This window comes from Mus caroli, unplaced genomic scaffold, assembly GCF_978045245.1.
Source record: "Mus caroli unplaced genomic scaffold, Mus_caroli_1 scaffold_1, whole genome shotgun sequence".
NCBI lineage: Eukaryota > Metazoa > Chordata > Mammalia > Rodentia > Muridae > Mus > Mus caroli.
The window spans coordinates 76,037,893-76,182,071 of record NW_028227256.1 but is presented as its reverse complement, the minus strand read 5'-3'; the positions used below and the strand labels follow the sequence as shown (position 1 = coordinate 76,182,071).

The following is a 144,179-nucleotide window of genomic DNA, read 5'->3' as shown; positions in this document are numbered from 1 at the left end:
TAGATGGGGAAGATGATAGTGCAGTGGTAAATCTGCCCAATCTAGGTGAACAGCTTGTGTTCATATTAATTGAGTTGTGTTTTCATTGCTGGGGCATATTTGAATTAGAGAATTACTGCAACAAACAGGATCAGAAGTTGAGGACCAAATATTCAAACACCTGAGCTAGTGGGAGACATTTCACACAAATCTTAACAACACACATCTGAAATTACTTGTCCAGCGCTTGCCACTCATTCTTTTACTAAGTTCTCCCACCTCTCTTTCTCCCTCTCTCTCTCTCTCTGAAATTCTATTTTTTTTTTTTATTCTTGATTTCAAAGATTCGGGAAGTTTCTCTCTTTACTTCAAGGGTAGGCATATGACTCAGGTTATATCCTTCATAGACATGTGTTTGTTACAAGGATGAACACATGAGAAAAGAGAGCAGTGAGGCAGTGTGTGCATCCCTGAACCTTTTGTTAGAACTCATTCTGTGGGATCCTGAGTTAATAGGATGCCATCTCATCATTGGCAAGTGTCTTAGTTAATTTTCTATTGCTGTGATAAAACACCATAACCAAAAGTAACCTGGGGGATGAGAGGGTTTACTTCGTTTATATCTTGTAGCACTTTACCCACAGAAGTCACTTTCCATGCTGTTGTGTCACAGAGAAGAAAAATCTACATGTTCACATGGAAGGATTGAGCCTTTCCGTGCCTCAAATGATTATCAAGGCTGCCCTGATTTTCTCCCCATTTTCATCTTTGAAAGGCAACTATTCTGCAGACTGCCCATTGTTGCAGTCTGTCAATCCACTTAAGACACAGATCCCATCCTTTTGGTTGGCAAATTATTTTTAGATAGTAAAAAGTAACATCATGGCTGTCTTAAAGGTAATTGTTACTTTAGAAAATCTGTAAAAATCTGAAATGAGATTTGAGATTTAACAGAAAGGACAGACTTGTTAAGTGGGGTAGGGGATCTGAATGAAAGCATAAGATTCCCTTGTAAGCATAATCATTTTAAGAATAATTCCCAACCTAGTTGTGATATAAGAAACTAAAAAGAAATCCATGTTGATAGATTACAAAGCCACTCATTACCTACACCTTCTCCTAAGATCTACCTTCTTCTCACAGGAAAACAGATAGGTTACACACACAGCAGTGGCAGACCACACATTCATGAAAACATGGGCAGTGCAAACTGAATATGATGGATGAGGGAGAGGAGGACACAGGGTTGGGTATGAAGAAGGGTGATGAATCTGGGAGGAGCAGAGAGAGAGAGAGAGAGAGAGAGAGAGAGAGAGAGAATGATCAAATTCGTTGTATTGAATTCTCAAAAGAACTAACAAAAATTAAAGAGCATCTGAAACTAGTAGCGTAAAAGGGGGCAGTAAGAAAGCAGTTGTGTGTTAATTCTGTACACACTAGTAACCCTGACCAAGCCAGTTAAAAGTGCTGTGGTCTTAGGTGAATGTCAGTATTTTTCTATGCCTTGGTTTCTACATAAGAGGAAACAGCACACTTGTAAGATAATTACAAGTAAACAGAGCACATGAAGCCTAGGATGTAAAAAAGCCTCAGTAAGTGCCTACCTCTTCTATGCTAATTGTCAGTTAGACCCTCAGTTCTTTTTAAAATCTCATAATACATTAAGTAAGGGCAGATGAGGTCCCTGGAGCACACATTTGCTACATGTTAAGGCAAGGGTCCCATAGGTGAATCAAGGATATAAGTCTAGAACTTGAGTTCCAAGATCAAAGATCTATATACATTTCTCAGCTTCAAAATATTAATCTGTAGCTTTACTTGAATCATAATTTTGTATAACATTGATAGGAGTTTATGCTATATCTTATAAAGAAAGATAATTGTCAAAATTTTGTAGGCGATAAAAATATGGATGATAAATATAATAAATTGTAAAATATAATTATTTTTATTGACTTCAACTCATAAAATGAAGTGTCTTAGGCTGAGTAATTTATAAGCAAAATATACATTGTGGTTTGAGAGCCATGAAGCTCAAGAGCAAGGTGTCAATTGCTTCACTGTCAGTTGGAGGCCCATGTACTTCATCTGTGGTCTTTTATTATTATGCCTTCATATTACAGAAAAGGCAAGAACACCATTTTTAAACTTTGTCATGTGACACTAACCTGGGGTTCGAGAGGTGGCTCAGTGGTTAAGAACAATGGCTGGTTTTCCAGAGGACCTGGGTTCAATTTTCAACACCCATGTTAGGGGGCATACAATTGCCTGTATCTCCAGCTCCAGAAGGTCCCACAGATTTTTCTGGCCACTGTGGGTATCTCTCCATATATGCATGCACACACACATACACACACACTCACACACTAAAAATAATTCCACATTGCACCTACAAACTTCATAAAAGGCAGTAAGGCCTTCCTTGAGGGCAGAGTCATTTCTCTTAAACTAAGGCTCTTTCTTTGAAGATCATCACACTATTGGGTTCTGCTACATGTTGGGGGAGTGAAGAAAAGACATCAACATTAAACCGTAATCACCATCAAAGGATAAAACTGTTGACAGGATGATTAGTATCACTAACAATGCTGTGAATAATCAGTTATGAGTCCCTGGATATTTAGGGCAAGTTCTTTTTCAGAAAACATGAAGACAGATGCTCATTGATCAAACAGCATCTACGAGAGTAGTGGAGCCCAGAAGCAAGAAAAAGATACTACTTAGGCTCATATTTTTCCACAATGCTTTTGATTTACATCTGTCATTTTTGCTCAGGTGTCCGCCACCTTGACCCATATTTCTTTCATTCTCCAATTTCACACTTTTTCTCTTCCTTACTCTTCTCTCCAGCTTCTCACAGCAAACCCTGCAGATGAGGCATCGGCCTATTTTCTCTGGGCCCAGCTGACAGAGAAGCATTCAAGCTGATGGCTGCCTTGGGTTAATTGTGTGGTGAGGAGCAAACAGCTCAGCATGGGTTCCCTTGGAGACTCAGCTCCATAAGATTCAGGAAGGTTCACATTCTTAACCCAAAGAGGGAGAATAATGAGGGAATTTCTAGATGGATGCGGAAGAGAGGGGGTGAGAGGGTAGCTGGAGAGGAAGATCTCTTTTTGTTGTTGTTGTTGTTGTTTTTTAAATTTTTTATTAGATATTTTCTTCATTTACATTTCAAATGCTATCCCAAAAGTCCCCTATACCCTCCCCCACCCTGTGCCCCTACCCACTCACTCCCACTTCTTGGCCCTGGCATTTCCCTGTACTGGGGCATATAAAGTTTGCTAGACCAAGGGGCCTCTCTTCCCAATGATGGCCGACTAGGCCATCTTCTGCTGCATATGCAGCTAGAGACACAAACACTGGGGGTACTGGTTAGTTCATATTGTTGTTCTACCTATAGGGCTACAGACCCCTTCAGTTTTTAGGTACTTTCTTTAGCTCCTACATTGGGGGCCCTGTGTTCCATCCTATAGATGACTGTGAGCATCCACTTCTGTATTTGCCAGGCACTGGCAAAGCCTCACAGGAGACAGCTATATCAGGGTCCCTTCAGCAAAATCTTGCTGGTGTATGCAATAGTGTATGCGTTTGGTGGCTGATTATGGGATGGACCCCCAGGTGGGACAGTCTTTGGATGGTCCATCCTTTCCTCTAAGCACCAAACTTTGTCTCTACAACTCTGTCCATGGATATTTTATTCCCTATTCTAGGGAAGAATGAAGTATCCATGCAGTGATCTTCCTTCTTGATTTTCTTGTGTTTTGGAAACTGTATCTTGGGTATTCTAGGTTTCTGGGCTAATATCCACTTATCAGTGAGTGCTTATCAAGTGACTTCTTTTGTGATTGGGTTACCTCACTCAGGATAATATCCTCCAGATACATCCATTTGCCCAAGAATTTCATAAATTCATTGTTTGTAATAGCTGAGTAGTACTCCATTGTGTAAATGTGCCACACTTTCTGTATCCATTCCTCTGTTGAGGGACATCTGGGTTCTTTCCAGCTTCTGGCTATTGTAAATAGGGCTGTTATGAACATAGTGGAGCATGTGTCCTTATTACCAATTGGAACATCTTCTGGATATATGCCCAGGAGAGGTATTGCTGGATCTAGCGGTAGTACTATGTCCAGTTTTCTGAGGAAACACCACACTGATTTTCAGAGTGGTTGTACCAGTTTGCAATTCCACCAACAATGGAGAAGTGTTCCTCTTTCCCCACATCCTCGCCAGCATCTGCTGTCACCTGAATTTTTGATCCTAGCCATTCTGACTGGTGTGAGCTGGAATCTCAGGGTTGTTTTGAGTTGCATTTCCCTGATGATTAAGGATGTTGAACATTTTTTCAAGTGCTTCTCAGCCCTGAGATGAAGATCTCTTAACAGTAAAATTCTTCACCCAGATCAAATGAACAGCTGCCTACTGTAGTATTCATTAGGCTTGTTTAGAAGTTGTCCAAGAGAGTTTTGCCTTATTGTATACATAATTAATTTTCCTATCCCTACAATGGATTTTGTCTGGACCTTAGGCCCTCTACATTAAAATTATCTTACGTGGATTCTAATTACATAGAAAATTGTGTTAAGCTCAACTGGCTGGCACTAAATATTGATAAATGTCTTTTGCTCTTTTCTACAATGGATGAATATTTTATTTGAAATATCTCAGATGTGTAAAATTGTTCATACACCAACATTCAATGTTCTTCAGATACTGTCTTCAGATGTGTACATGCCTGTTAGGAACTATCCAGCTAGAGAACAGATAGGGACTGACCCCTAGTCTATAACACTTAAGTAGAATTGAGGAAGGTTTGCATAAGGTTTGCTTTCCTTCATTTAGCACAAGTATACATGAAGGAAATGAAACTCATATTTGGCAAGTGCATCCAGTTCTTAGATTGAGCAATACAGAATAGACTTGCAATTTAGAATAGGTTGTTTATATCTATATCTATGTCTACATCTATATCTATACCTATACTTATATCTACATTCATATTATTTACATCTATAAATAGATGAGAGAGAGAGAGAGAGAGAGAGAGAGAGAGAGAGAGAGAGAGAGAGAGAGATTACTTAATGAGCAGATCAAGAAAATAAGACCTGGGAGGACAGTGACCTGGCTGCAGAGAGCGCCATCTTGGCTCCGGGACTCCGCCGAACTTAGTCTGTACAGGTTAGAGTGAGGACCACAGAGGCAGACAGCTTCTGGGACAGGCGGGAGCCACAGAGCCGCTGAGGCAGCACCCTTTTGGGGCCACAGACATCCGGCACCCTCCCAGCCGGAGGACAGTGACCTGCCCTGCAGGGAGCGCCATCTTGGCTCCGGGACTCCGCCGAGCTTAGTCTGTACAGGTCAGAGTGGGGACCACGGGGGCAGACGGCTTCTGGGACAGGCGAGAGCCACAGAGCTGCTGAGGCAGCACCCTTTTGGGGCCACAGACATCCGGCACCCTCCCAGCTGGAGGACAGTGACCTGCCCTGCAGGGAGCGCCATCTTGGCTCCGGGACTCCGCCGAACTTAGTCTGTACAGGTTAGAGTGAGGACCACAGAGGCAGACAGCTTCTGGGACAGGCGGGAGCCACAGAGCCGCTGAGGCAGCACCCTTTTGGGGCCGCAGACTTCCGGCACCCTCCCAGCCAGAGGACAGTGACCTGCCCTGCAGGGAGCGCCATCTTGGCTCCGGGACTCCGCCGAACTTAGTCTGTACAGGTTAGAGTGAGGACCACAGAGGCAGACAGCTTCTGGGACAGGCGGGAGCCACAGAGCCGCTGAGGCAGCACCCTTTTGGGGCCGCAGACATCCGGCACCCTCCCAGCTGGAGGACAGTGACCTGCCCTGCAGGGAGCGCCATCCGCCGAACTTAGTCTGTACAGGTCAGAGTGAGGACCACAGAGGCAGACAGCTTCTGGGACAGGCGGGAGCCACAGAGCCGCTGAGGCAGCACCCTTTTGGGGCCACAGACATCCGGCACCCTCCTAGCTGGAAGACAGTGGTCTGCCCTGCACAGGAGCCCTCTGCCTCAGGAGCAGGGAGCACATCTTGGATCCAGGACTCCACTGAACTTAGGAACTTAGTCTGCACAGCTGAGAGTGTGCACCACAGAAGCCTACAGCTTCTGTGACCTGCCAAAGCAACACAGCATCTGGGAAAGGTCCTGTTTTCCGCCTTCTTCTTCGGCCAGGAGGAGGTCCAAACGCCAGATATCTGTACACCTTCCCTTTAAGAGGAAAGCTTGTCAGCAGGGAGTGCTCTAACCACTGAAACTCAGAGGAGAGAGCCTGTATCCCAGGTCTGCTGACAGAGGATACTCAGAATCACCAGAAGAACAACCTCTGAACAGAGACAACTATAACAACTCCAGAGATTACCAGATGGCGAGAGGTAAAGGTAAGAATCTTACTAACAGAAACCAAGACCACTCACCATCATCAGGACCCAGCACTCCCACTTCACCCAGTCCAGGGCACCCCAACACACCTGAAAAACTAGACCTGGATTTAAAAGCATATCTCATGATGATGGTAGAGGACATCAAGAAGGACTTTAAAGAACTACAGGAGAACATGGCTAAAGAGTTACAAGTCCTTAAAGAAAAACAGGATAACATAATCAAACAGGTAGAAGTCCTTAATGAAAAACAGGAAAACACATCCAAACAGATAAAGGAAATGAACAAAACCATACTAGACCTAAAAAGGGAAGTAGACACAATAAAGAAAACCCAAAATGAGGCAACACTGGAGATAGAAACCCTAGGAAAGAAATCTGGAACCATAGATGCAAGCATCAGCAACAGAATACAAGAGATGGAAGAGAGAATCTCAGGTGCAGAAGATTCCATACAGAACATCGGCACAACAATCAAGGAAAATGGAAAATGCAAAAAGATCCTAACTCAAAACATCCAGGAAATACAGGACACAATGAGAAGACCAAACCTACGGATAATAGGAATGGATGAGAATGAAGATTTTCAACTCAAAGGACCAGCAAACATCTTCAACAAAATTATAGAAGAAAACTTCCCAAATCTAAAGAAAGAGATGCCCATGAACATACAAGAAGCCTACAGAACTCCAAATAGGCTGGACCAGAAAAGAAATACCTCCCGACACATAATAATCAGAACAACAAATGCACTAAATAAAGATAGAATACTAAAAGCAGTAAGAGAAAAAGGCCAAGTAACATATAAAGGCAAGCCTATCAGAATTACACCAGATTTTTCACCAGAGACTATGAAAGCCAGAAGATCCTGGACAGATGTTATACAGACATTAAAAGAACACAAATTCCAGCCCAGGCTACTATACCCAGCCAAACTCTCAATTAACATAGATGGAGAAACCAAAGTATTCCACGACAAAACCAAATTCACACATTATCTCTCCACGAATCCAGCCCTTCAAAGGATAATAACAAAAAAAAAAAAAAAAAAAAACCAATACAAGGACAGGAACCACGCCCTAGAAACTACAAGAAGGTAATCCCTCAACAAACCTAAAACCATGTAATTGAGCACAAAACAGGACTCAACAGATACAAAAACATTGAAATTGTCCCATGCATCCTATCAGATCACCATGGACTAAGGCTGATCATCAATAACAAAATAAATAATAGAAAGCCAACATTCACGTGGAAACTGAACAACACTCTTCTCAATGATACCTTGGTCAAGGAAGGAATAAAGAAAGAAATCAAGGACTTTTTAGAGTTCAATGAAAATGAAGCCACAACATACCCAAACTTATGGGATGCAATGAAAGCATTTCTAAGAGTAAAACACATAGCTCTGAGTGTCTCCAAAAAGAAACTAGAAAGAGCACACATTAGAAGCTTGACGACACACCTAAAAGCACTAGAACAAAAGGAAGCAAATTCACCCAAGAGGAGTAGACGGCAGGAAATAATCAAACTCAGGGGCGAAATCAATCAAGTGGAAACAAGAAGAACTATTCAAAGAATCAACCAATCAAGGAGCTGGTTCTTTGAGAAAATCAACAAGATAGATAAACCCTTAGCCAGACTAACTAGAGGGCACAGGGAAAGTATTCTAATTAACAAAATCAGAAATGAAAAAGGAGACATAACAACAGATCCTGAAGACATCCAAAACACCATCAGATCCTTCTACCAAAGGCTATACTCAACAAAACTGGAGAACCTGGATGAAATGGAGAAGTTCCTAGACAGATACCAGGTACCAAAGTTGAACCAAGATCAGGTTAATGATCTAAACAACCCTATATCCCCCAAAGAAATAGAAGCAGTCATTAATAGTCTCCCAACCAAAAAAAGCCCAGGACCAGATGGGTTTAGTGCAGAGTTCTATCAGACCTTCAAAGAAGATCTAATCCCAGTTCTTCACAAACTATTCCACAAAATAGAAACAGAAGGTACTCTACCCAACTCATTCTATGAAGCCACAATTACTCTGATACCTAAACCACAAAAAGACCCAACAAAGATAGAAAACTTCAGACCAATATCCCTTATGAATATTGATGCAAAAATCCTCAATAAAGTTCTTGCTAACCGAATCCAAGAACACATCAAAACAATCATCCATCCTGACCAAGTAGGTTTCATCCCAGGGATGCAGGGATGGTTCAATATACGGAAATCCATCAACGTAATCCAGTATATAAACAAACTCAAAGACAAAAACCACATGGTCATCTCGTTAGATGCGGAAAAAGCATTTGACAAGATCCAACACCCATTCATGATAAATGACTTGGAAAGATCAGGAATTCAAGGCCCATACCTAAACATGATAAAAGCAATCTACAGCAAACCAGTAGCCAACATCAAAGTAAATGGTGAGAAGCTTGAAGCAATCCCTCTAAAATCAGGGACTAGACAAGGCTGTCCACTTTCTCCATACCTATTCAACATTGTACTTGAAGTCCTAGCCAGAGCAATTTGACAACAAAAGGAGATCAAAGGAATACAAATTGGAAAAGATGAAGTCAAAATATCACTCTTTGCAGATGATATGATAGTATATATAAGTGACCCTAAAAATTCCACCAGAGAACTCCTAAGCCTGATAAACAGCTTCGGTGAAGTAGCTGGATATAAAATTAACTCAAACAAATCAATGGCCTTTCTCTACACAAAGAATAAACAGGCTGAGAAAGAAATTAGGGAAACAACACCCTTCTCAATAGTCACAAATAATATAAAATATCTTGGCGTGACTCTAACTAAGGAAGTGAAAGATCTGTATAATAAAAACTTCAAGTCTCTGAAGAAAGAAATTATAGAAGATCTCAGAAGATGGAAAGATCTCCCATGCTCATGGATTGGCAGGATCAACATTGTAAAAATGGCTATCTTGCCAAAAGCAATCTACAGATTCAATGCAATCCCCATCAAATTCCAACTCAATTCTTCAACGAATTAGAAAGTGCAATCTGCAAATTCATCTGGAATAACAAAAAACCTAGGATAGCAAAACCTCTTCTCAAGGATAAAAGAACCTCTGGTGGAATCACCATGCCGGACCTAAAACTTTACTACAGAGCAATTGTGATAAAAACTGCATGGTACTGGTATAGTGACAGACAAATAGACCAATGGAATAGAATTGAAGACCCAGAAATGAACCCACACACCTACGGTCACTTGATCTTCGACAAGGGAGCTAAAAACATCCAGTGGAAGAAAGACAGCATTTTCAACAAATGGTGCTGGCACAACTGGTTGTTAACATGTAGAAGAATGCGAATCGATCCATTCCTATCTCCTTGTACTAAGGTCAAGTCTAAGTGGATCAAGGAACTTCACATAAAACCAGAGACACTGAAACTTATAGAGGAGAAAGTGGGGAAAAGCCTTGAAGATATGGGCACAGGGGAAATATTCCTGAATAGAACAGTAATGGCTTGTGCTGTAAGATCGAGAATTGACAAGTGGGACCTCATGAAACTACAAAGCTTCTGCAAGGCTAAAGACACCATCAATAAGACAAAAAAAAACACCAACAGATTGGGAAAGGATCTTCACCTACCCTAAATCAGACAAGGGACTAATATCCAATATATATAAAGAACTCAAGAAGGTGGACTCCAGAAAGTCAAATAACCCCATTAAAAAATGGGGCTCAGAACTGAACAAAGAATTCTCACCTGAGGAATACCGAATGGCAGAGAAGCACCTGAAAAAATGTTCAACATCCTTAATCATCAGGGAAATGCAAATCAAAACAACCCTGAGATTCCACCTCACACCAGTCAGAATGGCTAAGATCAAAAATTCAGGTGACAGCAGATGCTGTCGAGGATGTGGAGAAAGAGGAACACTTCTCCATTATTGGTGGGATTGCAAGCTTGTACAACCACTCTGGAAATCAGTCTGGCGGTTCCTCAGAAAATTGGACATAGTACTACTGGAGGATCCAGCAATACCTCTTCTGGGCATATATCCAGAAGATGTCCCAACCGGTAAGAAGGACACATGCTCCACTATGTTCATAGCAGCCCTATTTATAATAGCCAGAAGCTGGAAAGAACCCAGATGTCCCTCAACAGAGGAATGGATACAGAAATTATGGTACATTTACACAATGGAGTACTACTCAGCTATTAGAAAGAATGAATTTATGAAATTCCTAGCCAAATGGATGGACCTGGAGGGCATCATCTTGAGTGAAGTAACACAATCACAAAAGAACTCACACAATATGTATTCACTGATAAGTGGATATTAGCCCAAAACTTAGGATACCCAAGATATGAGATACAATTTGCTAAACGCATGAAACTCAAGAAGAATGAAGACCAAAATGTGGACATTGTGCCCCTTCTTAGAATTGGGAACAAAACACCCGGGGAAGGAGTTACAGAGACAAAGTTCGGAGCTGTGATGAAAGGATGGACCATCTAGAGACTGCCGTATCCAGGGATCCATCCCATAATCAGCTTCTAAACGCTGACACCATTGCATACACTAGCAAGATTTTGCTGAAAGGACCCAAAGATAGCTGTCTCTAGTGAGACTATGCAGGGGCCTAGCAAACACAGGAGTGGATGCTCACAGTCAGCTATTGGATGTATCACAGGGCTCCCAATGGAGAAGCTAGAGAAAGTACCCAAGGAGCTAAAGGGATCTGCAACCCTATAGTTGGAACAACATGATGAACTAACCAGTACCCTGGAGCTCTTGTCTCTAGCTGCATATGTATCGAAAGATGGCCTAGTCGGCCATCACTGGAAAGAGAGGCCCATTGGACTTGCAAACTTTATATGCCCCAATATAGGGGAATGCCAGGGCCAAAAGAATGGGAATGGAAGGGTAGGGAAGTGGGGGGCGGTATGGGGGACTTTTGGGATAGCATTGGAAATGTAATTGAGGAAAATATGTAATAAAAAAAAAAGTGGAAAAAAAAAAAAAGAAAATAAGACCTTACTGAGTAAAACTGAGATACAACTTTTTACTTTCATACCATTGGTATCTTTCATACACTTAAAAAATATCTTGACAAGGTGAGATTATCTGACTTATATTAAAAGTTAGCAGTAAATTCAGAAAATGATTTCTGTATTCATGGGGGGAACACATACAGAAAGACTAATTGATAATGCATAACTCAGATGCTAACTCACCATGGAACATTTGTTAGTACCATTGCCAAGGCAAAGCCTTAAGGATGTTGGATCAGAGAAACTATTATCTCTCCAATTAAACTAGTTGAAATAATAGCCCTGGGACCACCCAGGCCTTCCAAAGTAAAATCCTAATAAAGAAATAATTGGATTTTGTGAAATTAGTAAGAAATATCCATTTAAGTTAGCATGCTTTGTCTAAAATTCTTAGCATAACCAGGGAATTATGTTTGTTGGAGATAGCTGAAAATAGCTTATACAAGAGAAATGCTAGTATCTAGAAAAAAATATCAACTCTCTTGACTTTTATGCTAATGGAAAACCTTTCATTTCTAATAAAATATTTCCTATGCCTACAAGGATCTCATAAATATTTATGTTCAGTTCCTTCAGTTGTTTAAACAGAATTACAATGTATGTTTCGGGGTTCTAGAACCTTTTATGAAGTTGGCCCAAAAGTGTTTTGTCAGATATATCTGAGGACATACTTTCAGTGATTGAGGCATCAAATTTAAGCCAAGTATGATAAAACAGGGCTGTAATTCTAGTAAACTGGAGGATAAGATATGAGGATTATGAATTCAAAGGAACCCTAGATAGTATGGTGAGACTTAGTCTAAAAAACATTAATTCTTAGCTCTCAATGGTAATAACATAGGATTGAAGGAAAGCTCTAGAATAAATTACAATTAGTATTTTCTCACCCAACTCTGCATGTATTGAGTTTTAGAAATCAAGCTTTCAAACAAATGAGAGGCTTCTCCCAGTAGTCTTAGCCCTACCCCAGGTGAATCTTCAGACTTGGGTTTTATTGTGGTTCCCAGTGGCTTGGATTTGCTTTAAATATAATCAAATATCCTGGCACTACTTGTTCAGTATAAATCCATAAACCCCAGTTCAGTGCATTCAGCCAGAGTAAAACAGGACTCCCTTCCCTGGCTGAGCTCTAGTTTGAAACCACAGAGAATGTCTCAACAACAGCAGAATTCTCAGACTTAATTCTCAGTGTCAACTTACCCTTTATGGCTGTGGGGCTTATGCCTCTTGGTATTCATTTTCCTCAAGTTTCAGCATTTCAAAATTATATATAAACTCATCTCCAAAGGAAAAAATTACCTCAGTATCATTCTCAGACAGGTATAGACATCCATGAGCTGTGATCTAAGCTGTTTCAGTCACACTTTTTTCAGTCACTGCTTTCCCAGGGTCCCAAGTATTTGAATTCTATGACTTCCATCAATATTCCCTGGCTAAACTAGCTCTTAGCTAGTTTGACTGTATGCTTAGATTTTTCAAAACCTATTTTAATAAGGGTTTTCAAATGCTTTGACTCCACCTCTAGCTCACCATCCAAAAGTAGGGGAGAAAAGATGGGAAATAGACAAGGGGATTGGGACCTGTTTAGAAGTAGTTCTTTGTGGCAATTCCAATCTCTGTCAGGATACCAGCAGTCCAGTTGAAAGTGTCACTAAACAGGAATCAGGAACAGCAGCATGATCCAGCAGAAACCGCCAGGCCTCTGATGAATTGTACAAATTAGCCAGAGCATTGAGGACCAGCAAAAATGCCAGGAGTTCTCTGTCATACCTTTCTCAAAGAAATGAAAATCAGCAAAGACAGGAGACAAGCAAAGAGTTGAACAGCTAGTTATGCAAGTTCCCCATCACTCTCTGTCCAGTCCCACTTACATTCTCTCCAAACATCATGTGCCTTTCCACTGGCTTTGAAACTTTCACTTCATTTGACTTCAACAGAAGAAGATCTTGGTGCAGTAAAAGGAGAGATTAAGGTTCCCACTCCATTTCAGCCCTGTGAATCCTTCTTTCACAATGCCCACTCCTGATAGAAACTAATGATCCTGTGAGTTTCCCATGATCCTCATGTTTAGCAACGAGTGACCTCCATATCATATAGTGACCTCTATATCAGTCTCTCAGCATTTCTTGTTAAGGCCCTCTCTTGCTCATCCTCTTAATTAAAACTTAAACATAAGTCTCTTCAACTGAACAATTTGAAGTGGATCTATATTCCTGCTCGGGAATCTGTTAAACTAAATGGAAGTTGAGTCTTTCATTCTCACCCAAGAACCATCAAACCAAATCACACTTGTGCAAAACAAGAAGGAGCTAAGAAATAATATACTAGAAGATGGTAGAATCTGGGACAATGGGAGGTATATTTGTGCTCAACTGTCTTTCAGAAAGCATATAAAACTGAGTGTGGCCACTTCAACCCCCCTGAAGCAGAAGATATAAAAGCAACATTGAGAGAGTTGCTCTGAAACCAATAAAAGTTTTGAAGCTCCAGATTGTTTAAATCATGAATTGGGTCAGACTTGGTTTTACCCTTCAAACTGAATCTAGCTTAATGAACATTATGTTTTCAATATTACAATTCTTGATGTACAGAAAAAGCACCAACTTTGTGTTCAGTAAGGACCACTAGAAGGAAACTTTTGTTCAAGGATTGAGCTATCAGTCCTTTTAATGTGGCCAGTCTTTTTAATATGGTCTTTAATTACATATTTATCTAGCTCATAAACATAAAGTTTATTCAGGCTGCCATGAAAGGAAGACCGTTTCTAATCAAGTATAGTTTTACTTATACAACTAGAAGTAATAGATTAATTATTAGCAGGTATTATCATGTCTTATGCAGACCCACAGTAATATAGAATGTTACATTAGCTATGAAAAGGCAACATTTCAAGACTCGGCAGATGGCTGTACTGAATTGGTTTGATGGCAGCATCAGGCTGTCGTGTCTCTGAATCTATTGACATGGTTTGCTGTCCATCATTTATATTTAGACTGAGAACATAAGCTGTCATTGGAATAGCTCCTAAAACTGGCTATGTGTGGCAAAACCTCCCCACAGATCCACAGAGCAGCTCTCTACTGAGCACCCCACAAACATTATTATTCTTATCTGGGATACAGGGACCACCCTGCCACCACACTTAATAGTTCAGTGAAGATACTGAAAACATCAACAAATGAAATAATAAAAACAACTCAAGATATGAAAGCATTTAACAAAGTACATATTGAAATAGCACCCTGCATCATATCTGACTACCGCGGATTAAAGCTGTTATCAACAAAGGTGGGAATTGCAGAAAGTACATAAACTTGTGGAATCTGAACAAACCACTACTAAATGAAAAATGGATTAAGACAAAAATCAAGAAGGAAATGAAAATCTTATGTGTGTTTCAGTCTAAATATCCACAGAGGTTAAGTAGCTAATAAATGGCCAGGGACAAGAGATACTATTCCAAGGAAGAGGAAATAGAATAGAATTTATTTTACAAAGAGATAAAGGGGGAACTAGAATAGAATGTGGAAAAGAATGGGAGGACAGAGTAAAAGAGAGACAGACTATGGAGAGTGACAACTAACACTAAAAGCCTCTTGAAAGCCATATAGGTCTACTACCCTAGAGGCTGTTGTGGATGGACCTGGTGCTGTTTGTATGTTGATGCTAATTCTGCTCTCCTGGGAGAGGTTGAGGACAAGGAGTGAGTCATACTCAGGTGACTTCTTGTGAACCAATCCCCTAAAGAATAAAAGAGCCAATCACTAGGTGAGTCAGTGGGACGTCTGGGTTGGAGAGGAGAAGAGAGGAAGCAGGAGATTCCCGACCTTTGGTCGGGTTTAGTATAAGGACAAGATGTAATTAGGAGTGTCTCCCAGTCTCAATGGTGGGTTCATCAGGATTTGCCACCGGAGGATTTAGATTTAATAACGCTTACAAGTTAGGATTTTAGTTGTTGTGTCCAGTGATTGAGTTACCATTGTTTCTGAACTAAGTTTGTGTGGCATTTTCCTTCATGTGGCGGCTCATCTTGGTTCCATACAGAAAGGTATGGTGGCAAAGCATGGTTTTGCCTGATGTGCACCACAAAGGTTGTAGAGGTTTTAAAGCATGGGACTGGTGTGGTAGTGACCTGCCAGTAGGAATTTAGTAAGCTGGGTGGAGACATTTTGGAGCTCTGAGTCAAGAGTCTCCACGAGATAAAATGAGGTTGGCCATTGCCAGTCAGGCCACTGGAGCAGAGAGTTGCTCGCGCAAGTGCAGAAATGTGCTGGTTTCATTTTTTTAATATTTCCTGCAACAAGAGGCTTCCTAAAATACACACATATATGAAAGAACTGAAATGGAGTCACCATAAAATAGGGAAGACAACAGACATCTTTTTTTTATTTTATTTTTCATTGGGTTTATTTATTTATTTTTTTTGAGACAGGTTTCTCTAATTAATAGATCTAGACTAGATTTGTAGACCGGAGTGGCCTCAAAATCACAGAGATCTGCCTGCCTTTGTCTCCCAGTACTGGGATTAAAGGCATGTGCAACCAAACCTGAAAACAGAATTCTTATTCTACCAAGTGAAAACTCCAGTGCCTGGAATGAGTTACTTCTTATTGTTAGCCTACAGGGTTCGATAAACCACTCACTAGACATCAAAGGGTATTTGCAAGGCTATTGTTTGTGGTCCACAACCTGATGACAGAACCGTATTGCAGAAGACACAACTTATTTATGTCATGGAACATTACTTTACTCCACCACTTCCATCCCATTTTTTCCCCAAAATATCACTCTTTCCCACACACCTGTTAGAAGAAAACTGCTACAATTGTGTGGTTTTCTGATCACTTTAAATTAGTGGTGAGTTCAACTTAATATAACATCAAACCGGAGCCTCACTTCTAATTCATAATTTCTCTTTTCTCTCTTCCAATCATTCCTTACTTTCTTGTCCTTTAACTGTTGATTCTTGCCCCTCTATATCCAACTTCAGAGGCAAACAATAACTAGAGGTAAGATGCCTTCTTTTAAAATAAAAAGGGACAAATAAGAAGAATTACATTATTTCATGGCCCCAGATCTGTTTTTAAGATTGAAACTGTTTGATGAACTAGAGAAATACCCAGATGGTTTTCGGGGCAAAAGGTGTCCTTCTCTGGGGTCTAAGATGATAGATTTTAGTGTATTTCTTTCTAGAATCTAGGTCCAGGGACAGCAGTCAGCAAGCTGGAGAAAGATGGTGTCAGTCTGAGGTCAGATACCTAAAAACCAGGAGAATCAAAGGTATACGAATCAGTCTGATGACTTGGAGGTCTAAGACTCCAACAATTCCATTATTCCATGTGAGTCTAAATGCAGGAAAAGATGAGGAATTCAAGCAATGAACAAAAGAAATCCTTTCATTCTGCCTTTTAATTCTCTTCAAGTCTTCAGCCGATAGGCAAGAAGACTACAAACTGAAATATTAATCTCACCTAAAGTAATTTCTCAGACATACTCAGAAAAAAAAAATGTTCTAGGGATGCAGAGTATCTAGGCAACCTGTGGCTCTGTCAAAATAAAACTCACCATCAGGAATGCTTGTGTCGCAACTCTTACAGGATGCTTCTAGCTTTGATTTGAACATTGATCCATGTGTTTGAAAGATATCTCTGAGATCTGTGGCATACTTCTAATAGATGGATAGCCTTTACTCACTGAACACAGTCCTGTGGGTCCTGTCATCTGGGAAATACTAGGCAGCATCTCATGTTCGAGCATCTCCAAGTGAGGTAAGCACCTGACCCTGCATCTATCACGGGAGATGTCCTAGGTTTTCCATGTCAATGCAAGGTGGTTCCAGTCATGGACCTTTCTTTTGTGGAAGGAACCACGGTTCTACCAGATATCGTTTATGAGGCATTTCCAACATCCAGCCCATTTTGAAAAAACAAATCTCTGCTGGGTTTTGTTTGCTTGTTTTGCTAATGACTGTGGCTGCAATATGAGAACTGGAAGTTTTAGTCTACACTATTGATGGTGCTGCGTCTCATTTTAATATGTGGGGATTAACTTGCTGCCATCATTCTCGACTTTGAGTCCCAGGATGAAAATCTAAAAGCTTATTACAGGCATGCCTTTCCCTTTGGACTCCAGGTGCCATTAATTATTAGTGGAAGAGAATAAGAAGTTGGAAAATCTCCCTACATTTTCTCCTTTCACACCTTGATTTCGTTATGTGGCTGTGAGGATCCAGGGGATCAATCCTACAGTGGCTGAAACAGGACACACATGTTTTCCTGTGATTCAAGGCCAGTTTCTGGATCCAAAGGTGGAAACAAAAGAACTCTTTATAGATTACAGAAAATAGAAAAGATGCCAGGCATAATGGCAAACACCTTAATCCTGGCACTTGGGAGACTAGGGCAGAGAAATCATGAGTTGGAGACCAATCTGGGTTATATAAGTGTGTGTGTGTGTGTGTGTGTGTGTGTGTGTGTGTGTGTGTGTTTGTGTGTGTGTGTATTTCTGAGAGGGGAAAGGAAGAGAGAGAGAGAGTAGAGAAGGAGGGAGAGAGGAAGGATTTTTAAAGAAAACCATCCTTACAGCCATTCTGCATCCCTAGACTATAGAGACAAAATTACAGGTCGCCAATTCAGGCAGAGAATATGCAGGATAATGAGAGAATGAGGGCACTTATTGGTGACTTCTCAGGAGTCTGAGTATTCAGCAGAAGCAATTCCAATGTCAGTGACAACAAAGGTCTCATGATCCTGGGATGTTTTATCAAGGAAAAGCCAATTGCTCTTTTCTTTTTGCAATAGCTCACTGTGACTTTGACTCTTCCAACAGCAACTCCACAAACATGAACCAAGGTTCCTATCAACCACTTCCTTTAGAGTACTGATGCCAGCTGTAGCTCTGCAATTCATTCCTGTATCTCTGTCTGGACTCTAGTTGTGAAAGTTACGTGATAAGCTAGTAACTAAAACAATGAAGTCTCATTCCAAAGTAGCACTTCCTTAAGAAGTTAGTCTTCAAAGGGGGAATAATCCAAAGAACCCTACCAAATCAACCTGACATTACCATGATATACATTCTTAAGGTATGGTATCTTATCCCCCTCATTCAGAAGCCACAGATCAGTATTTTTTCAGTATTATTTTCTTGCCTAGTCATAGTATTGTTTCTTTAACATGAACACTGCTTTACTGTGGATATTCTTTTACAGTCTTTACAGTGTTCCTATTTTATTCAAGCAAAGGGCATTACTTAAGTTCCCAAAATAGCAAACACCTTTGTAGGTGACAAGGACACAGAACTGACAAGGATATGAGATCAAAGTCCTTGTGATTTCCTTGGAGAAATAAATATTTAATGTTTTATAATTTATATTTATAGCTATTCATAAAGGCACTAAGTTTAATGTCCACTTGAGAGTAGGAGTTTGGGGACCCTACTATCTGAAACTTGGGGAAAAATCTAAATTTTTCAAGTTAGAGATGCTGGAAGAACTACACCTTTGTTCAGTGGCCAAAGCTCTTATAGCTTCAACATTGAAAGCATTCATGTCACAAGACAGGGTCTCAATTGCACCTGTGCCATGTACATTCTTAGTGTGATTTTGATTTTTCCCACCATTCAAGGTTCTTTATCAACTTTGGCTCCTGTGGTGGGGACATCAAGGTAAATGCATTGGCTCTTTTCCTCCTAGGAGTAATTCTTAGATGTCACATTTCATTTCTACTTGAGTCTTTCTTTTCTAGTCCATGGCTTTAAAAGTTTGAAAAAGATACTCTTTATACTTATCTGCCTGCATATTATAAGCTACAATTTCTTCTTATAATATTCTTACTTCTATGCATTTCAAGAATACCTCTGCTTTCTGCATATTTGCTTCTGTTTATCCCATGAATTCCTATGTTGTCAACTATAAGAAGCTTTCAGCGGCCATGCCCACCCATATGGAACAGGCACCCCTTTTGGATATCCCTAGATCACCTCAGCCATAGCAGTACTCATAGCACTTCTGAATGCGACTGTTCTATGACTCTTACTAGTATTTTACTATTACTAGGGAGGGTTTGTTTTGTTTTGTTTTGTTTTGTTTTGTTTTTATGTCCCAGTGCCCCTGCTGTTTGTACAGAACGGACACATCTCTGAATTCATGGCGCTGGACACAGAATGCCAGCATGCATTCTTTCATCTTTATTGACTAGGGAGCAGGTGATGCCAATGAACTGAAATTAGAGCCCAGCATTTGACATTGATCTTAAAGCCCCATTAAGGTTTGTTTTTTGATTTTTTTTTCCTGATAAGCTACCTCAAAAAAGTACATATTGTGTTCAGCACCAGTATAGCCAAACTGTGTCTTCATTTATTCAAAATAAAATCTGAGGAAAATGTTTCAAATTCAAGCTCCTTAGAATATATGCCCACAGTCTTAAAACATTCTCTATGTAGATTAAAAAATAAGAGTTATAATCTTAAATAGCTCCAAAGGCCAAGTCTAAGAAGATAAAACCCAACAGAGATAAGTTGAAGCTTCCCTTTTCACAAGGGTGCAATAAGAGAAGGCTATAATTTATTGAAAGCCTAGGTGGGAAAGGCTTACAAGGTAACATATCATGAGAGTTATACATTTTTGAAATATGGTCTGTCCCCTGAGATATTTAACATAGTCTTAAGATGAAATATGAGAGGGTTATTTATCTCTGAAATACAGGAGATAGAACTGTTTCCCATACTATGGTTAAACTACATCTTGGCTGCAGCTCTTCAGTATTGGGGCAGGGTACCAAGGAGAAGATACAACCTGCAGAGGGAACCCACATATAGAGTCTATTAAATGACCCCATGTCCAGGGAATCTCCATCCACATCCACATCTGTGGGGCCGGCGAGTGTATGGGAAGAGGGGGCAGGGAGAGATCCCATGTCCGGCCAGAGTTCCTGTGCTCTGGGTGGGCGGACATGGGAGGACTGCCTGAGGCTTTCCATGTGGCCCCGGGTGGACATCTGGCTGTGTGAAGCCACTGACCCCACATAGCAGGGGGTGGACAAGGAGCAGCCCCCGGTACCAGGTTCTCAGTCTCTAGCATCTCACGTTGCATATGGCAGAGGAGCTGAGAACAGAATAGGGGCCCCGGGGATACGGGAAGTAGGTAGAGGGAGAGAGGTTCCCATGCAGATGAGAGTTCTAAGTCCGGTAGAGCACAGGAAGGCCTTCTGATGGGAGATCAGGCACAGCTCGTTAGGAGAAAGCCTATCCCATCATCCAAGCACAGCGGGCCTTGATGAACAGAGACAGTCTATGGTTTTAGAGCTTTATTGTAGAAAGGCAGGGGGAAAGAGAAAAGGTAGAGAGACTGGCCATGGCCAAGAGGGGAGAAGGGGGAAAAGGAGAGAGAGAAGAAAGGCTAGAGTAAGAGGGAGAGAGTAAGAGGGAGAGAGCGAGGTGGAACCAACCAAGCAGCCCCTCTTATAGTGGGATTGTTATCTTGCTGTTCCTAGATAACTGGAAGAAGTCTAGCCTGAAGGTCAGAAGCTTGAAACATTGTGTACAGGACTGATAGCCATGAGCCTGTCCTGGGAGGGCTGTGGGGATGGTAACTTTGACAGGAGCCAGGGGTCCAGGAAACATGAGGGAACTCCTTCTGTCCCATGTAGGTGAAAATTACCACCACTGGGTCCTACCAGGGTTCATGACCTCAACTCCACTAGAGACCAGCCTGTCTGTGCATAGCCCATTGCCCTACACACATCCACCTCTTTCTCAGCCAACTTGTTCTCATCGGATAACCATGAGTAAGGATTTCCTACACTACCAACCAGCCATTGTTGCTCTTCCATTCTGTACAAAGGAAGACAGTTCATTGTATGATGGTATGTTGCTAAAAGGTTTGAAACACAGTGAAAAAGAACAATCAGATACTCATTAAATTGGTAATAATTCATTTGGTTAATTTATTTAGCCCATTAAAGATACTTAAAATAAAAATGTTACCTTTTGTGAATAATAAGCATTTATTAGGATTTATAATATGCTTCCATTTTGATTAATTCTATACGATTGTTATTCCTTCTAGTGTATGTTCATAAATTTTAACACATAAATCTTCATCATCACAAGAAATAAAAGTTAAATCATTGCAGAGAAAAATTAGTGATGTTAATATATAAGATTTTAAATATGAAATATATTAAATTAGCATAAAATTCTGTGGAGGAAATGGAATAAAATTACTTCAAGGAGGAATAGAAGTGAATTTCACTCATAAATTAAAGAATGTGTTTGTTTTCAAAATTCATAATTGTGAGCATAGATCACCTTGATGTTTATTTCCTTGAATACTTTAAAAGGACGATATAACACTTGTATTTTTAAAGTCAATATCACCAATATATTCTGCAACTATTTATGTTCAGGATGAAAAAGTCCTAGGCATCTACCTAAAAAGGTTCAAAGGCATACGCAAGCTTTAAAGTGCTTTTAAGGAAAAGTGAACTAAATGATACTCTATCTTACTGAATCCTGTTTTGTTCTGAGCAGAATTCTTTGAAAGGACAGGAAGAAACTAAAACATACTAAAGGAAAACTCATAAGGTTAAAAAAATGACTTAGAAACACAGCATTTTAAAATGATCATCTATGAGCAGAAAAGGATTTAGGGGTGAATTTAACAGGAACTTCAGAATTTGAGGGGTTACAATTTCAGCCCACAGAGTAGCTCAAAGATGAATAGATAAAAGTACAGACAGAGCAGACTGGGTCATTTTGATGGCCTGTCTATTCAAAGCAAAGCTTGGCAGATAGTCATTACACAATTAAGATAGGTAATATCAGTGTATATACATTGTGTAAGAAGCAAGTTCCTGTTATCAAAACTGACCTAAGACTTCAGAGGTTGGCATGAGTCCTCACCCATTGATTGAATTTAAAGTTTGAAGAGGGTTAATGCAATACAACACTGTGCCCAGAATACATTGCAAGAGTCACATCTGGCACTTAGCCTCACAGAAACTTGAAATGGCAAGTTGAGGGAGATTTCTTGGGGGGGGGGGCGCACCTTCACAGAGGAAAAGGGGGGGTAGGGGAAGGATTGTGGGAGGAGATGACAATAAGTGGGATGTAAAGTGAATAAGTAAAAAAAAAAATTAAATTTAAAAGAAGAGTCACTTCTGATTTCTACTACACAAAAAGAAATGAAAGGAATTAGTATCATTGCAAGAAAGAATATATAACATGGATACACTTAAGAGATAGAGATCATTTCTCCCTCCAATATTAAAATGAATAGCTTTATTTAAATCAAAGTCACTTTCACATTATAAGGGAGTATGTTGTTTGAGATGGACATCACTAATTTAATTGGAACAACTTCAATAACCGGAATCAATTAGAACCTTAACAAGAGTCAGGTGGCTGTGGTAATTTCTTTCTAACCATGTCCCTGACTCACTAATTCAATAATTATGTCCAATCTACTGAATTTTCCATCAGAATGATCTTAACTGGATCCAATTAAATAAGGCATTTGGGTACATCTTGACATAAGCAGCAGTGACTAAAGTGAAAGTGGATTGTCAATGCCGTTGCTTCCCAAAGGACTCAGACATGCTTTCATTGTTGTAGTCAAAATTTCTCCAAACTCCTTTAGTGATGGATTATGTTTTCTGCAGTAAAGAACAAGGGGAAGCAAGCATCCAGTTGACATTACTCAAAGTGGCAGACATGCATAAAACCCTTGTGCTCTGCATATCGACCCAATTTCTCTTCGTGTACTTAGAGCCCAAGCTTACCAGGTTCCTGAGAGCCTGTAACCCAAGGTGGACAACTCTGTATGCTAGCAAAAATGATGTTTGTTTTTGTACAGTACTGCGAACAGTTCTTTCTCATTTCCCCAATAAAAGACTTAATAATAATAATAATAATTTTGTTTCTTTCTCCTCTAAAGAGAAGTTAAATTAGATCCTCTTGCAAGCTGGAGCTGAATTTCAAACATCAGGAATCCTGTATCATTAGTGAGCTATTCAATAGGAGGACATAAAACCTTGGGTAGTTGAAGACCTGTTGGTCCTGATAATCTCTACACTTATCCTTCTGCAGGTTCCATTTTGAAGCCCACTCTTTCTTCACTAGCCACCAAAGAGATGTAACAACTATACGCACATTAATATTTATTTAGCTAATGAAAAGATGTCACTGAGACTCTCTCCCATTCTTCTGTTAAAGACATATAATAGGAATCTAGAAATATGAGCCTATGTCCTGGGTTTAGTGATAACCAATCATTTCTTTGGCTTTTTGAGATATTAGCTCTAGAGCAGATAACAGATATCATTATAATATTCACCTTGACATATTATCTTACTGAGACCTATAATAATGTAAATATGTAGTCATAGGTAAGGAATTTAATTTCTTATCCTGGCTTCTTTTGATTTCACTCTCCTTAGACAGTGTTTCCATGCAACTTTATGATTAATATTATTGATTTTTTTCCACAATGAATATTAGTGGTCTATGCATAGGTCAATAGAGCCAAACAACAGACACTTTTGAACATATAGTCTCAAATAAGTGATAGCTCTCTGCCCAAATCATCTTCTCTTCTGATGTCTGCTTTGCTAAGTATCTTGTGGCTCTTCTCGGCCCATAATATTCCTTGAACCTTTGTACCACAATGACACAAAATAGGATAGGAAATAAAAACCTTGAGGCCTGGGTATCAGGGCCTCATGACCCCCTTTGTGATGAGCTACTATTCTCCTTGTTCAAGATTGCCTAGTTGATTGGTCTGTGTCTAATAATAGCCTAAATTTTCTGGACCAAATGGATGGTTGTGTTTTTATCTCCACCCCAACTTTCCCTCTCCCTCTCCCCCTCCACCTCCATTTTTTGCTTAATTTGAAAGTGGAAGAACACAGAAGGCAGAACCAGGGCATTAGTTATTGAATTCTGTGTCCACTGCTCTGACGATGTGAAATTGGATAAGTACTGACCTGCATGAGTCTGTTCTTACAGATGCATCATAATAATCTACCGCATTAAAAACACACCTAACTTAAAATAACATAACTTGAAATTAGAGAGTGAAGAAGAAATGGCAACTGTTACTGTTCTATGTGTGATTCTGATTGTTCTTATGGTAAATTGAGTATTGGAATAATGTAATATGTAATAAAAACAATTGTTTTTGTTTCATGAGTCATATGATTATAATATCTACAACTCTCTTTGTAAGGAATATCTCATAGATAAAATAAAAATCACAATATATGACAAATAGAATATAATAAGAGAACAAAAGTGAAGAAACATCTGTTGCTTTATTACATGATTTTCATCAATTATTTTCTTAAAAAGGCAATAACATTAAAAATTATTTTTAAACCCACAGTCTTCATATTCAAAAGACATTATTCCTCAAGGCAGTTTTATTAGTACTTCTAAAAATAGAATGTAGTATAAAATATTTTAAAGGCATTGTTGCTCAACTATTAAAACTTATATCATCTGTTGAGAAATAAACTGAATGTGCATCACTAAACCACATTGCTTATTTCATTGAATCTACCCCTTTTATCTATGCACCACGCACTGTGCATCAATAGCACTCGATATTAATATCACTTGATAATAACATCAGCACAAGTACCATGAGAAAACTAATTGTGGCTACTTAATTGTGATGCACTCCCACAATTCACACAATTAACTGGTGTATTAGCATCTGTGTGTGCAACTCTGGGTGAGAGGAAATGCAGTTAAACATTTCTACATGTAAGAGGGTGTGTGTGTGAGGGGGGAGAGGGGAGGGGGAGGGAGAGGGAGGGAAGGAGGGAGGGAGAGAGAGAGACAGAGACAGAGACAGAGAGGTCAAGGCAGGATAATGCAAAAAGCAAATAGAAAATATATTAAATGTTGGAGTCAAAGTGCCTCCCATTACCACAGTGTGGTACCACATTGGCACCAAAGCACTGCAAACTCCACCTACATTAACATTCATTGCCTGAGAAGATGTGCTCATTCTGGAAGGATATACACTTAACAACAGTATGACAGGGAAGTTTCCCACCAGGTCATGACTCCTGAGTTTTCTCCAAAATAAATATTTTAAAAGTATGCAACTTGACATTTTTTAAGCTTAAGGGAAATATGAGGAAATATTCTGTTCTTCTATTTTTTCTTTAGTTATGCACACTAGGGAGAAATTTTAATAATCATTGCCTGGAAGTGTGCAGAGAAAGTTAAAAAAACAGTCAAATCAAGAAAGAAGTGGAATATCTCTATTCATACATATCGCAGTATAGAGAAAGGGGAAAAATTCAGTTATCTAATATGGAGGTTTGAATGGAATGAAGCTTGTCAGGCTTGGGAAGCAAGCACTTTTGCCTGCTGAGCTATCTCACCAGCCCAGAGTGTGGGAGTTTGCTTTCGTTTTTGGTCCTTTGCCTCTACTCTATCATGCACAGTCACATGATATTTGAGCTACAATGGACCTTACATGTGCAACAACGCCATATGATGATAATGGTCCTGCTTCTGTGACTTTTTCTGAGGACATAAAACAAACCTGTGTCTGTTCCATTCCCAGGTGAGGGAACTGGAGAAACAGATGCCACATTCCATGCCCTTAGTACACTGATACTGATGTTTTAGAATACAGAGGCTCTGGAACCCACAAAAATGGATTGATTTTTCTGTAGTTCTGGAGGAAGAATCCAAAGTTCTAGGAATCTCTGTTGAGGTTTTTCCTGTTGTGTTTCTGACAGATTTGAAAAGGCAAGTAAGTGAAGATGAGACAGGAACAGACCGACAGAAAGACAGAGGAGGTAGCTTAATTCTTCTTTTTATCAGGAATTCACTCCCACAGTAACTAATTCACTCCTTTGATAACAACATCTCTAATTCATTCCTAAGGGGTCAGTTCTCATGACCCAATCACCTACATTTCTATGATTCCCACATCTAAACACCATCACGTTGTAAACCACTCTAGAGACTTAAACTTTGGGGAACACATTCAAACCATAAAAGCTTCTCGTGAACAAAACAAATCCATCAACTCATAGAAAGAAGCTAAGCAAGTGCGTGCTGCTGTGGGAGGGAGGCAGTAGGTATGTCTGTCACTGTGTACTGCGCGGTCTCCATCAACACCTAATGACGTGCTTTCAGCTCTGTATTACAGAGTTTTACTGAGGAAAAATCCAGTCAATTCTCTTCTCTAGCATTTCTATACAATTGTAAGGCAAAATAACAATCTCAATCAGTATTCCTGGTGCTATCTGTGAATACAGAATAAAGATTCAGAAGTCATCTTCAAAGACGGGGGATTTTTAACTCTAGGGACCAGATAGAAACAGTATTAGAATTCCAACTTCATTGGAAGTATGTTGCTTCTATAGAAAGTGACATATGCAGAAGATGCAGTAAACATTCAATAAAGAAAAATATATACAAAGAAAACAGCAAAAAATATGTTGGATGTGATTTGGGCATGTGGGTGCCTGAGAAATAGCTCTTTTGGGGGTGCCTTACTTTTTAAGTAAAGAGAAAATTGCTGGTTTGCTGCAAAAGTAGAAACAAATACAAAATGATGCAGACCTATATAAAATGAGAAAACAATGACAATTTGTACTCAACGCTGACTTTGTTCCTCTCAAGGGATGGCAGACACACAGTTTCTAGATGAGCCACAAGCAAACCTATGGAGCATGAGGCATATTTCTCCCCAACAATGGAACGAAAAGGTTTCTGAGGTATCCGTCACTCAACCAACAGAACCTTTGCTTCCATTTTGTCCAGTACATCAATTTTTAAACTTAAATTTAATTCTTTTAAAGATGCTTTCTTTATATTACTTTGCTTATCCATACTAAATATTTAATTTGGAAAATTCCTTTTTAAAAAACATTATTTTATTTATTTTTATAATTTCATGCAAGAATACGTGTAAGGATGGGTGTGTCTATGCCATAGGATGTTAGAGAATAACTTTCAGAAATTTCTTCTTCTGTCTAGTATGGAATTAGAAATTGAAGTCAGGTAACCAGGTTCACTCTGAACATGTTTTCATCCACTGAGCCATTTCACCATTCCATATTGAAAAGAATTTTTGACATTCAATATGTATTGTCAGCTACCATGGTCTCTATTTAAACAGTGGTTCCTTGACATTGTTAGACAAGGCATCCTGGTCTCTACTACAGCATCCCTGCCATGGCAACCCTTAGTCACCGATTGTTTGCAGCAGTCTCCCTGCAGGCTCCTACTTCTATCAGCGAAGTGAGGTTTTCTTTGCACAATTCACCATAATTCCTGTAGAGATGAATAAGTAAATGGATGCCAAGTCCTCAGAGCAGTGCCTAGAACACAAAACATACGGAATAAATGTCCCTTGCTTGTTGCTTATATAGTAATTATCCTGCTGGGAACTACAGCAGCTCACCATCCTCAGGTCAAGGTGCCCCTTTTAATTCTTCCCTCTGGTGCGTTAATGATTTTTGACACTTTTCTTAACAAAATTGGTTTTTTTCCCCAATTCTTTCTATTTCTATTTTTAAAATCTATGTTTCCAATTTTTCTCGTGTAATGTTTCTGACAATTATGCTAAACATTCTGAGTCCACCAAGGTCTTCAAAGCCCTTTCTTCCCTACCTATGAAACCTACTTGATTCTAGCTTTCAAACTACTGCCCACTGACATTTGTAACACATGCAAAAGGGAAAGGCAAGCTGATAGATAGGTAAGCTGATAGGGAGGTAAGCTCACCTCCCGAGCTGAAGTTGTATATACCAGTACTCCCAAGCCCAAGGGTGGTATCTATGTCTCCTGGTGTCAGACTGTGAAACACTTATGAGAAAAACCTATCTCTTTCTACATCCTCTGCCTCTATCTTTCTGGCAGAAGTAATATCTTTAAAAGGACCTTGGAAAGTAAGGACGAAGGACCCTAATGAACACTCCAAGACTGAGCATCATTTCGTTCCACACAGGTATAACTCACACCTGGGCTCATTTCTTAACTCATGATTCACCATCTTGCTTGCTTTTTCAAAGTCAAGGTTTGAATTGTCTGCCATTATTGGCTTAGGTGAAGTCATGTTGCTAATAGACTCTCAGGAGACTGGGTGAGTAGAAGTGAGAAAGATGACTCAGCAGTAAGGATTCTATGATTTCTTGGTCTGATAGAGCTGAAAATTTTGTAATGTCACACAGAGACCACATGTAGAGAATAGTATCCACAACTCTCAAATTCCTTTCCTAAACTTTACTGGTATTCCCATTGCCATCAGTTGAATACTTCTTAATGCCCAACTGTCAGGTCTGCCTTTTCTTTTATCCTTCAGGATGACTAGAAATGTGTAATCATTGTACATATGAGGAAACCGATATTTGATCCATAAAATAATTTGGCAGAACATTCATTGAGAGTTCACTTACGATGAACCAGAGTACAAATTAAGAGTGTTTCACTCCAGATCCCAATACCAATACTGCTTGAAAGGCAGTCTGCATAAGGAGACCTGGAGAAGTCTGGTTGGAGATGTGGAATCACACGTCAACATGGTCAACATCAGCAATCTCCTCTGAAAGACTACGACATCAAAATGACAACCAATTAATTCCCTCCATGTATCCAGTCCAAACAATGACCTCTGCTGAATAGTCTCAAGAGTCTGTGCTTTGCTCTGAGTGGAAAGTATTCATTTTTCCAAAGCCATTTGCCAAAATTGGTGGGTTTGCATCTTCTTTCTATATATACAATGGAAACCCTAAGTCCTAAGGACCAGCAGGAAAGAACATGAAATCACTATTTCCCACTCCTCTGTCAAACTTAAGACAATGATGTCAATGAGATGAACTGAAGAAATCAGGCTTACAAGGTCACTGGAGACTGCTAATGTCCCATTGTCTCCAAGAAGACATACAATTATGTAGCCATGATTTGCTTTGCCCTGCAGAAGTGTCTGCAATTGGGCCAAATTTTATTATGCTCCCATCAGGTGGCTTCGTGATATTGAAAATAACATAGTTTTTCTTCTTCTTTTATACATCTCTACATTAAAAACAAATGTTGAGAGCAAACACATGGGCTGAAATGTTAACTGTCATAGGGTCTATGTGAGAAGGCAGCAGCATCGATCAGGATCATGGTTTTTCAAAGCTGCAATAAAAGGAATAAAAACATAAGTGTTTAATTGACTTACTTGGAAACTTTGTAAAAATCAATCAATCAATCAATCAATCAATCAATCAATCAGTGTTTGGACCACACCATGCTATCTCTAATCTCAGTAGTACAAAAAGTAAAACCTGTGTTCATAGTGACTTCATTGCCGGTATTACCACTGAAAAATAACAGGCTCCTACTTTCATTCAAACAGTGTAGCTGCACACAGAATTCCATAACCAAGAAACATAATGGCTGCAGACTGTGCCATTCCCATTGCCTCTGGCAAGCTTGTGCAACACAAGCACTTCCCAGGGGCTCATCTATACTTTACATTTTATGAAGGTTCATCTATTAATTATCTGAAGCCTAAAATAAAATGTGCACCATAAAGGACAAATGCATGGCTTCTCTGTGGGCTTAGGGAGTCTTCCTGCAGTGGGAGGGCTAGAAAGAAGAAAAGATTACAGCTATGTTCTTAGGATGTTTCCACTCTGAAGCAAGAGGCTTTCTGCCAGCTACCAAGACCATATGCAGTGTGATAGAATATGTCTGAAATCTCAAATGATCTTCAAAACATCAATACGGGGCTGTGTATTCTTAATGTCCCCTGTCTAGTTCAAAAACAATTGTGAGTCGGAGAGCTGAGTTGTCTCTTCAGACATGGTTAGAAACTGATAAAGAGCATAGTCAGTTTTTTGTCCTTTCAATAGCACTGTGTTTTCTTCCCAAGCAAGTAAAAAAATTGTCCTCACGTTACTTTGAAGCCCAGGCTTATATTTAAGATTGACTTTACTCTGCACTTTCCATGTGCCAGACATTCCTTACCTGGGCCAGACAGCAGCTAAATGCCTTGGAGTCATGGAGATGTGAAACCTGTATATTGTTCAAGATGCCCTAGAATGATCTACCTATATGGATGTTGTAATAAATATTATTTGTAGGATTCTACCCTACCTTAGATCATTGAGTTCCCAAAATAAAAGACACAAAACCTTTATGTTTATAGTAAGCCTTAAAGCATTAGAGTAGGGAGATAGCAACCCTCAATGCTATTGTGTCTACTTTTGAGCCAGTGATCCTGAGATATTACTTGCCATGTTCCTCCTGGTCCACTCCTACTCCAACAGGTTGGCCCTGATGGCCATGGAGTCAGGATCCATCTATCCCATAGAACCTTCTTCCTCCTCCTCATCTCATTGTTTCTGCCTTAGACCCCAAACCCAGGAACCCAAATCTTGCCTACCCATCCTCTGCCCAGCTACACGCTGGCATCTTTCTTCAACCAATTGTTTTAAGAAGCAAGGTTTGCACAACAAACCTGGCATCTGTGAGAATTCATTCGTCTTGAGGCAATTAGACCTTGGGATACAGAATTTAGCATTACAATACCTAGCAACAGACTAAATGTCAACATATGGATACCCCACTGGATCCACCGGTGGCTTTGCACCAAGGCTGGGTTTCCCCTGCTCTGGTCCCAGTCAATGAGCTAGTAGACATTTATTACTACCAGTTCCTTCCTACTGGAAGCAAGGCATTGCCAAGGGAGCATCAGTTATTATGCAGGGACCACATTTCACAGTGATTGACACCTCCTCATAACTGTGCTACATGTAGCCTAGAGCTCTCCATAGCAACCGCTCCTTCCTCTCTGCTTCTCAGGTCTTTACCATGATCCTGCTGCTACCTCTCTGTCACTTTTCTTTCCATGCAGCGCTTCATCCATCAAATCCTCTGTCATTTGATTCCATCATTGGGAGATCTGACCCATGCCCTTTCAATTCTTGACCCTATCTTCCTTCTTCTCTTGACCACTGAACTCAGTTTCTTGGTTCAAACCTGTGGCCTGGGTTCTCTTCCTGTAGTTTCTGTTCTGTTATTCCAGTGCAGAACCAACCTCAATTTGCCCAGTTTTTTTGTTTCTGTTTTTGTTTTTGACAAATAAAGGCCAAGAGTAATACACAGATACTGATGCTCCTTTCATGGCACCTTGTCTGTTTCAGGATACAGTGCAGCCTGCATGGAAATTGACAGTCACCAGTTCCCTTGGTCCTGATTCCTTTACCATCTGTCCTTGATACTTGACTTTCAGCAAGTCTGAACTCACACCCTATTACTTCCTGACTCTGAGATTCCCTTCTGTCTGAAAGTTCTCTTTCTGCAACCTCAGAAGCACAGAACTTCCCATGCGTTTAGTTAATCACATTGTTATGCAGTCCTAGTTTCTTCCTCTTCTTCTTCTTTTCATTTTTCTTTCTTTTTTTTTTTCTTTTTTTTTAGTTTAGACTGTGGATGACGCCATAATATTCTTATTTACATATCTTATGTGACAATATTTTACTTGCTAAAAATTCAATGAGATCAATGATTTATGAGTAAATTTTATCCTAACATGTCTAAAACACATGTACTGATAAATACAATAAAACCTCTTAAAGGTAATCTCTAAATAACAAGCATCTCTTTTTTCTTAAAAAAAAAAAAAAGTAGTTGTTGCAGTCAGCAGTTAAAGGCAATTTCCAATATTTCCCAGTTTCACCCTGATGTATTTTTTATTGTTTGCCAATAATATCAGGCATTTTATGTAAATATAAATTATTTATGTTTATATATTTTTATAAATATAAAATGTCAGGTTTTTTATTGTTTCATTTATTTATATTCCAAATGTTGCTTCTCCCTTTCCCATCCCCCCTCTAAGAGTTCTTCACAATCCCCCTTACCCCTTTACCCCTGGAGGGTGCTTCCCATCCCCCTGTCCACCCCCTCATCCACCCACACACCCACCCACAACTCATCCCCTATCCTGCATCCCCCTTCCATGGGGCATGCAGTCTCTACAGGATTAGGTGCATCCTTTCCTACTGAAGCCAGACAAGGCAGCCTTCTGATAACATATATGCTGGGGGCCACGAACCAGCCCATGCATGCTCTTTGGTTGGTGGCTCCATCTCTGGGAGCTCCCAGGGGTTTAGGTTAGTTGATATTGTTGGTCTTCCATGGAGTTGCCATCCTTTCAGCTCTCTCAGTTCTTCCTATAACTCTTCCATAGGGATCCCTGACCTCAGTACAATGATTGGCTGTGAGTATCTGCATCTATCTCAGTCAGCTGCAGGTAGAGTTTCTCAGAGGACAGCCATGCTAGGCTCCTGTCTGCAAGCACAACATGCCATCAGTAATAGTGTCAGGGTTTGGTGCCAGCCCATGAGCTAATCCCAAGTTAGGGTGGTCACTAGGGTGGCCTTTCCTTCAATCTCTGCTCCATTTATGGCCCTATATTTCTTTTAGACAGGAACAATTCTCAGTCAAAAACTTTGAAGGTAGGTTGGTGACCCCATCCCTCCACTGGGGTTCCTGTCTATCTACTGGAAGTGCTCTTTTCAAGTTCCTGCTCCCCACTGTTGGGTACTTTGGCTAAGGTCATCCCCACTGAGAATGGGGAGCCTCTCACATGTCACATTCCTGTTTTGGTTTTGTTTTGTTTTTTTCTTTTGATATATTTTTTAAAGTTTTTATGGTAAGGCTCAAAGATTAATTTTCTGATTTATTCTGATAAACCTGGCTATCCTTGGATAGATGTATCCCTTGGAAACAAGCAAAAATATGGAAACAGATTCAAATACACAATGCCCAATGATTATAGTGTTTGTTACAATGATAATAATGCAAATCAACCTAAAAGGTTCCTCAAAATGCATTAGCTTAAACAAGTAATCATGCCATTCGTAGATGGGAATACATGCAGTGATTAAATACAGAATTCAAAAAAAATCTTAATAAACTGTTTACAGCAGCGGTTCTCAACCTGTGGGTCACCATACCAGATATCCTGCATGTCAGATATTTATAATACAAGTCATAACAGTAGCAAGATTACAGTTATGAAGGAGCAATGAAATAATTTTATGCTTTGGGATCACCACACCATAAGAAACTGTATTAAAGGGTCTCAGCATTAGGAAAGTTGAGAGTCGCTGCTATACAGTGTAATCAGTGAAAATCTCCAGTCTGTGTCTGCTTTTAGGCCTCATAAAAAGATGCATTTAGTTTAAAAAGTAAACATAGAGGTGTGGTGTTGAAATATGTAGGTAACGGGTTGTCTCTAAATCTCTTTCTTACATTTTTCTGCATTTCCAGTGTTTTATCCCTTTAGTCACATATAATGAGAACGAAACATACTGCCAGCTGTTGTTTTCAGACCTTGTGGACCAGCGCAGAGCTGGTGACCACAGTAGCACATCATTGTGCAGTCTTGAACCGGTTAGCAAAATTTATTTTCACTCAGGTGATAATTTCTCTTCAACCATGATATATATTTATATAATATATGTATATATGTATATGCACATATGTAAATACACACATACACATATATCTATATATCATCTATATATCTATTCATATATCTATGCCTGTGCTTGTGCCTGTGCCTGTGCCTGTACCTGTACCTGTACCTATCCTAAAGCATTCTCAAGCCAAACAATACATCATGACTACCCAAAGGATTGGGGTGAGGTGAAAAGGCTTTAGATTTTACAATATTACTAAAATTCAGAAAGTATATACAGACTAACAGGTGTTCGATAATACCCAAAAAGCAACACAAATGTGCTTTTTAAGTTTAAAACAAGTTTTTTTTAATATTAGGCTTATATAACATTAGTCCACGTTAATAAACACATTTGTAAGTAGCTATACGCAAGACATTGCATTTCATTGTAAGTGCATATTTGTTGAGAATAAAATTACTATTCTTTCATAGCTAGGGAAAATTGTTTTTTTTTTAAACAGACTTCTGACAGCTCACAAAAACAAAAGTCACTTTAAAATTATTTCATTTTTGCTGTAGATGACTTTCTCTTGTACTTGAAGCAATCTCGAGCTCCGGTTTGGACTTCACTTTGCCATTTTATATGATTGACAAAAGCCCAGCTCTTCCATTTTCAATGTAATAAATCTGGATCAATAAAGTAAATCCCTTGCAGTACAATAATTGCCTAAGACTCGGCAGCTTTTTACATGGTTTGATCCAATTTAATCACATCAGCTAAGCAAGGTGTACTTCACAGATTCTCAAAAATAAATGTTAGGTTAGAAGGATGTGGAGATTTTCCAGACCAAGGCTTCCTGATCTTTGTGGCTCCACCCTGGTGCGGCTTCAGTGCTTTGCACCGTCCTGGGAAATGGTATAGAAATACAATGTCTTGAATATACTTTATTTTCCAGTTCCTCTTATATTAAAGCAGATTAACCTTACAAAATAGATGGATTTCTTATTCTTGAGAAACCTAACATTCTATCAGATAAGAAAGAAAGAAAGAAAGGAAGAAAGAAAGAAAGAAAGAAAGAAAGAAAGAAAGAAAGAAAGAAAGAAAGAAAGAAAGAAAGAGAGAAAGGAAGGAAGGAAGGAAGAAGAAAAGAAAGATAGACAATAGATGATAAATAGGTAAAGAGATAGATGATAGATTGATAAAATAGATGATAGATAGATAGATAGATAGATAGATAGATAGATAGATAGATAGATGGTAGATAGAAAGTGATAGATACATAGATGTGTATATATGAGTGTATATATTGTTAAGTAGTGATAAGTACAAGAAAAAGGACATAAAGTATAAGACTATAAAGACAAAAATGGGAATCTGCTGCAGATATTCAAAGAAGCATGGCATGGCATAGCTCACATTTTAAGAGTCTTTTGGGCTTCCATGTGAATGACATGAGGAAAATGGAAACTGGAGACCTTCTGAAAGGGGACACTGGATAAGACAGTGATACATGGTGGGTTCAGTATCTTCTTTGAGGGAATATCCAATAGTATTGGTTGACTGAGTAGCTATGGAATATCAGAAAAAGAAGTCAAAGATGCCGCTAATGAGTTTGGTATGAGAAACAGAGTATGTGAGAGAGTAGTGAAATGTTATTGAGATGAACACCATACTTAACTTCACCTTTATTGGCATCACACCTGTGATAAATACACTACTCTGCTCCCACCTTCTATTGCAGATGGAGGAATAAGGGGTGAATGTCCATCTATGCTCTTTATTTGAAGGTCTTATGAGTACCCCATAGCCATATTTCAATTATAAATATCTAAAGTTTATGGAATGTGTTGATTTGATAAGAAGTAAGGTTTTTTGCCTACAGTACAACAGATACGAAAATTACATCATAACTAGAATTATCACTATGTTTTTAAAAAACTTTTTCTTTATTCTTTGTGAATTTCACATCACGCACCCCAATCCCACTCATCTCCTAGTCTCTCCATATCTATCATCTTACCTTTCAACCTCCCTACCAAAAAAACACAAAAAATAAAATTAAAAAATTTAAAATTCATGCTGTGGAAGCAGCAGTGTGTCATGGTGTGTCCCACAGTATACCCTTTTATGCAAACTCTTTACTTACAAATGTTTATTGCAAAGAGTCTGGTTTGAGGCCTCTGGCTTCTGCTACTCTATCAATCCTGGATACTCACCTGGACTCCTTTAAGATATCCTGTTGTTTTTCTGAGTCGTAGAGATCCTAGATGTTTGTGTCTGCAGGACAGGCCCCTTCACACACTCCATCAGTTCATAGATGAAGTAGATGTTGGGGATGGGACAGCTCAAAGACCTGGAGCTGGGCCTGGGTGGTAGTTGACTTGATCAGCCCACCAGCTTTCTCACACTCATACCATTGGGGCCAGTTTGTTAGCACTGCCCCAGCAAAAGGCAAGGACACCTCTCCTACCTTGCTAAGGTGGTAGGCAGAGCCAGCTCTCCCATGCTTATGCCCTTGGGTCCAGCTCTCCAGCCTCTATACCAGAAAGCACAGTCAGGTACAGGACCAGCTCCAAACAGCCCTGGAACATCAAAATGGTCCCAGGTGGCAGCCCAGACCACGAGCTTCCTCTTGGTCTTTAGTAGTAACATGGGTCATGAACATTGACACAGAACCCCACTGCTGCAGGGTCATGGACCCACACATGGTCCTTAGCAGCAGTGTGGGCCAGGACCTAAACATGGTCTCAGATGGCAACACAGTACCCTCATGATTCCTGTTCTGCCTCTCTTCATTGTGCACACACTATTCTGCTTCTCCTTCTCTCCCATTTCCCCACCACTTACTTGCTCATCTTAGTGGTTCCTGGACCTCTAGGTATTTTTGGCCTTGCCCATGCTTCTTGGTATCAAGGTGGGTGTATTCTGGGCATGCTCTGCCCCTATCATTATGGGTTTATGAATTAAGTCCTCACTATGCATGACAGACTGGCCATGAACTCATAAATGCTCTTGCTTTCACTTTCAAAGTGTTAGGACTAGAGGCATTTGCTACCTTGGTTGGCAAAGGTGGCTGTACCAGATTCTTAGCTATTGCGGTGATAAACTACTCTGACAAAGGTCAGTTAAGGAAGAAGGGTTTATTCTATCTCACAGTTCCAGGTTATAGCCTATCACTGTGGGTCTTGAAGCTGCCAGTCACATCACACTCACAGGCAAGAGCAGAGAGACAATGCACCCAGGTCCCTTTCTCCATCCTTACCCAAGCCAAGACCCAGATTCAGGAAATGGTATTGCCCACTTTAAGCTGCATCTTCACATATTACAGCAATCTTCCATAGACATATCAACCTAACCTGATTTCGACAATCTTTCATTGCAACTTTCTTCACAGGTGATTACAGATTGTGACATGCTGACATTTCAACTAATCATCACTTTGGCTTTACAACAATAAGTACATGCCTCTAACTCCAGCATTCAGGAGGCAGAGGCAGGTAGATCTCTGTGAGTTCTACAGGACAGCCAGAGCTACACAGTGAGATTGTCTTGACAAAAAAAAAAAAAATTAAACTAAACTAAACTTAAAAAACAAACAACCAAAATAACACACTCATAAGAAGTATGTTTTATAGCCTGTTTACCTTAGGGATGAAACCCAGAGAAGCAACTTATATGTACGTCTATTGAGGTACACTTTCTAATTTTTTTTAGTGACACTATCATGGTTTCTATTCTGAATGACTGTGTCTTCCGGGTTCAAGTGTTAAGAGGTGGCAAAAACTTTAAGAGATGGAGCATAGCAAGAGGTCCTTAGATCACTGCCCACTGAAGTGTTAGCATAATTTTCTTGGGATGCCAAACTTAAATCTCACTTTTATTTCTGCCTCGCCCTCACATCTCTGTCCCCAGGGCACTCTAGTCATGGTGCTATCTATATGAGATAATGTGTCAAGGGACCTTACCAGAGCCTTCATGTTCAGAATCTCATCTTCCAATTATTAGCTAAACATACTTTCCTTATGAAAGACTCAAGTCTTGTATTTCAGTATAGCAATAACAAATATACTAATACACTAAACATAACATGGACTAATGTGTGAGTGCATAAAATAAATATTGCCATATGGCCATTAAAAACAGCAGGAAAACACTCCTCTGATAATCCATGCTATTGCTTTTATTTAAGTCAGTAATTTCAGATATCTCTTCTGTCCATACCCACTGTGGATATATACTCCCTTACTAATAGCCAAATGACAAATTATATTAAGTTAGAAAAAATGAGCCAGTGAGATGGATCAATAGGTAAGAGCTCTTTCTATTAAAATCTTAATGACCTGAATTCAGTTCCAAGGGCCTGCATGGTAGAAGTAAACAAACAAATCTACAACCTGCCCCCATACATGGTTTGACTTGTGCATTCGTGTACACACACACACACACACACATACACACACACACACACACACACACACCATCACCACCGCTACCATGCACATACACATACAACACACACATGAATAAATGTAATATTAAAAAAATAAGAAATGAGAAAAACATTAAGGAAGGGAGAGGACCACCAAGAGCTCCTGATTGCCTTGGTCTAATTTTATGAAACTGTGGCCTATTACCTGTCATTTTTGAAGGAGAAAAAATTGAAAGGAAAATTGGCAAGAACCCCTAAGAGGCTCTCATTGAGGTAATAACACATTATCCTTTTCTTCCAATGTTCTGTGGCCACTGAGAAATAACCGGTGAATCTTGGCTTGGTTCTCTATACTGCAATTTTCTCAGCAGGAACAACCCTGCTTGCTTTTATCGGCAGTGGACTCTTCCCCTACGGACATGCTGGCTGTATTGCAGGTCTGCTCATCAGAGCTGGACTCACTCCTTGTAGAAAGAGTCCCCGTTATAATTTTTACTTCTTTTCTTTAATAGTCCGGCTGAGAATGACTCACCAGGGAGTGCAACACAGTATTTAAACAGCTCAGCCAAACTGTCCCATGTCTTGCTGACCCCCATCGTCCCCCAGTGAAAGGATTACCCAGACCACGAAATGACAATACAATTTACCTGGCAACAGGAATATGTCTTATGTAAGTGTAGACATGTTTTCATTCATCCAAACAAAATTCAGATGCAACTAAGTCAAGAAATAAACCAGGGGAAAACATAGATTTCATTTTCTATACTTGTCTGGCTTGTGCTCAGATCAAACAATGTCACAAATCTCAAATTGGAAGTATTTCTGTTTTGTTGAAACAGACATGTGATCCATACTTCTCAAAATTCATGAAATAATTTATGCACAACACACTGTGGTTTATAGGGTTATGCTAGACACCACTTAGACACTGCTTCTCATTAAAGGTTTCATTCATTTTCTGTTGCTGCTGTAACTCCTAACTATAAACTTAGTAGCTTCAAAGTAGTCAGTGTATTGCCTTTCTGTTCTGAAAATCAGAAGTACAACCATAGCCTCACCAGGCCAGGATCAAGATGTCTACAGACTCTTGCCTGTTATGCTTTATGTATTCTCCAGAGGTCTCTTCCAGCTTAGAAGATACCATGGCCAATATTGTCTTCTTAGGACCTAAATTCACTAGATATACTTGTTAGAGACTGTCTAGGTTAGATTAGGCTCTGAGAATGTTGGTAAGGGGTTATCTTGTTTGCATTAATTGAGTTAGACAGACACACACACACGCACGCACTGTGCTTGCACACTATATGGGTGATTCCATCCTCTGACTAGCATACAAGATAGTGTTAATGGCAGTAATGCACTGAGCAGCATTCATTACCCTCTGCTTCCTGGTTGTGGAAGCAGTAGACCCAACTGCTTCAGACCCTGCTGCCTTGACTTCCCTATCCTGATGATGCCACCTTTGAACTGTGAGCGAGAGTAAACCTTTTCTACCTCAAGTTGCTTTTGTCTAAGTATTTTATCACCACAACAGGAAAGAGAATTAAGGGCTGTTCATTGGCTCTTCACTCACTTCTGTCTTCAAGAAATCTCTGATTTCAACCAGAAAAGCTTTCTGAGTTTAAAGACTTACAAGTAACTATGTAGAACTGGGCAATTCGAAGGAATCTCTCCATTGAAAGGAGTTAAAACTCAGTTGTACCTAGAAACTCCCTTTGACACATACACTAATACCTTTCAGTTTCCATGGTTAGGATTTGAATATCTCTAGGGGTCATTATTCTACCTTCCAGAGAGATAAGATAGAATGTGACTAGAGATGTACCTTCATACTAAATAGTACTGGAAGCCCCAATTTCTTTGAAATGATTGATACTTCAGTAAAGTTGGGATGGGAAGTGTATGTAACTGTTGTCTTCTCAGTGTGCCATTCCAAATACAACATTTATAGTTTGTCACTTACTATCTCATCTTGGAAGATAAAAATATTCTAGTGACTTTGTTTCATCCAAACTTATTACAATTCACCTAAAAACAAGTTACTTTGCTCACCATCCTTTTCCTATAAGTCCAACTGTTAAGAATAGAATTGATTACATAGTAAATGCTTCTCTCAGAAGCCATTGGTTATTAAAGGAAAACTTCAGGGACAGATGAAAGATGCCAGCCTATGAACTGACAGTTGAAGATCCTTAAGAGCTTATGTATTCAGTTTTAGAAGCTCTTGGTCACTGACCCTACAACCTCAACAATCAAATAAAACAAAACCAATGGCTGTGGACCAGCCTCTGCATTGCTTTCAGTCCAACAGATTTAGAGTTTTATATTTTACATCGGATGGACCCAATGTTTTTATTATTCCAATTTTTTGTGTCTATGCTAAATCAATAATAAAAATTCAAGGTTTAAAAAAGACATGAACTTGTCTAATGAGTATACTAAACATTAGAGGGAGATAAAGGAGACTGGAAAAATTAGAGAATGTATTATACACATATATGAAACCATTAAAAATAATTAAAATAAAATTTAAAAGAAATGTCAATTAATAATTCTTTCTGAGAAAATGCATTTCAAAATATATTTATCCTTACCAATGGACAGAAAAAGAGAATTAATCCCATTTTCTTGTCAAATATAACAATTTTTTAATTAATTTTTTATTAGGTATTTTCCTCATTTACATTTCCAATGCTATCCAAAAAGTCCCCAATACACCCCCCCCCACTCCCTTACCCACCAACTCCCACATTTTGGCCCTGGCATTGCCCTGTACTGGGGCATATAAAGTTTGCAAGTCCAATGGGTCTCTCTTTCCAGTGATGGCCTACTAGGCCATCTTTTGATACATATGAAGCTAGAGTCAAGAGCTCTGGGGTACTGGTTAGTTCATAATGTTGTTCCACCTATAGGGTTGCAGATTCCTTTAGCTCCTTGGGTACTTTCTCTAGCTCCTCCATTGGGGGCCCTGTGATCCATCCAATAGCTGACTGTGAGCATCCACTTCTGTGTTTGCTAGGCCCCGGCATTGACAAGAGACAGAGACAAGAGACAGCAAGAGACAGCTATATCTGGGTCCTTTCAGCAAAATCTTGCTAGTGTATGCAATGGTGTCAGCGTTTGGAAGCTGATTATGGGATGGATCCCTGAATATGGCAGTTTTTTTAATTCAACACAGTTAGAGCTGCTGTGTAATTCATGGGTATGCAATTCCTTCACAAGGTCTTAGATAGGAAAACTGAGAAACAAAACTCTGAAATACTAATTTTTGTTAAAATGCTGTGTGTAAAATGCCATTTATCACTCAGACAAAGATAATTAATATAGTCCATAAGACTTTGATTGGCATGACTATGCATCTGGTTTTTTTTTTCTCATGTCTTATCTGCAATGGGTAGCACCATAACCAGGACACAGTGGAGAAAGATGGAGAAAGCAGAGGTCTGTAATACAGTTGGATTTGGACATGTAGGAATGCAGCCTGAGAAGAGTGGCTGACATATGTGATGTCATATGGATGTGACATCATTCTGGCTTATGACATCAGATGTTTGAAGATGGGACCTGAGCCATGGGATGTGCTTTTCTGGGGCCAGGGGATTCTAGCATAAAGGATTTGGGGGAGTGAAAGAGCTATGGGGGCTCTGTTGGAGCTGGGGTTGAGGGGACAATAGAAAGGCAAATAAAGTCTATACACAAACAAGGTGAGCCCATCAGTTATATTCTAGCTGCTGTGACCAAATACTTGACAAGATGCATCTTTCAGGAGCAAGGGTTTTTTCTAGGTTTATGGTTCAGGAAAGGACATAGTCAGTGATGGAAGGAAATTCACATCAGCATAGCCAAGTGGCAACTTATATTCCACGTGCAGTCAGGAAGCGGGTAAAGGGCAGACAGTGGGGTGAACTATGAACTCTCAAGATCCACTCTCAAAGACTCACTTCCTCCAACAAGGCTATTCTTCCAACAGGAGCCATAACCTTCCAAAACAGCACTGGCACCCAGGGACCAGGTATAAAGTAGATGAGCTTCCTTGGGACCATTTTACCTTCAAAGCCCAGCAGTGAAGGTGGTGTAGAGTGTACTGAGAAGCAACCACCTTTAGCATTTCAAATGTTGCCAGGGCCTGAGGATGTCTGCCATCAAGAGAATAAAACTTTAACAGTGACAGAGGACAGACTCATCTGCCTGCAGCCTCACTCTCTGAGACAGCACATCAGGCTTCAGACTCAGAAACAAACTACACATCACAAGGGGCATTCAGTATTGATGGGTACTTCCTGCTGTGAGCCATCCTTTAAGAACATGAGTCAGTGTCTAGTCCCCCTTCCTGACTAGTTCTGTCCTAACAAAACCCAAATCACCTGCAAGATCTTCTGTCTCCTCTCTCCTCTCTCCAACTTTGTCACTTATCATCTCTCTGTGTTCCTAGCATGAGGTCTTTTTTTCTGTTTCTCAAACACACTGAACACACTGTGTTTGGTGACCTCAAAAATGTCACATCCAGAAAAGCACATCCATAACATTCTCCCCTTTATTAACTGTTTGTTCTTTGCCTTCTTTGCAGAGAGGTGTATCTGAATACTACATAGGACCCCAAACCCTGCATTTTCTATAGCTCTTGCTTTTCTATTTGTTAAAGTCATTGATTGTGTTGACTGTCAAGATATTTAATTAAAAAGTAAGTTTTGTAAAGTCAGGGTTCATTTTTTATAATGTTTGGCCTTATCTTGATTTGTTCTCAGATGCCTAGCTGCCTAGAACAGAGCCTGGTATGTAGTACAGAGATGCTCAGTAAATATGCATAGGATAGAGTAAAATAGGACAAAAGGAAGAGAAGAGAATAATTACTAAAGAGAAGGTATAAGAGAAAAGGGGGTGCCGCATATTTCATGTCTAAGGGATTGATTGTGTTGACTGTCAAGATATTTAATTAAAAAGTAAGTTTTGTAAAGTCAGGGTTCATTTTTTATAATGTTTGGCCTTATCTTGATTTGTTCTCAGATGCCTAGCTGCCTAGAACAGAGCCTGGTATGTAGTACAGAGATGCTCAGTAAATATGCATAGGATAGAGTAAAATAGGACAAAAGGAAGAGAAGAGAATAATTACTAAAGAGAAGGTATAAGAGAAAAGGGGGTGCCGCATATTTCATGTCTAAGGGAGCCATGGCCAAAGAAAGGTCTTGTCCCTTCAAAGGCAGATCAACTACTTCTAGCTGATCCCTTAAAAGCCCTAGTCACAGAAAGAAGGACCAGGCTGCACCATAAAGTGTGAAAACTGCTGAGCTGTCCAATGAGCAGGCAGAGCCCACTGTGTAATGAGTAGTTCTTGGCTGAGGCTTCCCCACACTTCTCAGAGCACTGACTGAGAAGAAAGGAAGCTCAGACAGTCAATGGATGACCTCTCTTTGTAATTGCTTTCCTAAAGTCCCCCCAGAACCCACCAGAAGGGACGCTCACAAAGCATGACATCAAGCTCAATCAATTATTCTACCTCCTGATTGCCTGGCCGATTTAAGAGATCTTCCCAGGAGGTTGAAGTGGCACATTAAAGGATGGGCATGAATGAGCCTCTGCATAGTTCTGTGAGCTTCTGGGCCTGCTGTTGCATCTGTTTTTCAACTCTGGCTTCAGCTGACTAGGTACATGTTGACATCAAATGATGGTTACTTTGTTCTGTATTTTTCATTTGTTTTTCTCTCTCTCTCCTACATGGCCTCTGTCCTTGTTCCTTGTCTATTGTTACGATTAAATATCCTGACAAAAAGCAACAAAGAGGATTTGTTTGGGTTATAATTCTATGTCACAGTCTGTTCTGGTTTGCTTTCTGTTGCTGTGACAGCACCATGAAAAACAACAACTGGGGAAGAGAGGGTAGGGTTGATTGCATCTTGCAGGATGATCACAGACCATCATTTGGGGAATGCAAGGCAAGAAGAGCTCAGTGCAGAAACTTGAAGCAGAGACCACTGAGAGGCTGCTGGCTGCCTTGCTTTTCCTGGCTAGTTCAGCTCTATGTGATATAGCCCAGGCCCAACTACCGAAGAGTCATCAGTATACTAGGCCATACATATCAACTAGGAATTAAGAAAATGTCCCATAGGTAGATGATCACAGGCCAATCTGATTTAGGCAATTCTCAAGTTGTTTCTAGATTTGTCAAGTTGACAGCTGAAGCCAACTATGGCACACTTCATCATTTCAGGGAAGTGAAGGAAGGAACTCATGCAACTAGTAATGCCACAGTGATAGTCTATAACAGAGAGAGAGAGAGAGAGAGAGAGAGAGAGAGAGAGAGAGAGAGATGAAATCACCCAGGCTTCATTGTTATCCACTCTTAGCTAGCTTTGTTTTCTCATACAGTTGGGACCCAGGCCATGAAATGGTGCTGCCCACACTTGGTTTGGGTTTTCTATACTGTCTCAGTTAATAAGCAAGAAAACTCCCCTCAATCATGCTGTGCCCCAACCCAAACTAAGCAATCCCTCATGCATGCATGTTCTCTTTCCAAGTGATTCTATGCTGTGGCAAGTAGGCATTTAAAGATAAACACTAGGGGCTTCGATATAGCTCAATAATAAACCATTTGCCTAGAGAGACCTGGAGATCAATTCCTAACACCATATACAGTCACCAAAACTATAAGTAAAATTGCATCTATAAAACTAACCAGAAAAATCCCCCTTGTCTCATTGGACTTCATAGAAAGGACAAGACAGGCTTAGGTCTCATCTGAAGACCAAGGGAGATCCACTTCCATGGTCACTGAGGAGGTGGTGGTTGGACTTAGTTCTCTGCAAGCAGTTGTATTCAGAGCGTCAGATTCTTTCAGGATAAGATTAGCTACGGGATAAGTCACCATGAAGCAGCTGGTCCATCAAAAACAGGAAAGGAGAGAATTTCTGAACAAAACAAAAACCTCCATCACATGCAACATGTCACAACCGTGAAAATGACAACCACAACCTCTATCATGTTTGATTGTCTAAAGGAAGGTCAAAAGATCATGCTTCACTCAAAAGGGAGAGATTAGAGATGACATATCAGGAATCAGGGGTCCCTGTGACTCTTGCAAAGTCTGTCACCAGCACTGCTTTAAGGGAGGCTCGGATACATGAAGGGAAACCATAAATAAGACAAAACAAATGAAAAAAGTCAATAGCATCATATTTTCCCTAGGGGAAAATAAACTACATTAATTAGTGATGGCAACTCTCTCTCTCTCTCTCTCTCTCTCTCTTTCTCTCTCTCTCTCTCTCTCTCTCTCTCTCTCTCTCTCTCTCTCTCTCTCTCTCTCTCTCTCTCTCTCTCTCTCTCTCTCTTTCTGTTTTAAAATGAGACCATTGAAGAGTGGAGCCTGGAGGTGGATCTACATGGCTATTCTTTAAATTACATATTATCTCCTTTCCTGTCTACCTCTGAGTCACTCATTTACATCACCAAGTTATTTGAGGAACAGGATATTGAGAACATTCTATTTCTCCTCTGACCAGCTCCCTGCAAAAATGTGCACAGTGTGTCTTATCTCTCAGCAGAAAGGAACAATGCCTTCAAGAGAACAAGACAGTCATCATCTACAACATTCACATCCAGGAGAACATCACCTTGATGCTAAAAAAGCAGAAAGGGCTTTAAATGGAACACAGATTCAGAAATCCTTGAAAGACAAACAGTGCACATCCACGTATGGCCTTTTCTATAGTTGTAGAAAATAATTAACTACATGTGGAGGTAAAAGCCCTACACAAATTAGCCCAGGATACAGATATTTGATTATTTTTTTCCTTTTCTCTTCTGGTTTTATCTTTATATTGAAGTCCTAGGTCCATTTGGAGTTGAGTTTTGTGTGGGCTGGAAGATAAAAATCTTGTTTCATTCATCTACATGTTGACATCCAATTTCCCCAGCAAACCTCTGTTTAATAGAGTATCTTTTCTCTGTTGTTTGTTTGTTTGTTTGTTTGTTTGTTTGTTTGTTTATGGAATCTATGACAAAATGAGGTGGCTGTAATTGCATAGACTTGTACACAGATCCTTTATTCTATTCCATTAGCTTACAACTTTGCTCAGTGCTAGTGCCATCTTGGTTTTACTGCTATGAATCTGTACTGACTGTAAATTGAGTAATGGTGATATCTTCAGCAGGATTCTTTTTGTTCAGAACGATGCTGGCTGTTCTTGGCCTTCATGCAGTCACTGCAATGAAATAAATAAGTAGCATCTCAGTTAATTCATGTCTCCAAGAAGAAAAATTTAGAATATATGAGTTTATATGCATCCATATAAAACATTAAAAGTACAGTGCCTCAGCTAGGAGCTCACAGGGTGCAGGAGCAATGGGGCAGCTGAGTCAGGATCCTTCCAGACACCAACTGCATCCAGTAGCCGGGGCTGTTCTGCAGTCCTCTGTGTAAGGGTCTTGCCAGGGGAGAGCTGGGCACTCAGGAATGCTGACACAGGCCTTACAGGGCCACAGGAGAGACAATCTCAAGCCAGAGACAGCAAGAACAACAAGACTACGTATGACCACATGGTGAAAGTCAAGTACAAGAACCTTACCAATAGAAACCAAGGCTACATGGCATCATCAGAAACCAGTTCTCCCACAACAAGGTCTAGATACCCCAACACACTGGAAAAACAGATTTGGATTTAAAATCACATCTCATGATGCTGATAGAGGATTTTAAGAATGACATGAATAACTCCCTTAAAGAAATACAGGAGACCACAGGTAAACAGGTAGAAGCCCTTAAAAAGAAAACACAAAAATCTCTTAAAGAATTACAGAAAAACACAACAAAACAGGTGCAGGAATTGAACAAAACCATCCAGGATCTAAAATGAAAGTAGAAATGATAAAGAAATCACAAGATGAAACAACTCTAGAGCTAGAAAACCGAGGAAAGACATCTGGAGTCATAGATACAAGCATCACCAACAGAATACAAGAGACAAAAGAGAGAACCTCAGGTCCAGAAGATACCATAGAAAACATTGACACAACAGTCAAAGAAAATGCAAAATGCAAAATGCAAAAAGCTCCTAAACATCCAGGAAATCCAGGACAAAATGACAAGACCAAATCTAAGGATAATATGTATAGAAGAGAGTGAAAATTCCCAACTTAAAGGGCCAGTAAATATCTTCAACAAAATTATATGAAAAAACTTCCCTAACCTAAAGAAGAAAGAGATGCTCATGAACATACAAGAAGCCTACAGAACTCCAAATATATTAGACCAGAAAAGAAATTCCTCCTGTCACATAATAATCAAAACACAAAATACAAAAAACAAAGAAAGAATATTAAAAACAGAAAGAGATGCCCATGAACATACAAGAAGTCTACAGAACTCCAAATATATTAGACCAGAAAAGAAATTCCTCCTGTCACATAATACTCAAAACACAAAATACACAAAACAAAGAAAGAATATTAAAAACAGTAAGGTAAACGGTCAAGTAGCATATAAAGGCAGAGCTATCAGAATTACATCAGACTTCTCACCAGAGATTATGAAAACCAGAATATCCTGGGCAGATGTCATACAGACCCTAAGAGAACACAAATGCCAGCCCAGGCTACTATACCCAACAAAACTCTCAATTACCATAGATGGAGAAACCACTGTATTCCTTGACAAAAACAAATTTATACAATATCTTTACACAAATCCTGCACTTCAAAGGATAAAAAAAGGGAAAACTCCAACATAAGGAGGGAAACTACACCCTAGTAATAGCAAGAAAATGATCTTCTTTTAACAAACCAAAAAGATAGTCACATAAATATAATTCCACTATAACAGTAAAAATAACAGGAAGCAACAATCACTTTTCCTTAATTTCTCTTAATATTAATGGACTTAGTTCCCAATAAAATAGACATAGAGTAATGGACTGGGTACTTAAACAAGACCCAAAATTTTGCGGCATACAGGAAACCCACCACAGTGACAAAGACAGACGCTACCTCAGAGTAAAGAGCTGGAAAATAATTTCCCAAGCAAATGGTCCCAAAAAACAAGCTGGAATAACAATTCTAATATCAAATAAAATCGGTTTTCAACCTAAAGTTATCAAAAAAGATGTGGAGGGACACACATCAAAGGTAAAATCTACCAAGATGAACTCTCAATTTTGAACATCTATGCTCCAAATGAAAGTGAACCCAAATTCATAAAAGAAACTTTACTAAAGCTAAAAGAACACATTACACCTCATATAATAATACTGGGAGATTTCAACATGCCACTCTTATCAATGGACAGAACATGGAAACAGAAACTAAACAGAGACACAGTGAAACTAACAGCAGTGATTAACCAAATGGATTTAACAGATATCTATAGAACATTTCATCCTAAAACAAAAGAATATACCTTCTCAGTATCTCATGGTACCTTCTCCAAAATTGACAGTATAATTGGTCACAAAACAGGCCTCAACAAATAAAAGAAGATTGAAATAATCCCATGCATCCTATCAGATCATCACAGAATAAAGCTGCTATTCAATAACAACAAAAAATAATAGAAGGACCACATAAATGTGGAAACAACACTCTACTCAATAATAACTTGCTCAAGGAAGAAATAAAGAAAGATATTAAAGACATTTTAGAATTTAATGGAAATGAAGCCACAACATACCCATTATGGGACACAATTAAAGCAGTGCTAAGAGGAAAACTCATAGCTCTGAGTGTCTCCAAAAAGAAACTGGAGAGAGCATGCACTAGCAGCTTGACAGCACAACTGAAAGCTCTAGAAGAAAAAGGAGCATATAGACCCAAGTGGAGAGGAGGCTGGAAATAATCAAACTCAGTGCTGAAATCAACCAAGTAGAAACAAAAAGAACTATACAAAGAATCAACCAAACCAAGACGTGGTACATTTAGAAAATCAACAAGATAGATAAACCCTTAGCCAAGCTAACCAGAGGGTACAGAGACAGTATCCAAAGCAACAAAATCAGAAATGAAAAGGGAAACCTAAGAAAGGAAACTGAAGAAATTCAAAAAATCATCAAATCCTATTACAAAAGCCAATAGTCAACAAAACTGGAAAATCTGAGTGAATGGACAATTTTCTAGACAGATACCAGGTACCAAAGTTAAACTAGGATCAGATAAATGATCTAAACCGTTCCATAACCCCTAAAGAAATGGAAGCAATTATTATAGTCTCCCAACCAAAAAAAACCCATATGGTCACAACCATATGGGTTTAATTCAGAGTTCTATCAGACCTTCAAAGAAGTCCTAATACCAATACTCTTCAAATAATTCCACAAAATAGAAACAGAAAGAACACTAACCAATTCATTCTTAGTAGCCACAATTACTCTGATAACTAAACCACACAAAGACCCAACAAAGAAAGAGAACTTCAGACCAATTTACCTTATAAATATCGATGCAAAATTACTCAATAAAATTCTTGCAAACTGAATCCAAGAACATCTCAAAATGATCACTTATCATGATAAAGTAGGCTTCATCCCAGGTATGCAGGGATGGTCATTATACGGAAATCCATCAACTTAATCCACTATATAAACAAACTCAAAGGAAAAAAAACACACGATCATCTCATTAGATGCTGAGGAAGCATTTGACAAAATCCAACACCCCTTCATGATAAAAGTCTTTGAAAGATCAGGAATTCAAGGTTCATACCTAAACATAGTAAAAGCAATCTACAGCAAACCAGCAGCCAACATCAAACTAACTGTAGAGAAACTTGAAGAATTCCCACTAAAATCAGGAACTATACAATGTCCACTCTCTCCCTACCTATTCAAATTGGTACTCAAAGTCAAAGCCAGAGCAATTAGACAACAAATGAAGGTCAAAGGGATATAAATTGTAAAGGAATAAGTCAAATTATCACTATTTTCAGATGATATGATAGTATAATTAAGTGGCCCAAAAAGTTTCACCAGAGAACTCGTAAACCTGATAAACAATTTCAGTAAAGTGATTGGATATAAAATTAACACAAACAAATAAATGGCCTTCCTCTACTCAAAGGATAAGCAGGATAAGAAAGAAATTAGGAAAGCAACACCTTTCACAATAGGCACAAATAATATAAAATACCTTGGTGTGACTCTAGCTATGCAAGTGAAAGATCTCTATGGCAAGATCTTCAAGCCTCTGAAGAAAGAAATTGAAGATCTCAGAAGATGGAAAGATTTTCCATGCTCATGGATTGGTAGCATTAATATAGTAAAAATGGCTATCTCTCTGAAAGCAATCTACAGATTCAATGTAAGCCCAGTCAAAATTCCAAATCAATTCTTCATAGGGTAAGAAAGAGCAATTTTAAAATTCATCTGGAATAACAAAAAACCTAGGATATTGAAAACTATTCTCAACAATAAAAGAACTTCTAGGGGAATCATCATCCCTGAACTCAAGCTGTACTACAGAACAATTGTAATAAAAACTGCGTAGTATTGGTAGAGTGACAGGCAAGTAAATCAGTGGAATAGAATTGAAGTCCCAGAAATGAACTCACACACCTATGGTCACTTGATCTTTAACAAAGGAATCAAAACCATCTAGTGGGAAAAGGACAGCATTTTCATCAAATGACTCAGGTTCAACTGGCATTTAGCATGTAGAAGAATGAAAATCTATCCATTCTTATCTTCTTGCACAAAGCTCAAGTCCAAGTAGATTAAGGACCTCCACATAAAACCAGATACACTGAAACTAATAGAAAAGAAAGTGGGGAAGAGCCTCAAGCACATGGGCACATGAGAAATTTTCCTGAACAGAACAACAATAACTCTAAGAACAGATCTTAGAGTTATGCTCTAAGATCAAGAATTGACAAATAGAACCTCATAAAATTGCAAAGATTCTGTAAGTCAACGGACACTGTCAATAGGACAAAACAGCAACCAACAGATTGGAAAAAATCTTTACCAATCCTACATCTGATAGAGAGCTAGTATCCAATATATACAAAGAACTCAATAAGGTATACTCCAGAGGGGGGTGGTCCTATTAAAATGGGGTACAGAACTAAACAAAGAATTCTAAACTGAGGAATACCAAATGGCTGAGAAGCACCTAAAAAAATGTTCAACATCCTTAGTTATCAGGAAAATGCAAATCAAAACAACCTGAGATTCCTCCTCACACCAGTCAGAATGGCTAAGATCAAAAACTCAGGTGACAGCAGATGCTGGCAAGGATGTGGAAAAAGGAACACTCCAGCACTGCAGGTGGGATTGCAAGCTGGTACAACCACTCTGGAAATCAGTTTGGCAGTTCCTCAGAAAATTGCATATAGTACTTCCTGAGGACCCAACTATACCACTTCTGGGCATATACCCAGAAGATGCTCCAACATGTAATTATGACACTTGCTCCACTATGTTCATATCAGACTTATAGAAGCTGGAAAGAACCCAGATGTCCCTCAACAGAGGACTGGATACAGAAAATGTGATACATTTATACAATGGAGTGCTACACAGCTACTAAACACAATGAATTCATAAAATTCTTAGGCAAATGAATGGAACTAGAAAATATCATCCTGAGTGAGGTATCCCAATCACAAAAGAACACACATACTCACTAATAAGTGGATATTAGCCCAGAAGTTCAGAATACCCAAGATACAATTCACAGACCACATGCTCAAGAAGGAATACCAAAGTATACTTCAGTACTTCTTAGACGAGGGATCAAATATGCATGGCAGGAGATACAGAGACAAAGTGTGGAACAGATACTGAAGGAACAGCCATCCAAGACTGTCTCACCTGAGGATCCATCCCATATAGAGTTACCAAACCCAGACACTATTATGGATGCCAACAAGTGAATGCTGACAGGACTCTGATATAGCTGTTTCCTGAGAGGTTCGGCCTGTGCCTGACAAATACAGAAGTGTAGGTTCACAGACATCCATTGGACTGAGCACAAGGTCCCCAATGGAAGAGCTAAAGAAAATACCCAAGGAACTGAAGGGGCTTGCAGCTCCATAGAAGGAACAACAATATGAACCAACCAGTACCCCCAGAGCTCCCAGGTACTAAACCACCAACCAAAGAGTACACATGGAGGGACCCATGGCTCTAGCTGCATATGCAGCAGAGGATGGCCTTGTGGGTCATCAATGAGAGCAGTGGCCCTTGGTCCTGTGAAGGCTCTATGCCCCAGTGTAGGCGGATGCCAGAACCGGGAAGTGGCAGTGGGTGGGTTAGTGAGCATGGGGAGGGGGGGATAGGTGAGTTTTCTGAGGGGAAATGAGGAAAGGGGATAAGATTTGAAATGTAAATAAGGAAAATATCTTATTAAAAATACAGTGCTTGAAAAATAAAAATAAATTTCTTGAGAACATGCTACTTCATTAAGGAAAGCCCAATATTATATAAATTTTTATATATTTATATATTATTTCATGTAAACTTTCTCATATAAGAGGTTTTACAATTCTGCCTTTAAGTGTCATAGTGACATTTATTTAGCCCTTTGAAAAATCAAATATGTTTGTTTTAAGTCTGAGGTATTCCTGAAGTAGCTTCTGTATATATTGCTTACTAATCATAAATTCCTTTAGCTTCCTTTTTGTGATGGGTTGTGTATGCTTGGGCTAGGGAGTGGTACTATTAGAAGGTGTGGAGTAGGTGTGTCACTGTGGGTGTACGCTTTTTTAATACCCTTGTCCCAGATCCCTAGAAGTCAGTATTTTGCTAGCAGTCTTCAGATGAAGGTGTAGACCTCTCAGCTCTGCCTGCACCATGCCTGTCTGGATGCTGCCATGCTCCCACCTTGATGGTAATGGACTGAACCTCTGAACCTGTAAGCCAGCTCCAATGAAATGTTCTTATAGGAGCTGCCTTGGTCACGGTGCATGTTTGCAGTAGTAAAACCCTAACTAAAATGCTTTTATATAATTTGTTGTTGTTGTTGTTGTTGTTGTTGTTGTTGTTTTGCTCCTTCAGATGTGAAAGGTAGTTTTGTTGGGTATAATAGTCTGGGCTGGTAAGGGTGGGCTTTCAAAATTTTAATACACTTTTCCAAACCATTCTGGACTTTAAATTTCCTCATGAATAATCAGCCCTTATTCTGATTGGCATGGAATTATATGTAAATTACCCCTCTCTCTTACAGCTCACAGCACCCTTTTTTTCTGTAATTTTAGTGTTTAACTATAATATGAAGAAAAGAGTTTCTTTTTTTGGTCTTGCTTATTTTGTGTTCTTTATGCCTCTTATGCTACCTGTATTATCATGTCTTTCCCTAGATGTGGGGAATTTTGCTCTAGCATTTTATTGAAAATATTCCCTATTTCTTTGTAGTGAAATTACTTTCCTGCTAGGTTCATAATTTCTATTCTTGGTCTTTTAGTGGTGTCCTAAAACTCTTTTCTGAGCTATTGGGTTAAGCTTAAGAGCTGGAACCTAATATCACGCACAATCAAAATCAGTGCTATGAGTCTAATGAGGATTCTAGAGAAAATGTGATGACTCTGGTCACTGCTTGTAATAGATTGTATTTACTTACCCATTTGGTGCTATTTTTCAGATAGCTGGAGCCGATAATAATCAACTCACAAAAGACTAATTCATTACAGAGTGTTAAATTGGTGGTAAGAACGCATGCAGCTAGTTTGAAAAAACAAAAATAGGAGTTTTACAGTGGTAACTTCTTTTTTCATGGAATCTTTTATAGTTTCTGATCTGAAGGCAGGAAGCCTGTTAACTGGATCTGGTATCAGTGATCATTTGTGATATTTAAGACTTGTGCAAAAATTTCATTCTAATTGTTCCTAGGTTTTATGAAACTGAAACATGTGAATGTAATAACTTTTTATTATCTTATAAATAGATGTTCACACAAAGATTTGCTCAAGTTGAGAATGGTTTTGAAATGATACTTTAGATTTAATGTTTTTATTTTATCCATTTAACTTTGGTTAGGGTGGTTGGTTTGCAATAAAACAGTGCCTCTATAGAAACAAACAAACCAACCTAGAAAATCAAGGTAACAATACAAACTATGTCCTATAAAAATCATCAGAGATTTGATAAGTGAGAGGTGAATGGAAAGGCTAAGACTTTGGAGAGGAAGGAACCCACACAGTATCCAGAAGAAAAGTAGAGTTATAGTTTGCTATGGGTAGAAGATCAAAGAAACCAGTACAACCATTGACAGTTATATGGGGCTGAGAGACAAAAGTAGTAGCTCTCCCAGAGACCTCCCTGCTTTTCTCTGTGATGCTTAGTTTTGGTTGTGAACTTCCTCACTCTAGAACCTCCCAGAAGAGTCTCAATGAGGGACTTTCTACCTCAGGTTGGCTTGTGAGCATTTCTGTGGGTTACTGTCTTCATTACAAATACTAATTGATGTGGGAAAACCCAGCCTATTGTGAGCAGCATCACTTCATAGGCTCTGCCCTGAACTGTGTATGAGTACAAACAGTGAATTGAGCAAGTATACATACATGTATGTGTTCTCTCCCTGCCCTTGACTGGGGATGTAACTAGCTGCTCAGATTCCTGCATTGATTTCCCTGCAATGATGTAATCTACAATTGTGAGCTGAATAAACCGTCTCTCTCCTAAGGTGCTTATCATCCAGGTATGTTATCACAGGCACAGAAATGAAACTAGGAAACACTCCCAGGACAGAGTTGAGTTCTGAATCCTTATATAACAGGACATCAAAAGTTAAATCAAAATCTAGTAAATGAAACAAAATTTTCTGCTCTCTTAGGGGTATCATAGAATTAGGATTGCAGTTCAAAATCCATCAGGATTAACAATCCCTTGGACAGAAGAACAAAGCAAAGCCTAATTAAGCTTTATTAAGATGGCAATATAGCCCTTTTTCACCTTGTATATGGAATAGGTCTTGGTAGCCAGTACTTATTACCACCATACCAGGAAAAGGAAAATGCTCTCTGGAGAGATGGACTATATTACAGATCTTCCATAGTGCAACAAATAAAATTTTTGAAATTAAAATTTAAAAGTACTGTTTATATTAAAAGTAGCATCTTATAACCAAAATACTAAAGGTGGAGAACAGAGGGAGAGAGGACGGGGAGGGGATCTTAAGTAACCATAGTATTGTAATTCCAGAGAAGTCCTTCAAAAATATGAATAATGGGAAATCCGGCCTACATAGGGCCACAAGCCTCTTCCGGTCAGAAAAGCACCAGGGTAGCTAGGGTGCAGGGTCGGCTGACACTCGCCAGCTACCCACAACACCCGCCACAGGATCTTAAGACTTCTGGTGAGTGGAACACAGCTTCTGCTCCAATCCAATTGCATGCGGGACCTGAGACTGCATTAGTTAGGGAAGCAGAAAACCAGCCTGAGTAGGACCACAGGCCTCTTCCGGCTGGACCAGCACCGGGGTACCACCAGCTACCCAAGACCCCCGCCACAGGATTTTGAGACTGCTGGTGAGTGGAACACAGCTTCTGCTCCAATCTTTAAACAGTGACAACGACAACAACTAACCCCAGAGATTACCAGATGGCGAAAGGTAAACGTAATAATCTTACTAACAGAAACCAAGACCACTCACCATCATCAGAACCCAGCACTCCCACTTCGCCCAGTCCAGGGCACCCCAACACACCGGAAAAGCTAGACACGGATCTAAAAGCATATCTCATGATGATGGTAGAGGACTTCAAGAAGGACTTTAATAACACACTTAAAGAAATACAAAGGAACACTGGTAAACAGGTAGAAGACAGTAAAGAGGAAGCACAAAAATCCCTTAAAGAATTGCAGGAGAACACTGCTAAAGAGTTACAAATCATTAAAGAAAAACAGGATAACCTAATCAAACAGGTAGAAGTCCTTAATGAAAAACAGGAAAACACATCCAAACAGATGATGGAAATGAACAAAACCATACTAGACCTAAAAAGGGAAGTAGACACAATAAAGAAAACCCAAAATGAGGCAACACTGGAGATAGAAACCCTAGGAAAGAAATCTGGAACCATAGATACCAGCATCAGCAACAGAATACAAGAGATGGAAGAGAGAATCTCAGGTGAAGAAGACTCCATAGAGAACATCGGCACAACACTCAAGGAAAATGTAAAATGCAAAAAGATCCTAACTCAAAACATCCAAGAAATAAAGGACACAATGAGAAGACCAAACCTACGGATAATAGGAGTGGATGAGAATGAAGATTTTCAACTCAAAGGACCAGCAAACATCTTCAACAAAATTATAGAAGAAAACTTCCCAAATCTAAAGAAAGAGATGCCCATGAACATACAAGAAGCCTACAGAACTCCAAATAGACTGGACCAGAAAAGAAATACCTCCAGACACATAATAATCAGAACAACAAATGCTCTAAATAAAGATAGAATACTAAAAGCAGTAAGAGAAAAAGGCCAAGTAACATATAAAGGCAAGCCTATCAGAATTACACCAGATTTTTCACCAGAGACTATGAAAGCCAGAAGATCCTGGACGGATGTTATACAGACACTAAAAGAACACAAATTCCAGCCCAGGCTACTATACCCAGCCAAACTCTCAATTAACATAGATGGAGAAACCAAAGTATTCCACGACAAAACCAAATTCACACATTATCTCTCCACGAATCCAGCCCTTCAAAGGATAATAACAGAAAAAAACCAGTACAAGGACAGGAACCACGCTCTAGAAACAACAAGAAGGTAATCCCTCAACAAACCTAAAAGAAGACAGCCACAAGAACAGAATGCCAACTTTAACAACAAAAATAACAGGAAACAACAATTACTTTTCCTTAATATCTCTTAATATCAATGGACTCAACTCCCCGATAAAAAGACATAGACTAACAAACTGGCTACACAAACAAGACCCAACATTTTGCTGCTTACAGGAAACTCATCTCAGAGAAAAAGATAGACACTACCTCAGAATGAAAGGCTGGAAAACAATTTTCCAAGCAAATGGTATGAAGAAACAAGCTGGAGTAGCCATTCTAATATCTGATAAGATTGACTTCCAACCCAAAGTCATTAAAAAAGACAGGGAGGGACACTTCATACTCATCAAAGGTAAAATCCTCCAAGAGGAACTATCAATCCTGAATATCTATGCTCCAAATACAAAGGCAGCCACATTCATTAAAGAAACTTTAGTAAATCTCAAAGCACACATTGCACCTCATACAATAATAGTGGGAGACTTCAACACACCACTTTCACCAATGGACAGATCATGGAAACAGAAAATAAACAGGGACACAGAGAAACTAAGAGAAATTATGAATCAAATGGATCTGGCAGATATCTACAGGACATTCTATCCTAAAACAAAAGTATATACTTTCTTCTCAGCACCTCATGGTACCTTCTCCAAAATTGACCACATAATTGGTCACAAAACAGGCCTCAACAGATACAAAAATATTGAAATTGTCCCATGCATCCTATCAGATCACCATGGACTAAGGCTGATCTTCAATAACAAAATAAATAATAGAAAGCAAACCTTCACGTGGAAACTGAACAACACTCTTCTCAATGATACCTTGGTTAAGGAAGGAATAAAGAAAGAAATTAAGGACTTTTTAGAGTTCAATGAAAATGAAGCCACAACATACCCAAACTTATGGGACGCAATGAAAGCATTTCTAAGAGGAAAACTCATAGCTCTGAGTGCCTCCAAAAGGAAACTAGAGAGAGCACACATTAGCAGCTTGACAACATACCTAAAAGCACTAGAACAAAAGGAAGCAAATTCACCCAAGAGGAGTAGACGGCAGGAAATAATCAAACTCAGGGGCGAAATCAACCAAGTGGAAACAAGAAAAACTATTCAAAGAATCAACCAATCAAGGAGCTGGTTCTTTGAGAAAATCAACAAAATAGATAAACCCTTAGCCAGACTCACTAGAGGGCACAGGGAAAGCATCCTAATTAACAAAATCAGAAATGAAAAAGGAGACATAACAACAGATCCTGAAGACATCCAAAACACCATCAGATCCTTCTACCAAAGGCTATACTCAACAAAACTGGAGAACCTGGATGAAATGGAGAAGTTCCTAGACAGATACCAGGTACCAAAGTTGAATCAAAACCAGGTTAATGATCTAAACAGCCCTATATCCCCCAAAGAAATAGAAGCAGTCATTAATAGTCTCCCAACCAAAAAAAGCCCAGGACCAGATGGGTTTAGTGCAGAGTTCTATCAGACCTTCAAAGAAGATCTAATCCCAGTTCTTCACAAACTATTCCACAAAATAGAAACAGAAGGTACTCTACCCAACTCCTTCTATGAAGCCACAATTACTCTGATACCTAAACCACAAAAAGACCCAACAAAGATAGAAAACTTCAGACCAATATCCCTTATGAATATTGATGCAAAAATCCTCAATAAAGTTCTTGCTAACCGAATCCAAGAACACATCAAAACAATCATCCATCCTGACCAAGTAGGTTTCATCCCAGGGATGCAGGGATGGTTCAATATACGGAAATCCATCAACGTAATCCACTACATAAACAAACTCAAAGACAAAAACCACATGGTCATCTCGTTAGATGCCGAAAAAGCATCTGACAAGATCCAACACCCATTCATGATAAAAGTCTTGGAAAGATCAGGAATTCAAGGCCCATACCTAAACATGATAAAAGCAATCTACAGCAAACCAGTAGCCAACATCAAAGTAAATGGTGAGAAGCTTGAAGCAATCCCTCTAAAATCAGGGACTAGACAAGGCTGTCCACTTTCTCCATACCTATTCAACATTGTACTTGAAGTCCTAGCCAGAGCAATTCGACAACAAAAGGAGATCAAAGGGATACAAATTGGAAAAGATGAAGTCAAAATATCACTCTTTGCAGATGATATGATAGTATATATAAGTGACCCTAAAAATTCCACCAGAGAACTCCTAAGCCTGATAAACAGCTTTGGTGAAGTAGCTGGATATAAAATTAACTCAAACAAATCAATGGCCTTTCTCTACACAAAGAATAAACAGGCTGAGAAAGAAATTAGGGAAACAACACCCTTCTCAATAGTCACAAATAATATTAAATATCTTGGCGTGACTCTAACTAAGGAAGTGAAAGATCTGTATAATAAAAACTTCAAGTCTCTGAAGAAAGAAATTATAGAAGATCTCAGAAGATGGAAAGATCTCCCATGCTCATGGATTGGCAGGATCAACATTGTAAAAATGGCTATCTTGCCAAAAGCAATCTACAGATTCAATGCAATCCCCATCAAAATTACAAATCAATTCTTCAACAAATTAGAAAGGGCAATCTGCAAATTCATCTGGAATAACAAAAAACCTAGGATAGCAAAAACTCTTCTCAAGGATAAAAGAACCTCTGGTGGAATCACCATGCCGGACCTAAAGCTCTACTACAAAGCAATTGTGATAAAAACTGCATGGTACTGGTATAGTGACAGACAAATAGACCAATGGAATAGAATTGAAGACCCAGAAATGAACCCACACACCTACGGTCACTTGATCTCGACAAGGGAGGTAAAAATATCCAGTGGAAGAAAGACAGCATTTTCAACAAATGGTGCTGGCACAACTGGTTGTTAACATGTAGAAGAATGCGAATCGATCCATTCCTATCTCCTTGTACTAAGGTCAAGTCTAAGTGGATCAAGGAACTTCACATAAAACCAGAGACACTGAAACTTATAGAGGAGAAAGTGGGGAAAAGCCTTGAAGATATGGGCACAGGGGAAAAATTCCTGAATAGAACAGTAATGGCTTGTGCTGTAAGATGGAGAATTGACAAGTGGGACCTCATGAAACTCCAAAGCTTCTGCAAGGCTAAAGACACCATCAATAAGACAGAAAAACCACCAACAGATTGGGAAAGGATCTTCACCTATCCTAAATCAGATAAGGAACTAATATCCAATATATATAAAGAACTCAAGAGGGTGGAGTCCAGAAAGTCAAATAACCCCATTAAAAAATGGGGCTCAGAACTGAACAAAGAATTCTCACCTGAGGAATACCGAATGGCAGAGAAGCACCTGAAAAAATGTTCAACATCCTTAATCATCAGGGAAATGCAAATCAAAACAACCCTGAGATTCCACCTCACACCAGTCAGAATGGCTAAGATCAAACATTCAGGTGACAGCAGATGCTGGCGAGGATGTGGAGAAAGAGGAACGCTCCTCCATTGTTGGTGGGATTGCAAGCTTGTACAACCACTCTGGAAATCAGTCTGGCGGTTCCTCAGAAAATTGGACATAGTACTACCGGAGGATCCAGCAGTACCTCTCCTGGGCATATATCCAGAAGATGTTCCAACCGGTAAAAAGGACACATGCTCCACTATGTTCATAGCAGCCCTATTTATAATAGCCAGAAGCTGGAAAGAACCCAGATGTCCCACAACAGAGGAATGGATACAGAAATTATGGTACATTTACACAATGGAGTACTACTCAGCTATTAAAAAGAATGAATTTATGAAATTCCTAGCCAAATGGATGGACCTGGAGGGCATCATCTTGAGTGAAGTAACACAATCACAAAAGAACTCACACAATATGTATTCACTGATAAGTGGATATTAGCCCAAAACTTAGGATACCCAAGATATAAGATACAATTTGCTAAACGCATGAAACTCAAGAAGAATGAAGACCAAAGTGTGGACACTGTGCACCTTCTTAGAATTGGGAACAAAACACCCAGGGAAGGAGTTACAGAGACAAAGTTCGAAACTGTGATGAAAGGATGGACCATTTAGAGACTGCTGTATCCAGGGATCCATCCCATAATCAGCTTCTAAACGCTGACACCATTGCATACACTAGCAAGATTTTGCTGAAAGGACCCAAATATAGCTGTCTCTTGTGAGACGATGCCGGGGCCTAGCAAACACAGGAGTGGATGTTCACAGTCAGCTATTGGATGTATCACAGGGCTCCCAATGGAGAAGCTAGAGAAAGTACCCAAGGAGCTAAAGGGATCTGCAACCCTATTGTTAGAACAACATGATGTACTAACCAGAACCCCGGAGCTCTTGTCTCTAGCTGCATTAGTATCAAAAGATGACCTAGTCGGCCATCAATGGAAAGAAAGGCCCATTGGAATTGCAAACATTATATCCCCCAATATAGGGGAATGCCAGGGCCAAAAGAATGGGAATGGGTGGGTAGGGAAATGGGGGGCGCTATGGGGGACTTTTGGGATAGCATTGGAAATGTAATTGAGGAAAATATGTAATAAAAATATTAAAAATTTAAAAATAAATAAATAAACAAAAATATTTTTGAAAAAATATGAATAATGTATTCATGGAAGTAAAGAGTCATTGAAAAATATTCATAAAATTATAAATAATTTTAAAATATTAGTCTATTAATCATGAGTAAAATTAAATCCTTTCTCCCTTATTTTGTTTTGTGAAGGTGATCTTATCATAGCAACAGAAAAAGTAACTAATACACCAGGCAATACTAATCTGAAAGTCCCTTTATTTAAACCCACAGCAAAGAAACAAGTGAATCTATGATGCAAGAGTTCACCTACTGTTGGAGTATGGGGCATACTGAGAAGGGAAAGATGAAAGCCTCCATGGACTAGCTCCACCCTGACCTGATCATTACATGGTCTGCACACCTATAAAAGCTCATTGCACTGCAAAGTCGAGATTGTGCACTTTACTGTTCCACACAGACATTCCATAAGAAAGAACTGGGTGGGGGATAAGTCTCACCAGCCTGGTTACTCATATTGAAAAAACATGACTTCCTTATAGCATATTTCATGCACTCAGGGGCTAGAACTTTGGTTCATTTCCTTGCTCACTGACTAACCCTCAAAGATGACAAGGTTCCAATGAGAAAAGATAAGTGGATTCTGTTTACAGGTAAAAGCACTCAGAAGGTTTATTGACTGCCCTGCCAGTAAACGCAGGGACTAAATCAATATGGAAACTATACTAAAATTTATGGAGTAATAACGCAATAAAAAATCTTCAAAGTGTTTACAACTAGTTGAAGAAATACAACATCCTGCAATATATACAAGAGCTAGAAAACAGCAGACAAACAAATTAATACAGTGTCATGAAACCAGCTTTCACTAAAACTATAAAATAAAATTTTCTGTTCCAAATCAGCTTCCAGTTCCTTACTTCACTTTCATTTCTAGGAAAAACTAAGGACTAATGGTGATGAACTTGTTAAAATCCAAGCACATTTCTATTTTTTAGAATGACTTTTCAACACCACAATAGTAAACAAATTCCTTTTCATTCTAAATATAGATATACATATATGTGTGTGTATATGTATATACACTACACACACACACACATATACATATATACATATGTCAATGCTTGGTTAAAACTACCATTAAACTCACAAAGTGAAATTTAAACCATTAATCAGAGAAGAAACTGGCTTTATTTTTCATAGATAGAAATGATCAGCTTCCAAACGCTGACACCATTGCATACACTAGCAAGATTTTGCTGAAAGGACCCAGATATAGCTGTCTCTTGTGAGACTATGCCGGGGCCTAGCAACCACAGAAGTGGATGCTCACAGTCAGCTATTGGATGGATCACAGGGCTCCCAATGGAGAAGCTAGAGAAAGTACCCAAGGAGTTAAAGGGATCTGCAACCCTATAGGGGGAACAACATGATGAACTAACCAGTACCCCGGAGCTCTTGTCTCTAGCTGCATATGTATCGAAAGATGGCCTAGTCGGCCATCACTGCAAAGAGAGGCCCATTGGACTTGCAAACTTTATATGCCCCAATACAGGGGAATGCCAGGGCCAAAAGAATGGGAATGGGTGGGTAGGGAAGTGGGGGGGGGGGTATGGGGGACTTTTGGGATAGCATTGGAAATGTAATTGAGGAAAATATGTAATAAAAAAATATTAAAATCTTAAAAAAAAAGAAAAGGAGGGGCCCTGAAACAAGCCACCATGGTCTTTCCCATCCTAAAATATAACTTTATAGGTGGCTTTATCCTTATACAAATCCCTGTGCTTCTAATTGTAACAGACTGGGTTGGACAATGGTTCTAAAAGAGCCCCTCCCTGTTTCAGGAGATATGTCATCCCCAAGCTACCACAACTGTGGGCCACATAAAGGGAAATGGTAGATGAAGCTTTGTAAGTTCAGACACTAGAGGTAGAGCTGTTTGGGAGCACTGTCACTAGTCTCAGTTCAGTCAAGTTGTTTTGTTTTTTCAGATGCTAAGATAAAGTTTGATTATTTGTTTGTTCAAAAAAAAAGAAAGAAAGAAAGAAATGATAGAGTCACCCACTTCCCTTAAAATAAAAAGCCTTGTAGAAGCGGGACGTGGATATGAAGATCAGGCTATGCCCTGCTCTTATTTGAATTATCATTTTCCTATTAGGCTTGATGTTTGCGTACTTGGTCCCAGTTGGTGACTCTGTTTGGGTAGGTTTCAGACATGTGGCCTTGCTAGAGAAAGCATGTCATTATGTGCAGGTGTCAAGGTTTCAAACACAATTCCTAGATTGTCCTTTCTGTTTCATGCTTGTAGTTAAGACATAAACTCTCAGTTTGATATACCAGCCGCCATGCCTGCCTGCTTCGATGCTTCTTCTTCATAATAGTGATGGGGTTTTATCTCCCTGAAATCATAAGTCCAAATAAAACCATTCTTCTATAAATTGCCTTACTGGTGCTGTTCTATCACAGCAATAGAAAGAAAATAATGCATTCCATACTGCATATAACAGTGTTTTATTCAGGCTATGCCTTGCTCTGAATGATTCCATTTTCAAGCAGTGTTTGGCTCTGTCTGGAGGGTAGGGAGGGTAGAGGACAATTGAGACCTGGATGGACCCACAAACACCACCATCTGCCTGATTCCACCCATTTAGCAAGCTGGTAAATTACTTATTTCTCATAATAGAAAGCATGGCGGCCTGCAAATTAACGTGGGAGAACTGAGACTGAAGGAGTACATGTACATATCAAAATCTTATCAGAGTAACCAGGCTCAAAAACATATTGAGCACACAAGCCTGAGAAACAAGTGTAACTTCTTCGCCTGGTTCCAACAAAACCATGGAGACCTGAAATTGTCATGGCATAGCCTTCCATAAACCTGTCACAGGATACCTGGTGTGTACACTAAGGATTGACAAGCAGATGATTCCTAACTGACCTTAGCTCAGGTCCATTCATTGCTGTCTCCACAGCCCACTCAACTTCCATCTTTCTGTCTACTTGAGAGTTTGTGTGGACCTTCAAACATGTTTACATGTGTGATATATAAAAGATAATATTAACAATTAAGATCAGAATCATAGAACCTGCATCTACCTCAGCCAGATGACCAAGGTCACCAGGATTATCTGAAGATTGCTGCAATTGAAACTGTTGGGCCATGTGAAGACACTGCCTGGATGGTCAGAAACCAAAGGCTGGACAACCCAGAAACCTAACATAGACTCAAACATGACCAGCAAAAAGAGGGAGGGGCCAGAGAAACGATTCCTGATGATACTCTGCTATACTCATAGACCACAGCCTAACATAAATGTCATCAAAGAGATTTCATCCAGAGACTTCAAGAGACTGATTGGAAACAGAGACCCACGGCCAAACAATATTCAGAGCTCAGAGAATTCTGCAGATGGTGGGGAGGAAGAACTGTAGGAGCCAGAGGTGTCAAGAACACCACAAGAAACCCCACAGAATCAGCTAAATTGGCTCATAGGGGCTCACAGAGACTGAACTGACAATTAGGGAGCCGGTATAGGTCTGACCTAGGACTTCTGAATATGTGTTAGGGCTGTGTAGCTTTGTCTTTTTGTGGGATTCCTAAAGTGGGAACAGGAGCTGACTCTGACTCTTTTGCCTGCTCTTAGGGCCCTTTCATCCTATTGGGTTGCCTCACACAGTCTTAATCTGAGGGGAAGTGCAGTGTTATTGAAATTTGATATGCCATGTTTGGTTGATATCTCTGGGAGGCCTGCCTTTTTCTGAAGGGAAATGGAACAAAAATGTATTGGGGGAAAGAGGAGAGGTGCTGGAAGGGAACTGGGAGGAGAGAAGGAAGGGAAAACTGTGGTTGGGATGTAATATATGAGAGAATAAATTTACAAATCCAAAAAAAATCTGACATTAGTGTTTATCTGTTTTTGGCATAGCACAGTCATAACTGTGGGGGATAGGAGTCCAGCATAAGTAAGAATTTCACAACAGCTCCTCTGTCTTTTTTGGTGAGCATCCCTTCCCTGGGGAGATATGAACTTCTATCCCTTCCCCCTAAAGGGTCCCAATCACAAATACAATGCCACCAAAGTTTACCCTAGGGAACAAACAAGCTCCTAGGTTCACTTACAGAGCATGGGTGAGGGTCTGCTGTCAGGGGCATGTGCAACTCAAAAGTTGCTGTCCTGGAAAGCTTTACTCAGTGTGAATGATGACTTCTCAGTCGTCAGACGTATAGGTTCACTTCCCATTAGTTTCCCCCAGTCTATACACAGGCTCTGAAATTAGGGCAGAATTGTCCAAATTGCTAGAAGATGCAGGAAAGAGTCGTCATGATCTTAGGTGAGGGTCCAACCATGTCCTCAAACTCTCTACCACCTCCTCCTCTGAGTAAATTCAACAGGCAGTAGGCCTGGTTGTGAAGGCTGCTCTGATGGTTAACCTGAGGAAGTGGTGGCTTATGTTCTTTAGGCGGGATAATGTTCTATAACACTAGCATAGCCACTTATCCTGGCTAGCTACTCCAACTCTGATTTATTATTATTTATTATTATTATTTATTATTATTATTATTAGGTATTTTCTTCATTTACATTTCCAATGCTATCCCAAAAGTCCCCCATACCCTACCCTCCCCATTCCCCTACCCACCCATTCCCACTTCTTGGCCCTGGCGTTCTCCTGTACTGAGGCATATAAAGTTTGCAAGACCAATGGGCCTCTCTTTCCTCTTGTTCCAAAGTCCTGTCATGTAAAATACCTGTATATGATGTTTCAGGTTGCATTCCAATGAACTCTGATGAATTTTGAGGGACTCTTTTTAAATTATTACAAGACGGTAGCTACTACTAGGCTCTTGTCTGCCAATGAAAAGATGCTCCATTGAACACATGGTTAAATATGAAAAACAAGCAATGACATTCATCTCTCTTTCCTCCTCCTATCCAGACATAATACAGTTGAGATCTGCCACTCAAGGATATTCTTTGTTGCAATGAGGCAGGTCAGACAACCTAACCTGGGGAAAGGATCATGTGGGAAAGATAGTATTGGTTATCACTGCCTCTACCAGCTACTGGGTAGAGGGATGCTACAGCCACCAGTGCAGAAAACTTCTAGACTGCCGGTTGGCATCAGGCATTGTGGGAAAATGCTTGAGCAAACTCTAAAGTTTTAAAATAGAGGCAGACCACTCCAAGAAAGTGTACATGGCATTCTAGGTGCATGTGGCACTTTTGGCTTTGCAGTATAATTTATGCTATAAACCAGTGGAACTGAGATATGCCCCACATTTATTTTATTGGTTGATTTTCATCTTCATTTTTGCATTAAGTCCTTTCAACAGTAATGAGCTTTCAAAGGGGAATGCATATGTGATGAATTAAACATAATTTCCATTTTATATGAAGGCTCACAATAAAGGAGACATTAAAAGAAGAGAGAAAGAGAAGGAAAAGAATAAAAGGTCTGTGATGAATATATAACTTGTACAAGATGTTCTTCATTACTTGGCAGCTGTCTCAAGAAGAGTTTCACATAGCAACTTCAAGACTCAAATCTATCAAGAATATGTCCCAATCTACTTTATTGTATTTATTCAAGATGACTGCTCCAAAACTATGATCAAGTTAACACATTTTCAGAGCTGGAATCCATCACTCTGGGAAGCATGACTTCATCTCAATGCAACGACAGCACTTTCAACGTTAATGTTGCTTGTTTATGGTGCCAAATTTTCTCTGCATGTTAAAAAAAATGGTAGCAGAGTGGGGGGAGGGTATAGGGGACTTTCGCAATAGCATTTGAAATGTAAATATCTAATATCTAGCATTTGAAGAAAATATCTAATAAAAAAATTGAAAGGAAAAAAAAAAAGGTAGCGAGGTGATGGCTGCTAATATGATGGTCCTATTAACCGCAGAGCTTGGCACACTGTGGGGTGAAGCTGGGTTAGTCACTGTCAGTGGAGTCTTCAAACAAAAAATAAATGGTGTTCGTTCTAATAACCTTTGACTTGTCTTTTCATCAAAGTGAAATTTTTTAAAGAAGACTCAAAGATAAAGCACACAATAGCATTGTGAATGCTATCGTAAATTCAGTTAAAACCCAACATTGGAGGGATATTCATATACTTTTGCCCCTGCAGTGATGACGTGCATGCAATTTTAGTGGAGCATAGTGTAAGAAGTGTTGTAGGAAATGATATTAAATGAAGAGATCTATGGAGCAGAGATGTACCAGGGGTTGACAACATGGTGCACACAAACCTTACCTGCATGCAAATAAGCTGAAGTATTCTACCTCCAGGAGAAGAAGCCACAGCCATCAAAATACACAAATGTTTCCTATATATACACAAAAAGCAACCACCCTCCATATATTTTTGTAATGTAAATGAACTGAGCTTTAAAATACATGCTTGGTTTTGGTCTAAGGGGCTGGTCCTGTAGATAAAGCATTTGCTGAGCAAGCATGAGGATGTGAGTTCAGATCTCAGAACCCACATAAAAAGAGGGTGTGACAGCCATAACCATAACACCAGGGGTGGAGTAGATCCCAGGGCTCACTGGGACAGCCAGATGAGCCATAAAGGTACAGCCATAACCACAACACTAGGGGTGGAGTAGATCCTGGGGCTCACTGGGACAGTCAGATGAGCCATAAAGGTAAGCTTCAGTAAGAGATCCTGGGGGGTGGGGGGGGGTGGAGAGAGTCAGAAGGAGGGAGGGAGTGGGGAGGGAGGAAGAGAGGACAAGTGAGTTGCAGAGTAATCATACCTGACATTGACCTCCAACCTCCCACATGCCCAAATGGGGTTACCATTCTCCCCGACATGCACATACATATATACAACACACAAACAAGTATCTAAAATGAACATATGTTTTTATGATTTTCCAAACCAACAATAACATCCCTCTTAAACCATGAAAGAATTTATTGGAGAAAAATGTCTTTTTATATTAACCTAAATATGTAAGATAATATTGAGTATTTTCTAAAGAAGCACCTAAATTTCAAAAACCAGTCAGACTTCAGTGACTCTTCAATGACTGGCACCTTAAAAAACTTAAACTTACAGCACATACAGAATCACTATTAAAAAATAAAGATAAAAAAAATAAAATGTAGTTATTAAGGTTTGCCTCAGTAAAATTTAGAGAGAAGTGAGTAAGTTAGATAGATAGTGAAAACTTGCAGAGTGCTTCAAATTAGAAGTGGACACTTTCACAGAGACTTGAAGTGCCAGGATAGAGGGAAAACCCAGGGTGGCCCCACCCACTCAGAGAAGAAGGGGATGGAGGATGAGGGAATGAAAGGATGGGGGCATGGGACAAGGATTGCAGGAGGGGGCAGTGATGTGAATAAGTAAAAACAAAAATTCAATGATGTGAATAAGTAAAAACAAAAATTAAATTTGAAAAGTCAACCCAAAAGTAGAAGCGAGTGGATTGAGAAGAGTGGGGGATGGGGGTGAAGGGTGGAAACTGGAAGGTTGAATCTGATCAGTGCATATTGCACACATTTGTGGAAATACCGTAATAGACTCCATTGATGCATATAATTAATTAATCTTAATAAAAATAAAAGATTAAAACATCAATACATGAAAGAAAGGAAGGAAGGAGAGAGAGAGAAAAAATGGAGGTGTATGCCTTGTAACACTGCCGCTTATAGGAATAATTTGAAGAAGTGACTTTTTATTTTTACTTATTCTTTGATAATTTCATTCATAAATATAATGTATTTTGATCATATATATGCCTTGCTGTCCCCTTCTTCTCCTTTTGGATCCTTTGCACACAGCCTTTCTTTCTTTCTTTCTTTCTTTCTTTCTTTCTTTCTTTCTTTCTTTCTTTCTTTCTTTCTTTCTTTCTTTTTTAATTTAATTTTATTTGTAAATTCATTTATTACACTTCATATTCCATTCCTCTCCCCTCCCCATCCACCATCAGACTGTTCCACATCCCACACCTCCTCCCCACCCCAACCCTGTCTCCACGTGGATGCCCCCACCCCCAACCCGCCTGACCTCTAAAGTGAAAAATGTCTTGAGGGTCTCCAGTCTCTTGAGGATTAGGTACAGCATCTCTGAATAAACACAGACCTGGAAGTCCTCTACTGTATGTGTGTTGGGAGCCTCATATCAGCTGATATATGAGGCCTGTTTGGTGGTCCAGTGTTTGAGAGATCTCAGGGATCCAGATTAATTGAGACTGCTGATCCTCCTACAGGGTCGCCCTTCTCCTCATCTTCTTTCAGCCTTCCCTAATTCAACAACAGGGGTCAGCTGCTTCTTTCCATTGGTTGGGTGCAAATATCTGCATCTGACTCTTCCAGCTGCTTGTTTGGTCTTTCAATGGGATGTCATGATAGATCCCTTTTTGTGAGCACTCCATAGTCTCAGTAATAGTGTCAGGCCTTGGGAACTCCCCTTGAACTGGATCTCACTTTGGACCTGTCACTGGACCTTCTTTTTCTCAGGCTCCTCTCCATTTCCATCCCTGTTATTCTTTCAGACAGAAAGAATTATGGGTCAGAGGTGTGACTGTAGGAATGCAACCCCATCCCTCACTTGATGTCCTGTCTTCCTGATGGAGGTGGGCTCTATAAGTTCCCTCTCCCTACTGTTGGGCATTTCATCTAAGGTCCCTCCCTATGAGTTCTGGGAGTATCTCACCTCCCAGGTCTCTAATGCATTCTGGGGATCCCCCAACCTCCTATTTTCTGAAGTTGCCTGTTTGCATTCATTCTTTCTGCTGGCCCTCAGGGCTTCAGTCCTTTTCCCTCATCCAATACCAGATCAGGTTCCCCTCTACACCCCCCCACTGCCCCCCCATCCAGTCCACATTCCCTCCCTCCCAAGTCCCTCCCTCCCTCCCTTCCCACTTATGATTGCTTTTTTCTCTCTCCCAAAAGGGACTGAGGCATCCTCACTTGGGCACTTCAGCTTGTTGAGCCTTTTGAATTCTCTAGACTATATCTTGTATATCCTGTATGGGTTTTTTCTTTTTCTTTTTTATTTTTAAATTTTTTTCTAATATCCACTTATTAGTGAGCACATACCATACATGTCCTTTTGGGTCTGAGTTACCTCCCTCAGGATGATATTTTCTAGTTCCATCCATTTGCCTGCAAAATTCAGGATGTCCTGGTTCTTAATAGTTGAGTAGTATTCCATTGTGTAAATGAACCATATTTTATGTATCCATTCTTCTGTCATGGGAAACTAGGTTGTTTCCAGATTCTGGCTGTCACAAATAAGGACCCTATGAACATAATGGAACAGGTACCCCTGTGTCATGGCGGGGCATCTTTTGGGTATATTCCCAAGAGTGGTATAGCTATGTCGACACAGCCTTTCTAACTTTGTATTTTTTTACTGTTTTTTTAAGAATGCACTGAGTTGCCACTGGAGCATCAGGCAACCTACCACAGACCACACCCCAAGGAAAACTAATGTTGTTTCCCAAAGTCAGTAACTGCCAATAGGGATGGAGTTTCTCAAGTCCCTGTTGCATCTATGCTTGCTCAAATATTGATGGCCTTAATCTTTCTCTGCTCTTTGCAGGTAACCATAGCTGCTGTGAGCTAACAGGTACAGCAGCCCTGTTATTGTCAAAGTAACTTTTACCACAATAAATTTGTTAACTGAGCCACAGTGAGAGGAAATGAAGAGAACTTCAGTCCTGTACTATCTAAATGTGATAAAGCTTAAAAATCATAACGTATGCATGGAAGGAAATACCAGCAAATCTCAATAATCTGAAATTTTATGTTAATAATTGTAACAAAGTGAACAAGTAAATGATTAAAATAATAGAGAATGAATTTACTGAGTTTTGTCTTCTTAGATTATTTGCTGAGATAGGTAATCTAACTAGAGTAAAAGTAACAGTATATAAAATATTTAGGAGGAAATATTTACATGTTGATATTAAAAATTAGAAATAAAGGTAACCCTCTTTTAATAGAGATAACTGTGTGCTCACTGGTACTAGAGAGACTGTGGGCAGAATGCTTTTTAAATGTCAATTAAGGTATCAATGAATCATATTGATTAAAAACAGTCAGTTACATTATCAATGAATCACACCACTAACAAGATGAAAGTTTCAACTTTTGTTGAAAAATAGAAAAAAAAATATATATATATACTGTCTTAGAATTAACTGTCAACCTGACACAGCATAGAATCATCCAGAAAAGGAGTCTCAAATGAGTAGTTGTCCTTAACAGGTTGATCTATGGACACATCTTTTGGGAAGTGTCTTGATTGAAATTTGACCCACCCAACTGAGAGAAGTACCATTTTCTAGAATGTATATAACAGCTAGTTGATCATGAACTTTTAAAAGTCAAAGAGAAAGCCAGCAAGCAATGTTTCTCCGTGGTTCTTGTCTCCAAGTTCCTGCCTTAACTTCTCTCAATGATGGTTGGATTGAGAGTTGGCCTGGGAATTGCAAGATGAAATCAATCTTTCCTCTAAGTTGCTTTTGACCAGAGTGTTTTATACAGCCACAGAAATCAAAGAAGAATACATATTGAAAGAATACCTTCTTTTTCAAAAAATCAAGTGCTATAACAAAAAATATATACCTAAAGATGGGAGCAAGTAGAGTTGATGTTAAGAAACCAAACATGTATGAAGAAAAGTGATCAGATAAGAGATGTAAAATTTTCATAATTTTTCTCTTAATTTATTTAAGTGGATTTTATTTTTAAAGTAATTTTGAGTTGGCTATTTTAATTGTCAGTATTACAAAATGAATAGTGGTCCATAAAAGTGAAAAAATTAGCTAGGCATGAAGGACACATATTTAATTCCAGTATTCAGGAGGCAGTATTTGGTAGATATCTGTGAGTTCAAGTGCATCCTGGCCTATGTAGTAAGATCTTGCTTTAAAATATATTTAAAAATGTCAAATTTCCACTTTAGCACATACTACTTTTATTCTCAAAATTGTCTCACATTAGACTATGTGAAGTAGTCTTCTTTTCCATGAGCAAATATTAAAAAATAAAAAGTGAGCTGATCATGGGACAGAGTCAAAGGAAGGAATACTTCTAGATGAACTGAGAATAATTTTATTGTTAGTTTATATAAAAAAAAAGATGAATTCAAAAACAACTAAGTGGTTGAAGGTGAGATGTAAACGTAGGATGTTGAAGTTGTCTCTATATCACACTCCTTTTGATGGGTTCAATAGAAGAGTTCTATGGGTTCAACTACTTGTCTTCCCATGGCATGCTATGGAGCACCACTAACCACCAAACCAATAGACTCCTATTGCGATTCACTAGGTGATCAATGCAAAAATAAATAAATAAATAAATAAAAATAAATTTTAAAATCAGTACCTGAGATTAAGGGCTTCTGGTGTCTGACTGAGGCTCAAATTTAAGATAGATCCAAAGATGCCAACATAATATTTTTAGGTTGAGTTGAAGACCATGACATGCCATAAAACATCAACATACATACGTTGATTGAGGTTAAAAAGCATTTTTTAAGCAGGATTAGAGAGGTTGAAGGGGAGGAGAAGGTAGCTGGCCAGAAGATCCATTAGAACGGTGTATATTATTCACTCCGGGTTCTGTGTGCCAAGAGTCTTATTCATTCTACAGTGTGGTAAGATATGGACCACTCTTTATCCACTTGATTAATGAGGAAAACTGAGACCTAACAGCCAGTTAAGCAGTAGAGAATGACACCACTGTAAGTGGCAGATCTTGGATCAATGCATATGGCCTTTCTGAGGCTCTCAGACCTTAATTACTATTGAAATAGAGCCACTTAAGCAAATTATTCATCATAAATCTAGCACTTAAGAAAGAGGAAATATTTTTTCTTTGCCCAGGGTAGTTACATTTTATTATTTTTGATTGCTTTTATTTTTTAAGTATATTTAAGGAAAATGGGTTTATGCATATAATGCTCTTTAGCTCGTTAGGTTTCCATTATGTGCTTGGAACAATGATCTTTTCCACACTCGTCATATCACCCTGACCGCACTTGGTGGGGCATATATATCCACCAGCCCATCCAACAGAAAATAGAACGCCAATAACCATATTTGGTAATAAATTTGTGAAATAGCTGTCTTCTTCATTATTCATCAGAACACTAAGGACTTTTCCCATTTTGAAATATTTTCATTTGACCTAAGAGATTATAAGAACTCAACAAAAACCCATTAGAGTAAGAACATGCAGTCCATTTCATATTAGTAAAAGCAAGTTTACAGATTCAAAGTGTACTATATGCAGAGGAAGCATAATAAACTAAGGTGAATATCCGTGAGGATTATTCACTCCCAATTCTGTCCACTAAGCAAAACTGCTTGGTCCTTAGAAAGTACTGGATACAACCAATGTGCTCAGTAACTCATAGAAACTGTGGTCCCTGTACTCGGTCCACCCAAGACTAGCCCTACCAACAGTCAGTAGGAAAGGAGAAGCCCCGTGAGCTCTACATGTTACCTCTGTACCATTGACTACTGGGAGAGGGGAAATCTGTCTTTAATCGACTACCTAGTGCTGAGCCCACCAGAATATCCTTACACAGTTGGCCCTGATCAACTCAGTGAGTCACAAACCAAATGAATACGCATGGTTTGTGGAGAGGAGAGAACTAGGCAGGAACATAAAGAGGGTAGATGAGAGTGGTCAGCATGCCCTATGTATATACACAAAACTGCCTAAGAGCAAGTCTAATTAATAAAAATAAATACATTTTTAAGACTGAAATTTATAGTTGAGCTAACAATTTGATGTTAGTAGTATACCTATAAAGAAAAGTAAAAATAAAAACAAAGATTTTGTGATAAATAAAGGTGGCAAACTTGAAAAATATTAACAGATTTCTTAGTTGTCTTATAATTAATTATCTCTAAATGATCATAGGGACAAACTCTGGATAAATTAGTTTAAGCCAAGCACAGTTCATTTAGGGTTATCTCAGCTCATTGTCAAAAAAACAGTCAGACAAATAGCAGAATCTTGTGTCCACTGAACTCTCTCCAAAGTCAAATATATTTTATAACTAGAGCTGGAATTATACAACAGTACTTTAGATCTGTACATGTGTCCATGTCCAATTAGAAAAATGAGAGAAAACAGCCGTTGGAAATTCTTAGCCAAAGTGACCATTCATCATATCTTTGAAGACAATAGACTTTCCAATAATGAACGCTAGCATGTCAACAGCTCTTTCCCTGGGTTAGCATCTCTTCAAAGCAGAGAACACAATGTGTTGGGTCGTCAAAACATCCAATTCTGCATTTCACCTAAAATGACATGTAGTACTTAAAGATTATTAAACATGAGCCGTGTGTCAAGCACTGCCATTGAACCTTACAAACACTGAGAAATTCAAACCTCACAAGAGCTCCCGGGGTTGTTCTTCCCAAAGACAAAGACGGCTTTCCCAAGTAGCTCACACACCAATGGGTGTTAAAGTCTTAGAGAAAGGATTCAGAAGCCAAAGTCTGCCATTGATGGTGTCACCTGTCCCATGTGGAACATGTATCCATTGTTCATCCTCACGCATGAAGAATTATCCAGTGGTCCTCCTTCATAAAGGAGAATCATCTAGGAATAGTCGCCTCTGCTGGTATCATAGAAGCATTTTAGGATGAAGTTCTGTGATCAGAAGACAGAAAAACCCCTACTGAAGTTCTTGTTCTTTTAGAGGCAAATGAGACTATCTGGATATAGGTGGAGTATTTTTTTTAAGTAAATGTGGAATTATAGTTTCAAATCCAAAAAGGATACAGGAATGAAATATGGCATCAAATTGCCAGTGATATCCAGGAGTCTGTCGACCACATCCTGGCAGAGAGCCCAGTACAGGGTGCTTGCAGTGTCCAGAAAAGCTAAGACTTTCTTCACAGCTGGAAATACTGTCACATAAATCTCACTTTTCTTTACCTGGAACCTAAAACAAGTTAATGCTATGTCTACTTTCCAGAACTGACTATAGCAGCCATGAAGGTCTTCCACTGTTTGAAGATAGCTGTGGTAGACACTGCCTTATCTTTTCTCCAAACTCAACACCACAACTTCCTGAGCCCTTGTGTCCTTTGTTGCCAGGCATGTAATGGCTCAAGTATAACCTCTAAACGCAGCTGTTAAACATCAAATTAAGGATGAAACTCATTGTAAGCTAAACTGACTAGTGATATCCCAGCCCCAGAAATCCATCCCGTACTTCTTGTTTCCTCGAGAATACTCTCCTTGTTATAGTAAGAAGGCCTGGGCATTATTATAATTAAGAAGTAATAGAAATGGATTATTTTAGATTATTTTTTCTATTGACAGAATATAGTGAAATTACTAAAGATTCCAACATTTGGTGGTTGTCTTGAGATCAACCATGAAAAGCTTAGCAGCAGCAATTTGAAAATACACTGGGGCTGGGGAGATGAGTCAGTTAATAAAGTACTTGCTACATAATCATATGGGACTGAGTTGTGATCTCTTAAACTCACAGAAAATTCAAGTATGGTGGCACCATCTGTAATTCTATCTCTGAGGAGGTAGAGAGAGGAGACCTAGAGCTTTCTGGCAAGCTTGTCTACATGACTAAGAGTCAATGGGTGAGCTCCATGTGCAATCAGACACTCTGTCTCAAAACAAAAAGCAAATAGAGAAAAAGAACTGACCTCTGAACTCCACTCATTCATTGACACACATGAGTATGCACACATGTAGACATGTGCTTACACACATATAAACATATGCACAAACATCAATAAGCATGCATACATGTACACAATAAACAAACATACACATTTGCCTGCACATGCCCAAGCATACACACACCTGCACACAAACATACATACACATGTACACACTTGCACACTTGCACAAAATCAAATGTCATTATCTAAATCATAAAAGAAATTGGTCACAAGTCCCTTCCGGTCGACGCCAGCACGGAGTCAGCAGACACCCCCAAGGTCCCCCTAGAGGACTCTCAACTCGATCTTAGGACCACCAGGAAGTGGAACACAACTTCTGTTCCAATTCAATCCTGCGCACGGGATCTGAGACAGCATTAGGAAAGCAGGAAACCCGACCTGACCAGGGTCACAAGTCCCTTCCGGTCGGCGCCAGCACCAGGTCACCTTGGGCGCAGAGTCGGCGGCAGACACCCCCAAGGTCCCTACAGGACAGCTTCTGAGGCAGATGCAATTTCGGGCTCCAGATATCCAGGCACCTTCCCTGCCAGAGGACAGGTGTCCTCCCCTCCATGGAGGGCTTTGCCTGAGTACTTGGGGAAGCCATTTTGGTTCCTGGATCCCTCTGAGACTAGTCTGCAAAGATGACAGTGTGGACTACAGAAGCTAACAGCTTCTGGGACAGGTCCTGTTTCAGGCCTTCATCTTCTGTCAGGAGGCAGGTAAGAATGCCAGATATATGTGCACCTTCCCTGAAAGAGGAGAGCTTGCCTGCAGAGAGTGCTCAGACCACTGAAACTCAGGAGAGAGCTAATGTCCCAGGTCTGCTATTAGAGGCTAAAAGAATCATGGGAAGAACAAGCTCTAACCAGAGACAACTATAACAACTAACTCCAGAGATTACTAGATGGCAAAAGGTAAACATAAGAATCTCACTAACAGAAACCAAGACAACTCATCATCATCAGAATGCAGCACTCCCACCTCACCCAGTCCTGGGCACCCCAAAACACCCAAAAACATAGACCCGGATTTAAAAGCATATCTCATGATGATGGTAGAGGACATCAAGAAGGACTTTAATAATTCACTTAAAGAAATACAGGAGAACACCACTAAAGAGTTACAAGTCCTTAAAGAAAAATAGGAAAACACAACCAAACAAGTAGAAGTCCTTAAAGAAAAACAGGAAAGCACATCCAAACAGTTGATGGAAATGAATAAAACCATACTAGATCTAAAAAGGGAAGTAGACACAATAAAGAAAACTCAAAATGAGGCAACGCTGAAGATAGAAACCCTAGGAAAGAAATCTGGAACCATAGATGCGAATATCAGCAACAGAATACAAGAGATGGAAGAGAGAATCTCAGGTGCAGAAGGTTCCATAGAGAACATCGGCACAACAATCAAAGAAAATGCAAAATGCAAAAAGATCCTAAGTCAAAACATCCAGATAATTCAGGACACAATGAGAAGACCAAACCTAAGGATAATAGGAGTAGATGAGAATGAAGGTTTTCGACATAAAGGGCCAGCAAATATCTTCAACAAAATTATAGAAGAAAACTTCCCAAACCTAAAGAAAGAGATGCCCATGAACATACAAGAAGCCTACAGAACTCTTCCGGTCTGACCAGCACCAGGGTAGCTAGGGCACAGGGTTGGCTGACACCCGCCAGCTGCCCACGACACCCGCCAAAGGATCTTGGGACTTCTGGTGAGTGGAACACAGCTTCTGCTCCAATCCAATCGCGCAGGACGTGAAACTTCTTTAGTTAGGGAAGCAGAAAGCCGGCCTGAGTGGGGCCACAGGTCTCTTCCTGTCTGACCAGCACCGGGTTGGCTGGGGCGCGAGGTCGGCTGACACCCGCCAGCTAACCACAACACCCGCCACAGGATCTTGAGACTTCTGGTGAGTGGAACACAGCTTCTGCTCCAATCCAATTGCGCACAAGACCTGAGACTGCATTAGTTAGGGAAGCAGAAAACCAGCCTGAGTAGGGCCACAAGCCTCTTCCTGTCTGACCAGCACCGGGGTATCTAGGGCACAGGGTCAGCTGACACCTGCCAGCTACCCACGACACCCACCACAGGATCTTAAGACTTCTGGTGAGTGGAACACAGCATCTGCTCCAATCTTTAAACAGTGACAACGATGACAACTAGCCCCAGAGATTACCAGATGTCGAAAGGAAAACGTAATAATCTTACTAACAGAAACCAAGACCACTCACCATCATCAGAACCCAGCACTCCCACTTCGCCCAGTCCAGGGCACCCCAACACACCGGAGAAGTTAGACCAGGATCTAAAAGCATATCTCATGATGATGGTAGAGGACATCAAGAAGGACTTTAATAACACACTTAAAGAAATACAGGAGAACACTGCTAAACAGGTAGAAGACATTAAAGAGGAAGCACAAAAATCCCTTAAAGAATTGCAGGAAAACCAGACCAAACAGGTGATGGAATTGAATAAAACCATCCAAGACATAAAAAGGGAAGTAGAGACAATGAAGAAAACCCAAATTGAGGCAACGCTGGAGATAGAAACCCTAGGAAAGAAATCTGGAACCATAGATACGAGCATCAGCAACAGAATACAAGAGATGGAAGAGAGAATCTCAGGTGCAGAAGACTCCATAGAGAACATCGGCACGACAATCAAAGAAAATGCAAAATCCAAAAAGGTCCTAACTCAAAATATCCAGGAAATCCAGGACAAAATGAGAAGACCAAACCTACGGATAATAGGAGTAGATGAGAATGAAGATTTTCAACTCAAAATACCAGCAAATATCTTCAACAAAATTATAGAAGAAAACTTCCCAAACCTAAAGAAAGAGATGCCCATGAACATACAAGAAGCTTACAGAACTCCAAATAGACTGGAACAGAAAAGAAATTCCTTCTGACACATAATAATCAGAACAACAAATGCACTAAATAAAGATAGAATACTAAAAGCAGTAAGGGAAAAAGGTCAAGTAACATATAAAGGCAAGCCTATCAGAATTACACCAGATTTTTCACCAGAGACTATGAAAGCCAGAAGGGCCTGGACAGATGTTATACAGAAACTAAGAGAACACAATTTCCAGCACAGGCTACTATACCCAGCCAAACTCTCAATTACCATAGATGGAGAAACCAAAGTATTCCACGACAAAACCAAATTCACACATTATCTTTCCACGAATCCAGCCCTTCAAAGGATAATAACAGAAAAAAAACAATACAAGGACGGAAGCCATGTCCTAGAAAAAGCAAGAAGGTAATCCCTCAACAAACCTAAAAGAAGACAGCCACAAGAACAGAACACCAACTCTAACAACAAAAATAAAAGGAAGCAACAATTACTTCTCCCTAATATCTCTTAATATCAATGGACTCAACTCCTCAATAAAAAGATATAGACTAACAGGCTGGCTACAGAAACAGGACCCAACATTTTGCTGCTTACAGGAAACTCATCTCAGAGAAAAAGATAGACACTACCTCAGAATGAAAGGCTGGAAAACAATTTTCCAAGCAAATGGTAGGAAGAAACAAGCTGGAGTAGCAATTATAATATCTGATAAGATTGACTTCCAACCCAAAGTCATCAAAAAAGACAAGGAAGGGCACTTCATTCTCATCAAAGGTAAAATCCTCCAAGAGGAACTATCAATTCTGAATATCTATGCTCCAAATACAAGGGCAGCCACATTCATTAAAGATACTTTAGAAAAGCTCAAAGCACACATTGCACCTCACACAATAATAGTGGGAGACTTCAACACACCACTTTCACCAATGGACAGATCATGGAAGCAGAAACTAAACAGGGACACAGTGAAACTACCAGAGGTTATGAAACAAATGGATCTGACATATATCTACCGCACATTTTATCCTAAAACAAAAGGATATACCTTCTTCTCAGCACCTCACGGTACCTTCTCCAAAATTGACCACATAATTGGTCACAAAACAAGCCTCAACATATACAAAAATATTGAAATTGTTCCATGCATTCTATCAGATCACCATGGACTAAGACTGAACTTCAATAACAAAATAAATAATAGAAAGCCAACACACACGTGGAAACTAAACAACACTCTACTCAATAATACCTTGGTCAAGGAAGGAATAAAAAAAGAAATTAAGGACTTTCTGGAGTTTAATGAAAATGAAGCCACAACATACCCAAACATATGGGACACATTGAAAGCATTTCTAAGAGGAAAACTCATACCTCTGAGTGCCTCCAAAAAGAAACTAGAGAGAGCACACATTAGCAGCTTGACAACACACCTAAAAGCTATAGAATGAAAGGAAGCAAATTCACCCAAGAGGAGTAGACGGCAAGAAATAATCAAACTCAGGGGTGAAATCAACCAAGTGGAAACAAGAAGAACAATTCAAAGAATCAACCACTCGAGGAGCTGGTTCTTTGAGAAAATCAACAAGATAGATAAACCCTTAGCCAGACTCACTAGAGGGCATAGGGAAAGTATTCTAATTAACAAAATCAGAAATGAAAAGTAAGACATAACAACAGACCCTGAAGAAATCGAAAACACCATCAGATCCTTCTACCAAAGGCTATACTCAACAAAACTGGAGAACCTGGATGAAATGGACAAGTTTCTAGACAGATACCAGGTACCAAAGTTAAATCAAGATCAGGTTAATGATCTAAACAGTCCCATATCCCCTAAAGAAATAGAAGCAGTCATTAATAGTCTCCCAACCAAGAAAAGCCCAGGACCAGATGGGTTTAGTGCAGAGTTCTATCAAACCTTCAAAGAAAATCTAATCCCAGTGCTTCACAAACTATTCCACAAAATAGAATCAGAAGGTACTCTACCCAACTCATTCTATGAAGCCACAATTACTCTGATACCTAAACCACATAAAGACCCAACAAAAATAGAGAACTTCAGACCAATTTCCCTTATGAATATTGATGCAAAAATCCTCAATAAAGTTCTTGCTAACCGAATCCAAGAACACATCAAAACAATCATCCATCCTGACCAAGTTGGTTTCATCCCAGGGATGCAAGGATGGTTCAATATACGAAAATCCATCAATGTAATCCATTATATAAACAAACTCAAAGACAAAAACCACATGGTCATCTCGTTAGATGCTGAAAAAGCATTTGACAAAATCCAACACCCATTCATGATAAAAGTCTTGGAAAAATCAGGAATTCAAGGCCCATACCTAACCATGATAAAAGCAATATACAGCAAACCAGTAGCCAACATCAAAGTAAATGGTAAGAAGCTGGAAGAAATCCCACTAAAATCAGGGACTAGACAAGGCTGCCCACTTTCTCCCTACCTATTCAACATTGTACTTGATGTCCTAGCCAGAGCAATTAGACAACAAAAGAAGATCAAGGGGATACAAATCGGAAAAGAAGAAGTCAAAATATCGCTTTTTGCAGATGATATGATAGTATACATAAGTGACCCTAAAAATTCCACCAGAGAACTCCTAAGCCTGATAAATAGCTTCGGTGAAGTAGCTGGATATAAAATTAACTCAAATAAGTCAATGGCCTTTCTGTACACAAAGGATAAACAGGCAGAGAAGGAAATTAGGGAAACAACACCCTTCTCAATAGTCACAAACAATATAAAATACCTTGGCATGACTCTAACTAAGGAAGTGAAAGATCTCTATGACAAGAACTTCAAGTCCCTGAAGAAAGAAATTAAAGAAGATCTCAGAAGATGTAAAGACCTCCCATGCTCATGGATTGGCAGGATCAACATTGTAAAAATGGCTATCTTACCAAAAGCAATCTACAGATTCAATGCAATCCCCCATCAAAATTCCAACTCAATTCTTCAACGAATTAGAAAGGGCAATCTGCAAATTCATCTGGAACAACAAAAAACCTAGGATAGCAAAAACTCTTCTCAAGGATAAAAGAACCTCTGGTGGAATCACCATGCCTGACCTAAAGCTGTACTACAGAGCAATTGTGATAAAAACTGCATGGTACTGGTATAACGACAGAGAAGTAGACCAATGGAACAGAATTGAAGATCCTGAGATCAACCCACATACCTATGGTCACTTGATCTTCGACAAGGGAGCAAAAACCATCCAGTGGAAAAAAGACAGCATTTTCAAAAAATGGTGCTGGCACAACTGGCGGTTATCATGTAGAAGAATGCGAATTGATCCATTCCTATCTCCTTGTACCAAGGTCAAATCTAAGTGGATTAAGGAACTCCACATAAAACCAGAGAAACTGAAACTTATAGAGGAGAAAGTAGGGAAAAGCCTCGAAGATATGGGTACAGGGGAAAAATTCCTGAATGGAACAGCAAAGGCTTGTGCTGTAAGATCGAGAATCGATAAATGGGACCTCATAAACTTGCAAAGTTTCTGCAAGGCAAAAGACACCGTCAATAAGACAAAAAGACCACCAACAGTTTGGGAAAGGATCTTTACCTATCCTAAATCAGATAGGGGACTAATATCCAATACATATAAAGAACTCAAGAAGGTGGACTCCAGAAAATCAAATAAACCTGTTAAAAAATGGGGCTCAGAATTGAACAAAGAATTCTCACCTGAGGAATACCGAATGGCAGAGAAGCACCTGAAAAAATGTTCAACATCCTTAATCATCAGGGAAATGCAACTCAAAACAACCCTGAGATTCCACCTCATACCAGTCAGAATGGCTAAGATCAAAAATTCAGGTGACAGCAGATGCTGGCGAGGATGGGGGGAAAGAGGAACACTCCTTCATTGTTGGTGGGATTGCAAGCTGGTAAAACCACTCTGGAAATCAGTTTGGGGGTTCCTCAGAAAATTGGACATAATACTACCAGAGGATCCAGCAATACCTCTCCTGGGCATATATCCAGAAGATGTTCCAACCGGTAAGAAGGACACATGCTCCACTATGTTCACAGCAGCCTTATATATAATAGACAGAAGCTGGAAAGAACCCAGATGTCCCTCAACAGAGGAATGGATACAGAAAATGTGGTACATTTACACAATGGAGTACTACTCAGCTATTTAAAAGAATGAATTTATGAAATTCCTAGGCAAATGGATGGATCTGGAGGGCATCATCCTGAGTGAGGTAACATATTCACAAAGGAACTCACACAATATGTACTCACTGATAAGTGGATATTACCCAAAAACTTAGGATACCCAAGATATAAGATACAATTTGATAAACGCATGAAACTCAAGAAGAACGAAGACCAAAGTGTGGACACTGTGCCCCTTCTTGGAATTGGGAACAAAACACCCATGGAAAGAGTTACAGAGATAAAGTTTGGATGGAGCTGTGAAGAAAGGATGGACCATCTAAAGACTGCCATATCCAGGGATCCATCCCATAATCAGCTTCCAAACGCTGACACCATTGCATACACTAGCAAGATTTTGCTGAAAGGACCCAGATATAGCTGTCTCTTGTGAGACAATGCCGGGGCCTAGCAAACACAGAAGTGGATGCTCACAGTCAGCTATTGGATGGATCACAGGGCCCCCAATGGAGGAGCTAGAGAAAGTACCCAAGGAGCTAAAGGGAACTGCAACCCCATAGGTGGAACATTATTATGAACTAACCAGTACCCCAGAGCTCTTGGCTCTAGCTGCATTTGTATCAAAAGATGGCCTAGTCGGCCATCACTGGAAAGAGAGGCCCATTGGACTTGCCAACTTTATATGCCCCAGTACAGGGGAATGCCAGGGCCAAGGGGTGGGGGTGGGTGAGTGGAGGACTGGGAATGGGGGAGTGTATTGGGGACTTTTTGGATAGCAGTGGAAATGTAATTGAGGAAAATACCTAATAAAAAAATAAAAAAAAGAAGCCTACAGAACTCCAAATAGACTAGACCAGAAAAGAAAATTAAATCCCGACACATAATAATCAGAACAACATATACACTAAATGAAGATAGAATATTAAAAGCAATAAGGGAAAAAAGTCAAGTAACATATAAAGTCAGGCCTAACAGAATTACACCAGACTTTTCACCAGAGACTATGAAAGCCAGAAGATCCTGGAGAGATGTTATACAGACACTAAGAGAACACAAATGCCAGCCCAGACTACTATACCCAGCCAAACTTTCAATTACCATAGATGGAGAAAGAAAAGTATTCCATGACAAAACCAAGTTCACACATTATCTTTGCACACATCCAGCCCTTAAAATGATAATAACAGAAAAAAAAACCAATTATGATTAAAAACTGCATGGTACTGGTATAGCGACAGACAAGTAGACCAATGGAATAGAATTGAAGACTCAGAAATGAACACACACACCTATGGTCACTTGACCTTTGACAAAGGAGCTAAAACCATCCAGTGGAAAAAAGACAGCATTTTCAACAAATGGTACTGGCACAACTGTAGGTTAACATGTAGAATTCGAATTGATCCATTCCTATCTCCTTGTACTAAGGTCAAATCTAATTGGATCAAGGAACTCCACATAAAACCAGAGACAGTGAAACTTATGGAGGAGAAATTGGGGAAAACCCCTGAAGATATGGGCACAGGGGAAATTTTCCTGAATAGAACAGCAATGGCTTGTGCTGTAAGATCGAGAACTGAAAAATGAGACCTCATAAAATTGCAAAGCTACTGTAAGACGAAAGACACCGTCAATAAGACAAAAAGGCCACCAAAAGATTGGGAAAGGATCTTTACCTATCCTAAATCAGATAGGGAACTAATACCCAATATATATAAAGAACTCAAGTAGGTGGACTCCAGAAAATCAAATAACCCCATTAAAAAATGGGGCTCAGAACTGAACAAAGAATTCTCACCTGAGGAATACTGAATGGCTGAGAAGCACCTGAAAAAAATGTTCAGCATCATTAATCATCAGGGAAATGCAAATCAAAACAACCCTGAGATTCCACCTCACACCAGTCAGAATGGCTAAGATCAAAAACTCAGGTGACAGCAGATGGTGCCGAGGATGTGGAGAAAGAGGAACACTCCTCCATTGTTGGTGGGATTGCAAGCTTGTACAACCACTCTGGAAATCATTTTGGGGGTTCCTCAGAAAATTGGACAAAGTACTACCAGAGGATCCCGCAATACCTCTCCTGGGTATATATCCAGAAGATGTTCCAACTGGTAAGAAGGACACATGCTCCACTATGTTCACAGCAGCCTTATATATAATAGACAGAAGCTGGAAAGAACCCAGATGCCCCTCAACAGAGGAATGGATACAGAAAATGTGGTACATTTACACAATGGAGTACTACTCAGCTATTTAAAAGAATGAATTTATGAAATTCCTAGGCAAATGGATGGACCTGGAGGGCATCATCCTGACTGAGGTAACACAATCACAAAAGAACTCACATGATATGTACTCACTGATAAGTGGATATTAGCCCAGAAACTTAGTATAGTGAGATATAAGATACAATTTGCAAAACACATGAAACTGAAGAAGAACGAAGACCAAAGTGTGGACACTTTGCCCCTTCTTGGAATTGGGAACAAAACACCCATGGAAGGAGTTACAGAGACAAAGTTTGGAGCTGAGACGAAAGAATGGGCCATCTAGAGACTGCCATACCTGGGGATCCATCTCATAATCAGCCTCCAAACACTGATACCATTGTATATACTAGCAAGATTTTGCTGAAAGGACCCTGATATAGCTGCCTCTTTTGAGACTATGCTGGGGCCTAGCAAACACAGAAGTGGATGCTCACAGTCGGCTATTGGATGGATCATAGGACCCCAATGGAGGATCTAGAAAAAGTACCCAAGGAGCTAAAGGGGTCTGCAACCCTATAGGTGGAACAACAATATGAACTAACCAGTACCCCCAGGAGCTCATGTCTCTATCTGCATATGTATCAGAAGATGGCCTATTAGGCCATCAGTGGAGAGAGAGGCCCATTGGTCTTGCCAACTTTATATGCCTCATTACCGGGAAACGCCAGGGCCAAGAAGTAGGAGTGGGTGGGTAGGGGAGTGGGGGGAGTTATGGGGGACTTTTGGGATAGCACTGGAAATGTAAATGAAAAAAATACCTAATTAAAAAAAAGAAAGCCTGTATACTTATATTTTGTGAAACTAGAGTCCTTATATTATGCTCCTTGAAGCCATACAAATACGGAAATTATGCACCCATTTATTTATATTCTTTGAACCAAAAATGCTATATTTTATAACATAATAAATTGTCTCATTTCATTGTTATTAAGTCAAGTTCTAGGTTCACATTGAAAATTTTTTTAATCTCTCAAGAAGAGCAAATTAAGTCTGAGTCAGATGCTCCAATCTTAATGCTACTGTCACAAGAACTGTCTATACTAGGAATCCAGAGGGAGTATGTTTGAATCAGTGAGTAAATAGGGTGATGAAAGGATGGACCATTTAGAGACTGCCGTATCCAGGGATCCATCCCATAAGCAGCTTCTAAACGCTGACACCATTGCATACACTAGCAAGATTTTGCTGAAAGGACCCAAATATAGCTGTCTCTTGTGAGACGATGCCGGGGCCTAGCAAACACAGGAGTGGATGTTCACAGTCAGCTATTGGATGTATCACAGGGCTCCCAATGGAGAAGCTAGAGAAAGTACCCAAGGAGCTAAAGGGATCTGCAACCCTATAGTTGGAACAACATGATGTACTAACCAGAACCCCGGAGCTCTTGTCTCTAGCTGCATATGTATCGAAAGATGGCCTAGTCGGCCATCACTGGAAAGAGAGGCCCATTGGACTTGCAAACTTTATATGCCCCAATATAGGGGAATGCCAGGGCCAAAAGAATGGGAATGGGTGGGTAGGGAAGTGGGGGGCGCTATGGGGGACTTTTGGGATAGCATTGGAAATGTAACTGAGGAAAATATGTAATAAAAATATTAAAAATTTAAAAAAAAGAAAAAAAAAACAAAAAAAATAGGGTGGGGTTGGAAAATCGTATGTATGTGGGAAGAAGCCAAATTAATGCTAGCTTCAAGTTCAACCTTCTGAAATTTGTAAAAGGGGAAGATTATGTAATATCATGCAGTAAATCTCTCAGAAATATATTCTATGCTGTTACATCAGACTTGGAATAACTCCTCTTGACCTAACACAGAAATAACCTGTCAACTCTTTCAACCAGTCTCATCAAGTGCTCTCATACTGATGTTCATCGTGTTGCCATGGAAATCATCCTTGAGTTTACATTTTCGAAGTATCTGAATAGTGTCTCATTTGATGACAGTGGGGCTTGTGCTGAAGGTAATTTGGTCTTTCTTCAACAATACTGTAAGTCCTTTAGAATCTCACAGTGTCTCAAGAGTGCCACTGTGAACATCAGTTACCATGTTAATGTGGTGTGAATGCAGATAATGGCTTATAGGTCAGAAGATCCCATACCAAGAGATTTCTGTAGATTGTGATACATAAACAAATACTTATCCTTAGAGAGGGTTTTTTTCCCCCTAGAGAAAAGAATTCTGAACATTATATATCTGAATAAAACAATATTTTTCATGGTTTCTTAGCATAATTCCAGCCTCATTCCACTACTTCTGTTGAAGATAAAAAGCAGACTGGCTGTATTTTAACTTGACATAAGCGATTTTATTAAACCAGCCATACCCACTAAATTAGTAACTGGAGGTTTTTTGATCTACTTTCCTCTGTGGACTAGATACTGACTTGATAAAGGGAATAAGGTAGTCTCAGCAATCCTAACTCCAGGGCATTAGAAGAATACAACTCCTAGGGTTCTCTGAACCCTGCCTAGGAAGAAGACAGCCAGAAATCATGGGGCCCAGCCCCTCACCCCTTCTATTGAACAAATGGTGCTAATGTTCTCTACCCCCAGCCCTGGAAATAGAGAAATGGAGCTTCCTGTGATGCTCTGTGGGGTTAGTCAGACTGCCACTTTACAGGCATGTCTCTCCTTGCAATAATGAGCCTTTCTACTTACACCTGAACCTGACTCATTAAGTGAGGATCATACCATTGGGAAGATTTGGCAGCCACGGAAATTTAAACAAACAAAAAAAAAAATCCTAAACTAGTCCTTAAGAAGGCAGAGTTGGCACAAGAGGTTAAGAGTACTGGCTGTTCTTCCAGAGGTCCTGAGTTCAATTCTCAGCAACCATATAGTATCTTACAACCATCTATAATGGGTTCTAATACCCCCTTTTCTGGCATGCATGTGTACATGCAGATAGAGTATCCATACATTAAAAATAAACAAACAGATGAAGAAGAAGGAGGAGGAAGAGAAGGAGGAGGTAGAAGAGAAGGAGGAGGAGGAGGCAGAGTTGCTGAAGAAAGCAGAAATTCAACACAGAAAGCTGTGTAAGGTAAATTGAGATGCAAATGACTTCCTGAAACAAACAAAAAAAACATGAGTTTGAAAAAAAACTATGACATTCGCTTCTAATACTTGAACTTTGAATCACAAACAGATGAAAAAGACGCAGAGAACAACTATAAGGAAAATAAAGGAAATCTGAGTGCACCGGGGTTATGCAATTGCCTACCATGCAGAAGGCCCTGAATTCAGTCCCTGTACTAGAAACAGACACACACGGGATAGATAGAAGATAGATAGATAGATAGATAGATAGATAGATAGATAGATAGATAGATAGATAGATAGATAGATACATACATAGATAGATACATAGATACATAGATACATAGATAGATACATAGATAGATACATAGATAGATACATAGATAGATACATAGATAGATAGATAGATAGATAGATAGATAGATAGATAGATAGATAGATAGATAGATAGATAGATGATAGATAGATACATAGATAGATAGATAGATAGATAGATAGATAGATAGATAGATAGATAGATAGACACTATCATGAACAATAGTAGGAAGCATAGTCATTAAACAATTCACAGAAGTAATGTGAATTATAAGCTCAAAGAAGCATAGTGGTTCAATCTGTAACCCTCATACCAGGGATACTCAGCAGGAGAAATGCTGCAGGTTTCCAGCACCGTCTGGAACACTCACAATTATCAGGTACCAAATAACCCAAGGCTGCACAGCAAGACACTGACTCAAAACCAAAGATGGAGAAGGGGAAGGAAGAGGAAATTGACAAGCACAAATGGTTTTGAGAAGGATACAGGCACACTTTTGCTAGACATATACTATAAGGGTTTTTAAAGTCAGAAAACAAATTGGAAAATGTTGCTACCTTCCAGACAGACACAACAGTAATAACAAAGTGGTTGCTGGCAAGAGAACTCCATCAGACATCCCCTCTGCAATATTTCAAAGCTACAGGAAAATGAAATTCCCTTCACAGCTCACTAGCCAAAATGACTGTAAAATCAATATTTCCCTTATCTGTCCAGGCTCCAAAGTACTCTGCGAATGTAGCAGACAAATACCGCGCTTCAGGATAATCCTTGAAAAAGTAGTCTAACACACAGAAAATGAATCACAATAGTGAAGACAGGAAAGATACGAAAGAGTAAGGGCTACTGATCTATGAATCTCTGTAATGGGGAAAACAAACATGGCTGAAAAAGAAAGAAAGGGAAGAGATAGGGAAATTATAGCCAAGCGCCAGCTTACACATTATTATTTGTTTAGGTTTTTCAAACATTTAATTGTAGTGTGTGTGTGTGTGTGTGTGTGTGTGTGCGTGCATGCGTGTCTGCCAAAGTGTATATGTGTAGGTCAGTTCTCTCCTTCCACCATGTGAGTTCTAGACTTGAACTGAAGTCATCAGACCGGATGGAAGATGCTCTTACCTGCTCAGCCATTTTACTGTCACTGTGTCATTTTATAAGTCACCATTTAACAGTATGATGATGACACTGACTTGATAGCTTAAGATGGAGAAAGCTGCCTAAGTGTTTATAAACATTTCTATTAAAATAGTGGTGTGTTTTTCTATGTCCTAGAGAGGAAAGAACAGCCTATGACTGTTATGGCGAAGTCCACTGAGGCTTTACATGGTGTCACCCTCCCTAGCATTGTGAGTGAATATGTCCCATGGTATGCTAAACTAAAAGGATGTTAGAATGCCCTGTGTCCTGCATCAAAAGGGATGAGAGCAATAGTGGCACACTTAATTTTTTCCAAGTATAAGCATTTTCTTACAGCTTTTATGTACTTGGAGAGAACCCAGAATTTGGGGGGCAGATCTGGACACATGCATTATATATGTAGGACACATGGTAACATGCACAGAGATAATTCATACACACCAAATACAAATTCAGGACTTTTGCACTTCCAAACAGAGGACTGGAAGATAGCTCAGTTGGTGAAGTGTTTGCAGTGCAAACATGAGGGTCTTAACTTGATCCCCAGGAACCTACATAAGACCCAGGAGTGAGAAAAAAAGTTTCTGGGGAGGCAGAGACAGGAGTCCCCCTGAGGCTTTTTGGCCAAGCAGCCACTGTGTCCTAGTTATCAGTTCTAAGAAAATGGGAGACCCTGTCTCAAAGGTCACCGTGTGTTTATGTTGTTCTCTGGCCTGCCCATGCATGTCTGCATATGTGTGTGGTCAGCCTCACACACATGCGTCCACATGCACACATACAAAATGGAACTAGGTCACAACCCAGACAGCATGCCTCTATACATGCCTGGTACTCCTTATTTGAATATTGACTCAGATGATGTGAAGGTTGTCCATCTCTGCACTGGTGAAGACAACACAATTAAAGAACAGTTGAAGGGCCAGTGGTACCCCTCATTTTACTTTTGTTGCTAATAAAGGAGCCCTGGACACTGTTTTCCCACCATGAAGTTACACAGTCAAGGCATTTAACATTATGGGTTCCATCATTAGCTTGGTGAAAATGCACCAGGGCAGTAGGTTTGTAGAGATCAGAAGAATTGTCAGGGCACCATCCTACAGTGTGACCTTGGAGCATTTTCATGGTCTACAAAGGAGAGGGGAGACTTCTAACAAGGATTCTGTAGTATTATCTTCAAAATAAATGTAAAAGAAAAGGTTCAATATTGATGTTCAAAGTTTGTGTGTTTCTTTATACTCAGCCTTCCATGGGTCAGAGGCCACAGAGCTACAACTGACTCTGTTAAGTTAAATTTGTAAAAGATGAATCTAAGTCTGAATTATTTTGTAGTTCTGTTTCTTCTTTCACATAGAGTATTTTTCAAAATAAATTATGCCTTCATCTTGAAATACATAGAAAACACTGTTATTTTCCTACAATTGAATTTTCTGCAATATAATGCAAACTTTACATAGCTAATTTTTAAAATCCATTGTATTTAAGGTCCATCAAGAATTCAGCAAGTGGAAATCTGCTCTCATTTTCAAGGAAATACTTTCTTCTCTCTGTACTCTATTGTCATAGAAAAAAAAAAGGAATTGGGACTTAGGACACCATTGAGTCAGTAAAATATTTGTCATACAAGCATAAAGGCCTGGACTCAGATCCCCATAGCCCATGTGGGTAAAGGGCCCAGTGATATGTACCTGTGATCTTAACTCTGATGAGGGGAAAGCAACAGAGGCTCTGGATCTCTCTGGGCAGAGACTGGCTAGTCTAAGCGAGTTAGTGATCTCCTTGTTAAGGCTCTTTCACAAAAAAATGTACTGTGGAGAGCAATTAAGGAAGATACATAATGTTGAACTCTGGTCTCCATATGTATACACAAACATCCATATACATATATATATATTCCTATATATACATATATAACATAACACAAATATACATGTGTACAAATGCTACATGGAAAAGAAACCTTTTCAAATTAGTGAGGACTCATCAAGTTTCCCTTCTTGTGGATATAGGATTCCAAGATGCCTTCAGAAAATAATATCACAAAGATTAAACCAAGAAATACTTGCTAAGACCCTCAGCAAGAAAAAATTGCATTTTTGGTTTTGTTTGTGTTTTTTAATTTAAAGGATGCCCTATGAATCAGTACTTAAATTAGGACTAATTAAAGAGTCAGGCAGGAGGGAGCCTTTTCACCACCTCTAATGTCTCGTCCCTTGGTTTGGGAAGCACACATGTTCCAGAGAAACCCTGTTCCTTCACTGTCACCGGAGGCATACCTCAGAGAGAAGAGTCCACAGCTCCTGTTCCCAGGCAGTTCTGGTCAGCACATATCTGCATCTCATCATCTATTAGGGTTTCCATGGCATTGAAGAAATACCATGACCATGGCAACTCATAAAGGAAAGCATTTAATAGGAGCTGACTTACAGTTCAGAGGTTAATCCATGACCATCATTGTGGGAAGTATGGTGGTGCACAGGTAGCCTTGGTGCTGGAGAGGGAGCTGAGAGTTTTAAATCTGGGTTGGCGAGCAGCAGGAAAGAGTGACACTGGGCCTGGCTTGAGCTTCTGGAACCGTCTAAGACCATTTCCTTTAGTCTCTGTTCCACACTTTGTCACTGTATCTCCTCCTATGGGTATTTTGTTCACCCTTCTAAGAAGGACCAAAGTAGCCACATTTTGGTTCCTTCTTGAGCTTTATATGGTCTGGGAATTGTACCTTGAGTACTCCGAGCTTCTGGGCTAATATCCACTTATCAGTGAGTGCACACCATGTGTATTCCTTTGGTGATTTTCTAGTTCCATCCAATTTGCCTAAGAATTTCATGAATTCATGTTTTTAATAGCTGTGTAGTACTCCATTGTATAAATGTTCACAATTTTTGTATCCATTCCCCTGTTAAGGGACATCTGGGTTCTTTCCAGCTATATCCACTTTTGTGGATGCCAACAAGTGCTTGCTGACAGGAGCCTGATATAGCTTTCTTCTGAGAGGCTCTGCCAGTGCCTGAAAAATACAGAGGTGGATGCTCTCAGCCAACCATTGGACTGAACACAAGGTCCCCAGTGGAGGAGCTAAAGAAAGTACCCAAGGAGCTGAAAGGGTTTGCAGCCCCAAAGGAGGAACAATATGAACCAACCAGTACCCCCGAGCTCCCAGGGATTAAACACTATATATGGAGGCACCCATGGCTCCAGCCCCATATATAGCAGAGTATGGACTTGTTAGACATCAATAAGAAGAGAAGCCCTTGGTCCTGTGAAGGGTTGATGCCCCAGTATATGGGGATGCCATAACAGGGAAGCAGGAGTGCATGGGTTGGTAGGCAGGGGAAGGGATGGGATGGGGGTTTTCATAGGGGAAACAAGGAAAGAGGATAGCATTTGAAATGTAAATAAAGAAAATATCTAATTTTTTTTAAAAAATCCATATCCTTCAAAATGGCCACACCTACTCTAACAAGGCCACACCTACCAATAGTGCCACTCCCTATGAGCCTATAGGTGCCATTTTCATTCAAACTACTACATATCACCACACAGCTAAGCAGCAAAGACACAAAATTCAGTCTCCTGGACTCAGGTTGTGAGAGTTAAGTGGCAGACAAAGAAGACCATGGCAACTCTCCACTACCCTTTCGGAGGCAATACTTATTGAAGTCCTGCTTTGGTTGCAACATTTTTTACTGATTTCTCATTTCAAAATGTTCATTGCAAAATAAAGAGTACAGAGGGGAGAGTACGTTTGACTTCCAATTCAGTCTCAAGAGCCAACTACTGTTAACATTTTGATAATAAATATCACCACTATTGTCAAACAGATATTTATAGCCTTATAAATAAAATATATGCATGTCCTATAACCTTGTCCTTTCATCTACCAGTAAACCAGAAACATACTTTGATGTCATTAATTTTTAAGCAACACACCATATTTTAGCACAACCTCCAGCTCTGCTATAAGCCATTTGTTTAAGAAATCTTTAAGACCTTTTTGCCTTGGTTTGTGTGTGTGTATGTGTGTGTGTGTTGCATACATAAGTTCCTGTTTATGTTCTCATGTGTGAAGGCTCATGGGAGTTTCCAGGTACTCACGTGCATGTGTGTGAATGGGGATAGAGGTCTCACATTGACACTGAATATTTTCCTAGATCACTCTACATTATTTATTGCGGGGGTGGTTCCTTTCAAATGAACAGAGAGCTCATAGATCAGCCGGTCTAATTAGTCAGCGTGTGCCAGGGATCTCTGTCTCTGCCTCCTGAGTGCTGAGAATGCAGGTCCTATTTTACTTTCCCAGCCTTTTGCCTGTGCTCTGAGGATCTGCACTCTGGTCTCCTTTATCCTCCCATCTCTCTAGCCTTTTGCTCCTACTGAGCAATGCTATAATAAAAATTCTTGTAGTTACATTTCAAGGCAAATGCATGTTAACTGATACCCCACCACTCCCTTGCTGTTGCTTACTGCTCTATTCCAAAAAGTAAGTGCAAACTTTTACCCTTGAAGTATTGTCACTCACTAGTTCTCTCACTATGCCCTGTGCTGTGTAATATCTATATATTGCTGTACAACAAATTGCCCGCAAAGCCTCATGCCTTACAGTAATGAACATTTGGGTTTAATTTGTTTCTTTTTGTGGGTAAGAAATCCAGCCTAGACTAAACTGGTTTGCTGTGAATATTGTCTTCCTGGCAAATCGGAGGAGTAAGAGTTGTGTTTTCTCACTAGGCCATTAGTGCCACAGGGCATTCTGTTCCCATGGAATAGATAATGTTAGGGAAGCTTGCTTTATCAGGGCAAGCAAAGAAGATTGTAGGGGAGAGATGGCAGGAAAGGCCAACACCATTTTTAGTAACCTAATCCAGTCACTTTTGTTTCACTAGAAGTAAATCACTAGGCCAACCCCAATTTAAAAAAAAAAAAGAGGGGAATTACGTAAGGATATGTCAGGAAGTGGGGTTAATTCACAGTACAAGGAAGAAAGATGATTACTTCTGTTCCCATCACCACATTAAGCAATGTTCAAACAGCTACCCCTGGGAATGCAACTGTATGTGTACAATGGCTATGTGCAATGAGTGGCGTGCAATAAGTCTCATAATGCCAGCATCAACAGGAATATCATCTACCATGACCTTATCACACTTTGATAATATGACACTATTACTACGTCACAGAAAACTGCTAGCAGTATATGGAACCACTGTCATTTAGCAATCTGTGGTTAAGCCTGACTCATATGTGTATTATATAAGTGTATGTGCATACACAAAATGGCACACATATTTAAAGTGTGAAACTTCATGAATCAACTTAAGCCTTTTATTAGTGTTTCATTTCCTCTTTCTGAAGTGCCACTCCCATACCTGCCAGGTCTGGTGCCTTTCATCATTCAGATCTGTTTATACTGAGGAATTTTGGATGAGATGCTGTTTCTAGTCATTCTAAATCAATCTCCCAAAAATCCATGCACAGCAACCTACATCTAGACCAATGCTTGATACTTGTATTAGTTATCTTCCTGCCTTCCTTCTTGCTTGAATATAAACACCAATCGAGGGAACTCTTAGATGCCTCAGTCATTACTTCTGCCTGGCAGTAATTGTTGCATATTTCCATGTATTTTCTGGAACACTTCACATGCTGTTGTTCAGAAAAGCATCTGCTGCAGAAGAAGGGAAGAATGCACACATGTAAACAAATGGCGCTCTCAGAATATTATCTCAAAAAATAGAATGACGTGGTCAAAAATTCAACAGTGTTTACTATGAAGTAAGCATCTTCGTGCTGGAGAACCTAGTTCACTTTCAACTGGAATGCTAAGCAGTACAATGAAGGACCAGACATTTGTCACAAAATACACAGAATACTGCCATACTCTCCTGAAACAGTTTGATACCCAAAGTGACCCTTTGTTTCCTTTAAAACATTGACAAGTACCCAGATCCTTGCCTTAAACCACCTAGCTTTCCAGTGGACATGCTCTCCCTGTAATTCCTGTAATTCCTGAGTTTAACCCAGTGGGTTGCTTCTTTGTAGACAGAGAAAGCAAAAGTAAGCAAAAGAAGCTAGGACCATCCTTACATGGAAAAAAAAGGTTAAAAATAAAGAAGGAAAGATTATCACTACAAAAGTCATTCTATCAGTAATTCCAACAATACTTTCACAGACTGCTGTCTTGAGACCTGACCTAGAACTTTATAGTAAAAAACAAAGTGAAGTCAGTTGCTCTGATGCTGCTTATGTAATCATGAAAATTGATCTTATATAATATTTTCATTTATTCTTTGATGAGATCTACCTTCCACTTCCGGTTCCCATGAGACCTCGGAGCACATCCCCCTCCCAACTGCATGTCCTCTTCTTTAATGTCTATCTTTATTATCATGTTTTAACCCACAGAGTCAAATATATACACAGGTATGGCATCATTCACTGAGGCATGGATGACTTAATAGCAGCCTTGACTTTGGCCAGGTCTTATACAAGTAACCACCGCTGCATAAATAATGATTTTGGACAAAATTATAGCTTTTAGAATGAGCCCCTTCTGCCAGAAAATGATTTTCCTTCTTATAAGTCTACCTAAGTCTGAGCTTCCTAAGTCAGTATGGTCTAATACTGTCACTATGTTAGACATGCACTATGGATTTAATAAAGCATCTCATTGCATAATGATTTTAAGGGTTTTCACTTGATTTCCTTACCTCTGGGATTGATCTCATAACACACTGAGTTCTATACAGCACAGCATCATGTCATGCAGAATAGCCACTTATTATATGCACTGTCCTACTAAATGTATACTATAAATACTATGTGTGTGTGTGTGTGTGTGTGTGTGTGTATCTTTAATATAAACATACTAGTATAAACTGACAGTGTCTTATATATCAAAGCACAGGCTTTGTTTTTTTTTTCTGATATGTAAATAGTGCCTCTGAAAGATCAGTGCAGCTCAGAGTCAGCGAAAAGTTGCAACAATACTGAGTTATGTAGCACTCAAACTTCCTGGCAGCCCAGATACTAAGTGCAAAACTTGACAATGTCTATCCAAAGGGTGGGAGAGTGGGGATAGGAAATCTAGTGATGTGATTACAACTGTGCTATGCACTGAATTCTAGAGAGAACGCACTTAGAGAGGGTCCCTCTTCTCTTCCACTTTCTTCTATGAAACAGCATAGCTGCATGGATTCCAGCTCAGGACCTACGCTAACTCCATGACCTGGACAACATTCTAAGTCATCCATGTCTTACTTGCTCCATTAGATGAATCACACCATGTAAAGTAATATGTGCCTGGCAGAAAAAACTGTTTATAATTAACTTCTGTGCTCTCTTCCCTTTTCTTTTCTTTCCTCCTCTTTTCTCTCCTCTCCTCTCTTCTTCTCTTCTCTTTTCTCTTTTCTTTCCTTTTTGTGAGTGTGTCATGTTCTGCCCTACCCACTCCACATCCCCTCTTAGAAACGGAAGATACATAGGAAGAAAATGAGTTTTCTGCACCACCTAGCAGGAAAGGTAAGTTTCATCAGAAGACCTGCACCCAGATAAAGATTGCTGAAGTTTCTCCTGTCCTCGGAAGGACTGATGTCTAAAGACACCTGACTCCTTATTATGAGAGGTTGTCTTGACCAGATATATAACATCATCCTTGGCCTCTACTGATCGGATATTAATAGCTGTCCCTGCATGGTGTGATAATCAAGGATGTCTTCGGATATAGCCAAATGTTTGTAACCATCCTTGCATAGCCCACCAACAAGCACTGTTCTAGTGTTTACCAGGTGGCCACTTTACTCTCGTTTCATGTCCTCACCGATGGGAACTATACAGCATGCAGCTCTGAGGATGGGGCTCCACATACGGAGCTTAATTTGCATCATTTCTTCTATGGCAAGTGGGGACTTTTGTCTCACTTGCCAGCTACAAGTGCAGTTTTAATGTGTACTTTTGAGAGATAGTTAGTGCTCCCATAAAGCTGAAATGAGGCATGTCTGAGAAAAGAAAAAGAACGTGATCACACTGCAGACAGCTGGGAACAAATTGTCACTAACAGAGAACACTGGCTTGCCGAGCAGCTTTCAGCACAAACAACTCCCTATGACCAGTCTCAGGGGCACCACAGAAATGTGCACCTAAGTGTGCCACCTTCAGGGTCACAAATTGAAGGTAATGAAAAACAACCAGAGAAAGACTGCCCTTGGCATATTTTTTCCAACTGCACATTTATGTTTTTTTTTAATGTACAGTAAGATGTAGACAGAGTGGACAAGAACAGAATGGTACCCAGAAGCTGTTTTTTAAAAATATAATTCAGAGTCCAGTTAATGTTGACTATATGCATATGGGTGTATAGGCATTCACTGGAACACAAATAACCTATCATCTGACACACACTGACAAAAAAATGACACTACCTCCCCTAGCAACCATTAATTGCCAGTAGATCCTCATTTAAAGGTAGGATATTATAAGTCCCTCCCCCACCCATGCTACCATGTTAATTGCCTTATTGTTGCAAAGATCTTGTGCAGGCAACCAGAGCTGCTGCAAGTTCACAAGTACAATTGCCCTGTCATATCCAAAAAACACGATTTTACAGCCATCCTCCCTAACCTTTGGCTCTTACATTCTTCCCACCCTCTCTTCTATAATGACCCCTAGGCCTTGGAGCTGTTTCTTAACACAATACATTTGAAAGGACATGATTTTCCTGAGAATAACAACCAAGGTTGCTCTCTGGCTTCCACGTGTTTGCACATGCATGCTGATGAACTCGTACACACACACATACTTGCATGTGTACATATACACATATGTGAATAACTATAAACATATAACACAGACACACATACACACAGCACTGGAGTAATTAAATGTAGAGCCACATGCCTGTTATAGAAATATTTAATCTCAATTCAGGGCTTCTACCCAGTCTTTGACCATTCAGTTCCTGGATAAAAGACACATGACCTTTGTATTTATAATAAACCCTAATCAGCAATAGAGCTGGGCAGATTGTCTACCCTCTGTGCTATTAGAATCTATTTCCCCATCTATAACCCCGTTATAATTTTCCATGTTCCATCTGGGCAGCTCTTAACTCCAATTGGCTAGCCCTCAAGGCTATGTTTTCATGATGCATCCGGAGGAAGCATGACAGAAGAGAAGGAAGCCGCCATAAGGGAAGATGGACCATGAGCACATGGCCAGGAGAAACAGTGAGCATTTGGGGTACACCACTGTGGAAGTAGTAAGGTCATCAGTTTACAAAAGTCAATTAAGGGTCACCCTACAGTAATTGCCAGAACCAAATTAAATAACTAAGTCTGAGACTCATTTGTTGTACTACACATGCCTATATCTCCAGCACTTGAAAAATGGAGGCAGGATTCAATGTCATCCTTACCTACATCGGATTCAAGGCCAGCTTGAACTACCTAAAATCCTGTCTCAAAATAGATAGAGAGATAGATAAATAGATAGATAGATAGATAGATAGATAGATAGATAGATAGATAGATAGATAGATAGATGCATACATGGATACAAGCGTATATACATAATCACAACCTCTCTATAGTTCTTGAATGAGAAGTGCTGATGTGCCGATGTTCTGGAAGCTTCCTGAGTACATCAAGTGAGGTGCAGGTTTCCATTCCTATCTGAAAACCCAGGCCAATGCCACTGTGCATTTGCACATGTACAATATGGATAATCATCTTAGATCACATTTTTAGCAAAAATACAGTGTTTTCTTCTGAGTAAACTACAAAACTTCAATACACACCCATACTCTCGACAAAATGTCTAGAATAATAAACATTTTAGTCTTTCTGTGAACATGGTGCCCTCAGAAGAACTTCTGACTTCATGTGTAATAATACCAGACACATTCACTAAGCACTTAGCTCTTACACACATAAGGCATGTGTCCCAGATACATTGTCTCATTTAACTCTATTTTAACCATTAATGGCCCTGGCTGACATCCTATATAAAGAAATTATTAATTGTATATTTGTTCCTAACTCTTAAAATATGCTTTTGCCCTGAAATTATATTCTTCTAATCATTTGTTTATGATTTGACATAAAAATAAAGAGTAGGAAATTTGATGAACATTGATTACGTTAGAAGACACTGCTACAATTTCTTCAGTGACCACTATTTTCCAGTTGCCATATTGTAACCTCTGGCCTTTACAAAGACGGCATCACCATGCACACCTCACACCTTTCCCACTGAGATTTGCTTAGGAAAATTAAGAGATAAATAAAATTTGAAATCTGTTCTTTTTACTGTTCTTCTGATGTTTTTTAAGAGAGAGAGAGAGAGAGTTAAGAGTCTGGTAATCCACCAGTGTTGGGAAATAATAAAGAAAGTTTTCCCAGACCACTCTCATAAGATAGGAGGTTTGAAAATTAGAAAAGATTGCTCAGTGTTGCAAGATATCTGATCACACTGTGAACATCAAGATTGTGTTATTTACTGAAGGAAAATAAAAGAAAGAAACTGCTTCTAGTTGTTCTGTGGCTCAGCCCTTAGCACATATATTTCATCCCTCTGGCTGAAGTACAGACAAGCCCTTCATACTCACCTTTAATCTCAAACAATGAAGGTAAAGTCAGTTTATATAAGGAAGCACCCATGTTTAAAAGTGACTTCTAATTGAGGGGCAGACAAAATGATGAATCTGAGAAAGATTTGACAGAATAGGATATGCCCAACTCTCATGAGAAGACAGAAGAAAGGGAAGCTAACTTAAGAGGCAGTGCAGATAGGAGAGGAGTCAGTTTTATCAGGAGAGGTTTACAGAGACAGGTTGAAGAGAGAATGAGCCAGAGAATAAGAAGAGGCCATAAAATTAGAACATACTGTGAAAGTTATTATAAGGCCAAGCAGAGCAATTCAGGAAAAACTGAGAAGCCAGATTGAACCAGTCAGCTTCGAAAAGAGTTTGAAGCACAACAGCTAAGTTAAACCAGCCAACCGAGTTCACAAAGAACTAGGAAGGGGTCTTCTTATTTAGCAGAAGTCTCAGAGGCTGAAAGCAGTCTAAGCCTAGATTAGACTGTGCAGAGGCTAGAAGCTTATGGGACTAGATCTACGTTAGCAGACTGAGGCAGTAAGCATCAGAGATGATAATTACTTCAGGAAAATAAAAGATACTATTACAGCACTGGCAGGTCACAGGTCAGGTCCTGGGACTAAGAAAAAGGATGGTTCTGTGGAGAACTGAAGACAACAGGGAAAGCTGATCTCAGCTTTCCTATGTCCAAAGTTTCTTCATGCTTGCATCTCTTGTTAGCAAAGCTGGGCCTTTGAGCCTGGCATAAAACAGAAGCACAGAGGGTGCAAAGATCAAACTTCTATGCAATGCAATGTAGCATGTGTATGCATCTTTACATTTTTCTGTGGCATCAGTAGATTCTCTTACAATCCTAGAGACATGAGACTCCAAGGGGAAGAAAAGCGTATAGTTAGGAAACAGTGCCCTAGGTCACGTGCAATCCCCCACAATGCAGTGTTCAGCCGCATCTAGAGAAGCCGCTCACAGAACCTTCTCTCATTGGTCACACTAAGTGGAATGGGCCCTGTCTATGACTAAAGAATAGCAATGTGGTATAGAGAGTTGCCTATCGGTGTGTTTTAAATATGTGTTTCCCACCCACCCATAATCAAAGCTGCCGGAATGATTATAAGAAACTAGCTGAAAGCATCGCTAAAGACCTTCACACTTATGAGACTTCTAGAGGTTGTCAAGGGACTGAGGCTCGCCATAAAAATCATGTGGGAAATGCTGCAGTGATTTTCTCCAGATGTGAAAACTGCTTGTCATGTTGGAATATCCAATGAGGTCAGACAGAATCTGGATGTGATGCTAATGAACTCCCCATCTCGACAATCAGAAATGTGTCCCCATTCTCTTCTGCTTAATCCCGAGGAACAAGCCTCAGTTTGGGGTGTGGGCATCCTTAGTGTCCTTCTCTGTTACTATGCTCAATTTTAGAGAGAGCAGATCTCATATTCAAAGACATCTACAGGTTAGGAATCTTCGCTTAAGCATTCATCATATGTCCCTGGAATTTCATTTTTGATATAGAATATGAATAACTTACACTAACCCAGAACCCACTACTTGTGTTTTGTAAGTAAATGGCTAAGTCAAAGCCATTGCTATACAGAGTTAAATATAGAACATTTATGTTGTCCAGGACTCTTGTGCCTCTTCCCAAGTAAGATTCACCTCTGGTTCTTATTGCTATCCTGACTTCTCCTTCATAGATGATTTTTCTCATTCCGGATTTTCATATGAAGACAATGACTAGGTAGCCTTGCTCCTTTCATAGATTATGTCTTTGAGATGCATCTAGTTGACAGTTATAATAGTCTGTTCCTTTTTTACTGCTGTGTAGTACCCCATTGTATCAATAAACCACAATTTATTTATCTACTGTATTCTTATCTGCATTCTGAATGTTCTCTAATGCGAGGCAATCATGAGTAAGACTCTTAGGAACATTCTTTTGTTTCTCACTAGAATTTAATAACTGTGTTTTGATTTCGTGATTTTCTTTAGCCATAAATACTTTTGTTTTGTTTTTCAAGATAGGGTTTCTCCATGTATCCCTGGCTGTCCTGGAATTCACTCTGTAGACCCGGATGAGCTCTAACTCAGAGATCTGCCTGCCTTTGCCTCACTGAATGCTGGTTCATAAGGCATGTGCCACCACCACCCCACAATAGTTTTAAATGAAGTAAAGAGTTGACTTTATGTTGTAAAAAGTGATAACATTGTCCCCTTTAAATTCAATTTATTTAAAAAGAATAAAAAATTTTAGAAAAATCTTTTCTTGAACATTATGAAATATACTTTTCTGTATTCAAGAAACTAATAGCCAAAACACCTTGGAGTCGATTTTGAGATTGTCTGGGGATTCTAAAACAATCAGTTAGTTACCAAGTCATCAAACTCTGAGAAGATAAGTACCTTGGGAACTTAAGGAAGAGATGGAGTTCCAAAAGCTGAGGTGGATGTAGGTCTTTGAATCTCACCAGAGTGTTACTAGTTAGAGAAAGAGAAAACAGTCCTACTCACACTCAGATGTCCATCATTTGGAAAAAAAAGTGCCTAGCCTTGAATAAATTTGCACTACATTTTTCCATAAGTCTGGGCTCTGATACCTGAGGGACATTTTAAGGAGAAAACGGAGGGTGGATCTCAAAGGCCATCTAAGGAGAAAACAGGAACATGACACAAACAAGAAAACTAGGAAAAATGCAGACCTGACGAACACAGCAGATTCCCAAACTAGCAAACATCACAGGCTGAATCGAGCCAGTCCTTATAAAGCAGCAGTGGTGCAGGATACAAGTGAACAGGGGAGGATGGTTTGCCTGGGCAGAAGGTAGAATTGCTGACCTCGTGAGCTTCAGCCAGACAGTTCATCATGGAGACTACACCCTTGAGTGTTTTCTTCACTATGGGAACTTCAAAAACACGAGGTAGGTTATCAGCAGAAAGCCATGCAAAAGACAACTCCCAGATTTCCACAGCAAGTGAAGCCTAGGCAACTCATCATGTTCCTCTTTTTACAAAGATTTGCAGCAAAGCCTCAGGCTGAGATGACAGTTTGCCTGAAGACCATCATCTATCTGACAGAAAGGTTCACACCAAGCCCCCTGAGCCCTGGACACACATATTTCAGGAATTCTACTTCCAGAATTGAGTCTTTATCTTCTCTTTGTCAGTAGGATGTGTCACACACATCCAGTATTTCATCCAAATGGGAATGTTTGCCAGGAAGAGCCTTCCACTACACAGCTGACACTGGCTTTGAAGGGGCTAATTATGTTTAAAGCCAGTCTGAGGCAGAGGAGGCCTTGGACCATGAAATATCTTTTCATTAAAAAAAAGAAGATGTATCTTGTAAAAGCAAAGAAACTGAAAAAAAATCTGTGTCTCTCATTAGAAATGTGTTTCATGATGCAGAGATCTAAAACTCCTGACCATAATTATTTTGATGGGCCTTAAGAGTCATAATCTGCTTTTCCATCTCTGTGAAGCATAAACTTAAAAAATATAACAGATAAGTATAGGTAATAAATTTTGTAAACTGCTTAAAAACATCTCCTAAGCACAGCCATGTTCATGAACAGCAGTCTAACAGATTCATGGCGTTCCCAGGGCAAGGCACAGGCTTGTGAGCACTCTGGCGTTGGCATGACAACCTAAGGCAGAATGAGCAACACTCATAGGCTGTGCACTCAGCACTTAGATCTGGGAATAATGGCTTTCTTCCATTCTGGATATGTGAGTTTAATGAAAAACAAATTCACTCATCCATCACTTTACACAGACAAGAAAGCAGGTACAAGATATGAGGCTCCATCCAACTCCAACATGTCAGAGCCACATCAACTCTATTGTGGTGAGGATGTGGGTTTCATACAAGAAGATCCTGTACTGTTTTTGTTTTTTTTTAAGTAATGCTCAGCAAGCAGATGGAAGGATTTCTCCGAGAGATACCAACAAGAATTAGCATTTAGACCCACGAAAAAGGAGATGGCTTTCCCCAAGGCAGGTGGGCTGCAACCACTGAAGACATAAATGGACCAAGGAATAGTAGGAGAGTGAACTTACTGTCTCTGCTGGAGCTGGGACCATGCTTTCTCCTGGTTTGCACGTTAGTGTTCTGGTTCTCAAGTCTTTGGATTCAGACCAGGACTTGCATGGTCAGCTTCCTGGTCCTCAGATTTCCAGACATTAATTGGATGATACCACCACATTTCTTGCTTCTTCAGTTTGCATCACACAGGCCAGTTTCTATGATCAAAATAGTATCGATTAGATCCATTGTATTTGTTTTCTTACATGCGCATGCACACACATTCCATTTCTCTTTTTTTTGTTTTTTTATTTGTTTGTTTGTTTTTTGTTGTTATTGGTTTTTTTTTTTTGTTTTTTTGGTTTTTTGAGACAGGGTTTCTCTGTATAGCCCTGGCTGTCCTGGAACTCACTTTGTAGACCAGGCTGGCCTCGAACTTAGAAATCCGCCTGCCTCTGCCTCCCGAGTGCTGGGATCAAAGGCGTGAGCCACCACGCCCGGCTCCATTTCTCTAAAGAATCCAGACTACACCAACTGCTCATCACCATCACTCCATTCTTTCTTTTTCACACAAGAGGACCATGATTCTAATCCTCTATTCCTGGAGTGTGCATTGTAGGCGGATTCTCAAACAGTGCATGAGAGAGTTGTGACTATTCGATTGTGAGTATCACACATTCAGAGAGGCAACGATGATACCACAATAAAAATAAGTTTGCAGAAACATGCACATTAATCTTTTAACTCCATATTTTCTTGGCCAGAAGACTCTCTTCTCTCTCAGCAAAGCCTTTCTCCCACCTTTAACTCCTAGAGCCATTACAGGTTTGCCATTTTCTTATATTTCCTGGATATAGTATGCTTTACATTTGACTGCTTGTGGCAATCCTGCATCTGTTAGGTCCATCAGCACCATTTTCTTCAACTGCACATGCTACTTCAATCTTTACACTGAATTTCAATACGCTTATAGTATTTTTTACTTTTTCCTTATTTTTATCTCTTGTGGTATCATAAGGTCAATAATCTTTTACATCATTAATGATCATTTGAGATCTGCCAGAAACCATGCCTATATGTGCCCATGTGTGAAACGGATAAATATCTTAATTACACTGGCTGGCCAGTTCCCATCTCTCTGCTTCTAGGGAGTCCTCGCTATTCCTCCAGATATCATAATATCAAAATTGGGCCAATGAATAAGCTACCATAGCCTGTAAGTGTTGATGAAAAAGGAAGAGTTGTGTGCCTCTCATTTTAAATCAACAGCTAGAAAAGTAAAGGAAGTAGGTGAAAAGCTACAGTAGGCAAGATGCTTAGTTTCTTGCACCAAAGGGCTGGCCATGTTGTGAAAACAAAGCAAAAGTTCTTGAATGAAATGAACAGTGTCGCTCCAGTGAAGATACGCGTGGGAAAGCAAAGCACACTTACTGCTTCTGGCTTTAGTAGTCTGGACAGAAGATCAAGTCAGTGACAACATTCCCTCAAGCCAAACCTCATCCAGAGCAAAGTACCGGCCATTTACATTTAATTCTATGAAGGCTGCAAGAAGAAGCTATAGAAGAAAAGTTTAGACCTAACAGAGCATTGGCTCGGGAGGTTTAAAGAGACAAGCCACCTCAACAACCAAGTATAGGAAGCAGCGGGTAGTGAAACAGAAGCTGCAGCAATTTACCCAGATGGTTTGCTGTGGTCACTGATGACAGTGTATCTTAGTTAGGGCTTCATTGCTGTGAAGAGACATCAAGGCCAAGGCAACTCTTATAAAGGAAAACATTTAATCAGGGCTGGCTTACAGGTTCAGTGCATTATTATCATGACAGGATGTCAAGAAACATGGCAGCGTGCAGGCAGACATGGTGCTAGAGGAGTCAACGTTCTACCTCATGATCCAAAGTGGAGACTGAGCCGGGCGTGGTGGCGCACGCCTTTAATCCCAGCACTCGGGAGGCAGAGGCAGGTGGATTTCTGAGTTCGAGGCCAGCCTGGTCTACAAAGTGAGTTCCAGGACAGCCAGGGCTATACAGAGAAACCCTGTCTCGAAAAAACCAAAAAAAAAAAAAAAAACAAACAAAAAAAAAAACAAAAAAAAAAAAAAACAAAGTGGAGTTCTACACTGGGCAGAACCTAAACATGTATAAGGCCTCAAAGCCCCACCTCCAGACTGACATATTTCCTCTAACAAGGCCACACCACCTCCAGTAAGGCCACACCTCATAATAGACCACTCCATATAATCATGCATTAAAAGACATGAATCGCTGGGTCCATACCTATTCAAATCACCACATGGTACCTCTACTGAGTGACAGACACCCAATGTAGAAAAATCAGCTTTCTATAGAAATGAATCAATCTATAACTGTGCTGCTTATTTTCAACTGTCAACTTAGTGGGATCAGGTTGGCCTGTGGGCAGATCTGTGAGAGATTTTCTTAATCATTAATTGATATAGGAAGACCCAGCTCATCATGAGTGGCACCATTCCCTACACAGAGGTTCCTGAGCAGTACAAAAGAGAATCAAACAGGCAAGCAAGAATGCATGCCTTCCTTTTTTTCTACTCTTGACCATGGATGCTATTTGACCTTCTTCCACTTCTTGATAAATTGTTAGCTACAAATGTAAGCCAAATAAACCCCCTTTCTCCACTAATGTGCTTGTAGTCAGAATATTTTCTCATATCATCTGAACAACAGAAATGAAATGAAGACAGGCTGTCATGGCTACAGAGGAAAAGTCAATACTTGGTTTTCAAATATTCAGGAAGCAGGCTTCTTCTCCTTTCAGGGGCTAATGTTGGTGAGTTTAAATTAATGCACATACTTATTTAGCATTCTGAAAAGTCATGGGCCATTAAGAATCAGAGTGTACTCTACCCATATTCTGCAAATGGAACAACAAATTCTGATCACAGTAAGTCCATTTGCAATACAGTTCCCTGAATACTTTAGCCCAATGTGAAGAATCACTGCATAGAATAAAATATTCCTGTTCATTGGCAATGTCCCTCATCAAAAATCTCTGGTGGGTATTTACAAGATTAATGTTATTTTTATGGCTGCCAAAACAACATCCATTCTGCAGCTCAAGGAGCAGTGTGGATTTTCAAGTATTGCTGCTTTGAAGAAACACATTTTTAAGGTTGTAGCTGCCATAGAAAAGTGATTTTTCTGATGGATCCAGGCAAAGTAAATTAAAAACCTTCTGCAAAGCATTTTCCATTATAGATGCCATTAGGAAAATCATGATTAATGGAGATTGGAACAAGTTGATTTTAAGCCTCACTGATAACTCTGAAGGGCTCAGATCTTGATGAGGGAAGTGAATTCATATGTAGGGAATGTGGCGAAAGAAGCAGACTTAGAAGTGGAGGCAAAGGGGGAAGGAGGAGGGGCACAAAGGAGTCAGATAAACACTAAGACATAAAGGGATCAGAGTGAGGAAGACAAAGGAAGTATACTAACACCTGTGCATGAAAATGCCTTAGTGAAACCCATTACTGGGACTGGAGAGGTAGCTCAGTGGGTAAGAGGATTTATTGCTCTATCAGAAGACTTAGAGCTTGGATTCGAGCACCAACATTGGATGGCCCATAACTGCCCATAACTTCAACTCCCAGGCATCCAACATCTGATTTTAGTCTCCATGGGGACCTGCCCAATGCACAACACACACACATATGCATGTATGTGTGCACAAGGACAGACCCACCCACAAAAATAAACCTTTTCGAGACACATTGTTTTGTATGCTTATGTAAAAATTGTTTTTAAAATAACATGATGAGAACTGGAGAATTGTTCTTCCCCAGAGATGAGCCCTCTAATCAGTTATTCAATACCAAGTGGTCAACCCTGAAATCATTTTTACACAAACAACACTAAATGGATTTAGTGTGTTGTATTTATATATTTATGTATGTCTGTGTGAGTATGTTTGTAGTAGTAACAGTTAAAGAAAAAGGGTGAGTAATGAACATGAGAGGGAATATCAGACATGCTAAATTAGATGGGGAAATTCCCACAAGGCCTCAGTCCTACACAAAAAACTACAGGCAACCAAGGAATGCTGAGAGTGGGAGAGATAGTCTTTTCCCAGGGAAAAGAAATTGGTTATCCAGTTACCAAATGGTCAGCCCTTAAATCAAACATACAGTTAACATTATACAGACTGAGAAAGTTATATTTAGGAATATATAGGTAATATACACATATGTATACACACATACACACACACAATAACAATTAATGAAAAAAAGAATCCATGAGTTTGAAAAAGAGCAATGATGGGTATATGGAAAGGTCTGGAGGGAGAAAAAGAAAGGAAAAAATATAATTATATTATAATCTTAAAACAATTTTAAAGTAAGCTAATGTAAGCCAATAGATAAGCAAATAAATAAAAAATAAATGCTAAGTTCCACATTTAAAGACAGTGTAAATTTTGTCATTTTCTTGATGACTAAATTGGATTCACAAATAAACACCCATCAAAATGTATATTTCATTTGACTTAAATATTCTGCTTTGCAAATACACAAAGCTGCTCATTCTAATGTCTCAATAATGTAAAGTATTAAAAAAAGAGAAAAATCATGTTAAATTTCATTATAGTTGGTAAGCCTGCAGTAACATATCACTGCTGCCCACTTTACTGCAATGATGAATACTTTGCATTACATATCTATACAACCCCATAGAATGTACAGCATCAAGAGTGAACATGAAATCTAAAACCATTTTGTTGCTAGCCTTTGTGGAAACTGCTACAGTCTTTAGGAACCTGTAGTGGGTATTGGTCTCATACTTTCTGGGCCTGGGAGCAGGATGATGGATTGAAAATGTGACATGCTTTGGAGACATTTTGTTCCTCGAAAGTTAAATGTCTTGTGAGCTACATCACATTCCAAAAATACTCAGCAAATTAAATGCATGGAAAAAGAGGAAGAAAAATCATTTTCCCAGACACCCATTTCCTGAGGCCTGACAGGCATCATCCATTTCAGACATGTATTGATCTGCAATCTGCTTTTCTCTGTGAGGTTCTATTTCCTCCAAAGGGACTGTAGCACGATCCTGTCTGTATTTTCCATCCTGTGATTCTTGTTGGCATCTACAGCCTCTTTGTGATGCATCTTCCTCTGAAGACCATTCTTCAAAGTTATACAACTCTTTCTTCAGTTCACTTTCTCTCAGAACTATTCAGACATGGTTATTTCAGCTGTGTCTTATGTAACGAGGGAAAAAATGTGCTTACGTAAAAATGAGACAACAAAACAGCTACAGATGTGCGTCAACTTAAGATGGAGTTCTGTGCCAATAAACCCGTTGTGAGCTGAAAATGTCATAACTCAAAAGGCGTTGAGTATGATGAACCTGCCAAATGTTAGCAGTTTAATTCATTGAGTCTTGGTTATTTCCTCTTGTGACTGTCTGGCTGACTGGGGACTGCCATAGTTGACACTGCCAGTGCCTCATATTAGTAGTGTGGGAGACTCAACATACAAAGCAGGTTTTAATTTAACACACACCACTTCCATTAATCCAGAGTGAGGAGAGCTGGGGTGTAGCTTACTGAGGGGATTGCTTGCCTAGCACAAGAAATGGCTTGAGTTTGTAAGGAGGTTAATATTTGGCAGCAAGCTTTTGATTACAACTTTTTGTGTTTTTAGTTTTCTACTGTTAGAAACCTTAAAACTCAATGGGTTGATGTCAGTAGTGTTTTCCTTGGATCTGTGTTGAAGTATAGGTCCTTCTTAGGATCTTATCAGGCTCACTGTTGCAAAGAATCCAAAAGCAGAACTTCTGGTACCTGGACTCCTCTGAGCTCTCTCTCTCTCTCTCTTTCTCTCTCTCTCCCCCTACGATTTATTTTATTTTATTTATATGAGAACACTGTAGCTGAATTCAGACATACAAGAAGAGGGCATCATATCTCATTACAGATGGTTGTGAGCCACCATTTCGTTGTTGGGAATTGAACTCAGGAACTTTGGAAGAGCAGTTAGTGCTCTTAGCCATTGACCCATCTCTCCAGCCCCTGAGCTCTCTCTTTTATACACTGCTAATTTTAACTATCTATATTTTTTTTACTGTCATGTGATTTTTCAAAAATCTGCCTATTATTTATTTTTGTTTAGTAATTATCTTATTAAGTTTATTATTTTTAAATATTTTATATGAAAATTTCATAACAATACACTATGTCTTTATCTTACATATTCCAACTGTCTCTCTTCAGATCCTTCCAGAATTCCCTGCAACACTTTCCCTCCTTTTGTGTCTTCTTTTTTCAATTTTATTTTGAATCCCCTGTGTAAAGTTAGGTCTTGGTTCTTCCTCCCAGCCCCTTGCTCTTGGAAATAAGACTCAGACTCAGAATATATTTCCAAGTACCGTGGCCATATAGCTAGGCTCTTCTCTGATTAAAATCATAACTTAAGACAACTCATTTATTTAGATCTACATTCTGCCTCATGAATAGTGGCTAGTTACCCATGCTCAGATACCATGTGGCTGGCTCCTCCCATTTTCCTGGACAGAAATCCTATCTGGCTCTGTCTTCACAGATGAGCCCACCATCCATTTCCTTTCTAAATCATAAGCTGTAGACTTTTTAATTGACAGGTGATACACCTATACAATACCCAAGACATTCTCTCTACACCTCTGACTTCAGTTAGTACTGCCCATGTGTACAGATATACAGTGTGGAGTCATCCGCTGAGGCATGGGAAACCTATCAGTGAACACCCCTGCTCAAAGAATCATAATTCTGCCTCCCCAATGGCAGTCAATTTCCAGTAAGGACTGAGCTAGGTGTTGAGTCTGCAAAAGTCCCCATCCAATCCACTAACTTGATTTTGTTTCTCTAAGAAATGTAGCACTTACCAGGTAAATGAACTTGTTGAACTGGAATCACGGGTGTGCCAGCCTAGGATGTTCACGTTTACTGATGAGTATTCCAAAAGCTCTGCCACCAGACTTGCTTGATCGCCACAACTTTCCCACTGTTCGGCCTCCAAAACAGTGTTTGTATTGCTACTAATGACTGAAGATATTTATTGAAAATCTTTGAGGTGAGTGGTCTCATGTAGGATTTCTCTTGTGGATGGATTCATTTCATGGGTCAGTGGGAGGTAGCAAATGTGTCATGGGGAGTATGGGAAGGCTGAGGCCTCTCTTCACAAGGTACCTCATCAGTCAGTAAACCAGCCCATCTTTCTTCATATGGCATCTAAACCCCCTGAAAGACAAAGGCAGAGGCTTCACAAAACTTTGAGGCCTTGTGTCCAGAGTTTCCAAAACACAGTATGAGCCATTTGTACAGTGACAGCCAAGACTCAATATGAAGAAAGAGTAATGGAGGTACTATGTTGTGAATATTAGGTTATCACAGCCCCTGAAGAATGACTATCCCAAAATGGTGGTACTAGGATGTAAAATTAGGGACAGTATTAAGTCCTAAGGGTCCCACCCTCAGGAGTCTTCTAGAAGGGAGTAAGAGAACTTGCCTCTTTCACTATGAGAGGACATGGGCTGACACTGTGGTGGTTTGAATATGCTTGACCCAGGGAGTGTGACCCTGTTGAAGAAGTGTATCATTGTAGATGTGGATGTCGCAAAGACCTTCTTCCTAACTGCCTAGAAGCTAGTCTCCTCCTATTTGCCTTCAGGTCAAGCGTTTGAACTCCCAGCTCCTCCTGCATTGTTTTTGCCTGGATGCTGCTTTGATAATGACGACTACGCCTCTGAACTTGTAAGTCAGCCCCAGTTAAATGTTGTCCTTATAAGAATTGCCTTGATCATGGTGTCTGCTCACAGCAATGAAACCCTAAGTCACACACCATCTTTGAACCTGAAAGCACTCCCTTATGAAATTGTGTCTGCTGTATCCTTGATCTTGGAATTTATATCCTGGGAAATTTGGGGAAATAAAATTGTGTTGTCAGTGAGCCACTAAATAAAAATAAGAGACAGAGAGAAAGAAAGAGAGACAGAGACAGAGAAAAAAATTGAACAATAAAACACCTTACTTAGACACGTATGTAAAACAAGAAAATATCTCATTAGGATAAATTTGTTTTACTGATTTTGATTTATGATGTTCATTTATAGAAGCCAATTAATTAAAACACATTTCTACGTTTTAATATAAATCACAATCAAAGAAGCAAATGAATTACAGTTTCAACTTCTAATTTAATTTTTTATATATTTATATTATATCTAATTTAACTTATATATTTTCTCTTAGCAATGTGACATAAAGAAAGTTTCTGTTCAAGTAGTTGCGAATGCTCAGGCCGTCCATCCCCCCAGGCTGCCTTGGGGGTCTCAGAACACTGTGTGGTGGGGAGAGGTGCTATGACTACTGTCTACTCAGAAAATAGATGAGCCTACCAACCCCAGAAAATACAATAAATTGGAACCCCCAGTGACTTCACTTTTAAAATATATCACATTTGCAATATAAAGACTGCCATCTTTAAATAAAAAGTTTGAAACATCTATAAAATTCAAATTAATTTCTCTAGAATGTTCTGAAACAGTTGAAAACTAGTTTGTTTTGTAGAAGGATTTTCTACAAGTGGGGGGAAGCTAACCAGGTACTGTGAAGGAATGGATGCTTCCATGTTTAAGGTGCCACCACATCCTTAAAACCATCTGTTAGGCTCTTCTGAAGATGTCCCTTCCACTTTTTAAAAATTATCAACAACAACAACAAAAACTAAAGAAATTGCCTAGCAGAGAGGTGGGAGGGGGAGGGAGAGGGGGAAAGGGAGGGGAAGAGAGGGAGAGAGAGAGAGAGAGAGAGAGAGAGAGAGAAGCCACTGTTAAAACTGTGTTACTTCTCAGCTTGTTTGTATGAACTTGCATTTTAAGTAGAGGTCAGACTTTTAGTTCAGCCAGCAGGAACTCCAATTCACCTTCACCACTGTCTTTGCTGAAGCTGCCCATTCAGCAACAGGAAGCTGTGTGAACTTCATTCAATTTTAATGAGTCTTTGCTTCCACAAAGCAGCACAGCAGAGGAGTCTTTGAGGAAATCAGGCAACACAACCATCCAAGTAGGTCTCAAAAGGAAATAAACGATTTGTCAAGACTGTAGAAGGCTGGGGTTATCCTCTGTGGGTAAGCTTGCTTGGCATGTGTAAAACACTGGGTTCAATATCCAGCACTGTATAAACTGAGCGTAAGATTCATACCTGAGATCCCAGCACTGAGACACAAGTGTGCATATATACATATATCATAGGCATACAAATGCCAAGATGTTAGTACTATAAATATAATTGTTAAACAATCCAGAGTAAATCATGTATTATCTTGGAGCAGAGTCCATGAGAAATCAAATTATAAGCAAGATATACATATCCATATATGTATATATACATATATATATCCATACATATGTATATATATGTATATGTATATATATATATATATATATATATATATATATGTGAATCTGCAATGAATAAGAAAGGATACCAACCTAGAAAACAAATAACACCACTAAAACATGAGTTCTTCAGAGAGATTTTATGTATCCATATATCCTGTATGTGAATATATATATGAAAGCCATTTCTATGTTAGCATCAACCCATCAGCCCCTAATAACAGGGCCAGTCTAGCATATATGACTACATGGCATCTCTTATTTATTGTTATCTTAATATGTCTGCTATCAACCTCCTATAATCTGGTGACCAGACACACTCCCCTTCCATTATTGATGGGCACAACCAGTCTTAGCTAATTAAGGGAGTTCTATGATGTGGGATAAAGCAGTTTTCCAAGATAGGCACAAGGCCCAAATCTAGAGGTTCACAAGTCATTTATAGGATATTTTTGCTGAAACTAAGTGCAAAGTCTTCTGTGGTTTTTGAAATAATTTATTGTCACCTTTTATGATTGTTCCTTAAAAATCTTCTTTTAGATATTATTTATTATTATTATTATTAAATCTTTTTTTATAGTCCAGTCACTATTCCCATCCCAGTGGGACAGTTCCTCATCCCATTCTTCCTCCCCTTGTCTCCAAGAGGATGTCCTCACCCCCTCACCTTCATCCCACCAGACCTCCCCACTCCCTGGAGCCTCAAGTCTCTCGAGGGTTGGGTACACCTTCTCTCACTGAAGCCAGACCCAGCAGTTCTCTGTTATATGTGTCAGTGACCTCATATCAGCTACTGTATGCCTTGTTGGTGGTTCAGTGTTAAATTAAGGTACTTGCTTCTTCAGAGAGACTTTATAATAACTCATGTTTTAGTGGTGTTATTTGTTTTCTAGGTTAGTATTCTTTCTTGTTCATTGCAGATTCTTTTAGAATTCAACAAATTTGATGTGGTAACTTACTTCTTATAGTCATCTAATTGAAAAAAAAAAAGCATTCCATTATTGAATATTTTCTATCCACCAAGCAGAGAGTATTAAACTCCATGGTAATCAGACACACATGCACCCAAAAACCCTGATTGTTATCATCTAAAGTACAACGTTAAGCCATGCATTTGGTGTTTAAAGGATTACAAATTTAACGATAAAATCATAAATTATAATAGGTATTATGAAGGAAGCCTTCATATTACAATAACAGTGTGTCACCAAAGTTGCTATGGACTCTTGGACAGGCTAGTTCACTTCCCTTGTCTGGGTTTCCTCATCTAGGAAATCAGAACACAAAATCACAAAATGTTCTAGAGATTAAACTGGAGTTCTTAAAAGAGATCCAGACCATCACTTGTAATCAGTAAATTTTGATAATTATTAATAGCATAGTCATCACTACCACCAATATCATTATTTAAAGAGATCTGATTCACTCTATGGGTAGGAACTTTCCCTAAAGAAGTGGCATTTGAGTTGAATTGTAAAAGAGTTTGTTCATCCAAGGGCAGAGATATGGTAGCTTCCAATGTCCCCAGGCTATAGAATTATAGGAAACAATTAATTGATGGTGGCAGAAATCATGAAACCTTGAAAAACTGAGAGAAGTCAATATGGTGAGAATGCAGGGGTAAAGGAGAAATAAGTGACAGGTAGAGGTGATAAGGATTTGGATCATGAACCTTATAAGATGGCAAGGAAGAAATTAAGTGATGTAACCAAAGTTTAATTTTTAAACAGCACTGTGCTTTTCATGAAGAAACTGGTTCAGGGACAGAGTGCATGTAGATAATCCTTTGGCAAGTCATGCTGGTCACTTGTTACAGGGAATTGGCTGAGTATATGAGTGACAGAGATTCTAGTTAGAATAAAACTTTTAGGACTAGAGAATATTACCCAGTGTGTAAATATTTAAGTAAGTAATGAAGAAATCTGTCAGAGGGATGGGTGGAGAAGGAACAGGCATTAGGGGCAGATTTGATGAAATACTAGACTCATGGTGCTTGAGAGTTACAATCTAGAAGAAACAGAAATCATCAGGCCTCCTGAATACCCAGAGAAGACTTGAGTCTACTCATAACTCTTTCTAGAGGATATTATTGGATCCTTTAAGAAGCATTCAGAAAAGAATGTATGGTGGTTTGAATATGTTTGGCCCATGGGAAGTGGAACTGTTAGTCGTGTAGCCTTGTTAAAGGAAGTGGGCCACTGTGGAGGTGGGGCTTTAAGGCCTTGTATATATATGCTCCAGTCTGGCCAGTGTGATCCAGACTTTCCACCTGGCTGCCTGCAGAACACTGTCTCTTCTGGCTACCTTCAGATCAAGATGTAGAACTCTTGGCTACCCCAGCACCATATCTGGCTGCAGGTTGCCATGCTTCGTGCCATGATGATAATGGACTGAACCTCTGAAACTAAGACAATCCCTATTAAATGTTTTCTCTGTTTAAGTTGTCTTGGTGATTGCTTACAGCAATGAAATCCTAACTAGTATGGAAGCTGGTACTAGGAGTAGTGACTGAATCACACTGGCTGGACTTGAGCATTGATATGAAACCTCAAAGGTCTGCCTCCACGGCAGCAGACATTTCCTTTAATAAGGGTTAACTAACCGTCTCTAATAAGGCCACACCTCCTAATAGTACCACAGGACAAATATATTCAAACCACCACAGCATGCTTCCTCCCGCTTCCTCCCCATGGCTTCCCATACTTAAGGCATTCCTGCAATAAAGGTAACCTGACTGTCAGAGTAGGAGAAATTCAATGAAATGCCTTTCCCTGGAACAGTGAGTTAAGAACAAGATGAGCCAGGAGAACTCACAAAGGCTCACACCATGATATCAAGTCATCTCCATGTAGTTCCAGAAACCATTCTACATTCAACACAACTGAAAAGAACTCAGTCGTCTCTAATTTTCTTACAGGAGAAACGTCAAGGCAGCTCAGGTCATGAAGCTATATGAATATAAAATACTGCTTGAAAAAATACATTTTTTTGCAGATTAGGTATAAATTATTTATCCTTTTACAAAAACAAGGTAGCAACATATTATAGAGTGAGGTCTGTGACAGAAGACATTAAGGCAATGGAAAAATAATTATTTGCAATTAGCATACCAAGGCTTTAATGAAATAGAAATTATAAGGGACATTGGCTTCAAATTAGAAATCTTAAATAGTTTAGCCCCAAAATTTCTTTTTAATACAATTAATTATTAGTATTTACAAAATCCATAAATTGAAGATGAATATCAGGCTTTTAGCTCCATTTTAAAACGTTAAGTTCTGGCAGAGCCAGGCACACACTCACTTGAGATGATGGTCAAGATGCTTCCATCCATTGATTGGGTGTCAATTCTGGTTGATATTGCTGTTGTTTCTCAAGGACCTAGACACTCAGGCCAAGCAGCAATGTTGCTCTTTGACAACCCAAAAGTGAATGTTTGTTAGGTTCATAGAAAACTGAAAGCAAAAAAGATTCCCAAGCGTGTGTACAAACACTGAACAGTTTCATTAGAAACTGGAAGCGACTTCTTTCTGTTCTCTATGTGAGTTGGGCCAGAACATAATAAATACGCCTCATTCTTTTCTATCAGCTTCATCATCTGCCTGATCCCTGAAGCCACCAGAGCTGTGGCCTTGGTTTGTATCCCTAAACATGGAGCCTGAGGTAAGGACTCCAGTACTGGAGAGTTATTTGAGAGGAAATCTTAGATAGTAGGAGTGGGGGGTTACAGAGGTGAGAGACAGGGAAGAGGAGAGTAGGTAGGAAGGTATGTTAGACACTTGCTCACCACTGTAGATCACATATCTAAGAAAGGAAGGTGCTACAGTCTCATGCCTTTTGCTGAAATTAAGTCCTCTTGATTAATTGTACTCAAGGAGGAAAGGGTATAGTTAGCTTACAATTCCTGGTTGCAGTCTATTATTGCAGGAGTGGCAAGGCAGGGATTTAATATCCCAGACCATAGTCAGGCATGGAGATAGAAACACATACAGCTATGCTGCCTACTTGCTCTGTACCCAGCTAACCCTCTCCATGCCTGTACAGTTCAGTGCCTAACCCATGAAGACAATGCCACACACAATAGACTGGGTCTTCCTACATCAATTAACCATCAAGACAATCCCAAACATAGCCACGGGCTGACATGACCTACACAATTCCTCAACTGAAACAATCCTCTCAGGGATTCTATATGGTGGCCAGCTGACAATTCAAAACCTAACCATCACAAAAGGCAAACAGAATGCTTCCAGAACTAGAACATGGGAGACAGAGAGAGGGCCACTCATTCATTGTCTCCTAATCCCTACATGCTGATGGCTGCCCCAGGGCTGCTAAACCCCTGCATTGACAAGTTGTCCTTGTTTCCAAAACTGGAATGCAAATGGAAGCCCAGGGGTGCAGGGCCAGCCTTGTAGCCTGCAGTGCATGTGAGCTGGCATGGCACCTCAAGGGGAGTGATGGCATGCATTTAAAAAGTGCCAACCCCAAACAGAATAGTTCTAGCTCTTGGGACTCCTTTGATAAGAACTTGAAGAGCATAGACTCTGATAACTGAAAATGTAAAAGGCAGCATGACATAGTGGGTCTAAAAGATCAGTCAGCTACAGTTCTCTGGATCTGACACTTCCGACTGGGATGGTTATTTAGCCACTCTGATTGGCTTTCCTCAGCCATAAATCCAGGATGATCACGATCTGGGCACTTTATCCATGGGTGCTTAGCATGACCAGTTGTAATAATTATGATAGCAATAAGCACATGCTTTTGCTATTCTGCTTATTCTTTTTTTATTGGCTATTTTCCTTATTTACATTTCAAATGTTATCACCTTTCCCAGTTTCTCTCCCTCCTAGAAACACCCTATCACATCCTCTCTTCCCTTGCTTCTATGAGGGTGTTCCTCCACCCACCTACCCACTCCCACCTCCCCACCCTCAATTCCCCTACACTGGGGCATCTATGGAGCCTTCATAGAACCAAGGACCTCTCCTCCCACTGATGCATGACAAGGCCATCCTCTGCTACAAATGCAGCTGAGCCTTGTGTGCTCCTTCATTGATGGCTTAGTCCCTGGGAGCTCTGGGGGACCTGGTTGTTTGATATTGTTGTTCTTCCTATGAGGTTGCAAACTCCTTAAACTCCTTCAGTCCCTTCTCTATTAGGGACCCCACACTCAGTCCAATGGCTGGCTGCTAACATCTGCCTCTGTGTTTGTAGGGTTCTGGCAGGGCCTCTCAGGAGACAGCTATATCTGGCTCCTGTCAGAATGCACTTCTTGGCATCCACAATAGTGTCTGGGTTTGGTAACTGTATATGGGATGAATCCCCAGATGGGACAGTCTCTGGATGACCTTTCCTTCAGTTTCTGCTCCAAATTGTGTCTGTCTCTGTATCTCCTCCTATGGGTATGTTGATCCCCCTTCTAAGAAGGACAGAAGCACCCAGACTTTGGTCTTCCTTCTTATTGAGCTTCATGTGGTCTGTGAATTGTATCCTGGTTATTTGGAGCTTTGGGGCTAGAATCCACTTATCAGTGAGTGCATACCATGTGTTTTCTTTTTTGATTGGGTTACCTTACTCAGCATGATATTTTCTAGTTCTATCCATTGGACTAAGAATTTCATGAATTCATTTGTTTATTTTCTTACAAGTGCTTCTTCATTAGCAATATCAGACTAGATTATACCCTAGTAAACACACAACCATTGCTTCATGGCAGAGTCTGAAACGATGTATTATTTTTTCATTTACTTAGAATTACTTAATTCCTTTGGAAAATGCTAGTAAATGAAAATAAGTGTAACCTATATCTAAGGTCCCAATATAATTTCTCAAATAATGTTCTAAGCTTCAATTCCCAAAAGATAAGTTAAAAAATAATGTTATTTATCCAGCAAACAGTTGAGAACATCTAAAATATAGATATCTGACATTGGGTTTCTCCATTATTCAAATAAGCTAATAATATTTTTAATCTGAAAATAAAAAGATTAAATCATAGCTGCTGAATCTGTCCTGAATTCTGAGAGACTTTTTATCAGTAATAGTGACCCCACATGTTTCTAACATATATATCATCTGCCCATTCTATTAAAGACACATTCTGTTCATTCTGTTCGATAGACCTATAGCAAGCTAATACTCTAAAATATGCCCAGAAAGATTGATAATGTTTGGAACACATTTTGTATGGGAAAAAATTACTCTAGCTACAATCTGAAAACAGAAAGCCTCAAACTAATCAATAAAGAGGCAGCAACGGGTATGACTGGGAAGACATGCTAGAATTTGGCTGGAAGGATGGCTGTGAGCCAAGCAGAATCTTTACCTGAAAATTTTTGAGGTTGCCCAATCTTACTGATGGAGTTGATAAAAGAACTTCAAATCTGCCTTTGTGTGGTGATGGTAAAACCAAGATGGTGACATGCTGAAGTCCTCTTCCTGTACACAAAGAATATTCCTCTAAAGTAGTGGTTATCAACATCCCTAATGCTGTGATCCATTAATTCATGTTGTGGTGATCTCCAACCATAGAATCATTTTGTTGCTATTTATAACTGCAATTTTGCTACTGTTAGGAATTGTAAATATCTGATATGCAGGATATTTAATATATGACCCCCTGCAGGTTGAGAATCATTGTTCACAGTGCAAAGGTAGATCCCTTCCCATGTGCCTCAGAGACTTCAGAGTGCTATCCACATTTCAGTTTGACCTCAAACATGGTCACCTATTGCCACCAATTTGATTTAGAAATTCAAAATCTTTGAGAGAAATCCTATTCATTTATTGTTATGAAAAATATAAATGGAACTGAGGAATCTTGTTCTGTTTCAAACTTCCTGACCAGTTTTAGTCAAAGACCTAAGCAACTGTGAACCACTCATTGCTGTGATTGTTATAGTTTGTTCCCTAATGTGTGAGAAACTTGGTCTCTATGGTGGTCATATTGAGAAGGGGTAGCACATTAAGAGATAGGACCTAATGGACATGATGTCTCTAGTGGATCCTGTCCTTTTTGAGAGTCTGAGTTAAGTCCATTTGAGACTGAGTTAGCTTTACTCTGGGGAATAAATTAGATGTCCCAGGCCTGAATTAGTTATTACCAGTATAGGTTGATGTATAGGGTTGGCTTTCAGTCAATGACACGTTGTCACCTACACTCAAGATGGGTTTTTCTGACAACAGTAATCCAGCTAAGAAAATCTCTCCCAGGCATGCTAAAGATCCAACCTAATACACAAAACTCTCATCCAGGATTCCTTCCCAGTTGATTGTAGATTGCTTCAAGTTGACAATTAGAACTAACTCTTCTGGATTGTTTTCTGTTCTTGTGATATACATCATGACCAAAAACAACTTAGGGAAGAAAGGGCTTGTTTCGTCTTACAGGTTACAGTCTATGGTTGAGGGATGTCAAGGCACGAACTCCAGCAGGTCAGGAACATGAAGCAGAGAGATGAAAGGAGTCTGGTTACTAGCTTGCTTGCTGCCTTAGGTTTTTTTTTTCTAATACAGTCCTAGCCCACCGACGTAGGATGGTAGAGTCCCCAGTGTACTGGACCCTCCTGTATCAATTACCAATTAAGAAAAGTCATCCTAATGTAGGAAATTCCTCAAGGGAGGCTTCCTCTTTACAAGATGTGTCACCTTGACACTCAAGCTCAGCTATCAAACTAACCACCCCACTGCTGTGCTCATGAACTCCTGCCCGCAGTGGTTCCTTGCTGAAGACGGAGCCCACCACACTCCACAAGGAACCTTGACAGCTTAACTGTTACTGTTAGAGTGAGAGTCATTTCCCTGAGTGGGATCACTATGAATCAGTTGCCCATGCTCCAGGAAATAACCCTACAGCCAAGCAACTTTAGACTCAGTGAGTCACCAAAGAACAAAACAACACAAACAAGATGTGCAATAGGAGAGGGACTTCTTTAGAAGAATGTCAACAGGAGTGGGATGAACAAGAGAAGGATAATGGGCTGAACATGACCAAAGTACATTATGTGCATCAATGAAATTGCAGAAGAACAATTTTAAAAGTCAGAAAGCTAAAATAATTACATTCTGAAAATTCTTGGGATAGTTTCAGAACAAATCACCAAGGAAACTGGAAAAAAAATGACTAAATTGTTTTAAAAGGTCAACTACAGAATACATTCAGAAGAAAACATGTAACCTTAAGCACGTGACTTGATGAATCATAAGACATAAGATATAAGAACATAACATGATCAAGGAAGCACAATCCAGACTAGGATGTGCAGCGCTATTCCTCCAGCCTCACCTTTGTCATGCATTTTTTTTACAAGTGTGGCTGCTTCTTTTGTTTAGCACTGTCTAATTTATCTGCTCTTCCATGCACCTGTAGATTAATTTTTCCCTCAATATGCTGTTCCATTGTATGAATACAATAGCTTGTTTGTTCATCTCAATATTTATAAGCAATTTGGGATTTCCTCAGTAAGAGACTTTGACAGGAAGAAGATATGACAAATGCCTTTCGACAAGTCCCTTGCTGCAAGTGCATGTGTATCCACTGATAGTAATTTGCTGTCTCACAGCATTTGTCTCATTAGGCTTGTAGTAGCTAGCTCATGCTCCCAGAATGGTTCTAGCAGAAGTCTGAACATCTCCCCATTGCTTATCCTTGCTCTGTTGAGCTTGTGGGTATGTGTACATCTCCATGTGTGTGTCCACATGTGTGTACAGGTCCATGTGTGCATGAATAGGGAGGTCATTGACCTATGTCACATGTCTTCCTTAGTCTGTCTACACCTTATAGTTCTGACACAGGGTTTTTCAGTGAACCTGGAGCTTGACAATTCTGCTAGAATTCTGCTACCTCCTCAGCATTACAACTACAGGCTTATGGGCATATGCTACTGCATCCAGCTTTGTGTGTTGTTGCTTTCTTTTGTTCTGGTTTTACATTGGTTCTGGGGATCTGATCCTGGTCCTCATGCTTGTACAATAAATACTTTATAATAATGAGCTGTCTCCTCCCCCCTGTGTGTCTCACTGAAGTGTCTCATTGTGGCTATTTGTATTTTCTGCATGTTAATGAGGGTGAACAATTTCTCAAATGCCATTGGCCATGTGGCTAGTCTCCTTTATTTAGAGGCTCAATCTTCCACTCAACTACCTGTCTCTCCTTCTTAATGTGAATTGTTTGCATGCTGTTGTTTTATACTGCAGTTATCTCTGACATTACGGTTTATTTTCTCACACTTTTGGGAAAGAAGAAACGTTCTGATTTAACTATAACTTCGTTTGTGAAGCTTTCCTGTCACATGTACAGTTTTTTTTATCTTATTTCAGAAGTCTTTTACTATCTCAAAGTTACAAGGTTGTTCTCCTACACTATCCTTTAAAAGCTGCATTGTTTCTATAACGCAATTAGATTTAAATGCTTCTTGAATTGATTCTGTGAGTGGCACAGAATTTGAATTTCCCTTTTGAAATAAAGATATCTGATTAACTCAAAGCTATTTACTGAAAAGGGTGTCTTTCCCCACCATCCTACAGAACCAGAATTTGCCATGAATTAAATATGTAGTCTGTACAATCCTGGGACTGAAGGAGCAAGTCCTCTTAACTGCTATCAAGGTGTGCACACTCAACTCACTTGTGTATAAAACATCTTTTCAAAGATCTTCTATGTTCATTATATATCAGACTCTTCTCTCAGTAACTCACAGGGCTATGGAATGAGAAGCAGCAGGTAGACTCATGTGATTATGTTATGGCTACAAGACTTTCATGTTTAAATTATTACTACGTAACTAACATTCTGAGACATGATTAAAAATACAGCAACCTGCTCTATGTGTATAATGTTACTTGAATGTATGTTTTTGGAGGTTATCAGTGTGTGTGTGTGTGTGTGTCTGTGTGTGTGTATGTCTGTGTATGTCTGTGTGTGTTTGTGTGTGTATATCTGTATGTGTGTGTGTCTGCCTGTCTCTGCATGTGTGTATATCTCTCTGCATGTGTATGTGTGTGTTCCAACAATTTAAGAAAAAGAAGTCACAGATTTGAGAGAAAGCAAGATGGGATACATGGGAAGGTCTGGAGGGGGAAAAGAACAGGGAAATGACACAACTATATTATAATCTCAAAAGATGATAAGTTTAAAAGTACAGCAACATATGGACACACATCATTTTCTGGATTGCATGGGTTTCCTCTGCTTTACCATTAGGATATAAACGTAGTGGATGTGTAAATTTGTCATCTGTTGTTGCTCTCTTTCCAATAACTGCCTTTTAAAGACTTATTACATCTTAACTTGTGTGTGTTTGCATATCCACACATGTGTGTGCACTGGAGTGTATGCACATATGTATGGGTACTCAGAGACTTGAGAAAACAGTATAGATCCCATAGAAGACCCGAAGTTACAATTAGTTGTGAACTACATGGCATGGGTGCTTGGAACTGAAAGAACAGAAAGAGCTCCTAACCTCTGAGCTGTCTCTCCAGCCCCTCCAATACACAACAAAGCACAATTGGGTTTTTTGTTGTTGTTGTTGTTGTTTAAATAAACTGTTTAATTAAATGAACTAATAAATAACTCATTCACACAAATAAAATACCACTATCTCTGAATTTACCAAATTTAGTTTTGTTTTTAAAAAAAGAATATGGATTTGTGGGTAATAAAAATTATGCCAGCCAGCCTCATGAATTTATCAAACATACTACACCAGTGAAGGATGCAATTTTTCATCAGAATAAATAGAGTGACACCTGTCGGGTACTGTGGCACCCACCATCAAATGGGGGCAGTACATGTGTCACAAAATCTGAACTCCCAACTTTGACCCTAGGGTTCCAGCCTATGATGAACCACTCAGTTGCTGTCTGTCTGGACCTGTGTCTGAGACCCTGAGTACCTGCAGCTATGCACCTACTTTTCCTAAAACTTCTTTTCTGATCACCATAGGGCCTTTTCCTTGCCTCTCTCTCTCTCTCTTTACACTCTGCCTCTGCCTTCAGTACAGCCTCTTTGAACTCTGCAGCCTCTCTAACCTTTTTGTATTCTGTAACCTACATACCACCCTGTGAAGTGCAATGTGTGATCCGCAAGTTAATATTAGTAACTAGAATGGAATCAAAGACAGTCATACACTGTCAAGGGAACTCAAGATTGCTTGGTGAGTTACAGCCACTGATGGAGCTTATACATTTATTGTTAGTAAATTCTGACATGGTGACCAGACACAAATGTGTCTACCTATGTTTCTGGTATAGTATTTTCACAATGCTGGTACTGCTATAGGCTAACATGTTCAGTGACAGTAAATGCAGAGGAGTGGTAACAGTCTCCAGAGTTACCCTGCGAGCCATGCCAAGTTTCTGCCCCTGTTGCCCAGTTGCTATTACATTATGCCAACTCTACCTCATCATTTATCTAAATTATCTTAATATTTTGCAGTTAAGCTCTCTTGCTCTCTTTCTCTTTCTCTCTCTCTCTCTCTCTCTCTCTCTCTCTCTCTCTCTCTCTCTCTCTCCCTCTCTCTCTCTCCCTCTCTCTTTCTCTCTGACTCTTTCTGTCTCTCTCTCTCTCTCTGTCTCTCTCTCTCTCTGCCTCTCTCTCTCTCTCCCAACTATTTCAGAATTTTTACCTTATACTCATTAGAATGCTTGGAGCCTATGTATCTATGCCTTTCTTCTCCTGCTAACTAAAGATTTATTTATGGTAGATAATTAGTGAATGGTAATCAAATAAATAAACTCCCGTATAGTTGTTCTCACTAGTCCAAAAATCACTGCTCTTTTCCAGCACTACCAACATCACTAAAACTGCAAAAGGTAATAAATATTACCTAGTAAGAAATGAAGATGAAGGGTTCTGGGGTTGATGAATAAAAGAAGCAAAGAATTTTTGTTTTGTTTTGTTTTGTTTTTGTTTTTCGAGACAGGGTTTCTCTGTACAGCCCTGGATGTCCTAGAATTCACTCTGTAGACCAGGCTGGCCTCGAACTCAGAAATCCACCTGCCTCTGCCTCCCAAGTGCTGGGATTAAAGGCATGCGCCACCACTGCCTGGCTTAAACAAAGGATTTAAAAAGAGAATAATTGTGAGAAAAGAGACTAATGGTGACAGACTTTCCAGTCACCTCCTCTTTCTCTGATCACGGAGTCCTATTGTTGGTGTTATAGACTGTTCAGGTCCCCAGATCCAAGGTATAGTAGATGCAAGTTAGTGTTCTCAACCCAGTAACTTCTGTGACTCCTGGCATCCTGAGATGAGCTAGAATGTTAGCAAAACCGGGTGCTTTGCCTTGACGCCTGCTTGTGGGATAAATAAATCTCAGGGAATGATTGCCCTCTCCAGATTTGTTATTTTGCTAACTTGCCTTCAGGCGTGAGCTCTTATACACCACAGCCCATCACAGTAAGCATCCTATCCACCCAAATCAAATCAACACAGGCAACTGAGAAACTCTGAGAACACATTCATTTAACATTCATTTTAAATCCCTCTTCACGACCCAGGTAAAAGTCAGGGAAAAAATGCTCCTAACACGGACCAGAAAAACACAAAGAAAAATCTGTTTCAACTCCCAGTTCAAGTCCTCCTTCATCCTTATGGAAATGGCTTCTTCTATGGTGGTTCCACTAAAAATGGTCCCCATAGACTCAGGTGCTTGAATGCTTGGCCCACAGGGAATGGGGCTATTAGGAGGTGTAGCTTTGATGGAAGAATTGCATCATTTAAGGGTAGGCTTTGAGGTCTTATATGTTCAAGCTATTCCCAGGGTGATACGGTCTCTCCCTGCTGCTTGCAGTTCAAGATGTAGAACTCTTAGCTCCTCCAGCACCTGTCTGCTGGACACTGCCATGTTTCCTGCCATGATGATAATGAACTAACCCTCTGAAACTATAAGCCAGCTCCAGTGAAACATTTTCCTTTATAAGAGTTGCCATGGTAGTGGCGTTTCTTCACAGCAATAAAACCCAAACTAAGATACTTCCAGAAGCAACCAGTCCAGACCAGCACCGTAAAAATTAAGACTTCACAGCATCAGCTTCCTGTCAAACCACTTCTTTCCTGGAATCCCCTTCCGAATTTCTAGGCCCTTCCCTCTGTCAGACACAAACAAGCCCAGACTCACAGCCTAGAGCCATGCACACACTAAACATTTACTTGGGGAGCAGAACAGTGAGTCCCAAGTCAGAATTGACTTTATAGACTTCTCAGGCACTTCTATGCTGCTTCTAGTTCAATCTGTACACCTCAGAAGGAAGGAATCATGCCCCCAATAGTCCACATTCCTGAAGGACTCTAAAGGAAAGGACAGCCTTATATTACACCAAGAACTGACCCAACTAACTTTCATTATCTCTATTTACACACAACTGCCCAGTCTATCCTTATGTTGGAGCTTCCTACCTCTGTCTGGTCAGGGCCTGATTCATTAAAAATTGCATAATTCACATGTTAAACACCTCTAATGAGCTGCAGAATGGACAAACAAAACAAAACAAAACAAAACAAAAAAACATTTTAAGATCATTCCTCTCTTGGCTACTTTCTCTGTCTCTACACCATAACCAGTAATCTTATCTATTCAATCAAGAAGCAAGAATCAGAATCTTTAACTTCAGAGCCTGGTATACAACGGCAAGGATCTTTGGTTCATTTTGCGTCTATATGTGTCCCAATGTGTCCCAATGTCTATATAGAACAGTGGCAATCAGACTATTCATACTTCACATTAAATATCAGACTGTTGTCTGCCCCTGTTTATTTATTTCCTGTTTACTGGTAGTTTAATTCCTAAGTAAATGTTAAATGCATTTGAGATCAATTGTGTTTAAAGGTTGAAAGACACAGCAAGCATTTGACTCTTCTCCTGCAGCTCTTGGTTCTCTCCCTGTGTGAGCTGAGCAACAGAAAGCCACTAGACTGTATTATTTTTATACTCCAAAATGTCTCCTCAGTGTAATAATTAACATAATACCGTCTGCTTCTGTGTAGATTTGGAATATGAAATGGACATAGTAAAATGAGTTTAAGTCTTCTGTAAAATTGCTTTCAAAGAGATTTTCAATTAAGTTGCTTATTGTCAACAAACCCACAAAATAATTTTCTCTAAGAGTAATATGCTCAGTCTTTGACTCACCTAGAAAATAGTATGCATTGTTTATCAGACAATGTAAGCCATACAAGCCATTATGTTTTGTTTGCATCCTTGCCTGAACACCAGAAAACTCAGAGCTAATGCCAATGTTCAGAATTATCTCAAGCATAGTTACAATATAAATACACACACTGAGACCCAAATACAGAACTCATTCACTTTCATATTACTTACAGATCTGAGTGCATGTGGGTCCCTGATGATCTTCTGATATCTTCTGGTTCATTTCTTCCCTCTTTATGCATAAAGCTCTACAGTAAGTACTGAGGAGACCCCCTTTCTGTCACAAGTTCTGCCCCTTCAATTCTGTCCTGTACTCTGCCTTTCTGTTCCATGCTCCATCTTGGAGATCTGATTTCCTTACTTAGTCTATTAAAGCCTTCCTCTAAATAATTAACAGATAATATTGTTAATAGTCCACTCTTTGCCATTTCCTAGATCACAAGTTGATGTCCTAATGCCTAAGATAACTACTCTATATTTACTGCTTCTTATTTTCCCCCCATTGTATGGTGACCTTGCTGGTTAACTCACTGAGAAAATGAACACCCTAAAAGTGTGTTCACACTACAATCTTCCATTAATACGGCCATCCAGAAGCTGTGGGATACTCCTCTCTGTTCACCTACCTATCATCTGGCCTCATACCATCTGAGGCATGGTAGATTGTCCAGAACCCCACATGGCTTGCTTATCAAAGATAAATTGTCATGACTGTCCTTCTCTTATGTGTAACCATTTTGTAATCTCTACTAAATATTTCTGTAGTCATACAAATATGCTGAAATACAAAGAAGAAGAAATGGGGGCATATAATGGTATGCCTATATTCATGTTTCTCCTTTATGTCTGCCCTAATTCTTCTAATATTTATTCTTTTTTAAACTCCCAAGAGTTGTCCATACTTGATTTAAGTTGTCCATATTTGATTTCCTATTATTCTTACTTTTCCATCTTTTCCTAAAGTCCCTTTAATCAAAATTTTATCCAGACTTCTCCCATTTTCAGATCCAGAAGGCTTCCTTTCCTAGATCTACTTGTGGCACATGTATGATGTCTCCCTTCAGGACTATATACTAGTAGATGCTTTAACATCTTTCCCATTCTTATGATGAAAGCACCAAGCCTTAGCAGAACACTTTGATCTCTTATTTTAACGCACTCAAAGCCATTTGTCACCCTCTTCTGTGGTCTCTCAACAAACTAAATTTTGGATATTAAAAGAAAATAGAACATGAAACATGCTAGAAACCTTCTTATAGGGAATTCAGAAACACAGACATGATGGCCATAGTTATAGCGTCTGTCTTAGACATAAATATAAATGAGGGGTGTACCCTATCAATAAGCGTGATTAATTAAAAGGATATTGGACCACTACTTTGTGGAACATATTAGGTCTAGACTGCCAGCCACCACATTTCAATAACATTAGACATAATGTTTCTGTTCAATACTTCTATTCTGCTTATGAGACTATTGGGATTCTCTTTCCAGCTGATACAATGGGTGTACATGAAAGACATTAGCATCTGCTCCTAGCAGGATCTCTCTTGACTTGCTTGGCCAGTCCATGGATTCTGAGTTTTAATCTCACATATCCCGAGCTCATAGATTAGAGCTTAAGTTACAAAACAACTCATAATTTTCACCCTCAGTAAGCAGTCTTCACAGAATAAAGTGCTTCTCTTTACAGTACTGAGGAACCTCTAATAAGGAACCACTAGGCATTAAGCCTGACCACTCATATACTTAATGGGTCATATACAAGCAGGTCAAAAGTTCTAGAAATGTGAACCTCATCCGAAGAACTGTCCATAAAAATCAATGATGGGTCCCCTGTTCAGGAACTGAACTTGCAACATCGTTAGATATCTGTAGTCTCATAAACAGTCAGGCTGACATGCTTCCTAAGCCAACAGTAACACCAGATTTGCTCAGCAGAGCAACAAAGATTGAAATGTGTTTTTACAATTAAAAGAGGCATAGTGAACTATTGACTTACTATACAAATGTCCTGAAACAAACCTGGAGAGCATGCTTAAAATATTGCTGGCTATAGGCACAGGGGCAGGACTACCCAGTAATCCAATCCTTAAAGTTGTTTCATAAATTGCAGTGGAAGAAGGGGATTCATCATTCTATATTCAAAGATGTCCCTCTGGGACATTCAACCATCATACGTTATTGTCAACCATCACACATCTATGCTCTGCTTGTCTCCCTTGATGGTTTCGGTGTATTCCCAAGAGTTCATGTGCTGTGAGCTTGGTCCTCTGTGTGTAAAACAGAGAGGGCCTTTTAAGGGGCATTTGAGGTTGTTTCTGAGTCTTTCCTCACTCTGGATCTCTGTTTTGTCATGTGATTCCTCCCTTGTGTGTGTGTGTGTGTGTGTGTGTGTGTGTGTGTTCACAGTTCATACTGTTATGATGCCATCTGGCTGAGATCATTGCTACTGGGCCTAGGTGATGTCAATGTCATGCCCTTGATCCTCCAGCTGTGAGCTAAAGGAAAATCTCTTTCATTATGAAGTTTCTAGCCTCTGGTATTTTGTTATAGCAATAGAGAACAGATAAACACACCTCCTAGTGGAAAATAACAGCATGAAGCCCCTTGCTTCAAAGTCAGACTACACGGGTATCCAGGAGGTTGCCAACACAAGTTCTCTACTTGTTTTTCCTGTTTCTTCCTTAGGACAGATCAGTGTCACAATTTCATATGTCCTCAGGACCAACGTCTGCCTCTACATATCGTGATCTCAAAAAGGTTCTTGGGGATTAAAAATAATAATGATGATGTTTCCTACACCTTCCATTTCCTCTCAGATTACACTGTGCTCTTTGCCTTATGGAGACAACACTCTCTGCTTTTAATGTAGGTTTCAAAGAAAGGACATGAGAACGAACAGCACAGGAGGAAAAGGATGTATAGCTGCTTTCAGAATCCTTGTCTCCAGACTATAGTTCATAGAAGAAAGAATAATGCCAAATAGTGTCTCAGCTAAAGCTAAGATTTGAATAGAAATAATTGTATTCAACCTCAGAAAACAAGGCACTGCAACAGTCACTGCAATTCTGAGACTTATTAGGCTGTGAACCGTAGACTACCGAGCACCTTGGCACTAAGGGACTTGATAGCCCTGACTTCACTCCCACCAGATCACTGCCTTATTCCCACACACACAGTCAGAAAACCACTGTGTAGAGCCCCTCAATGCCTGAATTGTCATCTGCAGAATACATCAACCACCCAAGCTCATGATAATAAATCAGAAGTTTCCAGAGGTCAAAATAAGGAGAATGTGAATTTCAGGGCACTTTTTTCTGTGACTTGAGTATTTCTCAAAACTACTATAAATTATCTAAACTTCCCTTAATTAATAGGCTTTCTTAGAGATTTATGAGTTCCCAGTATGGGCTTTTAAGCTCCAATTAAAGGAGAGTTAACTTCTGAGAAATAGGAAGTAAAAGATCTTGAAAAGTATACCTTGAAGGTGTCTCTGTCTTTCCATGGGTTTGTAAAGTACAAAAACATCCAAGAAAAAAAAATACTCAACAGAAACTTATTTTAGAGTCTTAATCAATATTCACATGGAGTAAATGCTGACAATATTTTCAACACAGAGAAAATAGAAAAGCCTTTTAAATAAGGATGTTGAATTACAGCTGTGCTGGTGGCTCTACTCAACTTGGTGCCAGGACTGAGACCTGAGGCCACTGTTATTATTATACCTCAGCTGCATGACATTTGATATTAGCATTGAAAGTCCCTTCTCCCCAGGCTAGAACTATATAAGTGATGGGGAAAAATATTTTAAGAAATGTAACCATTTCATTTCAATGGCCTATAAAAACCCAGCCATAAATTTTGACCCATCTGAAATATTTACACATGGGAAAAATCATCTTTTATTAGTGTCCAACTAGTATGTGGAATATTCACGTGGGAAGTCTTAAGATTCGGGCAGGGAAATATAAGGATCCTAGTGTAGATGTTTCTGGTCTAAAACCAAAGGTGGTAGGAATGGCTACATGTCAGGCTTTCTCTCTCTATTGCCACTGGGTACCCCAGATCACAGATCACACTGTGCCTTTGTCTGGGAAATGTGTATTTATATTAAATAGAAAAATAAACCAAAATATTTTTTTCTCCTAGAAACCCTTACATAAAATTCTTCTTTAACAGAGTCACCCAGAAAAGCCAAATCTTTTGATTACAAGTTTCTCCACACAGCTCTCTCCTCTCTCCAATGGGGTGTGAGCCAGCCAGTCATCTCCACATGATGCTCCTGATGTGGTAAAGAGACCCTGGGGCAGAGATCTGTACTTGCGGTTTAGATAATTACCTGAACTGACAGCTACCTTAAATGTTCACTCGTGACCACCAATGGAGATAAATTTAGAGCCATCAAATGATCCCAGGAGACTCCAGCCAAGTTAAGGCTTGGTTGGTACACTTGAGTCCCTCAGCGTTGAGGGAACTTTTATAATATCCACAGATTTGCTGGGCTGTCCTTTGCCCAGAATCTCATTGCACCTGACATTTCAGTAGATTTAAAAGCCTTGAGGGAGTCCAAATGCTTATTCTAGCTGATATTTACTTCCCAAAAGTCAGAGCTGTGTTTACTCTCCCTTATTGCTGCACACAAATAATAACCTCATGAAAAGCAGAGAAATCAAATAAGAAAATATGATGCTTAATCAATGTGGTATCAGGGATTCAGCAGCTCAGCAGTCCAAAGGTGCCAAACACATCTGCTTTGCACATCATGGGCTGGAGGTAGGTGTCAACTGTCTACGTTCCCAAGCTGCACGTAAAAGTCCACACGGGCCTGATATGATGGCCATGACTGCCTGGGATGAGTGATCTATGTACTTATGTACATCTATGTGCAGGGAAATTATTACCTGTGACTATGGAATCAAATTAGCCAGATTCGGGATCCTGGTTCCACCACTTGTAGCTATGTGGTAAGCTTTTCCCTTCCTCCTAAGGCTGACTAATATTCCATTGAGTATAAATGCTATTTTTTTCATCTTTTTTATCCACTGACAGAGATTTAGCTTTCTCCCACTTTGTGTCTATTTTGAATGATGTCATAATAACTATGGATGTCCAAATACCTCTTCAAGATCCTGTTCTCAATTAATTTCCATATATACCCAGAAATGGATTGCTCTGCAGTTACTTTTGGACAGTGTGGCTTTGTCAGCTGGGCAAACACTGGATACTAGGATCCTTCTGAGCACCGTGGGTCATTGATGACACAAGATGTGGGGAAACAGACACCAAAGTAAGAAACAAGCAAAGGGCAAATCAATTTTTCCTCTTGGCTTGTCCTAAAATCCAATAACATAAGTGACTTTAAAATGTGGAACAAATTTACCTCATAGCTAGAAAACTTTCACTTGGGGAAAGGAAGAAGATATGAAGAAATTGCATTTCTAGGGCCCTCCTAAATGAGCTTGAAATTTTGCATGCTGATAAGCCTAATTTAATTTTCTAAGGTCCTTTAGGGCTCTTTATAATGATTAAGCAGTAACTAAGGATACATACGTTGGAGAAGGAAGTCAAATCTTCTCTATACTAGAGAAGAAACTCTTGAATATAGAATTCCAAACCAGCAATGGGGCACAGCATGAACCCCATGAGAGCAACCTTATCACCACAACAGGTATATTAATTTGCTTTCTGTCATTAATAAACACCATAACCAAAAGCAAGTTGAGTGTGTGTTGGGCTGGTGGTAGTCATATTACACTTTAGAGTCTTAACATCAAGGGAAGCCCAGACAAGAACTCAAGGCAGAAACCCAGAGGCAAGAGCTAAAACAGAGATGAAACCACAGGGGAACACTGCTTACTGGCTTGCTTCCATGACTTTCTCAGCTACTTTTCTTATGCAGTCCAGGCCCACCTGCCTAGGAATGACACTGCCCACAGTAGACTAGGTTCTCCTACATCAATTAACATTTAAGAAAATACCCACAAATGTACCCATGGTTCAATTTGATGGGAGGCAATTTATCTATAGAGGTTCCCTCTTCCCAAGTGATTTAATTTTGTGTCAAGGTGACAAACCAACCCACCAGTTATGACATCCAGAAGCCTTGCTGCTTTTAGGGCCCTGTGGTACCTCAACTTGGATGGGAATCGTTATTTCTTGGTAAAGAGGGTTGAAACCAGCTGATGCCTGTGTACTTAGGATTCCTTTGATTGTGAGAGCAACTTAGCTCACACCGGTATATTGATAGCTACATTGAACAAGAGCACTATAGGTTCAGGTACAGCAAGGAGTAAAGACCCCATCACTAGGTCCTCTATACCATATTGCCAGGATCCATACCTCATTACCAGGTCCCCTACCATGTCACCAGGATGTCAGCCATGACATCAATTCTACCATGTTCCCATGTTCCTTACCATGTCACGAGGTCTCAGCCTTTCCTTTTTCATATGGAAAGCACCATTGTCACATATACCCCAGTAGATAGTTAGCAACTCTCTCAGTAGCATCTCCATGGTGGCTTTAGCAGGGAAGTTCTCACAACCAGTTCAGTTCTTGTTACTTGGCCATGCATCCATCCTCAAACCTACAACTGGCCCAGTGGTTAATGGAGCAGGGAATTCTGGTATCAAAGAAATGAATGAAGAAATATAAACTACAATCCCAGTACTATAGATACCAGGAGTGGGGCAAATATTGTGGCAGAAACCTGTAAGTCCATCACATGGGAAGCTAGATCAGGATTACAAATTCAAGGCTAGTCTAAGCTTTATAGTGAGACTATCAAAGCCATCAGAAAAAAGTAGAAAGGGCATACACTACTCATTGAGATAGTTGTCTCTATTTACTTAGGCGTGTTTCTCCAGAAAGCTTATTCAAGGCCTAGTCCTTGGCCAGTGTTTACTTGGTAGGATGGTTTAAAGTATACTCCTTCAGAGATGGGTAGGTTTCTTTATATAGAAATCACAGAGATTTTTGTTTTGTTTTTCTTTTTTTAATTTTCTGTTGTTTGGTTTGATCTGTATAACATGCAGGTTTTCTTGTAGAAATCAGGTATCACTTCATAAATAAAAATGCAACTTGTGGGAATGGACAGCAGTGTTTTTAAAAGGCCTCTTTAAAGAGGTTTTGTAAAACTGAAACCTGGGTTTCTACAAAAGAAGAGCTTCACTGCAGCATAGAGAAAGATGGTGCAGAACTGAGGATCCTCATATGTAAAGGCTGAGGTGACACTGGACTGTCTGATGTTGGAGGGAAGCTGCTGCCCAGAGGCCCTATCAGGAGAGGACTCACAGCCACAGTTGCTGTGTCTCAGATGATAGCCCTTCCCTTTTAACCTGTCATTTGTCCAGCTGCCCCACACTCCCCTTCCCCCTCACCTTGCCCTGCCTCTCTCCCTCCATCAGACACATTCGTATCACTCAGTCTATCCAATACTCATAGCATGCCCCAGCATTGCAACTGGTCACACTCTTGTGTCTGCCTAAAGATAAGCATCCTCCCATTAATTTTGCCTAACTTTCCTCGAGTTTGTGCCCATGTTTTCCCTTGCTAATTACCTCTCCCCAATAGCCGCTCTCCCATCAGGTCACATTAACAGTGCCCATTTTCTACTTTTTATAACCTTTCAACTCATCACCTTCTAATACACTATATGGTTTATGTAGAATTAACTGAAGTTATTTGACTTTTTTGTCCATGAACAACTGTTATTAGTGGGTTAACACTGTTTATTGCTGTGCACCAGCTTTCCAGGAGTGCACCTGGCATATCACTTATGCTTAAATGGGTTGTTGGTTTTTTGTTTTGTTTTGTTTTGTTTTTTGAAAGACTGAGTGCAGAGAGAAGAGAGTTTCACCTTCTTTGGTTTTTCTCATTGTGGAACTGTGATTCCCTACAAGTCTTAGCAGTTCCCCATCTATCACTGGGCCTATAGCCACATGTGGCTTTTAGAGCCCTTTCTCCTGAATACATGATTTGAAAATAATGGCCTTAGACTTCCCTGACAATTCTCAGGGACTGCCCCATCCATTTGATCACCTGAAAATAGAGTATGCAAATTACTAGAGGAGAAAGATAGGTCACTGTCTGAAACTACAAACAGATTGGCATTGATTTGGAAACAGAATTTTTCAAAGATAGTGTTGGTTATGAAGGATTTGAAGTACTGGTAAGAGATTTCCTTCCCTTGCCTATGTATTCATGCATGTGTACATGTGAAAGAAAGATGAGATTTCAAGACCTGTAAGTCATATAAAGTACTCAGAAATTGCTGAGTTTTTGTGAGCTAGAGGCTGCCTGAGGCTGAGAAAAAAGAAAAACAAACCTGGGTATGCCCCGTAGTTAAAACATTCCTGGGAACAGCTTAACCTTAAAGATAAAGAGGAATGTGAGGACATAACAGGGCTATCTGAACTGAGTCAACAACTCACAGAACTCTGACACCCTGCATGTACATGTAATTTTTCTGCTGATGTTTGAATGAGCCAATAGTGTGTCGCTATGCTGAATTCCATAACCCTAAGCCCCTTACCCCATAAAAGTCCCTAGCTTTCGAGCCTCGTGGCCGACATCCGTTATCTCCTGTGTGGGATGCATGTCGGTCTGGAGCTCCATCATTAAACGACTTCATGTAATTACATCAAGATGGTCCTTCATGATTTTTTGGGTGCACACCGAATTAGGAATTGAGTGGGGGTTTCCCCACTAGGTTCTATCACATGCACATACCTGTGTCTGTGTCTGTGCGCATATATGGTGGTGTGCCCACAGAGGCCAGAAGAGGGTATCAGACCTCTCAGAACAGAAATAGGCCCTTTCCAGACACATACAGCTTGGGTAGGTTCTGGAATGCAAACCACAATTCTTATGCTTGAGCAAACGAGCACTCTTGGCCACTGAGCCATTTCTACAGCCCGTGAAATGTTTTTTATTGAACATTTTATCTTAAGATAAGTACTTGTGGCATGTTAACAAAAATCCCATCACCTGTTCAAATTTATCTGAAGTCCAAATGCTGAGGTCCTGACTTTATATGCAAGCCATATCCTATTCCATTGTCTGATGTAACCTGCCACTGCTATTCCTAGATTTACAGGGTATTTATTCCCAGAGAAACAGGGATTTTTCTGTTTTTATCTGCTCATCACATCGACATTGAGAAGGATACGCACGTCATTAGTATAAGCTTTAAAACTAAGACTCATTCTTATTATGTTTTACCCAGAATTCCCTGAAGAGGAAGTAACAAAAAATATCTGCAGATTCGTTGGGAAAAGGGGGGCAGGAGGTAGCATAAAGTATGTTTATAAAATATACTGTTGTATACACATTGAACAGAAGGTTGAGAAAGGGAGACTGGAAAATAGATTCCCATGATCCTTAAGAATAGAATACATTGTTGGCACATGGGCCTCCTCAATGCCAAATTGGAAACACATGTGTAGCTCCCAGTCTCACTTTTTCCCATAATCAAGGCGGCAGCTCCTGAATCACAGGCTTCTTTGGAAAGAGCACCAGGCTTCCTGCAACAATAACACAGGATGTCTTCGCTTTCTCTTAACTGTTTGGGCCTCTTTGGAATTACAGGGCTAAGCTGTCATCATTGGTGGCCTCAACCATATTAGTTATAGAAACTGAAACAATATGAGTTCCATATTTTGTCTATAATATGTTACCCTAAATGTTTATATCATGTGCATTTAAGAAAGAAAACTATTTGGCAAATAACCATATAAATCATATTTTATGACTATGTATATGTATATAAAATATAAGTGCAGTAAGTTTGTTAAGGTATTCTGAAGATGTTTTATTATTCCAGGAAATTATTCTAAGTGAATGTTCAGCTTAGAGTGTTGGCAATGGAAAAATGGATGACTTCTCCATGCCTATCTCTGGACTCTCTGCCAGTCCCAGCACCCATTCTGTAAGCTCTGGTTACTGGTACTTCCTGTATCTTACCAAGTTGCCAATTGAAAGTTTTCAAACAAGCAGAATCAAACCCCATCTCCAACCATCCATAAGTAGTTTCTTGATGGCATCACTGAGAGAATGTAGCCACCTTGAGCTTGGAGAGCTTTTATTCCACTAAGAATTCTAACCAAGTTTGTGCCTATGTAATCACAGCCCCAAGGTGAGACTGTACTACTGATGTTCTGCCAAATGGATGCGTAGTCACACTGCCTCCCAAATAGTCAGGTTTATACTCATAAGCTGGTGCTACTCTCAGCCTGGGTTGGAGAAGCTTCTTCTTGTGGACGGTGACTGTTAATGAAGACTCACAACTGGTCAGACTGCTGGGAATACTGACTATTGAGTGTTCAGCTCTAAATGGGACATCTATGTCACCTGCCTCCAAGGCGCAAGGCACATCACAAAGTGAGGCAGGAAAAACTGTAAGGCTGGGGGAGAAAGGGCAGTGCTTCAAACTCTGTCTTCAGCACACACACACACACACACACACACACACACACCATGAGGATAGTAGAGAGTAAGAGTGTACTTAGGAAGAGTACAGTCAGTAATCAGCAGGAGAGGAAGAGGGAGAAATGGGAGCAACGGGGGTTAAAATGATCATAACGCATTTACACACATATACAATTGTCAAAAATGACAGTAAAAATTTATAAATAAATGAAAGCTATATCTCTGGATTGATAGCAATCTTAAAATGTGTGTTAGTCTCAGAGATGTTGGTGCGTGTACCTTTGATTGATTGATTGATTGATTGATTGATTGATTGATTACAGTTCTCTAGTCCATCGACAGCGTGCTAAACACTACCAGCAGGATAGAAATGAAAGCCCCTGAAATCATTGCCAGCTCCATTTCTACTGTTTGCAGATCAACACCAATCTTCTGAGAAGCAACGAGCTTTAAATTTTGGATAAGACAACATGAACCGTACAACGGAATTTTAAACTCTTTCATTCTAAGCATGCCAAATTTGTAGTCACCTAGTATCCTACTTAGCTTTAGCTGTCAACTTGACACAGCCTAGAACCATCTGGATCGATTCACTAATTGTTTTCAGCAGGTTGGTCTATGGACATGTCCATAAGGAATTGTCTTTATTATTAAAACCTGAAGTAGAAAGACCTATCCCACTGTGGGAAAAAACAATGTCTGCATGGATGGTCCTGAGCTATATATGAAGTCTAGCTAAGCAGGAGTGTAAGTGAGCAAGCCAGCCAGCATGGCTTCTACATCAATTTTCTGCCCTGACTTCTCTTAGTGATGTACAGGGACCTAGAAATATAAAAAATACAACCCTTTCCTTCCCTAGGTTGCTTTTCATCAAAGTCCCTTATCGCAGCAACATAAAGCAACTAGAACATCTACCATGTCTGTATTCACCCAGCACATACCTCACTACCCAAAAATTCAATGTTAATGCTTTCAGAACCTCTTTCCCAAAATTGTGAGTTTAGAAGCATTTGCATTTGTTTTCCAAATCATCGGTACTGATGAAAATTATGTAAAAATAAAAAAGCGATAAAAACATATAAATCCTTACCAAATAACAAACCCATTAAGCTTCTACTAACCAAATCACCTCCAGCACAGCACATAATGATGAATTTCAATTGCGGCTTCAATTTCTTGGGCTCTTAGTCACCTCAAATCTGCTTTAGACGTGGGTGGGAATGAGTTTTAAATGAATTTAAAGACTTAGTCACATTTCTTCATAAAGTTCCAGAGAAGTTGAGAATTCTATTTTGCATGACTAAAATCCAGCCTGTTCTCTCATTAATGACAAGCTTCAGGAGATAAGCAATAACATTTTTTTTTTATCAGGGACCTCAGCCTTGACTGAAATGGCTAAAAGAACTTCTGAGCAAGGGACATATCGGGCAAGTGAAAAACGACTCACTTGCTGCAGCCTTGAAAACAAGTGGAAAATATTTACCACCCTGTAACTTTTAGCAGCCTGAAGGAATAGGTATAAAATAAATTAAAACACATATTCTTTTCTACTCAGCCTGACAGAAAATGTACTGGTGCTTAGACAAGCAATAATCATCAAAGATTTCCTCCATCAAACACACTAGAAATTATGCACAGAACTAAGAATCACACAAAGAAATGACGGTACCTGGGTTTGGAGGAGTCCTCTGCTAATTAATTAGTCCTTGTCTTCAAGTAACTTCACTTTTACTGTGCTTTTCCTTCCAAATCTCCTCAATGAATTAAAAGCACCTTTTTCTTTTTTCTTTTGCTTCTTGCTGTTGTTCATTTGGACTGTAAGATATATCCTAATAAGATATCATTTGCCAAAACAAATAATGAATAATGGAACTACTTGAAAAATGAAAGTCAGGAGGTGGTAATTACCAGATCTAACAAGCTCATAAATATATTCATACCTTGAATATGGAGTGGTTACACGGCAGGATTTCTGAAAACTTTATGATTGCCATTTGCTCTCTCAGAAGCCTAGAGGGAAGGCTGCGGGGAGAGTTAGTAAAGTACTTGCTACACAGGCATGAAGAGCTGAGTACTGAGTTCAGATCCCTGCAATCATATAAAGAAAGATCTAGGTGCATCAACACATGCCTGTAATGCAAATGCTAGAGAGGTAGAGACTGGCTCCCTGGAGCTTGATGGCTAGCTAGTCTTCCTAAATCAGTAAATTCCAGGTTCATGAGTGACTCTGTCTCAAAATAAGGTTAAATATTGTGCAGGTGGTTCAGTGGACAAGTTGCTTGCCACACAAGTCTGAAAACCTGAGTTTAGATACTTATGTAAAAGCTTGGTACAGTGATGTGTGCACCTGCAATCCCATTGCACTCCTGTGGAGACCTAGAAGGTGAAGTTAGCAGAAATTCATACACCAGAGAGATTGGTGTATATAGCAGGGAACAGTAAACTAAAGAGACTGTCTCCCAAAGTTTGGAGCTAAGACGAAAAGATGGACTATCCAGAGACTACCCCACCCAGGGATCCATCCCATAATCAGCAAACAAACCCAGACACTATTGCATATGCCAGCAAGATTTTGCTGAAGGGACCCTGATATAGCTGTCTCATATGAGGCTATGCCAGTGCCTGGCAAATACAGAAGTGGATGCTCACAGTCATCTATAGGATGGAACACAGGGCCCCCAATGGAGGAGCTAGAGAAAGTACCCAAGGAGCTGAAGGGGTCTGCAACCCTATAGGTGGAACAACATGATGAACTAACCAGTACCTCCAGAGCTCGTGTCTCTAGCTGCATATGTAGCAGAAGATGGTCTAGTTGGCCACCATTGGGAACATGTATGTATTACCTCAATGAAAAAGAATTTTAAAGAGAAAAAACAAGCCACTCTGTTCATGAACCTTTTGACCTCTTAGCTTCTTTCACAGACAGGAAAGTCAAAGCTCCAGGATGGCCGGAGTTCTGCAGTTAAGTGCAGGCGCTAGACTTCCAGACCAATGATCCTGCCCCTTCCTTCATGTATTATGTGAAATGACAAAACCTCAGACTGCCTACCGATATTGCTGAAGATTTTAGTTTTCGTTTGACCTATTGGGGAAAAAAGTTTAGAAACAAAATTGGGAGGGCATCAGATCATCGCTTCAATAAAGGCTGTGAGTCGATGCACCTAAGTCAGGTTATTCCTAAGAAATAATTGGCATCAATTCAGCACTCACTGGTAGCTCTGCAGCTCATTACTGACACTAATTAGCGCAGCTGTATACAGTGTTCTTCCAAGGTGAGCTAGACTTTGTTAGCTCTGTAGCACAGAGGAAGCACGCAGCATCACATTTTATCTGTTTCTTGTCTGGTGCCCTAGCTACTAACATTCAGCAAAGTGCCCCAAATCAGTCATATCTAGGACAATAGTAAGACCCTAAGAATAAAATGTTCAAATCCAGTTTTTGGCCTCCTGCTGCCACCCTACTTGTCCAAAACTCACTTTAGGCTTGCAATCCTGTTGCCTGCAAAGCTTAAACCAGGCAACAGAGATCCACCCACTCTATGCATCTGCCATCACTATGTACAGCAGAGGTCACTGGAGGCAATCACTAAACTGAGCCAAGCAGAGCCCTGCCAGACTATCTGGATCTTACCCTGGTACCCCACCCTGATCATTTACTTGGTAATAACTTGCATATAAAATAGATAATGGAGCACTAATACATTTCCTGGTACCCATTATCTCCAATCTTGGCCGTAAAACATTCAACCAATGTTGTCCCAGTCCCTTACTATGTATCTTACCTGCACTATGTACTTGGCATGAAATGGTGCCTTCCAGGCAGCTGATAGCCAGTGGCAAACATTTGACCACACATTTGCTTAGAATGAGAGTTTTAAAAGAAATAAATAGATCAAGTAGGCAGTTGGCTTACACTCACATGGGGAGCTCAAGAATATCATATCACATGGTACATAGACTATCTCATCCCTACAACCCTATGAGGCAGGTATCGTTGGTATATACCACTGCATAAATAAAATGCATACTAACAGTGAGGCTAACAGAAGTCACTTACATAGAGAGCAGAGCCAGAATTCACACCCAAGCCTGTCTATTGTCAATATCCATGTTTGTGTGCTATGATCCACTAAAGCTGTGATCACAATGACAGGGACAATGAAGAACTGAGTGTGTCCTATCACTTCTAACTGTTTTTACCATGAGCAAGCTACTTTTCACTTAACTGAGATACGCCAAGACAAGAACAGCAGTGGGGTCAGAATGGCACCTGCTACCCTACAAAAAAACACATGACATTAACTCTAGACCACCCAATTTACAAAATATACACCATATCAGGGTGAGAACACATGCCATGAGTGCTGAACAAGAAGATCTGTAGCCTATCTTGACAGTCCTGCACTTGCCAAATAGGATAACTAGACCACTGCATCTAAATACAGAGTCTCCACATTCTCACGGAACAGCCAAAACAGCTTTAGAAGCAATCACCTCTCTAAGGCTTGAATCACTAAGCCACACACTGAGTCTGAACTGTAATTAACATATTGCTTATGTCAACTACATAAAGCCCAGGGTTTAAGGCCAGCCAGAGGACTCTGTAAGCAAAAGCACTGGCCTCAAAAGTCTGATGGTCTTAGTTCAGGCTCCACAACCCACAGCAAATGTAAGGATGGAAAGAGAGAACCAGTTCCCAACTCCACAGAATTGCCCACTGACCTCCACATGTATATTGTGGTGTGTGAATGCCCCCCCACATAATAATAATAATAATAATAATAATAATAATAATAATAACAATAATAATAATAGACTCCTGTTTTTAGGGCCAGTGAGCTAACCCAGCAGTAAATTCCCCAACAGGTTAGATTCCCAACAACACACATAAAAGTGGAGGGAAAGAACCAAATACACAAATTTGTCCTATGACCTTCCCATGCACTGCAACATGGGAAGTGGCCCCAGTGTGCACACTTGCACCTACACGCACATACACACAAGAACAATTGGGTTTGTTTTTCAAAGCACTGGCATTAGATTCACTCTACCACTAATGCCCTTATGGCCTTGGGCAACATAGTCAGCCATGCTGAATCTCAGTTCTATCACTGAGAATAGATAGTCAATTCTGTATCCTATCACCAGGGGCATGATAAAAGGACTCATGAAAGGCATTTGCCACTATGCCTGGCAGATACCCTTCATTCAGTAAGCATGACTATTGATATTCACCACTGAATGTCCATTAGAAGATGAAACAGAAGGGTGCAGGAAAGCTGGGGTCTCCTTTCCACCCTTATGGGCCCAGCAGACAAACAAGCTAGGCCACCATATAAGACAGCCTCCAGGGAAGATGCAGTTTCTGGGTATACATTTTTAGGAAGCTTGTGTGATATAACACCTTATAGGCTGTGGGCAGACTCTGTGTCATGATGCTTCAGCTATATAAGTGTAAAGTGGTGGTGGTGGGGGGCTGCCTAGGAAAGAGTATGTAGTCTAAAAGCTTTATAGGAGGATATGATGGTTTGAATAGAAATGGCCTCCAAAGATTTATGTGTTTGAATGTTTAGACATAGGGTAAGGGAGATGTGGCCTTGTTGAAGGAA

At 39.7% G+C, this 144,179-nt stretch overlaps 1 long non-coding RNA gene across 1 annotated transcript; it reads right to left on the bottom strand.

The window, feature by feature from the left end:
• Positions 1–46,309: 46,309 nt before the first annotated feature.
• On the bottom strand, positions 46,310–111,817 carry LOC115029874 (uncharacterized). The gene is made up of 3 exons (XR_003835463.2): positions 111,469–111,817; positions 104,611–104,793; positions 46,310–46,465 (listed from the first exon to the last, which is right to left on the bottom strand). It is a non-coding gene; the product is annotated as an uncharacterized LOC115029874 (long non-coding RNA).
• Positions 111,818–144,179: the final 32,362 nt, after the last annotated feature.